Source organism: Oncorhynchus gorbuscha, linkage group LG15 (genome assembly GCF_021184085.1).
Source record: "Oncorhynchus gorbuscha isolate QuinsamMale2020 ecotype Even-year linkage group LG15, OgorEven_v1.0, whole genome shotgun sequence".
Taxonomy (NCBI): domain Eukaryota; kingdom Metazoa; phylum Chordata; class Actinopteri; order Salmoniformes; family Salmonidae; genus Oncorhynchus; species Oncorhynchus gorbuscha.
Genome location: NC_060187.1, coordinates 55,975,805 through 56,115,928, shown reverse-complemented (window position 1 = coordinate 56,115,928; position 140,124 = coordinate 55,975,805). Strand labels below are relative to the sequence as shown.

Sequence of the window (140,124 nt, the reverse complement as noted above, 5' to 3'; positions counted from 1 at the left end):
AGTGAAAGCATTCAACACTGGGAAGAGTTGTTGACTAAAGTTGGAAACCAAGACAGAACATGCCCTTCTACTCCCTCTACTGTACTTCTACTCTCTCTCTCGTTCTCTCTCTCGTTCTCTCTCTCGTTCTCTCTCTCTCTCTCTCTCTCTCTCTCTCTCTCTCTCTCTCTCTCTCTCTCTCTCTCTCTCTCTCTCTCTCTCTCTCTCTTTCTCTCTCTCTCTCTGAGGCATGTGGCAGCATGGGTATGTCCCCTGTGTAGTGAGGTGGTTAGGAGGACCAGCCCACTGAGCCCAGCTCTCCCTCCTTCTTGCCAGGCTGCAGCTAGAAGAACATGTGGGGGAGATGACTGCCATCCCCGCTCTGCTCTGCCCAGCATCTCCCAGTGAGACTCTCCCAGTCCTCCCAGTGTGGCCCTTGAGAAGAGCCATAATGTGCTCCTATCAGGTTTAATGGTCCCCACCGTGGACTCACTCCGAGCTGGCATTAAAGGGAGGGGGTGGCTGGGGGGTAGCATGCTATGTTGGACCACAAGCATATTGTCATTAAAATGTTCCTGAACACTCCCCTGCTCGTGGCATAACCGCCGCCGAGAGAGCCATCATAATTGGCTCTGAAAACATGGTATAATTGCCTTCAGCTGGAGGTCGGTTCTTTAACAGTTGACATTGTTCAGGGAAGACGGCGACGACGAGGTGATTGGGTGATTTGAATACGCAGCTTGTTTCGCCATGGCGACCATAATTGAAATATGGTACGTGTGAACGGAAGATTACATTAAGAAGACCACCCGGATAATCACCTGACAGGGGAGTAATTGAGTCTACAATCTGCCACAGTGTCTCTCTGAGAGCAGAGGAGATATAAGGGGCGAGAGAGGAAGAGGGGAGGGAGGAGGAGATGCGGGGCATCAGGAGGAGGGCTCTTGGCTCACTTTTTCGGAGTGGCACTGGAGTGCCAGCCTGGCATTCCTGTGCTCTCTATCCCCCCGACTCTCAGACTCGCCCCCTGCAACGCTTTGCTTTGAGTAATCCACTTCCCCTGAACCAGCTAACAGATGGCCATTCATCAGTCCTTCATTTTAGATTTTCATTCATATTCCTATTATTTCTCTTTAATTTCAGGGAGGGGGGGGGGGGGTGAGCACCTCTCTGCTCCTCTAACAGACAAAGATTCTGGGGTGATTCGGGGGCTGTTATGGCTCTTAAGTTCTTATTGTGGGTAGTTGTACGGCTGTGATATATAAATGGTGTTCTTTGAGTGATAGTTGGAGATTGAAAATGACCTGATCAGTCTCCAGTGTATCAGTGTTTTGTAATACGTTTTTAGATATACCTTGTGTTGTTGTCGATGTTGTTGTTTTTCTGTTCCTTCCAATGAGATACAAAGAAGTGCATAGTTCCACAAGAGTCACAGTGCCACTAAGTGCCCATATAGACATTTGAAACATCATTAGAAAGAGAGAGGGCAAACGGGAGGGGGAGAGAGGGAGAAGGAAAGAGAGTCAAAGGAAAGGTAGAATTAAGAGTGGCTATAATGAGAGGCTCATGCATCCAGCCTCCTGGTTGCACAGTAGAGCAGATCAGCCCAGGCTACTGTTCTTGCTAAGGTAAAACGGTGCAGGTGCCACTTTTCTTTAATCTGCTACTTCCCTCACTATTGTCTCACATTTGGGCATAAACACAGAGATTGTGCAACCCGATAATATGCAATTAAAAACAAAGATCATTAAAAGTTATTGGTGTCTGCCTAATTACTATAACTTTCTCCTTATAATGAGTGTGCATAGGTATTGATTGGAAGCAAATCTCCCTTTCCTCTTGGAAAAAGCAGGTAGTTACTTTGTGTTAAATCATTAATATAGTAATGATTTTTCCAGAACACTCTCAATTAAGACCAGAGCAGAAAATGACCCAGGGGAGTTCATGCTCATGCTTTTAAAAGTGTGATGTTCCAAATATATCCTCCACACACTCTCACTGGAGAATATAGACAGGCCTTACTCATGTTTCTGAATAATTTAGTGTAGGGTTTGTAAATGTGACTGACTGTGTCTGTGTGTGTGTGTTTATGCGTGTGCGTGTGTGTTGTGTCTCACCAAGTGTGTTTGTGTGTGAGTGTGTCCCTCCAGATTTCTGATCCCCCCCCCATCAGAGGGAGACCCCCCCCCCCTCTCCAAATACTACAACAATTACATCATTTGTTTCTCTATTATCTCAACACCTGCAACACAAGTCTGTCTCAATTTCCCCTTGGTTCCTGTGATTTCCTCCACCCTTCTCTTTCTGTGGCACGTCTGTGGTGTGGACTCGGATCAGCCAGCTACTGCTTGTGTCACGGGGCCTTTGGGCCATGCCAGCCCTCCATGCATTGTGCTCAAGCCAAGTGGCAGTGCCAGTTCACACCCCTTTAGCAGTGAATTCTTGTCTCAACCTTCTCTTTTCTTCTTCATTTTGAATCCCCATCGTGACATCACACACACACACTCACACGCATAGACACACATACATATATATGCATGTGTGGGCACAAACACACTTGCATGTACGCAGGCACACAAACACACACACACACAAGCACACACACCAGCTCCCTGCCTCTTTTCAACCAAACTCCTCATAATATTCACTTAGTGAGGACCAGCAGGGTTTCGAACAAAGACCTTTTGCCAGGGAGAGATTCGTTATAGTCTCCATAAATACAGTTTACAGCAGGTTCCTTTTGAAATGCTTGACATTTCCTCCCCACTCTTTAGATATACTCGCTGGGTACAGTGCGTCAACTTTGTATTGAATTTATCGCACATAGGCCATTTTCACCCAGTTTAATGTCATCACCTAAGTAACCTGGAGTTCTTAGGCAACAATGCAGAAACTGCAAATGTGTCATTGGAATGTGTAAAGCTTAGTATAAATCTGTCCTAATCCCAGGCTCCCTTTCACAGGATGATTTTTCATATGCATATGAGAATTTTTGGTGTATTACTTTCTCACACATTTTACAGCCGGGACAGATTGAAATGAGGTTCCCGAGGGGTCGAGGGAAGGGGGGGGGGCGGGTGAGGGTAGAGTGGAGGATGGTTGTGAGGGAGTGTTAGGGGTAAGAATAGGTTGCAGTGAATTTACACAACTCTCTTTGCAAGACTCCCTTTCAAATACACACGTGGTGCCATGCACTGCCTGTATTTTCTGAAATCCCACTTTTCAGTTCCACTTCTTCTGCTGCTATTATCGAGAGACATGATCTAACCTGCGATCACTCCAAAAGATAAACATTAGTCGTGTCATAAACCACAAATGAACACAGACAGGAAGCCTGCTGGCTCAGTCATGACTTTACTATACACATTGTTACGACCACATTTGTCTTAAAGGCACATACGCATCTTAAAAACACTTAGCTAACAAAAAAACACAAATAATACAACATCCCTATGACAACACCAGTCGTGGTCCAATTTTACAGCAATGCAGTGCTTGACTTGGGCAGGGGCTCCCCAGAGCTGACTACCGGCAACTCACATTTGATTCTGCTTGATTCTCCTGCACCTCTCAGCGGATTTGAACTAATAAAAGTATCGTGGAGCTCCTGCACCCAAAACGAGTACCAGCACCTATTTCAGTCCAAGTCCAAGTACTGCTTCAATGGCATTTGTCCGTGAACATTGGTTCAAGGAAGGTACTGTTTCATGGAATAATCCTAAAAATGACAGTCATCATTTGTTACTGTAATACTGTTCATTTCTCTACACATTTTCTTTATGTATGTGCAGTGGACGTACTGTCTGACCTGCACGTCAGTTCTCAGTGTGCCTCATGCGTTGCATTACACCGTGTCGGGGCATGACGTCACCTTACGACATTCTCAAAATGTTCATATGAAAGGCCCGATTATGAATTTCGAAGAGATGACAACAGACAACATACGCACTTCCGCTCACATTGACATGACCTTTAGTATGATCCAAGCTTATTTTATACATTTTTTATTTTCTTCCCCCCCATCATCTCCTCTCTCCCTCCTCTCCCATAGACCCATGCGTGTCCCTCCCTGCTCCTCCCTACCTCCACAGCCAAATCCCATCTTGTGGATGTCTCCTCTGGAAGCCATGTCGCTAGTGCTAGCCGTTATTTATCGACCGCTGACAGGGCCATGAATCCCAGGCCAAAGCGAAAACCCGTATAGTTATCAAAAGCATAAAATTCCTATCACTTTAGGTGTCAAGAGCAGAGACAAGAAAATGAAACAGGTACTCATAAAGCCAGCAGCGTGTTAAATCACGGCTGAGAGGTGGCGAGTGGGACGGACGGGCGCGGTGGTTCTCGGGCTAAGGCGAAGGAGTCTCTTGATTAAATAAAGGGGAATTAGATATTTTTGCAAAAGCAGGAAACAACAGTGATCTATGCTCAGTGTCAGTGGGGTTGAAGCTTGACGCTATATTGTGCATTGTTTATTTCTCTCTTTCTTTGTGTCTTTTTAGCAGATCAATCTATCTCGCTGTCGTAGTAACGCAGGGCCGAAGGGAGAAGCGGAGGCTCCTCCTCTGTCAGACGGTGGCGGCTGTAGACTGGCTGGCTGTGTTCTCTGACTTCTTTTCGCTTAATAGACTTATAGGAGTCTACTGTTAGACACCCCATCTTACCTGGTGAGCCAGGTGTATGGCTGAAAATAGGTGTTTTATTACACTTCAGTGTTCGCAGACCTCCAGGATTATAGCTCACCCAGGCTATGCTCCTTCTAAATGTAAGATGATAGGCTACATCAAATTGCTGAATTGCTGAATTATTTATTTAATATGCATATGGTAAAAACATGACCTCACCATTTGTACTATCATCACATTTAGATGAAGACCCGTGTCTAATGTGTTTTTTTCCCTTCAGATTTCCCCCCTTTAAAGACATGATTTTGGGACATTGTCTTTTGTCGGTTGGAGGTGTCTGCAGGACTGATGAGATCTGTGAACTCTGGGGAGTTGGGGTCAAGACCTCCCACCCCATCCATCATCCAGTGATAGACATGGGGAGCAGGCCAGTGACGGGCCTGGACTGGTGGCTGGGGCTTGTGGCTTGGCTGGGTCTGGGTCTGGGGGTAGATCTGGGTCTGGGGGTCGAGGGTGACAGGGGGGACAGGTCCACCATGTGGGGGGACAAAAAGGAGATCACATCCTCATCGTTGAAGTCATCTATCATCTCTTGAGCGTCTCTAGTGGGATTTTGACCACCCAAACAAACGCATCTGTTAAGACTTCGTAAAATAAACTCAGCAAAAAAAGAAACCTCTCACTGTCAACTGCGTTTATATTCAGCAAACTTAACATGTGTAAATATTTGTATGAACATAACTATTCAACAACTGAGACATAAACTGAACAAGTTCCACAGACATGTGAATAACAGAATGGAATAATGTGTCCCTGAACAAAGGGGGGGGGTCAATATCAAAGTAACAGTTAGTATCTGGTGTGGCCACCAGCTGCATTAAGTACTACAGTGCATCTCCTCCTCACGGACTGCACCAGATCTGCCAGTTCTTGCTGTGAGATGTTACCCCACTCTTCCACCAAGGCACCTGCAAGTTCCTGGACATTTCTGGGAAGAATGGCCCTAGCCCTCATCTTCCGATCCAACAGGTCCCAGACGTGCTCAATTGAGATACGGGCAATTGAGATACGAGATACGGGCTCTTCGCTGACCATGGCAGAACACTGACATTCCTGTCTTGCAGAAAATCACGCACAGAACAAACAGTATGGCTGGTGGCATTGTTATGCTGGAGGGTCATGTCAGATGAGCCTGCGGGAAGGGTACCACATGAGGGAGGAGGATGTCTTCCCTGTAATGCACAGCGTTGCCTGCAATGACAACAAGCTCAGTTCGAAGATGCTGTGACACACCGCCCCATGAATGACCCTCCACCTCCAAATCGATCCCGCTCCAGAGTACAGACCTCGGTGTAACGCTCATTCCTTTCGACGATTCCTTCAGCCTCTCTCAGCCTATTGCGGACAGTCTGAGCACTGATGGAGGGTTTGTGCATTCCTGGTGTAACTCGGGCAGTTGTTGTTGCCATCCTGTACCTGTCCCGCAGTTGTGATGTTCGGATGTACCGATCCTGTGCAGGTGTTGTTACATGTGGTCTGCCACTGCGAGGACAATCAGCTGTCCAATGCGTCTAACAGTACAGACATTGCATTTTATTGCCCTGGCCACATCTGCAGTCCTCATGCCTCCTTGCAGCATGCCTAAGGCACATTCACTCAGATGAGCAGGGACCCTGGGCACCTTTCTTTTGGTGTTTTTCAGAGTCAGTAGAAAGGCCTCTTTAGTGTCCTAAGTTTTCATAACTGTGACCTTAATTGCCCACCGTCTGGAAGCTGTTAGTGACTTAACGACCGTTCCACAGGTGCATGTTCATTAATTGCATTGTCGGAACTAGAAGCACAAGCATTTCGCTACACTCGCATTAACATCTGCTAACCATGTGTATGTGACAAATACAATTTGATTTGATTTGAATTGTTTATGCTTAATTGAACAAGCATGGGAAACCGTGTTTAATCCTTTTACAATGAATATCAGTGAAGTTATTTGGATTTTCAGAAATTATCTTTAAAAGACAGGTTCCTGAAAAAGGGACGTTTCTTTTTTTTTGCTGACTTCACATTGGTATTTGTTTTTGATTTAATTTGACCCTGTGTTTTATACATGAGCAGCCGCCCAATTAACTAAAGGCAAAAGCTGACAGCTAAACCCACCGCGTTATAGGTCATAGATATACCTGATGATATTATGCTTTTGCATTACAGCTGTTTACTGTATTATCCTAGATTGTCTCTTAAGGCAAGTATACCCACTCTGTTGCTTCAGCTGATCCAATAATAATGATGAATCTGGTCATCGCGACTAGTGTCACTCCCTGTTCTTGTAATGAGTCTCTCTGGACCACTTGTTTCTCAAAACGTTGAAAAAGTGTTCAACGCTTCAGACAAGTCATTCATCTCTACAGTTGGGGAGTTGGCCAGGTTCTCCTTGTGTGTTTGGGTATTTTTCTGTCTCATTTCTTCTCTGTGTTGATTCTGAGAGACCCCACTGTCTTTTGGAGAGGAAGGTATGAGAGCAAGCTGTGTGGACAATAGGATCCAAATCTCTGTTTGACACGGCGGCGGCGTTGAGTGACACGCATGTAAACAAACAAACACAGACAAACACGCGCAGATCCACTCCCCTCCCCCCACCATTCACTCACTCTCTAACACACGCGCACGCACACACATACACACGCGCACACACACACACACACACACACACACACACACACACACACACACACACACACACACACACACACACACACACACACACACACACACACACACACACACACACACACACACACACACACACACACACACACACACACACACACACACAGTAAGTGTGAAATGGGTCCAGTGACACTTGACCTGTGCCATCCAAGCTTCTTTCAACACATCGGCCATGACTGTGTGATCGTAGGCTTTCCTCTGTCTGACCTAATTGTGCTACTGTCTAGACACTTCTCACACAGTGTTTGCTACACATATTGTGCACCTCTGTCAAAACGTCCCTTTTTAAGGAAGTTCCACGAGACTCGTTCCCTCCCCTGTCAGACAGAGAGTAGCTTGCTGTGAGTTGTTTGGCATGGGGAAATAATGAAATGGGTTAAAGAGTGAGGTAGCTCATAATGCCTTGAAGAGGGCTTCAGATTGATTCCTTACTGTTGTTTTTGATCATGTTGTTGTTGTGTGCAGTGTACAGTTCAATTTCAGGATACTGACTCACAAGTACAGGATCATGTAAATAAGATGGTGATAAGATCTTAATACTCTGGTTCACCCCATCTGTAACTACAGCAAAACCCCTCCATTGAGATAATATGGAGAATGGAGATTGACATAGAAATGCTGTAATCCTCTGCAAGATTTGCTCTCTGATTCAAATACATGTTTTTCTTTGAGGAGAGAGGTCAAATTTAGTCGTAATGTCAAAATATTTATAGCAAATGTTGGGTAAGTATTACAGATATGTCCATGTCGGTGTGGTTGTGCGTGCACACGTGTGCATTCATGCGTATGCGTGCACGTGCGTGTCTGAGCCACTGCTGTTTTCAGAGGACACATGTGAAGCTGTGAAACTCGGTGAAACAAGCTGCCCTTGCTTTTTTTCTGCTGTCCTGCCGGGGCCTCAGTGGGATGGGCAGTTTATGAGATGACAGGACATGCCAACAAATTGCATCACTTCTGCCTCTGTGGCCGAGGACAATGGCCCACCATATGCCGACGTGGGAAAATGAATGGGGCTCATTTGTGCTGGCACCACGAGCCCCCAGTCCCCTCACCCCCTTCGCCCCTGCCTGGGCCCTGTTTGTCCCCTAGCCCCCTCACCCACAGACAGACGAGCCCAGCCTCTGACATAGAACACAACACAATATCAAAAGGAGAGAATCACTTATTTATTAAATAAATATATACACTACTGTTCAAAAGTTTGGGGTAACTTAGAAATGTCCTTGTTTTTTTCCATTAAAATAACATAACGTTGATCAGAAATGCAGTGGAGACATTGTTAATGTTGTAAATGACTATTGTAGCTGGAAAACGTCTGATTTTTAATAGAATATCTACACAGGTGTACAGAGGCCCATTATTAGCAACCATCACTCCCGTGTTCCAATGGCACATTGTGTTAGCTGATCCAAGTTTATCATTTTAAAAGGCTAATTGATCTTTAGAAAACCCTTTTGCAATTATGTTGGCACAGCTGAAAACTGTTGTGCTGATTAAAGAAGCAATAAAACTGGCCTTCTTTAGACTAGTTGGGTATCTGGAGCATCAGCATTTGTGGGTTTGATTAGAGGCTCCAAATGTCCAGAAACAAAGTATATTCTTATGAAACTCTATTCTTGTTCTGAGAAATGAAGGCTATTCAATGCGAGAAATTGCCAAGAAACTGAAGATCTCGCACAACGCTGTGTACTACTCCCTTCACAGAACAGAGCAAACTGGCTCTAACCAGAATAGAAAAAGGAGTGGGAGGCCACGGTGCACAACTGAGTAAGAGGACAAGTACATTAGAGTGTCTAGTTTGTGAAACAGACGCCTCACAAGTCCTCAACTTGCAGCTTCATTTAATAGTACCCACCAGTCTCAACGTCAACAGTGAAGAAGCGACTCCAAGATGCTGGCCTTCTAGGCAGAGTTCCTCTGTCCAGTGATTGCGTTCTTTGCCCATCCATTTTCTTTTTATTGGCCAGTCTGAGATATGGCTTTTTCTTTGCAACTTTCCCTAGAAGGCCAGCATCCCAATGCCTACACTGTATTTCTGATCAATTTGATGTTATTTTAAATGGCCAAAAGAAATGGCTTTTTTTTCAAAAAACAAGGACATTTCTAAGTGACAGACACCCTGGTTTGAATCCAAGCTGTATCACAACTGGCCGTGATTGGGAGTCCCATAGGGCGGCGCACAATTGGCCTAGCGTCGTCCGGGTTTGGCTGGTGTAGGCTGTCATTGTAAATAAGAATTTGTTCTTAACTGACTTGCATAGTTAAATACATTTTATACGCACATACAATAACAAGTGTGTGGATATGATGGTATAAATCTTGACAAATATCTGTGTTTGTCTCAGCATTGGTTGTTTACATGTGTGTATGCCAGATGTGTGTATGTGTGTTTCTAGGTGAGTGTGATTTTTGTTGTGTTTATGCGTGTGTGTATATGAGTGCTTCTGAGTGTGTGCAGGCCTGGGATGATAGCAGATGATTAAGGAGCGGCTGCTCTGTTGACATGAGATACTAATGAGGATGAAATGAGAAGGTCAGGGCTCATCTCCAGGAGAGGGACGTCCCCGCCCCTCGCTACCCCCTCTGTTGCCCCCCTAGCCCGCCCCCCTCCTCAGAACGGCCAGCTAATCTCCCTCTTAATCGGCACTGCCACCACGGCACACAAATACACACACACACTCGCACAAACACACATACATAAACACAAACACAAGTTATACTGACCAGCAGCATCCGGCATCTACATAATGGCGGTAATTAGCCAGCAGCACAACAAGACCAGCTCAGAGTTATGACTAGCACCTCTCTTTGGGCCCATTCTAGTTCTGACCAGATTGGACGATTCTGTCAATCTGTGTTCTACCCCACACACAACATGTTGTTGACCAGATTGCACTGAGCAATGAACATCAGAACATTTTGAGACTAATATTATATAATTTAACCTGGGGGTGGAGGTAACAAGCTAAAGGAGAGTAGAGGAGAGGATGGGGAGGGGGGGGAGAGAGTGATGTAGCCAGAATGTAGACGTCACTTCTCCCCTCATGTGAGGGCTCCAGTGTTATTAATGGACATATCAGGGTCTCTATCAGCACAGTGAACTGCTGACCCCACAGGAAGAAGGAAATGCTCAGCCAGCTGCACGCCAAAAGAGAGAGAGAGAGCAAAAGGCCATGTAAAAAGTTGGGCGTGTGAAGTGTGGTGAAGTGTTGGATGGAGGTCTCCTACCCCTGACCCCTGCGTTTTTAAAGAGCGGCGTTTCACCTCGTTAATCAGACAGCGATGCGTATCACCGCCACCATCACCCTCCGTGTGTCCCCCTCACACTTGTCATTTTTCACAGTCACTCATGGGGAGATAAGGATCCCCAGGTGACAGGCTGGCTCAACAGGGGAAATGTGCAGTGAGGGATGATTGTGTGTGCCCGGGCAGGGGTGGGGGAGAGAGAGAGAGAGAGAGAGAGAGAGAGAGAGAGAGAGAGAGAGAGAGAGAGAGAGAGAGAGAGAGAGAGAGAGAGAGAGAGAGAGAGAGAGAGAGAGAGAAGATGGAATTGGAGGGACATGGCCATGGTCTGTGTCTCGGTTTACAAATTTAATCAATGACCACCCACATCCACAGTTGGATGACAAAATATTACTTACAGGATGAGAATCACTCCACCAATCATCAACCTGATAAGGAATATTTAGGTAGCAAAAACGTAGTGTCCGTCAAGCTCATGAGACTTTTTAAAGGGGAACAGACTGGGGTAGAGAAAAAATGAAGAGAGACAGAGACAGAGACAGAGACAGAGACAGAGACAGAGAGAGAGAGAGAGAGAGAGAGAGAGAGAGAGAGAGAGAGAGAGAGAGAGAGAGAGAGAGAGAGAGAGAGACAGAGACAGAGACAGAGACAGAGACAGAGACAGAGACAGAGACAGAGACAGAGAGAGAGAGAGAGAGAGAGAGAGAGAGAGAGAGAGAGAGAGAGAGAGAGAGAGAGAGAGAGAGAGAGAGAGAGAGAGAGAGAGAGAGAGACAGAGACAGAGAGAGACAGAGACAGAGACAGAGACAGAGACAGAGAGAGAGAGACAGAGACAGAGACAGAGACAGAGACAGAGACAGAGACAGAGAGAGAGAGACAGAGACAGAGAGAGAGAGAGAGAGAGAGAGAGAGAGAGACAGAGAGAGAGAGAGAGAGAGAGAGAGAGAGAGAGAGAGAGAGAGAGAGAGAGAAGAGAGAGAGAGAGAGAGACAGAGAGAGAGAGAGAGAGAGAGAGAGAGAGAGAGAGAGAGAGAGAGAGAGAGAGAGAGAGAGAGAGAGAGAGAGAGAGAGACAGAGAGAGAGACACAGAGACAGAGACATAGAGAGAGAGAGAGAGAGAGAGAGAGAGAGAGAGAGAGAGAGAGAGAGAGAGAGAGAGAGAGAGAGAGAGAGAGACAGAGACAGAGACAGAGACAGAGACAGAGCTGTACTTCCTCAGTGGTAGGGAGGCCGAGCAGGCCAGGTGGATGATCAAGCCGCAGTGCCCTTGTTTGGGTGTAGGGCCTGATCAGAGCCTGGAAGGTTACAGACGGGTGCGTTCTGGATTGGATGAGTTGAAGGGTTTTCAGGGAGCCCAGCCAACATCAGAGACAGTGCCTGGTTATGAGAGAGAGACAGAGAGAGAGAGAGAGACAGAGACAGAGACAGAGAGAGAGAGAGAGAGAGAGAGAGAGAGAGAGAGAGAGAGAGAGAGAGAGAGAGAGAGAGAGAGAGAGAGAGAGAGAGAGACAGAGACACAGAGAGAGAGAGAGAGAGAGAGAGAGAGAGAGAGAGAGACAGAGAGACAGAGAGACAGAGAGAGAGAGAGAGAGAGAGAGAGAGAGAGAGAGAGAGAGACAGAGAGAGACAGAGAGAGACAGAGAGAGAGAGAGAGAGAGAGAGAGAGAGAGAGAGAGAGAGAGAGAGAGAGACAGAGAGAGTGTAGAGAGAGGAAAGAGCGAAATAGACCCAGCTAACACATTACGTTCTGAGCACCATATGTTTCTTCGAGCACGGTTGTATTTTTCATACAACCTTCCCACACATTTCTGGGAATGGTGCAGGATAGTTGCTTGGCTTTGGAACATGCTCAGTACATTTAAGGTATTTCATTCAAGCGGGCAGGTTGTTGGGCGGCCGGCCGTCACAAACGAGATTTCATCTGGAGAGAGAGGGAGAAAGGGTCAGAGCACAGGGTAGGGCAGTGTGAGCAGAACCAGCGGTGTCGTTTGACTTAGCAAACGACTTTAACAGAACAGGCAGAATCAGGAGATAGGTGGGAGAAGGTTTGAGCGGAGGGGAAGAGATTATTAGGATGGGAGGAGAGATAGCGGGAGAGAGAGGGCGAGGTTTCCTAAAAGTTCAAACATGGAAACATTTCATTTCAATTGGAATGTATTCAATTTTGAATTTGAAACCCAAAACTACACCTTATATACAGTACATTACTGGACACTGAATTATAGCAAAACTGTTTGACATAGAAACTCCAGATTTTTTTCAGTTTTCTTTATTCATTTTGAAAATTATGAAAAGTATGAATAACATTCCACCCTGAGGCCAAAGAGGGCACTTTTGGTTAATTGACTGCAGGAAATGGCTACAAACATATACAGTGCATTCTGAAAAAATTCACGTGACAGCCTTATTCTAAAATGATTCAATTGTATTTTTTCCTTGTCAATCTACAAACAATACCGAATAACGACAAAGCAATATGAGGTTTTTAGACATTTTTTGCAAATGTATAAAAAATATGTGAAACTGAAATTAACATAAGTATTCAGATCGTTCAGTCAGTACTTTTGTTGAAGCACCTTTGGCAGCAATTACAGATTTGAGTCTTCTTGGGAATGACGCTACAATCTTGGCACACCTGTATTTGGGGAATTTCTCAATTTCTTCTCTGCAGACCCTCAAGCTCTGTCAGGTTGGATGGGGAGTGTCGCTGTTAAGCTATTTTCAGGTGTCTCCACAGATGTTTGATCGGGTTCAAGTCTGGGCTCTGGCTGGGCCACTCAAGGACATTCAGAGACTTGTCCCGAAGCCACTCCTGTTGGAAGGTGAACCTTGGACACAGTCTGAGGTTCTAAGTGCTCTGGAGCAGGTTTTCATCAAGGATATCTCTGTACTTTGCTCCGTTCATCTTTCCCTAGATCCTGACTAGTCTCCCAGTCCTTGCCTCTGAAAAACATCCCCACAGCATGATGCTGTCACCACGATGCTTCAACGTAGAGATGGTGCCAGGTTTCTTCCAGATGTGACGCTTGGCATTCAGGCCAAAGAGTTCATTCTTGGTTTCATCAGACCAGAGAATCTTGTTTCTCATAGTCTGAGAGTCTTTAAGTGCCTTTGGGCAAACTCCAAGCGGGCTGTCATGTGCCTTTTACTGAAGAGTTGCTTCCGTCTGGCCACTCGACCATAAAGACCTGATTGGTGAAGTGCTGCAGAGATTGATGTCCTTTTGGAAGATTCTCCCATCTCCACAGAGGAACTCTGGAGGTTTGTCAGAGTGACCATCGGGTTCTTGGTCTCCTCCCTGACGAAAACCTTTCCCCCCAGATTGCTCAGTTTGGCCAAGCAGCCGGCTCTACGAAGAGTATTGCTGGTTCCAAATTTCTTCCATTTAAGAATGACCGAGGCCACTGTGTTCTTGGGGACCTTCAATGCTGCCGAAATGTTATGGTACCCTTCCCCAGATCTGTGCCTCTACACAATCCTGTCTCGGAGCTCTACGGACAATTCCTTCAACCTCATGACTTGGTATTTGCATTGACATGTACTGTCAACTGTTGGACCTTACAGATGTGTGCCTATCTAAATCATGTCCAATCATTTGAATTAATACAGGTGGATTACAGGTAGAAACATCTCAAGAAGGCTCAATGGAAACAGGATGCACCTGAGCTCAATTTCGACGCTTAACAAAGGTCTAAATACTAATAGTACCAGTCAAAGGTTTGGACACACTTATTTTTTACTATTTTCTATATTGTAGAATAATAGTGAAGATGTCAAAACTATGAAATAACACGTAGGGAATCATGTAGGAATATTTTTGGGGGGCTGTGTTAGCCATGCTGGTTAAGTGTGCCTTGAATTCTGAATAAATCACAACAGTGTCACCAGCAATGCACCCCCACACCATCACACCTCTTCCTCCATGCATCAAGGTGGGAACCACACATGCGGACATCATCCGCTCACCTACTGTACTCTGCGTCTCTGGAACCAAAAATCAGACCAAAGGACAGATTTCCACCGGTCTAAAGTCCATTGTTCGTGTTTCTTGGCTCAAGAAAGTCTCTTCTTCTTATTGCTGTCCACGAGTAGTGTTTTTTTTAAAGCAACTCGACCATGAAGGCCTGAATCACTTAGTCTCCTCTGAACAGATGTTGAGATGTGTCTGTTACTTGAGCTCTGTTAATCATTTATTTGGCCTGGTAACTCTAATGAACTTATCCTCTTTAGCAGAGGAAACTCTGCGTCTTTCTTTCCTATGGCGGTCCTCATGAGAGCCAGTTTTATCATAGCGCCTGATTGTTTTATTTTATTCTAATTTTCTTATACATTTTTTACCCCTTTTTCTCCCCAATTTCGTGGTATCCAATTGCTAGTTATAGTCTTGTCCCATCGCTGCAACTCATGTACGGACGCAGGAGAGGCGAAGGTTTTGGAGCTGTGCGTCCTCCGAAACATGACCCAGCCAAGCCGCATTGCTTCTTGACACAATGCCCGCTTAACCCGGAAGCCAGCCGCACCAATGTGTCGGAGGAAACACCGTACACCTGGCGACCGTGTCAGCGTGCATGTGCCCGGCCTGCTACAGGAGTCACTAGAGCGCGATGGGACAAGGACATCCCGGCCGGGCCAAACCTTCCCCTAACCCGGACAGCGCTGGGCCAAATGTGCGCCGCACCCATTGGTCTCCCCGCTGCGGCCGGCTGCGACAGAGCCTGGACACGAACCAGGATCTCTAGCGGCACAGCTAGCACTGCGATGCTGTGCCTTAAACCACTGCGCAACTCAGGAGGCTCCACTTGATGTTTTTTTGCGACTGAACTTGAAGAAACTCAAAGTTCTTGAAACCAAAAACAACCAACGTTCCCAGATCTTCCAAGGAACCAAATCTGCTAGCTGGGGAGAGAGAGAGAGAGAGAGAGAGAGAGAGAGAGAGAGACAGAGAGAAAGAAAGAGAGAGAGAAATGAGCCTGCCAGTGGTTAATTGAGCATACAGATTCCTAATGTGTCAGGAGGTGGCCTCACAGATGAGGGATGGTACCTTTTCAGGGTGCATCTTCCTTTGTTTCCTCTTTGAGACTAATGAAGTCGGCCCTCCATACACACGAGCTGGACACTGACACACCAGAGTTCTCTCTCTCCCCATTCACAAAGTATATAACAGTGTGTCATTCATCTGAATGTTTACACACACACACACACACACACACACACACACACACACACACACACACACACACACACACACACACACACACACACACACACACACACACACACACACACACACACACACACACACACACACACACACACACACACACACACACACACACACACACACACACACACACAAACCACGTTGAGTTATGAACTAGACCTGTGTGATGAACTCACACTCTGTAGGGCTCAACTTTAGAGCATATTCATTATCAAAGCAGACCTGTTTATTTTTACTGTCTCTCCAAACAGCACGCATCCATTATCCCAAAGATTTCGTCTCTCTTTTTTTTTCTCCTTGATGCCTTAGGGTCAATCCCTAATGAGCTTAATACAGAGGAAACATGGAAGCTATTACTGAGGGTGTTTGAACAAGGGGGTGATATTGTACCTTATGATTACACCCATTTATATATATATATATATATATATATATACAGTTGAAGAAACTTACCGTTGAAGTCGGAAGTTTACATACACTTATGTTGGAGTCATTAAAACTAGTTTTTCAACCATTCCACAAATTTCTTGTTATCAAATTATAGTTTTGGCAAGTCGGTTAGGACATCTACTTTGTGCATGACAGGTAATTTTTCCAACAATTGTTAAGACGGATTATTTCACTTATAATTCACCGTATCACAATTCCAGTGGGTCAGAAGTTTACATACACAAAGTTGACTGTGACTTTTAACAGCTTGGAAAATTCCAGAAAAGTATTTAATGGCTTTAGAAGCTTTTGATAAGCTAATTGACATAATTTGAGTCAATAGGAGGTGTACCTGTGGATGTATTTCAAGGCCTACCTTCAAACTCAGTGCCTCTCTGCTTAACATCATGGGAAAATCAAAAGAAATCAGCCAAATACCTCAGAATAAAAATTGTAGAACTCCACAAGTCTGGTTCATCCTTGGGAGCAATTTCCAAACGCCTGAAGGTACCACGTTCATCTGTACAAACAATAGTAAGCTAGTATAAACAACATGGGACCACGCAGCCGCCATACCTCTCAGGAAGGAGATACGTTCTGTCTCCTAGAGATGAACGTACTTTTGTGCGAAAAGTTCAAATAGATCCCAGAACAACAGCAAAGGACCTTGTGAAGATGCTGGAGGAAACGGGTACAACAGTATCTATATCCACAGTAAAACAAGTCCTATATCGACATAACCTGAAAGGCCGCTCAGCAAGGAAGAAGCCACTGCTCCAAAACTGCTATAAAAAAGCCAGACTACGGTTTGCAACTGCACATGGAACAAAGATCATATTTTTTGGAGAAATTTCCTCTGGTCTGATGAAACAAAAATAGAACTGTTTGGCAATAATGATCATCGTTATGTTTGGAGGAAAAAGGGAGCGTTGCAAGCCGAAGAACACCATCCCAAACGTGAAGCACGGGGGTGGCAGCATCATGGTGTGGGGGTGCCTTGCTGCAGGAGGGACTAGTGCACTTCACAAAATAGATGGCATCATGAGGTAGGAAAATTATGTGGATATATTGAAGCAACATCTCAAGACATCAGTTAAAGTTAAAGCTTGGTCGCAAATAGGTCTTCCAAATGGACAATGACCCCAAGCATACTTCCAAAGTTGTGGCAAAATGGCTTAATATTAAGGACATATATAAGTCTAGACAGAGAGAAAGGTGGCAGCGTTGTGTACCACTCTGTCTCCGCCACTATGTGGGGCTGGGTAAGTTTTGGGTAAGGTGAGAGCAGGACCTGTGGATGACAAACACATTGATGATGATCTGATATAACATTTATTTTCCTTGTCCTGCTCTCGCTAGCTAGTGAGAGCACTTTGCTTTCTTTTTTTGTTTGCTATCTCTCTCCACAGGCTAGTGTGTCTGGCCAACCAAACTTGTTCAAGGTGCTCCGTGACCATATGTTTGCTCATTGGGGAGGGGAGCGGGAAAGGCTGGTCTGGTGTGACCTTCACTCAGGTTGAGCACTGAACACTCCAGGCTCTGCTTGGTTGGGTTCATGCCAGGTGAGCACAGCCTCAGAAAGAACCACACAACACTGACACAAACAACTATTGTTGGTCCCAAAATGACAGCTAGAATAGTTTAATTGGATCCCACTACATGGCCAAGCTGCAAAGTAAAAGAATATCTATTGTTGTATTTTCAGATGTGCCATTTGGCCAAATGGTGACAAACAGACAAATGTATGTGTTTCCTTTCTCTCTGCATTCAAGTGGAATTGTGTTGAACCACACAAAGCAAGCATATTGCAGAATATAGCACTTGGACATTTTGAGAAGAAGATTTGAAACAAAAACAATCTCTTTAGATCATCCAGCCCACCACTAATGACAAACTGTTGTATTGGCCAATGGCAGTCACTGACGTCTCACTGTAAAAGCCAATCCCTTCATGTGCTGATGTTCAACACTTCATGTTTCATATCTTGGTTTCACATGGAACTCAAGCTTATAGAAATACAATACATATGCAAATACAATACAGTATCTCTTTGTGTCCCATTGAATTTAGCAGTATATGTACAATATTGGATGATCATATGATTAATTCAAGTTCATGTATACAATAATAATACATTTTGACAAATTTTATTTTATAAGAAGTACATTTCATTGGGTAATTATAAAGGGGGGGAGTGCTTTCTTTTCGTCCTCCCTCTCCAACCTTATTTCCTTGGGAAGAACACATTTCTGCTTGAGAACACCCTTTAAACTATGAAATGACTGCCGTCACTGATTCACATGCCGCCCTGCCACCCCTCCATACGACACACACACACACACACACACACACACACACACACACACACACACACACACACACACACACACACACACACACACACACACACACACACACACACACACACACACACACACACACACACACACACACACACACACACACACACACACACCACACACGCGCGCGCGTGCACTCTCTCCTGATTTTGGATGGATAGATGGAAGGGGGAGGCAGGGGGGACTGAAAAATATAATCTCCTGAAAAGAATGAGGCCCTCTGGGATTTTCTCAAAGTGGCCCCTCTGTGTGGTGGGGGCCGGTGGGGGTGCGGCGGCCTAAAACATGGGCACTCCACACTGTAACCTTAGCCAGCGGGGGAGCAATCTGTCAAATAATTAGCCGTTGCCCAGGACAAAGGTTTTATTTGCAGGAATTTCATAGAAGCCAGGATTGAATAATATGTCTCTGTATTGTGCAGGGCCATGGGAACATCATCTCTTACTGGTGGGGCTATAAAAGACGGCCAACTGATAATGAGAAAAGGGTCTGGTAATTCAATTCCTCAAGCATTTGTTTCTATAATTCCTTCTCTCTTTCTGTCCCCCGCTCTCTGTCTCTTCACTCTTTTATATCTAGCTAATTAAAAGAACATCAATTTTGACAAAGATTTTCCGGTGTCCCTGGAAGAAAAAGGTCTGGCATTCTTAGTTTACCACAACATTACCAAACAACAAGATGTTAATCATGTTGAGAGATTTTGTTATGTTGAATGTTTTATTGACAACACAACGTATCAACACAATACATATTATTATTTTAGTAAAATAGTGAAAGAAAAAAAAGCAATTGATATGGCAAATATGTTTGCATATTTACTGGCTGAGTTAATAATGTTATATTTCGAAGATATTTGAGGCAAATATTTGAGATAAATGATTTGAACAAGTGATAAAGTTATATTCCTGAACAGATCTGTTCTCATATAAACCAGAAAAGTGTTGCCATGGTGCCAGAATGAATATACAGTGTTAGTTTTTTCATTGGTTGATAGAGGTTCAAATCCAGCTAGGTAGCAGCTTCATTGCTCTCCACTCCCCAGCATTGCCTGGAGGAATAAACAACAGAGGCATCTCATGTGGGGTTTGGTTTGGACTCTTTTCACCAGTTCCCTATTGTATTTAGAAGCATTCACAGTCATAACTGTCGCTGCTTCATATTTTCACTTCTCTTTCCCTGCTTGCTGAAAACATATGTAAACATACTAAGTCCACTGTACAACTTGTCATTATGACATTTTCAAAATGTTTCGAGTTCATGATTCCATGTCTTACGAACAACAACTGAGTTTTCGAGAGAAGATACCAACCTCATAGATAATGTAAGTGACCGAGTGTGACCGACTGAATAATGTCCAGTCTCTCTGGTCCCCTACACTCTCTCTCTCTCTCTCTCTCTCTCTCTCTCTCTCTCTCTCTCTCTCTCTCTCTCTCTCTCTCTCTCTCTCTCTCTCTCTCTCTCTCTCTCTCTCTCTCTCTCTCTCTCCCCTCTCTCTCTCTCTCTCTCTCTCTCTCTCTCTCTCTCTCTCTCTATGTCTGCTGACCTCTGACCCTTCGGGGCGTCCAAGCAGGAAGTGGATAGTGTTAAAAGGGATTGATTTGTTTTGTGGCCTATAGATGATTGTTTATATCATTCCATACAGGGAGGGTTGACCTTTAGTGACCCCTCTGTGAGCCAATCAGCTGAGCGCTCAGACCTGTGTCCATTTGCGACTGCTAATTACTGTTAAGGGCCCTGGTTTCGGGTCCTAAAATGGGCTCCTGCGCTGCTTGGATGACAGAGAAATAGAGCAGGGATACACTCCTCTGATCTTCCTGTGTACCGTTTCTTACCACCCCCTGAACGTCAAGCACATTAAACTTTATCTAGCGGCAAATTCTTCTCAATTATTTGTATGTTGTTGTAATGTGAGTTAGTGCACGTGTGGGTCTAAATGGGGTTCATACAGCTGTGTGAGTGTGTGTGTTTTTGTCCTGACTGTATATACATTTTACAACTACAGCCACAGTGCTTCTAAAGTGTGCTCTTGTATGTGGTGTGAGTTTGTACATCCTCTAACACATTCCAATGCTCGCTTTTAAGTCAAATAATTGGATTATGCATCCTGTGATCTTCCTAATTATAATGGGACCAAGCTTACAATTTTCCAGTCGTTATTTTATATTTTGCTCCCCTCTAATAAGAAGGTGCAGTGAAGCACAACAAAATGCTATGACTCTATTTCCTGCTCTTTGCCTTACAGCTATGTACAGATGAAGAACGCCCACTCTCCCAATATCATCACCCCCCCCTCATTAAACATTAGAGCGCCAAATCACAGACACGCACATATGCGCGCAAATATAAACGTGCACACGCGTGCACACATACAAAACCACACAGAAAAACATTCACACACATCTCCAAAATGACACGTTACACTGGCACGTAAGCACAAATGAACAGTATAAACTTGTGTCAATATTCAGACTAAACTGCAAATACCCAACGTTTATTAAACGTTTGTTTTATACTTAATTGTAAAAGATCACACAATCACACAAATAAATCACAGCATAGGTACTATTCACACAAATGACAGTCAATCACACTCACAACTCTGCTGGATGTGTCATTGTGTCCAGGCCCCACATCCTCTCATCCCCTCAGTAACACTCATCTCCCCTTCACATGCTTGTCTGTCCCCCACCCAACTCCAGGGAACACAGTACATCTGACACTATTTCATGTTGGATTTCGGGATAAGTGAGAGGATTTCAGTTCAAGCTCCGAGCTTAGCACGGGGGTGCGGTGCTGCAGTGAGAACCGTTCGCTGCGTAAAAGCTCACTTCTCTCCCCTCTCTCACCCTCTCTTCTGTTTTTTTGTTGTTGATTTAGCTGTGAGTGGCTGCCTGACACAACATTGGCTAACTCCTCAAGGAGCTAAATAAAGCTAACCCCTTGCATAGTTATTCTATCGCAGGACTCTGGGGGAGCAGAAAAAGGGATGTATTTTGATTGACCAAACCCAGGGGCTTCAGTAATAGTATAACCACAGGAAACTGGAGAAGGAAAGAAATAGAGAGAGAGGGAGAGAGGGGTGAGAGAGAAAGAGACATTTTTATATTAGAGACATGCTGTATTTCCTAAATCGATTAGTTGAGTTAACATTGAAATACATGTTTTTTTTTACTGGCACGGGATCTAACAGATCCCGTGCCAGTTGTTTCATGAGGCTCTCCAACCCTTCATCAGAGGCAAGGTGTTTTCTAAGAAGTAGAACATCTAACTCGTTGTAGTTCCCTGCCTATTGACTCATTTTGGCACTTGATCACCAGGACAATGCTGTGTTACTTCGGCTGAGTTCATGCCCAAAAACTCCCCCTATGAACAGAGTGTGTTTTGCAGTGTGCCGTAGTGGACACATAGACCTATAGCGGCAGCATATGCATGTCACAGAGACACTAATGACAGGTGAAGGCATGGTGCATGTGGCCCTTTCCACGGTCCCCCACACCCACAACACAGGTTAACCCGGGAAATCACGAAAGAAAGGAATAACATGGGGGAGCACCTGAGAGGAATCCTGAGTGGCCAGTTCCTGGTAGAAAAAAAGATGGATTGCCTGAATTCTCCACCAATCACAAAACAACACATTGGCTGCAGCATTGATTGATGAAGTATTTAAGTCGTCAATCTCACATCAGCCGCTTTTTCTCCTCTCTTCTGTTTCTCCAACTGGTTGCAGAAAAGGCATGCAGTGTCTGCAGCTCGGATGAGACCTGACTGGTGCAAAGTATCACCGCTTTTCACCGTTCGATTTCGTCTCAAATGCGCTGAATGTTTCGGATGTGTGTGCGAACACAGGCCAGGGGAGATCATCCCTTTTTCATTCATAACGTACACAATACACGCATCATGTTACTCATATTGCATAGTAATTCTCTGCACATGAAGTGATTAGAGAAGTCCAACATGTCCTGTCCTCTAGGAGCGAGATGATGCTGTGTTGGGTTCAACCTAAAAGGTCTAAAGCTGAGAGGGCGAGAGCTAGACCTGAGTCCATCTGCATACAAATACAGATTGTAGTACCACCCCCCCCCCCCCCCCCCCCATGTACATCACCAAACTCCATAGCTCTCAGCCAGGCAAAATGCATTCTAACAGGCATCAGTGAAGACAACTCACGGCAGTGCTATTGATTACAAATCATGATTAACAATAGTAGTATTGAGACAAACAGAACATTAGCCCGCACTTCTGACCCTTGTCCAGGACCTTTTTTTTTTGTACGCTGTGATGTATTCAATATCAGAATCATGCTCGAGTAAACTCGCTGGGGGAAATCTATGGGATGTTATTCATAGAAATAAGGAAAAGATCACACCTGCAGCCACACTGGTAACAATGCATGAGACGGTGCACTTAGAGTGTCAAACGAGATTTGGTTATGGGATCGATCCCGTCAACCTATATTCTTGCCACAGTAAAGCACAAATTCTCCAAGGAGTATATAACCGCCATCAATTGTTTTCCTCTCCTAATATGATACCCTCCCTCACAAGGGTTTCCACAAAGACCTCATTTCTAATCAATGCGTGCGGTTGGTGGGGATCATCCCGTCTCTGCAAATGAATGACGTCACTTTTTCTGCAGCTTTATTGTATTGATTTGTTTCATTAAGCTGATTGATTTCTGCCCCTCTTCCTTCCTTTTGCTTATCAATATGAGAGCTGATCACATGCATCCAGAAAAAAATCCCAATCAGCCTTTGGTAGCTAGTGGAATCCCTTAGCAGGATCCTGAGGGGACAAGGCTAACCATGGTTATTGAGTGGGACTATTGGTTGACAGTGAAAGCAAAATGTAGGTTTTCCATCTGCCTGGTATTGTATGTATGGGAAGCAGAGTTGCTATATTACTGTTGCTCACCAGTTGTCATGCTAAGATCCTGCTAGGCTTTATTTGGTTGTCATAGTCCCTCTCCCTGAGTATCTGTTAAATGTTCACCTGCTCATTATACTTTGTCCTTATTACCAGCCATATCTGACCCTCTCCTTTAATTCCCTTTGACACCAGAACAATGGATAGGAAGTGCTTCACGCCAGCAAGTCAGACTTCACTTCATTGCAGGAATTATAGCTTTTCATTCTCTGTCACTGGAGCGTTTTAGTGATTTGCCCCATCTCTCTCTCTCTCTCTCTCTCTCTCTCTCTCTCTCTCTCTCTCTCTCTCTCTCTCTCTCTCTCTCTCTCTCTCTCTCTCTCTCTCTCTCTCTCTCTCTCTCTCTCTCTCTCTCTCTCTCTCTCTCTCTCTCTCACACACACATATGATAGATGTACATTTGTGGAAGCTTGTGTATGCACACACACATCCATGCAAAAACACACAAACACACACACACACACACACACACACACACACACACACACACACACACACACACACACACACACACACACACACACACACACACACACACACACACACACACACACACACACACACACACACACACACACACACACACACACACACACACACACACACACACACACACACACACACACACACACAGAGATCAGCCAACCAGACTGTGTTTGAGGTGAAAGGGAGAGGCTGTAGCATAGTAACAGTCCAAAGATGGGCCCCATATGCCAAATACAGTCCTAAGATTTATACCCTCAGCTATGCAAAGTGAAATAGTGGTAATGTGGAACAAAATCCCCCAAAAAGAAGAAAAGAAACGCAAATGTTTGCTTGTTCTATTTAGCCCATTATTCATCAAGCCAGCTGCCTAAATCTATTAGGATCAACACTGTTTGAGTTGTCTCCTCAGAAACACTGACATATTATTTCTGCCTTTCCTGAGCCATCTCAATGTGACAGTCAGCCCTCTAAGAAAACAAGCTGAAGTAATACTGCAAGTCATAAAATGTCTGGCCCAGCGCTCTCACTCATCCCTGTTCTACCCCTCCCTCCCTTCCACTGATACACCAGAGTTCTCTCTCTCTCTCCCCCCCCCCCCAAAAAAACACAGAATTTCCTAATCAACTACTACGATAATAGAAAAGTCCATAACGTAATACAATAATATTTTAAAACGAGAGCCAGTGTCTCTGTGATGTCTTATCACATAGCCAACACGCATCCACACCTAAACGAATGGCTAAAACACATGTCTATGATGAGGTATACCCATAAGCCCGAGAATGTTCATGCTAAAGAATGACAGACAGATTATCTCATGGCCTTTTCCCCTAAACACTTGTACGTGTTTTTCCAGCTTGTGGGAATTCCTGTTCCTGGAGTGTATGGAGCCACCCAGACTGAGCTCTGGAAATACCGTGTCGCTTAGACCTCGCCTTTAACTTTCACTTTATCACCTCCGTTGACACCAGGATATGAAGGCCACTCCTTAACAATGACACTTGCAAAATTAAACAGACACAGCACTGAAATCATTTGGAACGCTTCTATTTCAATGTCAGTGTCAGAGCATCATAGCAAACAGAGAATAAAAATGCTAAGTGAGGTCCAAATCCTGCAGCGGACAGTGATTTGAACCATGAAAATCAAGATGGGTTCTTCTTTTTGTCGTTTTTGGAAGGACAATTGTGGTGAAACTGGGATACTGTCCACTGTTGTGCTGGTGGGGCAAGTATCCCAGTTTCACCACAATTGTCCTTCCAAAAACGACAAAAAGAAGAACCCTTCTTGATTTTCATGGTTCAAATCACTGTCCGCTGCAGGATTTGGACCTCACTTAGCATTTTTATTCTCTGTTTCCTATGATGCTCTCTATTCTATTTTCCATCCTTCTCACTCCCTCCCTCGTTCACTCTTTCTCTCTCTCTCTCTCTTGTTCCCTTCTTCTCTCACTCTACTCTCTTCACTATAAATCCTTACAGTGGTTCTGGCAGCAGTTTCCTGCTCTTTCATCTGCCTCCCTTGTGGTCGGACCATTAGCCCGGCAGTACCTGCAAGTGTTTGGGAGGCAGCTGGCCCAGGACACAGCAGTGCAATGGGGCTGTAGAGCCCAGAGGCTGGGCCTGGGACATGGGAACGCTGGCACCAAATACCAATGGGTAATTAGACCTTCGTTCAAGAGCGAATGTGGCAAGCATTAGACACAAACCTCTTTCCGGTTCAAATCATATCTGCATCCTGGCCTTCCTCCTTTCCTTGGGAGATCATTTTTTTCCCCCTCCTTTATTTCCTTGCCCCCTTTTCTTCTTTCCACTCTCGGACTAGCCATTGGCGATCACTTGGCTCATGTTTGTTGTTTTGGAGGAGGTATATTTCGGTGAAAGACAGTAGGAGGTCATCGGGTGTTATTATACTGTACGCAAAAAAAAAAAGGTGTGATTTTCATTTGTAAGGCTAACTTAGTATTTTGTCGTCCTCCTTTAAACCCGGTTACATCAAAAGTACAACAACTCACGAATGAAGTCATCCTGTATCATTTCTTCATACCAAAAGGCAGAGGTCAGTCAGTCTATGTGACAGAAATGTAACCGTCACCTGACATTTTGCCACAGAAACGGCAAAAGAAACAGAAGTGAGATACGGAATAGATCTAGTATGCGTCCATTGGGGTAGGAGTTTGCCCATGTTCAGATATGACTACATACAAAAGCACATGTGCTGTAACCTTGTCAAGTGCTGGACCCAGTATCCCTCGACCTGTACCTTTACTGACCAGAACATTATTATTTACACTGCACTGGGAGGGAGGGTGGTCGGGAAGGTGACATTTGTGACACTACCTTTCTACAAGGCTGTGCCTGTGTTGAATTTGTTTTTTTACTGGTTGACAGTTTTTTAGTTCATCTTATTATTTTTGAAATTATTTTTTACATGTTTGCACATTATACACATGGGCGACAAGATGTCCTCGGAACGTCGAATGACACAATTCAAACTTCATATTTGACATCTGGATCTTCTTGTGTATTTAGAGGTCTGGGCCGTGAGAAAAATGACCTTATATGTTTCTCATCATTTAGGAGGGAAACTATCAGGAGGCCTTTCTTGTTTTGTGGTGAGCGGTGACATAACCCATAATTCCATTCAAACCGCAACGGCCTTTCATCAGAAGTCACTCCCTGACCTAGCATAGTCTGCCTTGCAGAAAATAGGCCTACTAGAGTAGCACGAGCATCATCACTTCAAAAAAATGTTGTCAAAATTATACTTACAAATTGTGCATCAGATTATATACGCACACATTCAAATTCTAGAAACAAATCAACACTGTCCTAATAAATTCGGAACATTTGTCTCAGGTGAAAAGGGAAGAGGTTGAATGCTGTGTGAGTGAGTGCGTGGTCTGCCTACTGCTGTGGCCAGGCTAGAGGACCCTGCTTTTATCACAGAGGGAGAAGCACTGAAGCCACATTAGCGTAAACAGGAACACAAAAGGAGAGGAGAGAGGAGTGGAATGGAAACCGGGGGTTGTAAAACAGGACCCCCCACTGAGGAATTTCAATTTCATATCTCTAATTAATCCTGTTAGATGAAAGAACTGACTACACACTTTCTTTGGTCACTCTTTCTTTCTCCCACATCTCTGTCAATTCATTTCAGCAGACGAATATGACTAATTGTATACTCCACAGCTCTGGCCGTTATATAAATAGTAATTTGGAGGAGTGGTTCTGTGGGTATTCATGCATCCATTTATGATATTTGAACACAATGGGCTGTGCATAATTTCCGTTGATCAATGTAAGCAGGCCAACACAACCTTGTTGTAGACATGGGCTTCTGATCCTTTTTGGAGCCTGCGGTCTTGTAGCCCAGACAATACCCCTGTACTTCCTCTTTTGTATGAGGAGAGCATTATGTTTCTCATTTCTGTCACTGGGAATTGCTTCTTTGTTTAGAGGGCTAATATTAGCATCATAATTAGACTGAAAGAAAGAGAGTGTTGCGATTCATGCAGATTTTCCGAAGTGCAGAGTGTTGGAGGCCGGAATTCTAGACGAGGTATCAGTCACTGGTGTTTCATGAGGATCCAGTTCAATCAGGAATTTGCATGTTAAATGTTTGTTATCAAACCATTTTGTGTGCAAGATAATTATAGAGGCAAACTGAAACACACAGCGTCATAACAGCTCTAGATTCAGAATGTATCATCCGTAAATTCAGTGTAACTATCAGCCATAGCGTCGACCGCCATCTCTAGGCCTACACTTTTACAAAGTTTAAGTGACAGTTCTCACATTGTGGAGGTCTGAAACTGCTCACATGTAAAGACCGTATTCACCCTTACAATGGGTGCAAACCAATTTGCAGACAGCATATTCAAAGATTTCAGCTTGAGTTTGATTTAAAAGTGTCTTTGTTCAAAGTACTTGTGCTTTTTGCAAAGACTGTATGAGCTTGGCACTTTATGGAATTTATCTCATATGCTTAATGATATAAAGTGATTGGTTTATAGCCAATGTTCTATTCAGGGTATATGTGTTTTTATGCATATAAGAAAAAGTATCAAGCAAGGAAGGCCGTGGTGACACATTCAATAGTGAATAGATGCTTTAAATTCACACATTTTAATTGCCAAAAAAACAGCGCTTGACAAATAACCCTGGCTGCCGCGATAAGCCAACCAAAAGAAAGTAAACCAACATAAAAAACACATCAAACAGAAAATCACCCTAACTGAACATGAATGTCCAACGCCAACCCATAGACTGTATAAGAGATTGTAGCATTTCATTACCCACATTCCTTTTCTGTGTACTCTTGACCAGTTGCCATGGCGCTAGAGCTAACCACATTCATAACCTCTCTCTTGTGCTTTCTCACTTTCTTTCTCCTCTCTCTCCTTTGTCTTTCTTCCTTTTCGCTCTGTCTTCCACTGAACTACTCATCAAGTTACTTTTCTCTCTGTCTTCCACTGAACTACTCATCAAGTTACTTTTCTCTCTGTCTTCCACTGAACTACTCATCAAGTTACTTTTCTCTCTGTCATCCACTGAACTACTCATCAAGTTACTTTTCTCTCTGTCTTCCACTGAACTACTCATCAAGTTACTTTTCTCTCTGTCTTGCACTGCACTACTCCTAAAGTACATTTTCTTTGTGCTTTGCATGAGATCACCATTGAACTTCCCAGAGTTATAAATAACCTTTGAGCCAAGCATACAGTATGCATCAAACAGAAAGAGGATTTCCTGGGTCAACGCTTGTCACACCCTGATCTGTTTCACCTGTCTTTGTGCTCGTCTCCACCTCTCCAGGTGTCGCCCATTTTCCTCATTATCCCCAGAGTATTTATACCTGCGTTCTCTGTTTGTCTGTTGCCAGGTCATTTTGTTTCATCAAGCAAGCCAGCGGTTTTGCCGTGCTCCTTTCTGTCTCGAGTTCCTGTTGTCTAGCTTTCCCTGTTTTCCATTCTGCCTGCACTGACCATGAGCCTGCCTGTCATTCTGTACCTTGTCATACCACCCTGGATTACTGACCTCTGCCTCCCGTTCTGTATCTTTCGGACTCTGCTCTGGACTACTGACCTCTGCCTGCCCTTGACCTGTCGTTTGCCTGCCCCCCTGTTTTTGTAACAAACGTTTGTTATAAAAGGGTCTTCTCCTGAGCCTTGACAACGCTAAATCATTATGACATTATTTGCTAAGTTTGTTTACCATTTTTAATATCAAACCAAACTCTTGCCTCACAGCGCAAATAATACTAAATATGACGTAGGTCAAATAAAGCAACTAAAATTGTATCATCTTGATGTTGTGTAATTCTGGATGCTGACTAACATACTAAATTATCATAGCACAAAAATATCTGTTCGTAAAGTGTTCACATTTCAAAGCTAGTCTCCATACAGACCTTTGCATTAGCACATCTACAGTCAAGAGTCTAAGTGGCAAAACAGAAAAGAAAAAGATTAGCATTTTAAGTATAAATAGTTCCAGGACAAGGGCTGTTAAGTTTGGAATTAACATGTAAACAGTTGGAAATGCCTTCCTCACCACCCCCACCCCATACTCACCCCTGCCTCCTTTTTAAACCTTGATAAATATACATAAAGTCTCGCACAAAGACCGCCTTGTTCCTTTAATGGGACACCCCCTTTAATGGTGAAATATTTCTTAGGATTATATCAGCATTCAGTTGCAAATTTTTTGAGTTTTAATACTCAGTCATCTGTGAATAAGAGTATCATTTGAATTCAGAGGACACCTGGTGCCATGGACTGGGCTATGGTGGGGGCTCGGAGCTGACCTGGTATCACTGCCAAGGCTGCTTTTTCCCAGCCTTCCATTCCTCTGGCCTGACTGGCCGCTCCATTCAGCCTCCTGCCTGCCGTCTCATTCGCTCCTCAGATACTGTCGAGCGCAGCCGCCCCAGCAGCAAACTTGTAACTTTATTCTCCCACCCGAAAAAAAATAAGCTCTCTCTAAAAGATAAAGGGAAGGGAAATCATCTTATCAATCTCCTCTTAGATTAGGCTCGGAGTAAGTTGAATGCTGGTTTAGTGTGTCAGTGGGAAGCAGAGAGAAAACTTAGAATTCAAGACTATAAAAAAAAAAGAAGATAAAATAACAGTGGCTCCGAGACCCTCTTTTGTTGATTTATTGTACATTAGCCACTAGGTTGTATGGAGAGCAGAGGGGTGGGGGTTGGGGGAATGAGGCAGGACTATTTGGAGGAGGAGAAGAGAAGGGGGCAGGGGGGCTATTCGTATGCGTCCCACATCCACCACACACAATAAGGCCTGTATTGCGTTTTGCAAATTTATACCCAGGATGTTGGTTTTAGAGTGTTTTCCTGAAAAAAGGAGACTTTTTTTTCTCCAAGTAAGTGTCTGCTTTCATGAGCAAGAGTGATTGAGGCACACAAACAAACCTTTGTTTCCCCCAGCTCACAGATGCAAGGCCCAGGCACTGGCTCTCGCTCCGCCCCAACACACATTTGCACTTTTTGTTTTGAGTAAAACACAGGACTGTATGAAAAAAGACTAAACGAGCTAATTTCAGATTAAATGCTCCCTATAATCTTTTGAGATTTTCTCAGGATTTAAACAGCTTTCATCGTTTCTTAACAGGTTTCTTGACTCTACTAAAAAATAATAATACCAATTTGATAATATTGTACAAAATAAAATTGTAATATTTCTTGAAAATGAACATGTAAATATGAAGTGTCATCACTTTAACGTGATCCGTCAAATATAAAAAAATAACAATAATAATTTCGATGAGCACATTATCCCCATCACATCATGAATTAAATTAAAAGTTGAATTTATGTGAGAGGAAAAAACATATACTGTATCTGCCTTCATACTGTTCAAAACATCAAATCTGACTAATATTAACAGAAGACAGCTGTTTGGCTATTTTCTCATCACTACAGGTAGTATAACTGTACACTAATTGGATAGCAAATTGGATAACAGGGTTTTGAGCCTATGACAGTGTGAAACAGATTCTCATTCACTTTTAGCAGCAGCTGCTTCCTTAAATACACCCTCTCTGGTAAACTACAATTCAAAGGTCACATGGGGCTTATGCTTGGTGGCTGTGAGATCTACCTGTAGGGTTGCTCATGATTGCTCAATCCACAATGGAATGCAAACATCCAAAGCCAAATGCAAGTTGTTTCTAAGAGACAAGGTTAAAAGGAGTAATTGACAAACAGATCAGATCAGCCTCCCCATGTGTGAGGCTGGGGCTTTTGACGGAGGCGATTATTCATGTCCCTCCCACAGCCACAAATGAAGAGCCCAGCTGACTTCCGCCGACCACCCACCCATCTTCCGCTGCCAAGAAGACCTCAAGTACCAGCAAAATACAATCCCCTGATTATCTCGAATGTGTGTTTTCTGTTACACGCTGAACGGAACACTTTAAAAAAGCTCAATTATCGCCTAATGAAATGATCTTTTAAGTGAGTGTTTGCCTTAGGCCGGATAGTGAATATAGATAATGTTTTTAATGACAATTAGCACCTTTTTTTCTAAGAGTGTATCTGGAACCCAAAAGGGTTCTTTGGCTGTCCCCATGGGAGAACCATTTGAAGAAATTTGGTTCCAGGTATAACCATTTTGGTACCATGTAGAACCCTTTCCACAGATGGTTTTACATGGAACCTAAAAGGGTTTTACCCGGAGCCAAAAAGGGTTCTCTAATGGGGACAGCCAAAGAACCCTTTTTCTATACGTGTAGTTACACATGAATATACAGTATATAAACAGAAAACATCCGGCTAAAGAGATATGTTAGGTTGATAGACAGTACATGCAATATAGCAGATCAATGCATGTTTCCATCAGTGTCGTTTAATAATTCCACTGTCGACATTGTGACCCTGTGATAAAACAGGAGCGAGGGAAAATGTACACACTGGGATGTTTGCATAAATCTGCCATTTCGTTCTCGGGGAGAGTGGTGGGGGAATTCTACGACTCAGATGTGTGTGATTGGCGGCTCCCTTGGCTCTCTGGGTTAGAGAGTTCAGAGAAAAGCCGATTATTACTCTCCCTCAGGTCAAGCCTTCATAAATAAACGCTAGAGCGCCCCGGGCTCTGTGTGTTAGTATGATTAACATATCATACAGCCTATCGACAGGGCACTTATCATATTACAGCGGCGGATGCCCCTCGGAACACGCCGGGGTTACATGTACAAGGCGACTGAGCATACATCTCTGTTCATTAGACCGCTCCGCTGGGACTGAATGAATCATATCAGCACATGGTTATGGCAGGCAGGGCGGCCGTTTGCCTCCGCAGAGGAGATGTTAAGAGGGGTATTCAATAACACTGGACAGGGTTATGAGTCGGCTTCTGTGGCGCGAGAAAGAGAGGGAGAACGGAGGAGAAAGGGAAGAATACAGATGATGGAATAGAAAATAACAGCAGCACGGAAAAAAGTCAGGGAGAGAGTAAGTGTGAGAATAGGTTTAAAAGACATCTACAGAGAAAGTCGTTGGGGGTTTGACAATGAGCTAAATAAAGAGTAGAGGGATAGGGAAGGATAACGGATAGTGAGTGATACCCAGAGAGAAACTACAAAGGTTGAGAGAGGAGTGCATAGGGCTCAGGGGACTGCAGTAAAAAAAACGTCAAATTCAAATCTTTTCAATGGCTGATTAAAAATAAAGTGCCGATTTATTAGTGCGTCTCAAAACTGCACAGTGGTGTGAAAATAGACCTGGCTCTCAGACACGCTGCTCAGATTTCAATTTAGGGAAGTCTTTGCTCCTCAGTTACACATACGTTTGCTCCACTCACAGACCAGGGGCCACAATTAACGCCTAACCACTCTGACCGGGGCGAGAGCGCAAAATGATATCTCCTTCTAAGCTCCTCTAAGCCAGCAGAGCCAGGGCAGTGAGCAGAGTGCTGCATCCCTCTCCCTAGTCAAGCATGGACTATCTTAGGTGGACCACAGCCTGGCTAGGATGCCTTTCATCCACTATTAAAGAACTCTACCAAGGAAATGAGGGTTCTTGGTGGCTGGGCAATGGGATAATATGAGTGTACATCATGCAAAAGTGGAATATTGGCAGAATGTTTTTCCTGTCATGCTTCGCGTTGGGAGAGCAAAGCTGGGATCAGTGTGAAAGCCATGTCCACCGGGCTAATCACATTCATCCCTGGTCCTAGACCTGCTAGGAGACAACTGACAGGGAGGAGCACCACAGCTAAACATTAGGAGTATGATGGACAGACCCAGGCTCAGCAAGATAGTTTGGAACTACCATTGTACGTCCACAGGAGAGGACATGTCAATGCTCACCGTTGCTATGACCTAATTATAAAGTATTTGTGTTTTCTAAACAAGGCTTTTAACTTCCGCATCGGTGTCGTCTTCACCACAGTGATTCCGATGAATTTCACTGGACAATTAACCCAACCTGTTTATTTGATTCTGTGTTCTCTGCAGGCCTATACTTCACTATCTACGGGTGTGAGAGTATTTATGCACACATTGAATGTGAGTGTTGTCATCCACTGCCACCCCCTGAACCCCTCCCCCCTTTGCAAATTAGAACTTCACACACGTAGCGGCAAGCTGCCTGGTGCTCCGTGATTTCACACGACCAATTAAGACACTCTTGGCAGTTGTGTGAACAGTTTCATTAGAGGAGATAATATTGCAAAGTGAAATGATAAGCAATCATTATGATGAATGCCCAGACATTACATTCCCTCGTTAATGAGGTGTAAATGATCTCATTATTTTTTTTGAAAGACTACAGATTAGATTAAAGTGGAGTGGACAGCGCTCCTCCGTGTTCAGACAACTTAGTGTTAATTAGGCCCAATCTCCAGGAGCAAATGAGCCGCAACCCTTTGGTAAACAATTAGGCTTGCGTAGCTCAAGGCAAGATGGACAGGGATGGGCTATTGAATGGATGCATAGCTAGGCGTCGAAGCCAAGTTGCAAACTGCATCTGATTCATTTTTCAATATCCGTGTGAAATGAGATAGTCATCCTTTCCTTTTCCCATTACTGTGTAAAACTTGACAACCTCTTGTGTTATTAGTAAGGCAGTTTACAATAGTGAATGTATGGTGAAACACATTCCAACCAATTCAGAAAGGTCTGGTTTAGACAAATCGAAGGTACATTTCCTGTATTAGTCTTACTGTCACACCCTGATCTGTTTCACCTGTCCTTGTGCTTGTCTCCACCCCCTCCAGGTGTCACCCATCTGCCCCATTATCCCCTGGGAACTCAAATCTATTTTCTGTCTGCCAGTGCCAGTTTTTCTTGTGTTGTTCCAAGTTAACCAGAATGTTTTCCCCGTGCTCCTGCCTTTTCTATTCTCTTTTGCTAGTCCTCCTGGTTTTGACCCTTGCCTGTTTTCTGGACTCTGTGCCTGCCTGCAACACTGTACCTCCTGGACTCTGGACTGTTTTTGACCTTTGGCCTGTCCACCAACCATTCTCTTGCCTACCCCTTTTGGATTGAATAATGTCAAAGACTCAAGCCATCTGCATCCCGTGTCTGCATCTTGGGTCTCACTTTGCGACGTTATACTTACTGTATAACTCTGCTATGATCGTTATCTTTCTCAGACCTGAGAATGAACACTGTACCAATAGAGCTAATGCCATTCAGGGTTTCTTTCATGGGTCAGAGAGCAGCTTACTGTGTCATGCACCTGCTTCCGAGTCTCTATATGAAAACCTTCTGGAAAAAGTTACGCACACAATTTTACCTTGCACCTGCTTTCAAGGTCATAAATTAAACTTCTGAAGCCCCTGAAGTCGGCTTTCTGAGGGTTTTGTTGATAGGCTTTCACATTATGAGGAATAAAGACATTATGTATTTCGGTTTTTATTCATTAAAAACCAGCTTATTCCAGTGGAAATTATTTTGTCACCTTGTATATTATTGAAAATAACATTTTTCCCTGTACACTAATCTAACAAAGACTCAAGTGCAATTTAGTTATTTATTTGTATTTTATATGAAGTTTCACTTCTCGCATTGAAAAATGCCTATGTGATGCTAATATATTACCTTTAGAATTATAATATACACCGAGTACGCCAAACAATAGGAACGCCTTCCTAATGTTGAGTTGCTCCCACCCGGGGGGATGGACTCTACAAGGTGTCGAAAGTGTTCCACAGGGATGCTGGCCCATGTAGACTCCAATGCTTCCCACAGTTGTGTCAAGTTGGCTGGATGCCCTTTCGGGGGTGGACCATTCTTGGTACACTGCGTTGCAGTTCTTGACATAAACCGGTGCGCCTGGCACCTACCACCATATCCCATTAAAAAGGCACATTTTTGTCTTGCCCATTCACCCTCTAAATGGCTCACTCACAATCCATGTATCAATTGTCTCAAAGCTTACATATCTTTTTTTAACCTGTCTCCTCCCCTTCATCCACACTGAAGTAGATTTAACAAGCGATCATAGCTCTCACCTGTTCAGTCTGTCATGGACAAGCAGGTGTTCGTAATGTTTTGTAACTGGTGTAGGTTCACACACACATATATTGATTGGTCTGTTTGTGTTCTGAGAGCAAAAAGCATAAGCATTTGTGAATTAAAGAAGGGGGGGGGGGCGATATTGCTGTCTCTCCCACAGATGGCTGAATCTGCCACAAAGGGACATGTCAGTCTCCAACACAATTGATGTCATGCTCCCCCTTTCCTCTGATAGATGTGCTTAGATTATGAGAAGAAAAGCATTTGTGTAATCCTTCTTCCAATGGAGTTATGTTCTACAGACGCCTGGCCCTTATCGGTGATTGATAACGCTTAACTCAAAAACATATTTAAGCATTAGGAACGTCAATATTTTGCCGGCAACTGAAGGTGACCCTTGGCTCCTCTGTTTGCTATCCGCGCGCAGAGGGGTTTGATGGTAAATTTGTAAGGGTGGTTATGTGGGGAGGCTATTATGGATTTGCTATCTTGGCCTGAAGTGTTTGCGGCTGATTATGTGATTAAATCAATAATAATTTCTGTTTGGGGCTCCTTGGCTCCTCTGCTTCATATTCTTTTTCCTGTGTAGCTGAGCGGAACGGACAGAGAAAGTAGAAACACACACAAACACACACACATGAACGAACCACAAGGCTATGCAATTCAAACAGGGGGAATGTGTAAACAACAACAGTGCTAGAACAATTAAAAAAACAGATGGTTTGGACAGTGAGGAAATGTTTTATATGGAAATTTAATTTGAACAGTTACTCTGAACCAAAACAAGCTGATTTGCCCTTAAAGTAATGAAGATATTTAAAATATCTCAAGTTTCTAAATTAATTTTGTCAGTCTGACAAAGCACCGGATTGAAGAAGTGATTGTCCGGGAATGGTTTGGACATGGTCCAAATGTGAAATGTTGAATTTACATTCTATCAATATAATATTTCAATATACTGTCACGCCTTGACCTTAGATATATCTGTTTTCTTTATATTTTGGTTAGGTCAGGGTGGGTATGCTAGTTTTTGTATTGTCTATGGTTTTTGTATGTCTAGGGTTGTTGTAGGTCTAGGGGTTTTTGTATTTCTATGTTGGCCTGATATGGTTCTCAGTCAGACACAGCTGTTTATTCTTGTCTCTGATTGGGGATCATATTTAGGCAGCCACTTCCCCTTTGTGTTTCGTGGGATCTTATTCTATGTTTAGTTGCCTGTCTGCACTATTCGTATAGCTTCACATTTCATTCGTTTTGTTAGTTTGTTTCAGTATTCTTTCTTTTTCACGTTTAGTTCATTTTAGTGTTTTTTCTTTAATAAAAAGAACGTACACATACCACGCTGCGCCTTGGTCAGATTCATACAACGAACGTGACATATACATGGTCAATTTCTATATGAACACTCAGCCAAAATGTGATGTTTAGCCTTTGCCTGGTGGGTAGGCCTTAGTCACACAGATCAACCATATGCCCTAGTGGTGACAAATCCTAAGGTCGTGTTCCCCTGCTCAGAACGTTGCGTGCATCAACCAAAGGTTGCGTGCCACTTCATCTACTCTGTCATCGACTGACAGACTGCTATAACATATGATATGACTAGCTGATACGTGAAATTCTTATCCAGGCATTGTAAGATCTGGCAGGCACCAGCAACACCTGGGCAGAGGAACGCACCTTAAGGCTGCGTTATAAACAGGCAGCTCAATCCTGATATTTTTTCCACTAATTGGTCTTTTGACTGATTACATCAGACCTTCTCACATCAGATCTGGTTGGTCAAAAGACCAATTATACGCCTTTCAAATGAAGACATTTTCCCGCCAACTTTTTGCAGACTTTACTTTATATCTGAAAGGTATTGCTGGCAACAAAGCCTATATGTTTATTTCCACCAACCAACCTAGTCTTGATTTCCAATATATGTGTAACGGCATTCATTAGAAGAAGGTGAGGACCAAGGTCCAGCGTGGTACGTGTTCATATTATTTATTCTGACTGAACACTGAATACAAAATAACAAAAGAATAGCCGAAACAGTTCTGACAGGTGCAACAAACACTAAACAGAAACTAACCACCCACAACTAACAGTGGGGAAAACAGGCTACCTAAGTATGGTTCTCAATCAGAGACAACGGAAGACAGCTGTCCCTGATTGAGAACCATACCCGGCCAAAACATAGAAATACAAAACCTAGACATACAAACATAGAATGCCCTCCCACATCACACCCTGACCAAACAAAAAATAGAAATATGCAAAACAATTTACGGTCAGGGCGTGACAATATGTTTAAAAGTCCCACCAACCCCTCATAAAATGTCACCTTTCATCTTATCGGCATTGGCACGTATTAAATCATGAACATTCTATTGTTGTTCTCTGACATCAAACTTGTCCTTGTCGTTATGAAAAAGTATAAACAAAACGTGCAGCTTGCATGCAGCAGCTTGGTCCAAAAATCTTTGTTACCTGCTCTATGTTTTTTGCAGCAACAGAAAAAGCATCCGTTTAAAAACGTATTTAAGATAAATAAATCTAGCAAGCCAGGCAACTAAATCTAGCAAGCCAGGCAACTTTCCAGACATTGTTTTGGTTTGTTGTTAGCTTGTTAGTTAAAGAGAAACTGACAGCATTTTAGCAACATGAAATCTTATTTAAATCTGATCATATACACCCCCAGGAAGAATATAACAAAAAATATATATTTTCAGACAAGCATTTTCATAAACTCAAAGAATGTTTGGGAGTGATGTAGAGTAAGGCACTTGTGAAAATTCTACAGCAATATAGAGTAAAAAAACGGCCGTGCGTTTGGACAATTAATAGGCACTGCAGTATATACAACCTAATAAAAACATCTGTCTTGTCCAGGACTGGAGTCTACGCAGACCGGTGCGCCATAGCCAATCAGCGCTACAGTAGGCCTACATGCAAATAAGCCATTTACCACACGGGCCTGCCATCATTCACTTTGAACTGGACTGTGTGTCATTCCCGTGATTGTCTCCACCCCCTCCAGGTGTTGATTATTTTCCCCAGTGTATTTATCCCTGTGTTTCCTGTCTCTCTGTGCCAGTTTGTCTTGTATGTTAGTCAAGTCAACCAGTGTGTTTTTCCCATACTCCTGCCTTATCATCCTGCCTGCCCTTCAGTACCTTTTGACCTTTTGGCCGGTCTACAACCATTCTCTAGCCGTACCCTATTGGATTAATACATATTGCAAGACTCAAATAATCTGCCTCCTGTGTCTGCATCTGGGTCTCGCCTTGTGTCATGATACTATGTGTTTAAATGTAGTAGCAACAGCACAACTTCAGATCATTAAAGAGCATTCGCCAAAAGCCCCAAAAATAATAGTAGCCTGCTTCATCCTTCTGTCCTAACCCACGTTTTGACAACTGAACGGGACCTCGCCTGCCTACCCGCCCATTTGATCCACGTCAAGAGATTTGCAAACTATGGATAACAGTCGTTCAAGTTCCGCATAGCGATTCACTTCTTTGTTGTTGCAATCTAACCAAATGACACCTACATCTCTAGCTGTAGCCACCGAAAACAATGAGGGGGGAAAGAAAAGTTGGTCACTCACCCACTCCTCCAATGACATGACATCCTTCTAGCAGCTAGCTAGCATTAGACTCTGTGTTTTTAGCTTGCTCAATAAATAATGAATGCAGCACTGCTGCGTGGTGCAATCAATGTATTGTAATGTAGTTGAGTAGCCAGTCTAGGCGACTGCTCAATTGTGGCCGTGAAAAGGCCTACATGTTTGTCCTTTGCATGGTGTTTTGATGCAGGTTTAGTTTGTTTGGATTATTCATGGTCAAGGTTTAAAAACCAAAGCCAGACTGCCACATTTTAGTAGCCTAGCTAGGACTGTGGCATGTCCATACACTTTCCCTTCGCTGCGAGCTGTAGATGAGACACAAAAGCAGCGCAATTGAAGTTTAATTCACCGATTCCAGTGCATCAGGCTGTAATTTCATAAAGCAGATAAATGTTGACTTGCTTGTGTCTGTCCTGTTGCCTATTGTCCTTGGTCATTTATAACAGCGTATAAATCCTAAATAAAGATGACATTTTCTGTAGGCTACAGCAATGACTCATTGGAACTGAAATTAGCCTACAACACTTTAAACTTTCGGTCTGTGCGATTAGTGATGATATAATGCAGCACACTGGCCGGCTCATGTGTGTGGCTCTGGGAGGAGGGTTGTGTGTGTGTGTGTGTGTGTGTGTGTGTGTGTGTGTGTGTGTGTGTGTGTGTGTGTGTGTGTGTGTGTGTGTGTGTGTGTGTGTGTGTGTGTGTGTGTGTGTGTGTGTGTGTGTGTGTGTGTGTGTGTGTGTGTGTGTGTGTGTGTGTGTGGCAATGCACTGCTGTTTGGCGGGCAGCACGTTGGCAGTGCTTGCTGTGACTTGTAGTGCAGCGCAGTGCGGGTGGTATGGTAGGGGGCCAAACGATTTGGCTTGTCAAATCATTTGAATGGCCTGGATAGAAATCTGTCATGCCTTGTGTTTGACACATGCGCTAGCCTAATACCCATGTTATGATTGACTTGTGATCATTTCCCTGGCTAGTTTGATTGTATAGAAATTCACGTTCTTTGTTACAATCATCCGTTTTTGTTCAAAATATTGAGTCACTGAAACAGTGCATCAAATTGGTGTAGGCAGCAAACAATGTAACAGGCCAGCTTTGATTTAAAACCTGATAGCAATATCTTTTGGACTACCAAGAAATGTATTGGTGAATTATATTAATCATGCATTGCACCCATCTATTTTGCCTTAGTGTACGTCATGGGTTTCTTTTGTCAATAGAACCTATTTTTAAAACCTCAAGTTGGTTTTGAAGCACAAACTGGGAATTCATTTGATATCTTTGACTGATGTTATGATTGTCTGTTCTTTTCATATCTGCAAAGTAGTTAAAGTGCTGTCAGTTCCACTATTATCTAGATGGCTAGCCAGAACATATCTGACAACGTTTTGAGTTTAGCGTTTAGCTGTAGTCTCTCTCTCTCTCTCTCTCTCTCTCTCTCTCTCTCTCTCTCTCTCTCTCTCTCTCTCTCTCTCTCTCTCTCTCTCTCTCTCTCTCTGGCTCTCTCTCGCTCTCTCGCTCTCTCGCTCTCAGGAGGCCAGAGTTTGGTGCTGAGCTGTGCCAACCACTCCTCAGGAACCACAAGTGCTCCCCTTTCTGGCACTGGCCATTTTTTGTTCTTGTGTCTAGACTACAGGAAATGCAACATTAAGTTTGTTTACAACCAACAGGAACTTGAACCAGAAGCTGTTATGTGATTTAAGAGTGCTACCCAGAGTGTGTGTGGTGGTTCAACCCCAATAGATTTGGCTGTGATCGAAAAGAAACAGAATAACTAGATCAGCTTCGTACCAGCAGGATGAGAGGCAAAATACTGTATTTTAGGATACATATAGAGCATATTGCAGAGTATAAATTGGTCGTAGAATCATAACTCTAAGCCGGCGAGCAACAAGTAATGTAAAAAGTCCCTAATTCGAAGACGGTTCTTGAAAAAAACATACAATAAATGTATGTTAGTAAGATTACGATACACTGTTATTGACAGGCACAAATACATAATCATGACACAAAGCCATTGTTTTGATGAACATTTCTAGTGTAGAGATTAGGGTTACAGTAGGGACGGCACATCTGTCCTTACCGTGACGAAATGCACGACTCTTGTCAGTGAAAGCTTAGTGTGTGTGTGTGTGTGTGTGTGTGTGTGTGTGTGTGTGTGTGTGTGTGTGTGTGTGTGTGTGTGTGTGTGTGTGTGTGTGTGTGTGTGTGTGTGTGTGTGTGTGTGTGTGTGTGTGTGTGTGTGTGTGTGTGTGTGTGTGTGTGTGTGTGTGCACGCGTGTGCGCATTTGTTCCGGGTTAGCTCAGACGCCAGCGAGATTCCCTCAGCACCCTTTTAAATCCATACCCAATAAAAATCAGCGCCGTCTCGAAAAACAAAAGCCAGGGAAACATCTGTAAAACATTGATTTTGCAGACTGCAAACCAACTGCATACCTAATGAGAAAAGAAATCATTTTTGATGAATTAACCTCAAATTTGAGAATCCAAATTTGCCACAAGGGAGATGACAAGCCCAACAGGCGTGATCGGTAGGTAGGCCATAGCTAGTATTCAGGTGTCCCTGCTGGTTTCGGCTCCACTGACAGGGGGAGAGCTTTTATACAAGCTGGTAGTCCTAGTTTACTTCTCTATTCAACAATACGAAACAAACATGCTTCTCCTGTACTCATTAGACAAACATGCATACGGTTCCTGTTATAATTAGCATACTCTTGTCATATGTTTTCCACTGATGACGCCAGGAGCGAGAGCAGGTTGAATTATGTCGCCAATACAAGCAAGCATCTTTTCCCCCTACATCATGTAATGTTGTCAACAAACGTATTTAACATATAAAACTGATGTGAGATTATCCACCAAAACATTGCTTACTCTGTCTCACACACCCCACAGAAGAATACCTCACATACAGAAACAGACACACACACACACACAGCTCCAGACACACCAGAGAGAAGTAAGCAAATGCACACCGGGACTCCGCGAGGGTGCTGAGAGCTGAGTTTAGTTGCATTCACAGCACAGCTGGTTCACCAAGGCCGAAAAAAAGAAGAGTGTTTATTTGTTTTTTAATACTGCAGAGACAGTGGTTTGACAGATCTGCTCGAACGGAATCATAGCAGGATACGGCTGAAGGAGCGTGAGAAATGTCTAATTTTGTATTTATTTTTTATTTGGTTTATCACTGTTTTTGGTCTGTCATAGTTCATTATTGTAGCATAATTTAGTTTTTTACATGTATAGATTAAAATCAAATTTTACTGGTCACATACACATGGTTAGCAGATGTTAATGCGAGCGTAGCGAAATGCTTGTGCTTCTAGTTCCGACCATGCAGTAATATCTAACAATTTCCATTTAGCGAAAGCATAATCACTATACATTAACCAGGATGCTAGGCAGATGATCTCCTAGCTTGTGATGGTCAGACAGTGGGTCATTGTAATGCTGTTCAGAATCACAACAGAGATTTATGGTCACAGTTCCCAGAATGCAATGTCACTCTGTCACCCCCTCATCAATCTACTCTCTCTCTCGCTCTCCTTCTCTCAGGATATTTCTCTGGGCATGAGACTGAATAATTTTTAATGCCCAACTTTCTGAATGATCAATAATATGAAATGTTTACTATAAATATCTCAGTTTAAACTTTTCCAAATGCTCAGACATTTTCCATAGATTTTTACAAGTCAAATGTCACAACTCAGTTTGTGCCCCGCTTTTTTTTTTACCCAACTTTGAACCTAAATCCAATGACATGGTGAAAACGCAACTAACTGTGAATCAAAAATAGACATTGAACTGACATCTGTGCCTAGTGGGTAGTGTAGGAAACATAACGCTGCCTCAAAAATTTACATTTTGTCATTGTGTGATGTCTCCAATTTCCAAGCATATTGAAGGAGTTGCTTTATGGTCAGATGCACTCTATTGTGTTACTGTCCTCCTACAGTCGGCACAACGCTGCTTCAGACTGACCGTGTGTCTAATTTGCTACCGAACACAAATAAGTACACAATACACATCAAATCAAACCAACACAGCATTCCTCTTTCTCCTCACTCGTAAAACTGTTATCTTAACGAGACATGTCCCGTGATCTGCGCACTGAGATATCGAACGTCATTAATTGGCTTCCTTTCCTAATTTACAAGGGGTGACGTGTCCTTTTGAAAATGTGAAGCAGAAAGAAAAAGGGAAACGTAAACCCCTTTGACGAATGTGCCTCCTGAATCACACATTCCCATGACAACCGGGGCAGCTTGCCATGCCACTGAGAGGCTGTGAGGGGTGACATAAGTGGCATTCTCACAGTCTCGATCACACCGATGCATCATTTCCTGGAGCTGGACCTGAAACTCATCCATACAACTAACTGTTTTAACTGTCTTTTAACCTCTTTTCCTCTCTCGGTGTGTCATTCCTTCTCCCTCTCACTTTCTTTGGGGGGGGACAATAGTTTTTTGAGAGCGGACCTACACAAACAAATGGAGAGCAAAGGGAGAATCTAGTGAAAGAAGACTGATGTTAGGATATAAAATGATATAGGGAAGGTATAAGTAATAAATAAGAGGGGGATGTATTATATTTATATACATACTGTAAGTTTGATGATATCTCCATGTGGAAACCATACTACCTTCCTCTGTGTCCCCGTATAACCTTGAACGCCTGCATGACAGTCACACCTCTAGTTTGAGAGTAACAATTATAATTTACAAACTAGCAATTTTTTTATAACTCCAAATATAGTCTTTGGACTATAGTCCCTCAAGAGCTTGATAAAATGACAAGCTAAGGGATTGGTCAAAAGATCAAAGAACATTTTTGATTTTACGTGTCCATTTAAACCACTCTAAATCCACTCCACATGGGTCTATCATCTTGAAACATGTAATCGCTATCATAGATGTCCCTAAGATGAACCACACTTAATTTGGTATTGACATATCAATAAACAAGGTGACCATTAAAAACTAAATCTTTGCATATGTAATGCTAATGCTCAAAATCATCTGCAATCATCTTCTCCTCATGAACCATATGTCAGATTCACTCCAGATTTTGTATGTAGACTCATTACATACCTCTTGAATGGTTTTGAGAAATATATATATATTTTCCAAAGATGCCAGCACTGTACCTATAGACGCACGTTAGCAGATATTCTAAAAATACTTGAAAAATCTTTTCATGAACAACAAATCTGATTTAATCCAGATTTGGTATAGAGACTCGATGAATTAGCCTCTAATGAATATGATAATGATTACTTGCTGCATTTAATGTCAGCCACACTGCACCATTAGATGGCATTATATTACACCAGGACTATAAGAACTGAACCGATGGACATGGGGCCATGAAATTTGGTATGTAAACTGTATGTATGTCCTTACAAGCTGTGTGAATATAAAGTCACTGCAACCTTAGATGACTGCACCAGACCAATTGGTGGCACTATAGATGTCATTGGCACCAGCGACACCATATGATACTAGATAATGAACTATTTATCAAGAGGACCTTGTCTCGTGCAAATGAATGCTAGATTTAAATTATGTAGCTGAACAATGTCAAATATTGTGAAAATAATGCTGAAAATAGTTCACATATCTTAACATTAGTCAAATTGACCACAGAATTGGGACTTTAAAACTGCTGCGTTCAAAGATCGCCAACTTATAGCACTCAACTTAACTTGCGTCATCCCTGTGATATTAAGAGATAAACATGGTAATGTTTTCACAAATTGCACATAAAGGAAGATAGTTCATCCTTTTAATTCCGTTTTGAATTCTTATCTATCATAATGTGCGCTGACATATTCGGGGACAGACTGTACGTCAATAATAGTAATAGTGCTGATGAAACTGCCTGGCATTCCCTTTATCTCGGAAATACTGTTGTGTCGATTAAACATTGAGATAATACCATATTATAATGTTGATCTGATCGTAAAAGAACTCACTTTGCACAACATGTTATACATTATTGTATCGCCCCTGTCATAGACAGGCCTTGTAAATAAGAATTTGTTCTTAACTGACTTGCATAGTTAAATAAAGGTAAAACATTTTTTTAAAGAGGTGGAAAAAAGGGGAAATGGAAGAATCTGTCAATCTTATCAAATAAATGCAATCAGGTATGGTCTAAGACAAACATCTTTAAAAAATAATCTGAATACTGTAGGTCTAGGCGTTTTGGAGACATGCACTTAAAAATAATCAAATACATAAAATAAAATGGTGGACCTCATTGAAATTGTATTTTCACGGATTTCAGCAAACAGTCAATAACATCTACTTTTATGTATACATAAAAGGAAATGGAAGAAGAAAATACAAACTGCTGTGGTAGGTGACAATGAAAGGTTATGGTTGGCAAGAACACACTTCGTACGATACAGCTGTAATTATACGCTTGCTGTCTGTGTCCCATATCCTTCAGGTTGTGTGATGTCTGCCTCTTCTTATTTACAATCTCAATAACATCACCTTGGAAACACAGTTGTAGTGATGGATGGGGATGCTCTGCATGAACCTCATTCCAATTCAGGTGCCAATTCTCCCAAAAAAAGGCGAAGAAAAATGAAACAAGAAATCTAAAAAAGATATATTGAAAATAAATAAAGACATCAGACGGTAGATGGATGGAGCCCAAATAAGCTGCTGAGTTATATTTATCAGTTAAAAGAAAACATGGCTAAAACACGTGTTCTTAACTGCCAAGTTCACATACCACCATCACCAGTCCGTAAGAAAAATATCCAGATGATCATGTCTGTTGGCATGTCCTAAATGGTTCAAATCACCTCAGGTATAGTAAATGTTTCTCCTCTATAAAGAACAAGACTCCTTCTCATTGCACTGTCAACACACTGCCAACTGCTTCTTTCCCTGCTTTTAGGTTTCCTCTCTGACATGGGTACCTTTGTGTTTCCAATTAGAATACTTCAACATGATGCCTGAGTAATTAGTCACCACAGTGACGCAGAGACGTTGATGTTCATGTAGGTTCCATGTCCTTAGAATATCGCTGTTTGGTTGAAGCTACACACAAACCTGCCCCTAAGTTTAAAGATCTTTCTTTGGATATTATTTTACGTGGCATACCTAATAAAACAGTTTGTTTAGTATTGTTATGAGATAACCTATGGGCCAGTCTAATGTCACAGGGACAGGGGACCGCTGGGTGACACTGCATTTGAAAGGGCTCTAAGCGTGAGTCGAACCGCAGGATGTGAAAGGACATAAGGAGGAAACCAAGTTTGACTGATTGATCTGGTCTGGCTTTTACAGTGAGGACAAGGAGACATGTTTTCCAGAAGAAAGGTCTTGACAAATGGAAACAAAGTTCAATTAAAATAGAGGAGGAAGAAAGCATTGATTGATAAGAGGGATATATTTAAACTGGTACCCAGGGTGCCGAGAAAATCTCTCACACTGATGACACAAATTCTTGAGGGAAATTGATGTTAATTGGTGTCTAGACATTTTATTACTGGGCTAAAACACCAAAGGTTGGCTATCTCACTATCTCTTAGTCTATATATTATCCTCCCTCCTTAAATGTATAAAAGTTCAGTTAAATACAGGACTTATTCATTGGTCCATAGAGGGAGGAGACTGAGCAACGTAACACTAGTATATTTGTCAGGCGTCATCTTTCCCTAAGTGTTTCAGTAAGGTCATTTGAGGTCTCTGGGTGTTTGTTCTACACTCCTCTTTCCAGCCCCTGTTCCATTTTCTTTGTGTGTAAACGCAAGCGCAATCTGAAGGGGGTCAAAACAGGAGCATAACCTATACCGAACGGCATATCTACGAAAAGTTATGACCCTTAAAAAGGTGTTTTCTCGGTGAGTGGCACTGTTATCAGATGGCAGTAATGTGGAACAGGCGACGTTGTGCACAAATCATGAATTGAAAACGGAGAGATATCACGTTTCCAGAGGACATTTGCATTTGTATCTTTCATGATAATGGAAAGAACAGGTGTTGTGTGAACGGGTCATACTCATGTTAATGCAATTTAGGAGTTGCTTTAGGAAGACATTACCCCTCTGTCTGTCTCTACAAAACCTGTTTAGAGTTTATCAAGAACCATGGCTATAATGGCTACCATATAAACAGTTGGTTAATGTTAAAGAGAAGCTTGCCCTTTTCTACATGAAATATGGTACACGAACCACCGTAGCAAGCTAACAAACACCACATATCCACAGGTTTTGTATGTATTTGGGTGGATAAGAGGAATTTGGAATGAATATATCAATCTAACGAATTCAGTGATGTACTACAACTAAAACATATATATTTTAAATGGAGACACAGAAACACTTTGTGTGGATGAGCCTGTGAGCATGTGTCACTTTTTAGTGGAAAATTACAGCTCTCCGAACAATTCCTCAGCAGGATCCCCATTCTGAAGTGTATTTTCCCTGCAAATCACAATTATTCTCCTCATGCTCACTTGTAATGGGCATCCCTACTGTGCTGAAGAAGGCACTTTTATTCATAAATGTATTACTGGCACAGAGCCACTAGCTTATTTCTTATGGTAGGACCGGAAGGGGGTTATTGACATAATAACATTCTTCCATTTTAAAAAGGCCTCTCTATCACTAAAAACAATGCAATTCACTAGGTGGAAGCTTTTGTACTATTGAAACCCACTACAGCAGGCACAACACATAAGTGTAGGGAGGAATAAAGAGGTGAGATTTATGACACCAAACCAGTAAAACAAAAGGACCAGATGTCATAGTAAATACTGGATAGGGAAAAGGCCCCAAAAGCAATTATTTTAAAAACGTGATCAATAGCAAATAGGCCTAAATGTTTTTGTCAAAGTGAAGAAAAAAAAGAGACGTACAGCTGAAGTCGGAAGTTTACATACACGTAGATTGGAGTCATTATGGCTCGTTTTTCAACCACTGCACACATGTCTTGGCAAGTCGGTTACGACAACTACTTTGAGCATGACACAAGTACATTTTTCAAAAATGGTTTACAGACAGATTATTTAACTTCTAATTCACTGTATCACAATTCCAGTGGGTTAGAAGTTTACATACACTAGGTTGACTGTGCCTTTAAATAGCTTTAAAAAAATGGCATGGCTTTAGAAGCTTCTGATGGTCTAATTGACATCATTTGAGTCAATTGGAGGTGTACCTGTGGATGTATTTCAAGGCCTACCTTCAAACTCAGTGCATCTTTGCTTGACATCATGGGAAAATCAAAGGAAATCAGCCAAGACCTCAGAAAAAAATAGTAGACATCCACAAGTCTGGTTCATCCTTGGGAGCAATTTCCAAACGCCTGAAGGTACCACATTCAACGTGGTATTCAAATCAATCCCAGAACAACAGCAAAGGACCTTGTACAAATGTATCTATGAATATCCACATAACCTGAAAGGCCCCTCAGCAAGGACGAAGCCACTGCTCCAAAACCGCCATAAAAAAAGCCAGACTACAGTTTGCAACTTCACATGGGGACAAAGATAGTACTTTTTGGAGAATTGTCCTCTGGTCTGATGAAACAAAAATAGAACTGTTTGGCAAGCCGAAGAACACCATCCCAACCATGAAGCACGGGGGTGGCAGCATCATGTTGTGGGGGTGCTTTGTTGCAGGAGGGACTGGTGCACTTCACAAAATAGATGGCATCATGAGGGACGAAAATTATGTGGATATATTGAAGCAACATCTCAAGACAACAGTCAGAAAGTTCAAGCTTGGTCGCAAATGGGTCTTCCAAATGGACAATGACCCCAAGCATACTTCCAAAGTTGTGGCAACATGTATTAAGGAAAACAAAGTCACGGTATTGGAGTGGCCATCACAAAGCCTTGACCTCAATCCCATAGCAAATCTGTGGGCGGAACTGAAAAAGTGTGTGCGAGCAAGAAGGCCTACAAACCTGACTCAGTTACGTCAGCTCTGTCAGGAGGAATGGGCCAAAATGAACTCAATTTATTGTGGGAAGCTTGTGGAAGGCTACCCAAAACGTTTGACCCAAGTTAAACCATTTAAAGGCAAAGCTACCAAATACTAGTTGAGTGTATGTAAACTTCTGACCCACTGGGATTGTGATGAAAGATATAAAAGCTTAAATAAATCACTCTCTAATTTCACATTCTTAAAATAAAGTGGTGATCCTAACTGACCTAGACAGGGATTTTTTTACTAGGATTGTCACGCCCTGACCTTAGAGAGACTTTTTTCAAATCTATTTTTTGTTTGGTCAGGGTGTGATTTGGGTGGGCATTCTATGTCCTTTATGTCTGTGATTTGTGTTTCTATGTGTTGGCCGGGTATGGTTCTCAATAAGGGACAGCTCTCTATCATTGTCTCTGATTGGGAATCATACTTAGGTAGCCCTTTTCCCCTCCTTTCAGTGTGGGTAGTTAACTTTGTTTGTGGCACTGAGCCCTGTTAAGCTTCACGGTTGTTTTGTTATTTCTTGTTTTGTTGGTGACATTTTATTTCAATCAAATGTACGCTGACCATGCTGCACCTTGGTCTACTTCCAACGACACCCGTGACAAGGATTAAATGTCAGGAATTGTGAAAAACTGAGTTGAAATCTATTTGGCTAAGGTGTATGTAAACTTCCGACTTCAACTGCAAAGAAACAAATAAGGTGTAGGGAAAGGAATTCAGTGGGAAAAAAGCAGAAACAATATAAATTATATTCTCTGGATTATCTCAGAAGTGAGTCTTCCTCCAATATTTATGACTTCAGATGTGAAGACGCCACAGGGAGAGAGTAGAAGAATTGGACAGTTTGCACAGATGGTGACCATCCTCAATCAACATTCAAATAAAAATGGAATGAGGGTCTCTCCCTCTCTTCTTTCTCTCCATCCCTAAATTTCTCTCTCAATGCATGCAGACACAGATAAAAGGTTGGGGTGTAAAAATGTTTAAGAAGGCAGAAGTTGTGAAGAAAAAAGCAGAATTGCTATTGACTTCTGGTGCAATCCTCTCTGCCTTGTTGAACTTTGTTAAATTCTGTCGTACTCTCCTTCCCGTCTGGCCCCCTTTCTCAGCTCTTTCTCATGCGTAACTCACAGATTTTTAGAGGGAAGAGGGGGGGGGGGGCAAGATGAAAAGAATGTGATGGTGGTGGTCATACCACTGTGTGCCAGCTAGATCCTCTCACTTAGGTCCAGGGTGTCCAGGGTGGAGTCCAGGGTGGAAGCATTGGCCAAACTTTACTCTGAATTTAAAGTTTAGAAAAGTTTTTTAAAAGCCATAGCGTTATATGAAATGACCTGTTTAGTCAATGTGCTATATTTCCATTTCCACAATAAATAATGGCTGTTAGTAAAAACTAACTCAATACCTATGTTTATTTGCAAACAGCAGAAGGTGAAAAATGCATATTTCCTTATCAAAGTCTGAGACTAATGCAACAGCAGATTGATTGAAAGTGGAGATTCAAATTAAATTCTCTCATGATCGAAATGCATGCATTTCTCACACATTTAAACTCCGTTACACAATTCATAGCAATGTTTTTCTTTAATTAGTTTTTTTCTGAGAAATGAGTCAGGTCTTAAATCACATCGATAGACTGGCCATTCGTTAGATGGGCTCTGAAAGCACGACTAATGGTTATGAAAGACCAATCAATGGAAGGCTAGGGGAGTGAGTCGCTGCACTTCCCCTCTCTCCTTGACAACCATGTCATGTCTTTCAGAGTCTCCAGGGACCTTTTGATTGATGCTCATCTTTCATCAGTCCAGCTTTAATCTGCCATTTGACTTGTCATTATAACTCATATTAACTAAATCTATTTGACATAAATGTGTATAAATACAGTATATCATTAAACAGGATATTATAACTGATATAATCACAACAAAACTGTTCTGAGAGACAAGCAACGGCCTTTATCTATCGATCACATTCGAGGAAAGAGGGGAGAAAGTAGACGATGAAGACAAGAGGGAGAGGAGAAAAAGGTTTTCCCAAAACAAACACCCATTCTGGAGTGACATTCGGTCGAGGAAGTCGCAGACACTCTACTATAGTGTTAGGCAAATAAACAAACAGAGGAACGAGCCGAGACGCAATAGCTGACCTTTGTTCAAAGAGGCGATCTCATCTGTTTCCACTTTACTTAATTAGAAAAGCAGAGATATTTTTAATGTGCACAGTGTTAATGGGAAACAGCTCACAGGTGCTAATTAAAAATCTAAAAATGTTTTATGTAACTTCTATTTATTTATCTATATTTTTTTGACTCGGATGACTTGTCATTAGTATTTTCTATGGCAGATAAATGGATGAAATCATTTGTTATTTCTATAAAATATGAAATCAATGTTAAAATTCCCATTGTCTCCACTGGTTGTAGAGGTGTGATGCAGTGAATATATTAACAAGTCTAGAAAATGGTTCTACAGTTGCACTCCTATCGGACATTTCTCGTGCTTATGACTGGTGATGTGTTTTGGTGCTGTATTTGCCAAAGTAAATGTGCTCACAAATGATTAATTTAATTTCCAAAACAAGTGTCGTCAACTATTGCAATGTACAGTGAATTATAGGGTCTGGTCTTTGTCAAACCTGAGGGGATGGCAATTTAAATGTCTCTCCTAAATATATAATGCTTTTTTTCCCCCCACTTTAGGCGATACAGTAATGTACAGGCTTTTTGATTTATCCACTGCTTTGCTGCTTGTGCTGGGGCGCCATGTGTGCCGTAAAGGTGGCAACCATAAGGAATAACTTCCTCTTTGTGTTCAACTGTCTGAAGTAGCCAACGGTGGGTTACTATTGTCAGCAACTGAAGGTTTGATTGAACAACCAATGACTTTCTCACACTACCACATACAGTATGATCCTAGATATGAGGTATTAAAAACAATCCCTTCAAGCAGGCAGTGTCTTATGGGAATGTGGTTAGTCATGGAGGAAACAATGTCTCAGGAAGTTCTGTCTGTCTGTCTTTCTCTCTCTCTCTCTCAAACAGCTCCGTCAGTCAGATTCTGAGCAGCCAAAGTAAGGGAACTGACCTGTAATTGCGTAATAATTTTCCAATCTACTGGATCTTTTACATAGTAACAGTAGGTCAGACAGTCTGAGGTTTGCAGATTGTTTTTTGACTGGTTAGCCATCCATCTGTACATTAGCAAATGTATTGTGTTTCAGTGCGCTGACAAACATAGCCAGGAAAAACGTAGACAAATTCTTAATGCGGTATTAACGTGTTAGTGATCGTCCCTCTATTTCTATTAGATAAAAGTAGATTTACTATGCACTAGCTAAATGACGCCACCCTCGTGCCATGCTTTTTTCTAACAATAAAGACACACTTGTATGGGCAGCGTGTGGTCTGTCTCTTAGGGACTGCAGGGGACAGAGGAAACAAATTAGCTTTCTTGACCTTGGCCCAAGTTTTCCTTCCCACCCCCTCTCCCTCCCCGTCCTTCATGTGTACTTCAAAGGTCAGCTGGTTGACAAAACCCCTCTGTTGTCTCTCACTACCAGACCTATTCAAATGAACAACTCATACTGGCCAATGGAGGATAATGCATGCTTGTAATATGAGTCTGAAAGTTGTGGTTATTCTATTCTAACAACTTTACTGCGTCATTCAAGAGGGACTTGAACTGTTGTATGATGTAAGATTTTTACCATACTGAACAAGAATATAAATGCAACATGCAACAATTTCCAAGACTTTACTGAGTTACAGTTCATATAAGGAAATCAGTCAATTGAAATAAATGAATTAGGCACTAATCAATGGATTTCACATGACTGGGAACACATATGCAGGTAATTCACTCTCTCTCCCCTTAATAAAATGGTAGGGGCATGGATCAGAAAACCAGTCAGTAATTTGTGTGACCACCATTTGCCTCATGCAGTGCGACACATCTCCTTTGGATAGAGTCGATCAGGCTGTTGATTGTGGCCTGTGGAATGTTGTCACACTCCTCAAGGTACACGTAGATCCAAAGCATCCCAAACACACTCAATTGGTGAAATGTCTGGTGCTTATGCAGGCCATGGAAGAACTGGGAAATGTTCAGCTTCCAGGAGTTGTATACAGATACTTGTGACATGGGGCCATGCTAAATTATAATGCTGAAGGATGAATGGCACAACAATGTGTTATGCAGGTGAATGAGGACCCAAAAGCGACTTGGCGAAAACAGAGTCTTTAATCCAGTAAAGGAAATATGCAATACTCCTAGACAAATCGGAGCGGTAAATAAAGCATAAAAAACAATTCCACTCGTAATGACGAGAACAGACTGGAGACTCGATCATAAACTGTAGGTTGCCTCGGGAAGGCACTTGACCGTAGCAGACTCAGACACCTGCTCACCACGCAGCATCTGAGGGAAACACGACACGACAGGGCGATACAAAGACACAGCACGGTGAACAATATACAAGGATCCGACAGGACAGAAACGGAAGACAAGGGGAGAAATAGGGACTCTAATCAGAGGGCAAGATACGGAACAGGTGTGAAAAGATTAGATGATTGATTAGGGGAATAGGAACAGCTGGGAGCGGGAACGGAACGATAGAGAGAAGAGAGAGAGGGAGGGAGAGAGAAAAAAGGGAACGAACCTAAAAAGACCAGCAGGGGGAAAACGAACAGAAGGGAAAGCAAAATGACAAGACAATATAAGACAAAACATGACACAATGGGCCATCACGGTATCTCTGTGCATTCAAATTGCCATCGATAAAATGCAATTGCTTACGCCTGCCCATACCATAACCCCACCACCACCATGGGCCACTCTGTTCACAACGTTGACATCAGCAAACCGCTCACCCACACTACGCCATACATGTGGTCTATGGTTCTGAGGCCTGCCAAATGTTCTAAAATTACGTTGGAGACGGATTATGGTAGAGAAAATAACATTCATATCTCTGGCAACTGCTCAGGTGGATATTCAATTACATGCTCCCTCAAAACTTGAGACATCTTGTTGCATTGTGTGCCAAAACATTTTAGAGTGGCCCTGCATTGTCCCTAGCACAAGGTGCACCTGTGTAATGATCATGCTGTTTAATCAGCTCCTTACAGTTTTTTCCAATTGTTTAACACACTAACATTGGAACTTGAAACGCAATCACCAAAACCTGAAACTCATGTACCAAATCCCTAAATCAAGTCTGAGAAAATTGTAAGCACAATTCCTGCTTTACACTCAGTTTTCAATTCTATGTCACACTTATTTTTTTTTACACTATACACACAGTTCCCTACAATAGGCACAAGTACAAGAGCAAATCACACAACATTCCATAATATCAACTGTGTCAGTATGTCGACACTCTGCTGCTTACGATGAAGCAGCTGTACAGGGTTTAATTTGAGAGGAACAGCGTTAGAGTCAAAGAACTTCACTATGACCATGTGCAAGTAAGTGTCACTGTTCTATACTGTAATACAGTAATGGCAGTAGATTGAATGTATCTATGCAGTGCCAATAGGACACAGACAAAGCAGTATATGACCTAGGCAGGTGCCCCCATTCTGGGGGTGTCTGTGGGTGCACCTGCCTTGCCTGTAGCTTGTAGTTTTGACTGAATGTGTCTGACCAAACCGACCCCCCATTCGTGTGTGAAAACGTAAACATTGTAGGCCTGTGTTTTGAGTTACACCATATGAATGAATTTCCTGTCACAGAGAGTCCTGGACTTTGATGCAGCTGCACAGACTCATGAGATCATTTTCATTGATGAAGCCGGATTCAATCTAGCTAAAACCAGGCGTCGGGGCCGAAATGTTATAGGACAAAGAGCTGTTGTGAATGTCTTGGGGCAGCGTGGGGGAAATATCACCTTGTGTGCCGCCATTAGTCTGCATGTTCTCGATCACCATGCCACCCATGGTCCCTATAATACTGCACACAATCATATTTCTGGATGCACTACTTAATGCAGTTACACAGGACGGACCAGAGCAGCCCCGGTTTGTTGTCATCTGGGATAATGTTAGTTTCCACCAGGCTGCTCTGGTCAGGGACTGGTTCACCAACCACAATAACTTCACAGTTGTATACTTGCCCTCTTACTACTCCCCATTTCTCAATCCGATTGAGAAATCATTTTTTCGGCTTGGCGTTGGAAAGTGTATGATCACCAACCACATGTCCGCCTGCCTCTTCTGCAAGCAATGGAAGAGGCATGTGGAGACATTGAGGTGAGGTCAGTCAAGGTTCAAGGCGCTATTTTCCCGGTTGCCTAGCCAGGGATGACATTGCATTGTGATGTGGCCAGACCCTAACAGAAGGCGGGATCCATAAACCATCCACCCCATCTCTTACAATATAATTTTTGGTTTACCATTTTACTGTAATTATTTTTGAGTTGACTGTACTGTAATTCTACTTGTGTTTTTTTGTTGTAAAAACCTTCAAATTGTCTGTATTTTTTTCTGAAGCCTTTCTATTTTTGTGTTGATTGAAATGTGAGTAGATGTATTGTACTGGAACAATCTTTCACAGAAGCCCGTATGAGAAAATGAAAAAGGTATACAAAGTACTAAAGTACATCAGTGTTTTGTATAAAGTACATCAGTGTGTGTTGCTGCTTTGAAATAGTCATTCAAATGGTGCATGTGTTTATCATTTTGAAAAAGGATTGTTAGGTTTTGATTGCAGAGTTTCATTTTGACATAGAAGTGAGATGTTTATCTCCAGGCTGTGTCCTATTTGGCTTGTGTGTAGAGTTTTACACCACGAGCCAAATTCCGCAAGTGTGTAAGCAATCGCAACAAAAACTGTAATACATTTAAAAAATACTGTATATTCATCCATATGAAGGGCTTGTGCTAAAATGACCACCATCAAATACAGTAAATACTGTCTGTCACATTACTGACCACAGCTTTCCGTGAGAACATGCAGTTCACAAAGTTCACTCAGGTACAAATGTTACAACCTAAAGGACATTTTTTGTAAAGCAGATAGACCTAATTGGTTTAAAAACACACAATAAATGTGATTTTCCGTACCAATGGGGCCCTTCGTTGACGCTAAAATGGGAGACCTTTGGTCATTGCTGTGAAAAGAACCCATTCAATGATATTGGATTGTAACACCAACAGACAAATCTAATTCACACAGTGCGCACTGAGGCACGTCCTTGTGTGGATATGTTGAGCGCACGTGCAGAAATAACCTGGGATGTTCAAGGGATAAAGATGCGCCGTGTTAATGCTCATGCTACTTCATTGATCTATGAGCACTCCTCAATCTTTTAGGCACCACACATACAGCCTATATTTCATCATGTGAGATACAGTACATCAATAACACTGCCAAGGACCTATATTTCCACGTAGACTCACACTGGGATTGTCCTCTGTCTACGCATCGATTTCAGAGGGAAGAAACCGTGTTTTGTAGGACATGGCACTGTCACACCTCACAGACTTGGCAAAATTGTCAACATATGTCCTTGTTAAACATATTAATGATAACAATGGAGGATGGAGGAAGAGGTGGTTATTTTCCTCTCCTGAGGGGCTAGGAGAGCTAATCATTAGCATCGCGATGCCTCTGTGAAACAGGTAGTAACTGAGGACTATGACAATAACAGGAAAACATTTGGCATTGCTATTAATAATGTATCAGAATCCTCAGGGGGAACTGAGAATAAACATGGCGTTTAAGTTGATTAGTCACTCAAGTATTCTCAAAAAGAGTTCCTTCTTCATTGCACAAAATGGTATGCCCTACAGAGTGATTATGTTGTTAGTCATATGATTTGTCTTTCGTTCTGGGAAAGCTTGCTGAGAAATACATACAGTAAAATGAGTCAGGGGCATGGCTTAACCCAAATGGACCCCAGCCATATACAATGAAGAGGTTGTGGTCTCTTCTACCTCATGACAAGTGAGATACACAAGACAAAATAGTTTGAAGAAAATATTGGAAAAATCATCTCATGTGAATCGTATGTGCTTTAATAAAGGAAGCCGGTGGCTGCATGGTGTTTTGACTCCGGTCTTGGAGGCAGCTGTGTAAATTCCTGTGAAGTGAGATCACATGGGCACATGGCTGGTACTCCTAACCCAGACAACAGGAAGTGAAAGTGCTACTGCTGCCACAACACAGCCTCCAGTGCACTCCAACCCCCAGTTAAAGGGGAAGTGATGCATTGTAACCTGGGATAGTGAGCTAGTGAAAGGAAATCTGGTTATTATTATATGTGAAGAAGTTGTCTGGGGAGGAGATCACTTGTATCCATCATTTCCTTGCTTATTTGTAACATTTAGCACACATCTCTCAACTATTATCTAATACATTTTTCTGTTAATTTATCTGTTCAAATGTATCTGTACCGCTGTAGACATATTGCACTCTGCTCTCCTCAGATCATCCACTTTGAAAAGGTGTAATGGCTAAAGATGGTTGGGAAAAACATCAAAATAGTAGCAGTAATCATGTGCAAGAGTGATGGCCTACAGTCCTCATTTTGGTTTAGTGTGTGTGTAACCAGAGAGCACATACTTATTTTCTCTCTTAAACTTCATGTTTAAGAAAGAAAAGTGTACAATTACCCAATTAGATGGGTACGGTCAGGATATCCTCACACCAAGACACTCCTTCCTCCAGTTCCCCTAATGCCTAGGTTGGACTACGGGAGTTGGACTGATAGGCTAGCAACTTCACAGGGGTCACAAAAAGTTTGTTATTTCCCGGGACATGATTGGACTGATCTAAACCAATTGTAGAGCTTCCCATGACGGGAGAGATAAACACTTTGATAGAATCAGCCAATCATTATTCCACCATTTAGGGACATTTATTGAGCCTATTTCTACCTAGAACATCCCAAATATTTATGCACCAACTTACCAAATCTTTATTTACACAGTTCATATTGAATTCACATCGCAGGAGGTTGGTGGCACCTTAATTGGGAAGGACGGGCTTGTGGTAATGGCTGGAGCAGAATGAGTGGAATGGTATCAGACACATGGTTTCCATTTGTTTAATGTCGTTCTATTGGCTCCGTTCCAGCCATTCTTATGAGCCGTCCTCCCCTCAGCAGCCTCCACTGATTCGCATTATATTCATATGATTATTGTCCTGTTTTGTAAATAGTATTGCCATAATTGCAGGTGTATTATAGGTGGTTCACAAGATGTATCATGTATGTTACTCTAAACATGATAGAATTACTGAGAATCGCCTTACGAGGATGCGAAAGTGGACCGTCTCCTACAGTAGTACGTGACTAAATCATTCAAGTGCTCTCGGGGGCGAAGGCACACCACACTGTACAATCAACCTCTTTACTTCAAGATCCTCCGCTTTTGAAAAAGATAAATGATGCACATTCAAATCTTGACAATGTAATGATAAGTTAAGTCCACCGAAGACATTCAGTTTGGATCCAGCAGTAATGGCATCTTGATTGTGACTTTAGAGTTAGTTACGGAAGTGTTTTGGAAAAAGGACCCACTGTGGGTTATGTGGTTTGATTTTATTTTTCCTTCGTGGGTGACATCAAGGGCAGCGAAGAAAGAAGAGCTCCTAAGAGGATTGAGAGAGACAGCAGCAGATGATGAATTGTGGGAAATTAAATAAAAGGGATAGGCATTTTTTAGCAATAAAGAACCAGTACTAAAAAAAGAAAATAAAGCTTCACACTGAGATAGTTGCTCTAAATGAATTACCTGGAGATTGCATGTTGCGTTGATTTGCAGGGGTATTCAATTTTAATTAGTGTTTTGGAGACACCTTTTATCAGACTGTCACTAACCTCCTCTCCTTCAGCTGAGATTTGCTCTCCCCCTCGCTAGCTCTCGCTCTCTTCCTCTGCCTCTCTCTGGCTCTGGCTTTCGCTCTCCCTATCATTGTGCTTCTCTCACCCTATCGCTGTCTCTCTCTCTCTCTCTTGCTCTTCCTTTCTCTGACGTACACACAAACAAACACTCAAGAATTGGCATTATATAGAAATGTACAACAATTTCAATATCAAGGTTCTCAATAAGCCGTGAATTGGGGAAAGAAACAAGTCTCATTTCAGTTTGGGAAAAAAAAATCATTATTCCTGCTATTAATTGCATTTTCTGTGGGGCAAAGGTGATAATTAATTTTGCTCAAGGAAACACAACAAGAGGCACACCAAAATACATACACACATAAAAGTTCAATAGTCTTTTTGCCTTCAGTCGTCAAATAATTTAATTCTAACATGGAACTCCATTCTAGTACCTTGTGAAACTTCCTCCTGAAAAATAAATACTTTCCATTATCCTGCCTCTTCCATTTTGTATATAAAAAAAAACAATTTGTTATATCTGTTGAATGAGTGCCACTTTGATATTCCTAAGAATCGAAAGAAAACAATACATTTTCCTATGACCCCGTATTTGTTTAAAGCAATCTAATATCTCATGGTCAGAACAAAATGATATACACGGAACTACACGACGTGTTAGTCATTCCAAAATAGACTACAGATGCATAAAACCATTTGTATTTGATACACGTTACACTCTCCCCCCCCCCCTTTTCTCCCTGCTGAGTGTTGTGAGGTTATACCCTGTCTCATTCTCTTCATTCCTGGCCCACTTCCATTGTTAGTCACCTTGTTTATTGGCTGGAGCAGTCGTGGCGTACTGGACATCATCTGAAACTACAAACGACAGGATGCAATAAGCTGGAGAATAGCAGCAATCTGAGGAAAGTTCTCCATTCACTAGAGCTCCCTAACTCTGTCTTCTTATCCTGAGCAGAAAATAAAAAAATCAATACCAGCTCACCAGGCTTGATAAAAGTGCTGGACAGGGAGAGTGGCTGCGCTGGATATAGTAAATTAAAGTGATCAAAATTTTCCAGTCGACTCAGCCCACAGCCTACATAAACTAACAACCCTGTCTCCACAGCTGCCTGTCACCCAACCTCTCCCCACTACCCCCCCCCCTCACCTGTATATTCTTTCTTTCACTATCCTTTTATTCCCCTCTTTCCTTCCACCCCGTACTGTATTTCAATTATAGCGGTGTCTTAGCCTTTTGGCTCCTGAGTATTCATGGTGGCAGGTGTCTTTACACATGTCCACACGCACGCACGCACGCACACACACACACACACACACACACACACACACACACACACACACACACACACACACACACACACACACACACACACACACACACACACACACACACACACACACACACACACACACACACACACACACACACACACACACACACACACACAGGTATTAGTTTCATGAGAGTGCTGGTTGGGTGTGATTTCCCTTTATTCTTTGTGTTTTCTTAAGGATCAGAAATGACCCGCCACTATGTTCAACAGCAGAGGAAACCCCCTAAATTATATTTTTTTTACTTGAAATTGGACTTTTCCCAGGGTGACCCCAACATAAGAAAAAGTGAAACATTGCCTTTGTTCATATTTCCATGAAAGCACCACCAGCGTACAAAAACAATGGGCTAAGGGTAATTTTTAACCTGACAGTTATAAAACAATTTACACACCACAAAAACACACACACACCATGAGAAATTGAGATTGTGTTCTACTGATTGAACTCAGCCAGCAGCTCCTGAAGAGGAAAATCACCATGGATGGCACAGTTAAAAAGAACAAGCCTGCGCTCTACCTGCACTCCTTCTGTAGCTCAGTTGGTAGAGCATGGCGCTTGTAACGCCAGGATAGTGGGTTCGATCCCCGGGACCACCCATACGTAGAATGTATGCACACATGACTGTAAGTCGCTTTGGATAAAAGTGTCTGCTAAATGGCATATATTATTATTATTATTTATCACAACAAGGGGGAGAGAGGCCTTCTCATCAAAATGTGCCTTCACCCCCACCACCACTCTAGTTTCTTACCTCCCAAAGAGGAACAAGAATGTGATCCTCCTGAGCACACTGCACAAAACGGCTGAGATCAGTGATAGTGAGGACAGGAAGCCAGCCATCATCCTGGAATACAACCACAACAAAGGAGGCGTGGACAACCTGGACAAGGTGATTGGAACTTACAGCTGCAGGAGGATGACTGCCCGCTGGCCTCTGGTCATCTTCCATAACATCATTGATGTGTCCTCATACAATGCCTTTGTGATATGGAACAAGAACCCTACCTGGATGGCTGATAAGCAGAACAAGAGGAGGGTGTTCCTGGAGCAGCTGGGAAAGGCACTTGTAACCTCACACATTCAAAGGAGGGAGCGCCTTCCCCGCACAGCAGCCTCTACAGCTCTTGTGAAATCTCTTCAGGGGGCTGAATCTTGTGCTGATCCACCTGAGGCTGCATCTGGGGCAGGCAAGAAGAGGAGATGCCAATTCTGCCCCCCAAAGGAGGACTGTAAAACAAATACATCTGCAAAGTCCATGCACACACATGTATACTGTCCTACATGTGCTAATTGGAGTTGATTGATTTATGTTCTTTGCATTTTTGTTTTATATCTATTCTCTTATTTTGTTGTTGTTTATACACCTTGTGGTTGGGGGAAATGGTTAAAAAATGGGAGAAGACTAGTATTTTGTAGTTGAATTCTTCATTGTACAGTATATAGGAATATATATCACTATGTTGCCCAAAAAGTTGAAGACTGTTATTGTTTCCCTTCAATAAAATGCATTCAAAACTATTTTCTGCACATTTCTTCTAATTTCATAGGCTATACAAGCGCTCTCTTGCTTTAGCAATAATAATAATAAACCTTCACTTTAGTAAAAGAAAACAATTATGACATGTGTGTTGTAATAAAAATGAGTGGTGTCCACTCATTAAATGCAGTCTTTCTGCATTGTGAAGAGGGAAAACCCAGATATTCACAACGTTTGTGATGAATAACAGGTTGTTTCTTCATGCAAAATTTATTTGGGATTTAAAATTCAATTAAGCTGCTTTATTTTGGGGCTTTAGTGAAGGCGGGTCATTTTTTACCCTTAAGACAAGGGGAGTATACGTGTTAAGACTACACAAGTGTTAAGACTCCCCAAGAGCTATGGGATTGGAAGTGAGGTGTTACCTGGCCTTTTCCATGAATGTGTTTGATTTCTTTGACCTACAGTAGCCTGACATGGACAGTGTCCGAAGCCAGTGCCATGTTCTCAGAGAGGAGCTGGGCTTGGATCATATGATAGTATTTGACCTTCACAAAACAACAGATTTCACCATAGTGTTTGGGGAAAGATGATACACCCCACTGTAAAAAGAACTTATTTGAAAAACGTAAAAGTAAATCCTATATATATTTGAAAGCTCAACACTTACTAAGAACATGTACCGTAATGGTTCACGAACAGAGTTCGTAGAAAAAAGTCCCAAAATGTTTCAGCAACCAGAGCTGCATTCCCCTCCCAATATGGACGTGAAAGCAAATGTATAACATTCCTAGTCAATCATTTTTTTCCAGGTGACTGTTGTGTGTACAAACACATGTAAAATCCTCTGACAGAGGCATGACCCTAACCCTAACCCATATACAGTATCAGTCAAAAGTTTGGCCACACCTACTCATTCAAGGATTTTCCTTATTTTCTACATTGAAGTAGATGTGTTAAACCAATACAAATATATTTCACATTTCAGATTCTTCAAAGTAGCCACCCTTTGCTTTGAACACTCTTGGCATTCTCTCAACCAGCTTCACCTGGAATGCTTTTCCAACAGTCTTGAAGGAGTTCCCACATATGCTGATTACTTGGTGGCTATTTTTCCTTCACTCTGCGGTCCAACTCATCCCAAATCATCTCAATTGGGTTGAAGTCGGGGGATTGTGGTGGCCAGGTCTTCCTACACAGCACTCCTTCACACTCCTTCTTGGTCAAATAGTCCTTTCACAGCCTGAAGGTGTGTTGGGTCATTGTCCTGTTGAAAAACAAGTTATAATTCCACTAAGAGCAAACCAGATGGGATAGTGTATCACTGTAGAATGTTGTGGTAGCCATGCTGGTTAGGTATGCCTTGAATTCAAAATAAATCAGATAGTGTCATGAGCAAAGCACCTCCACACCATAACACCTCCTCCTCCATGCTTCACAGTGGGAACCACACATGCAGAGATCATCTGTTCACCTACTCTGCGTCTCACAAAGACACAGCGGTTGGAACCAAAAATCTAACATTTGGACTCATCAGACCAAAGGACATATTTCCACCGGTCTAATGTCCATTGCTCGTGTTTCTTGATCCAAGCAAGAATCTTCTTCTTATTGCTGTCCTTTAGTAGTGGTTTCTTTGCTGCACAGTTTTTGAATGGTGCCGGAGGAGATGGTTGCTGTTTTATGGGCTCTTGTGCGTGTTTCTTTACATTATTTGCACATAATGTTTCTGCCACTGTCTCCCCTATGACTGAAAAAGAGCTTCTGGATATCAGGACAGTAATTACTCACCTCGTACTGGAAGAAGATTTTTTTTATTTAACGAGTCGGACAGGAAGGATTTACTTCAGACACCCGACAAGGCCAACATCCCCGTCATTCGCAGGAGAAAGAGACTGAGATATCGGGGACAGAGGACGGGGTGCCTTGTAAGGATCCAACGGGGAGTGGGTAATCTTCCTCTACCATAATTCCTATTAGCCAACGTACAATTATAGGATAACAAAATACATAAATAACTGTAATAACTTATGTTTCACCGAGTCGTGGCTGAACGACGACATGGATGAAATACAGCTGGCGGGTTTTACGCTGCATCGGCAAGATAAATCAGCTGCCTCCGGTAAGACAAGAGGTGTCGGTCTTTGTGTATTTGTAAACAACAGCTAATGCAAGAAATCTAGTATTAAGGAAGTGTTGAGGTTTTGTTCACCTGAGGTAGAGTATTTCATGATAAGCTGGAGACCATACTATTTACCACCACAAACCAATGCTGGCAATAAGTCCACACTCAATGAGAGCTTCTGGTCAGCGGGGTGGTGGCACCGGGATCCTCATCTCTCCCAAGTGGTCATTCTCTCTTTCTCCCCTTACCCATCTGTCTATCGCCTCCTTTGAATTCCATGCTGTCACAGTTACCAGCCCTTTCAAGCTTAACATCCTTATCATTTATCGCCCTCCAGGTTCCCTCGGAGAGTTCATCAATGAGCTTGATGCCTTGATAAGCTCCTTTCCTGAGGACGGCTCACCTCTCACAGTTCTGGGCGACTTTAACCTCCCCACGTCTACCTTTGACTCATTCCTCTCTGCCTCCTATCCACTCCTCTCCTCTTTTGACCTCACCCTCTCACCTTCCCCCCCTACTCACAAGGCAGGCAATACGCTCGACCTCATCTTTACTAGATGCTGTTCTTCCACTAACCTCATTGCAACTCCCCTCCAAGTCTCTGACCACTACCTTGTATCCTTTTCCCTCTCGCTCTCATCCAACACTTCCCACACTGCCCCTACTCGGATGGTATCGCGCCGTCCCAACCTTCGCTCTCTCTCCCCCGCTACTCTCTCCTCTTCCATCCTATCATCTCTTCCCTCTGCTCAAACCTTCTCCAACCTATCTCCTGATTCTGCCTCCTCAACCCTCCTCTCCTCCCTTTCTGCATCATTTGACTCTCTATGTCCCCTATCCTCCAGGCCGGCTCGGTCCTCCCCTCCCGCTCCGTGGCTCGACGACTCATTGCGAGCTCACAGAACAGGGCTCCGGGCAGCCGAGCGGAAATGGAGGAAAACTCGCCTCCCTGCGGACCTGGCATCCTTTCGCTCCCTCCTCTCTACATTTTCCTCTTCTGTCACTGCTGCTAAAGCCACTTTCTACCACTCTAAATTCCAAGCTTCTGCCTCTAACCCTAGGAAGCTCTTTGCCACCTTCTCCTCCCTCCTGAACCCTACTCCCCCCCCCCCTCCTCCCTCTCTGCAGATGACTTCGTCAACCATTTTGAAAAGAAGGTCGACGACATCCGATCCTCGTTTGCTAAGTCAAACGACACCGCTGGTTCTGCTCACACTGCCCTACCCTGTGCTCTGACCTCTTTCTCCCCTCTCTCTCCAGATGAAATCTCGCATCTTGTGACGGCCGGCCGCCCAACAACCTGCCCGCTTGACCCTATCCCCTCCTCTCTTCTCCAGACCATTTCCGGAGACCTTCTCCCTTACCTCACCTCGCTCATCAACTCATCCCTGACCGCTGGCTACGTCCCTTCCGTCTTCAAGAGAGCGAGAGTTGCCCCCCTTCTGAAAAAACCTACACTCGATCCCTCCGATGTCAACAACTACAGACCAGTATCCCTTCTTTCTTTTCTCTCCAAAATTCTTGAACGTGCCGTCCTTGGCCAGCTCTCCCGCTATCTCTCTCAGAATGACCTTCTTGATCCAAATCAGTCAGGTTTCAAGACTAGTCATTCAACTGAGACTGTTCTTCTCTGTATCACGGAGGCGCTCTGCACCGCTAAAGCTAACTCTCTCTCCTCTGCTCTCATCCTTCTAGACCTATCGGCTGCCTTCGATACTGTGAACCATCAGATCCTCCTCTCCACCCTCTCCGAGTTGGGCATCTCCGGCGCGGCTCACGCTTGGATTGTGTCCTACCTGACAGGTCGCTCCTACCAGGTGGCGTGGCGAGAATCTGAATCCTCACCACGCGCTCTCACCACTGGTGTCCCCCAGGGCTCTGTTCTAGGCCCTCTCCTATTCTCACTATACACCAAGTCACTTGGCTCTGTCATAACCTCACATGGTCTCTCCTATCATTGCTATGCAGACGACACACAATTAATCTTCTCCTTTCCCCCTTCTGATGACCAGGTGGCGAATCGCATCTCTGCATGTCTGGCAGACATATCAGTGTGGATGACGGATCACCACCTCAAGCTGAACCTCGGCAAGACGGAGCTGCTCTTCCTCCCGGGGAAGGACTGCCCGTTCCATGATCTCGCCATCACGGTTGACAACTCCATTGTGTCCTCCTCCCAGAGCGCTAAGAACCTTGGCGTGATCCTGGACAACACCCTGTCGTTCTCAACTAACATCAAGGCGGTGGCCCGTTCCTGTAGGTTCATGCTCTACAACATCCGCAGAGTACGACCCTGCCTCACACAGGAAGCGGCGCAGGTCCTAATCCAGGCACTTGTCATCTCCCGTCTGGATTACTGCAACTCGCTGTTGGCTGGGCTCCCTGCCTGTGCCATTAAACCCCTACAACTCATCCAGAACGCCGCAGCCCGTCTGGTGTTCAACCTTCCCAAGTTCTCTCACGTCACCCCGCTCTCTCCACTGGCTTCCAGTTGAAGCTCGCATCCGCTACAAGACCATGGTGCTTGCCTACGGAGCTGTGAGGGGAACGGCACCTCAGTACCTCCAGGCTCTGATCAGGCCCTATACCCAAACAAGGGCACTGCGTTCATCCACCTCTGGCCTGCTCGCCTCCCTACCACTGAGGAAGTACAGTTCCCGCTCAGCCCAGTCAAAACTGTTCGCTGCTCTGGCCCCCCAATGGTGGAACAAACTCCCTCACGACGCCAGGACAGCGGAGTCAATCACCACCTTCCGGAGACACCTGAAACCCCACCTCTTTAAGGAATACCTAGGATAGGATAAATAATCCTTCTCACCCCTCCCCCCTTTAAGATTTAGATGCACTATTGTAAAGTGACTGTTCCACTGGATGTCATAAGGTGAATGCACCAATTTGTAAGTCGCTCTGGATAAGAGCGTCTGCTAAATTACTTAAACGTAATGTAAATGATGTATAAGGCCATAAGCAAACAGGAAATTGCTCATCCAGAGGTTGTGCTTCTAGTGGCTGGGGACTTTAATGCAGGGAAACTTAAATCCGTTTTAACACATTTCTACCAGCATGTGAAATGGGCAACCAGAGGGAAAAAAAACTCTCAACCACCTTTACTCCACACACAGAGATGCGTACAAAGCTCTCGATCTATTTGATAAATCTGACCATAATTCTATCCCCCTGTTTTGTGCTTACAAGCAACAACTAAAGCAGGAAGCACCAGTGACTCGTCAATAACGAAGTTGTCAGATGACGCAGATTCTAAGCTATAGGACTGTTTTGTTAGCACAGACTGAAATATATATTTTAAAATTGTATTTCACCTTTATTTAAGCAGGTAGGCCAGTTGAGAACAAGTTCTCATTTACAACTGCGACCTGGCCAAGATAAAGCAATGCAGTGTGGAAAAAACAACAGAGTTACACATAAACAAATGTATAGTCAATAACACAATAGAAAAGAAAAATAGAAAAATCTATGTACAGTGTGTGCAAATGTACAGTCGTGGCCAAAAGTTTTGAGAATGACAGAAATATTCACTTTCAAAGTCTGTTGCCTCAGTTTGTATGATGGCAATTAGCATATACTCCAGAATGTTATTAAGAGTGATCAGATGAATTGCAATTAAATGCAAAGTCCCTCTTTGCCATGCAAATGAACTGAATCCCCCAAAAACATTTCCACTGCATTTCAGCCCTGCCACAAAAGAATGGCACCTTTCATCATGTCAGTGAGTCACTCGTTAATACAGGTGTGAGTGTTGACGAGGACAAGGATGGAGATCACTCTGTCATGCTGATTGAGTTCGAAAAACAGACTGGAAGCTTCAAAAGGAGGGTGGTGCTTGGAATCATTGTTCTTCCTCTGTCAATCATGGTTACCTGCAAGGAAACACGTGCCGTCATCATTGCATTGCACAAAAAGGGCTTCACAGGCAAGGATATTGCTGCCAGTAAAATTGCCCGAGCATGCCCCCATTCTCATTGACGGTGCTGTAGTGGAGTAGGTTGATAGCTTCATGTTCCTTGGTGTCCACATCACCAACAAACTATCATGGTTCATACACACCAAGACAGTCATGAAGAGGACACGACAAAACTTATTCCCCCTCAATAGACGGACTGCTCGGCCTCCGACCGCAAGGCACTACAGAGGGTAGTGCGTACAGCCCAGTGCATCACCGGGAACAAGCTTCCTGCCATCAAGGACCTCTATATCAGATGATGTCAGAGGAAGGCCCTAAAAATTAGGGCCATCCTAAAGACCCCAGTTACTACATTATTCCATGTGTGTTATTTCATAGTTTTTGTATCTTCACTACTCTTCTACAATGTAGAAAATATATATTTTTTTAAATGGAATGAGTAGGTGTGTCCAAACCTTTGAATGGTACTGTATATAGCCAGATCTGGACAAATGTGGCCTTCAGTAGCTCTTAGTGCTTTCGGAAAGTATTCAGATCCTTTAACTTTTTCAACATTTTGTTACGTTACATCCTTATTCTAAAGTGGATTAAATCTCTTTTTTTATATAACTGAATAGTGGGCTGGGCTTTCATGAGTTGTCTTATAAAATGCAATTAATCAAATCAAATTGTATTTGTCACATACACATGGTTAGCAGATGTTAATGCGAGTGTAACGAAATGCTTGCGCTTCTAGTTCCGACAATGCAGTAATAACCAACAAGTAATCTACCTAACAATTCCAAAACTACTGTCTTATACACAGTGTAAGGGGATAAAGAATATGTACATAAGGATATATGAATGAGTGATGGTACAGAGCAGCATAGGCAAGATACAGTAGATGGTATCGAGTACAGTATATACATATGTGAATGTAAACAAAGTGACATAGTTAAAGTGGCTAGTGATACATGTATTACATAAAGATGCAGTAGATGATATAGAGTACAGTATATACGTATACATATGGGATGAATAATGTAGGGTATGTAAACATTATATTAGGTAGCATTGTTTAAAGTGGCTAGTGATATATTTACATCATTTCCCATAAAATCCCATTATTAAAGTGGCTGGAGTTGAGTCAGTATCAGTGTCAGTGTGTTGGCAGCAGCCACTCAATGTTAGTGGTGGCTGTTTAACAGTCTGATGGCCTTGAGATAGAAGCTGTTTTTCAGTCTTTCGGTCCCAGCTTTGATGCACGTGTACTGACCTCGCCTTCTGGATGATAGGTGAACAGGCAGTGGCTCGGGTGGTTGATATCCTTGATGATCTTTATGGCCTTCCTGTAACATCGGGTGGTGTAGGTGTCCTGGAGGGCAGGTAGTTTGCACCCGGTGATGCGTTGTGCAGACCTCACTACCCTCTGGAGAGCCTTACGGTTGAGGGCGGAGCAGTTGCCGTACCAGGCGGTGATACAGCCCGCCAGGATGCTCTCGATTGTGCATCTGTAGAAGTTTGTGAGTGCTTTTGGTGACAAGCTGAATTTCTTCAGCCTCCTGAGGTTGAAGAGGCGCTGCTGCGCCTTCTTCACGATGCTGTCTGTGTGAGTGGACCAATTCAGTTTGTCTGTGATGTGTATGCCGAGGAACTTAAAACTTGCTACCCTCTCCACTACTGTTCCATCGATGTGGATAGGGGGGTGTTCCCTTTGCTGTTTCCTGAAGTCCACAATCATCTCCTTAGTTTTGTTGACGTTGAGTTTGAGGTTATTTTCCTGACACCACACTCCGAGGGCCCTCACCTCCTCCCTGTAGGCCGTCTCGTCGTTGTTGGTAATCAAGCCTACCACTGTTGTGTCGTCCACAAACTTGATGATTGAGTTGGAGGCATGCGTGGCCACGCAGTCGTGGGTGAACAGGGAGTACAGGAGAGGGCTCAGAACGCACCCTTGTGGGGCCCCAGTGTTGAGGATCAGCGGGGAGGAGATGTTGTTGCCTACCCTCACCACCTGGGGGCGGCCCGTCAGGAAGTCCAGTACCCAGTTGCACAGGGCGGGGTCGAGACCCAGGGTCTCGAGCTTGATGACGAGCTTGGAGGGTACTATGGTGTTGAATGCCGAGCTGTAGTCGATGCATTCTCACATAGGTATTCCTCTTGTCCAGATGGGTTAGGGCAGTGTGCAGTGTGGTTGAGATTGCAGTAGACAGCTGACTCATAAGGCTAAGGAGGCTCTAGTCTCTTGGCTCTACGAGCTTTACAATAAAACACAGTTGATGTGCTCCTTCTTTGTCTCTAATCACCAACAACCCATATTATTCCAAGTAGTTTTTAGGAGTAGGCGCATCATCTGTGGCACCATGTTCAGGCTATAGGATTCCATATAACATGTTGTGTACTTTTTATCGCCATTTATCCATGTTTTGTTGATTGTGAGCTATGATGTGGAGGCATGCCTGTAGATGACCCTTTACTACCCCTACTTGGGTGGTAGGACAGTGAGGAAGGGGGAGGGAGAGAGAGAGGGTGTATGTGCATGATTTGGTGCATGTGTGTGTGTGTGCAGCCTGCACTAGTCATGGCCTAATAGCCAGCTGACCTACAAAAGGTCAGACAGCAGACAGCATTGAGACGCTTAAATCCATCGGTAACCCCAAGCGCCCTGCAGTCTTTCCGCTTAGCCCAGATCAACCTCCCTACCTTCCCAGGGAGAGGGGTCATGTACTGGCCAAGCTGCCCATCCTACAGCCCTCAGCTCCAGTCTCCACCCAGCTACCTACCCTGCTCCACTGTCCACCTCTAACTCACAACTCTGCTGGGATCTCTCAATGCACAACAGGTAATAACACTTAATTTGGAAAGTCCATCTGTGGTCTACAAACTATCAGTAACATTTAAATTAATGATCTACTAACCCTAATCCTAACCATAATCTTAGAAAGCAGTTGCTTATCAACAGATAGTATGACAATCTGTAGAGCACAGATGGACTATCCAAATAAAGTGTGACTGCACAATGCTATATTTAAAAATAAACTTGGAAGTGAAAATAAAACAATGATAAGTTTTGTTCTTTACGACAATTGTTTAACGTTTGCTACCACAAATGCCCTGGCATGTTGGAGTTTGTTTCATTTAAAATGTATAAATGGTTTATTATTTTTTTAAATCCAAGATTGCGTAGCAGTCAGACATCTTTTGTCCTCGTCTTGTCGTATCCCGTGTATATATATATTTTTTCTTAACCTCAACTTCCACATACTCTCCTGAAATCCGCCTCACCCAATGTGGTATGGATCTGCTATTTTCTTTACTTTGAACCGGAACCCCCAACAAAAGCTAGCAGTCAGCTAGCCACTGCTTGCGGTCACCTTTAGCCCGGACAACTCTCGCCAGTCTGCATAGCGCAAATCGGACTGATTTTTCTCCATATCTCCGGATTCCTACCGCAAGCTCTGAACCTTTTCACCTGGATCATTGCAGCTAGTTATCCAAGTGGCCACTCCTGGCTAACGTCTCTGTCAAGAAGCAAGAACAAACTAGCCTTTGTTAAGTCCATCAACTGGCTAGCCGAAGAGGTCCATAATCCATTCCTTGGGCTCCAATACCCATTTAGCCAATTGGCCTGGAAAAATTTCCATCCCTAACTATAACTTTTTCCAACCAGATAAAACTGCCAAGGGGGGCGGAGTTGCAATCTACTTCAGAGTTGTCTTACTAGCCAGGTCTGTGCCCAAACAATTTGAGCTACTACTTTTAAAAATGCACCTTTCCAGAAACAATTCTCTCACTATTGCCGCTTGCTATAGACCACCTTCTGCCCCCAGGACACCATATGTGAATTGATTGCCCCATCTATCTTCAGAGTTCGTACTGTTAGGTGACCTAAACTGGGATATGCTTAACACCTCGGCCATCCTACAATCTAAGATAGATGCCCTCAATCTCACACAAATTATCAATGAACCTTCCAGGTACAATCTGTAAACACGGGCACCCTCATAGATATCATCCTAACCAACCTGCCCTCCAAATACACCTCTGCTGTCTTCAACCAGGATCTCAGCAATCACTGCCTCATTGCCTGGTCTGTAATGGGTCTGGGGTCGAACGACCACCCCTCATCACTGTCAAACGCTCCTTAAAACCCTTCAGCGAGCAGGCCTTTCTAAATCGACCTGGAAGTATATTGACCTCATTCCATCAGTAGAGGATGCCTGGTTATTCTTTAAAAGTGTTTTCCTCACCATCTTAAATAAGCACGCCCCATTCAAAAAATGTACAACCAGGAACAGATATAGCCCTTGGATCAAGCCAGACCTGACTAGGCACAAAAACATTCTGTGGCGTTCTGCATTAGCATCAAATAGCCCCCGCGATATGCAACTTTTCAGGGCAGTTAGGAAAGCAAAGGCTAGCTTTTTCAAACAGAAATTTGCATCCTGTAGCACAAACTCGAAAAAGTTCTGAGACACTGTAAAGTCCATAGAGAATAAGAGCACCTCCTTCCACTGCACTGAGGCTAGGAAACACTGTCACCACCGATAAATCTGTGATAATTGAGAATTTCAATAAGCATTTTTCTACGGCTGGCCATGCTTTCCACCTGGCTACCCCCTACCCCGGTCAACAGCCCTGTGCCCCCCCACAGCAACTTGCCCAAGCTTCCCCGCTTCTCCTTCACCCAAATCCAGATAGCTGATATTCTGAAAGAACTGCTGGGCTAGACAATCTGGAACCTCTCTAAAATTATCAGCTGAAATTGTTGTAACCCCTATTACTAGCTTGTTCAACCTCTCTTTCGTATCGTGTGAGATCCCCAAAAGATTGGAAAGCTGCCAAGGTCATCCCCCTCTTCAAAGGGGGAGACACTCTAGACCCAAACTGCTACAGACCTACATGTACGTATATCTATCCTACCCTGTCTTTCTAAGGTCTTCGAAAGCCACACTAACAAACAGTTCACTGACCATTTAGAATCCCACCGTACCTTCTCAGCTATACAATCTGGTTTCTGAGCTGGTCATGGGTACACCTCGGCCACGCTCAAGGTCCTAAACGATATCATAACCACAATCGATAAGAGACAATACTGTGTCATCATATTCATCTACCTGGCCAAGGCATTCGACTCTATCACTCACAACATTCGTATTGGCAAACTCAACAGCCTTGGTTCCTCAAATGACTGCCTCGCCTGGTTCACCAACTACTTCTCAGACAGAGTTCAGTGTGTCAAATCGGAGGGCCTGTTGTCCGGACCTCTGGCAGTCTCTACGGGGGTACCACAGGGTTCAACTCTCGGGCCGACTCTTTTCTCTGTATACATCAATGATGTCACTCTTGCTGCTGGTGATTCTCTGATCCACCTCTACGCAGACGACACTATTCTGTATACTTCTGGCCCTTCTTTGGACACTGTGTTGACGAGCTTCAATGCCATACAACTCTCCTTCCGTGGCCTCCAACTGCTTTTAAATGCAAGTCAAACGAAATGTATCGCTGCCTATACCTGCCAACCCGTCCAGCATCACTACTCTGGACGGTTCTGACTTAGAATATGTGGAAAACTACAAATACCCAGGTGTCTGGTTAGACTGTAAACTCTCCTTCCAGACTCACATTAAGCATCTCCAATCCATAATTAAATCTATTTTTTTATTTTATTTCACCTTTATTTAACCAGGTAGGCTAGTTGAGAACAAGTTCTCATTTGCAACTGCGACCTGGCCAAGATAAAGCATAGCAGTGTGAACAGACAACAGAGTTACACATGGAGTAAACAATTAACAAGTCAATAACACAGTAGAAAAAAGGGGGAGTCTATATACAATGTGTGCAAAAGGCATGAGGTAGGCGAATAATTACAATTTTGCAGATTAGCACTGGAGTGATAAATGATCAGATGGTCATGTACAGGTAGAGATATTGGTGTGCAAAAGAGCAGAAAAGTAAATAAATAAAAACAGTATAAAACAGTATGGGAATGTTATAGGTGAAAATGGGTGGGCTATTTACCAATAGACTATGTACAGCTGCAGCGATCGGTTAGCTGCTCAGATAGCTGATGTTTGAAGTTGGTGAGGGAGATAAAAGTCTCCAACTTCAGCGATTTTTGCAGTTCATTCCAGTCACAGGCAGCAGAGTACTGGAACGAAAGGCGGCCAAATGAGGTGTTGGCTTTAGGGATGATCAGTGAGATACACCTGCTGGAGTGCGTGCTATGGATGGGTGTTGCCATCGTGACCAGTGAACTGAGATAAGGCAGAGCTTTACCTAGCATGGACTTGTAGATGACCTGGAGCCAGTGGGTCTGGCGACGAATATGTAGCGAGGGCCAGCCGACTAGAGCATACAAGTCGCAGTGGTGGGTGGTATAAGGTGCTTTAGTGACAAAACAGATGGCACTGTGATAGACTGCATCCAGTTTGCTGAGTAGAGTGTTGGAAGCCATTTTGTAGATGACATCGCCAAAGTCGAGGATCGGTAGGATAGTCAGTTTTACTAGGGTAAGCTTGGCGGCGTGAGTGAAGGAGGCTTTGTTGCGGAATAGAAAGCCGACTCTTGATTTGATTTTCGATTGAAGATGTTTGATATGAGTCTGGAAGGAGAGGTTGCAGTCTAGCCAGACACCTAGGTACTTATAGATGTCCACATGTTCAAGGTCGGAACCATCCAGGGTGGTGATGCTAGTCGGGCATGCGGGTGCAGGCAGCGATTGGATGAAAAGCATGCATTTGGTTTTACTAGCGTTTAAGAGCAGTTGGAGGCCACGGAAGGAGTGTTGTATGGCATTGAAGCTCGTTTGGAGGTTAGATAGCACAGTGTCCAATGACGGGCCGAAAGTATATAGAATGGTGTCGTCTGCATAGAGGTGGATCAGGGAATCGCCCGCAGCAAGAGCAACATCATTGATATATACAGAGAAAAGAGTCGGCCCGAGAATTGAACCCTGTGGCACCCCCATAGAGACTGCCAGAGAACCGGACAGCATGCCCTCCGATTTGACACACTGAACTCTGTCTGCAAAGTAATTGGTGAATCAGGCAAGGCAGTCATCCGAAAAACCGAGGCTACTGAGTCTGCCGATAAGAATATGGTGATTGACAGAGTCGAAGGCCTTGGCAAGGTCGATGAAGACGGCTGCACAGTACTGTCTTTTATCGATGGCAGTTATGATATCGTTTAGTGCCTTGAGTGTTGCTGAGGTGCACCCGTGACCGGCTCGGAAACCAGATTGCACAGCGGAGAAGGTACGGTGGGATTCGAGATAGTCAGTGACCTGTTTGTTGACTTGGCTTTCGAAGACCTTAGATAGGCAGTGCAGGATGGATATCGGTCTGTAACAGTTTGGGTCCAGGGTGTCTCCCCCTTTGAAGAGGGGGATGACTGCGGCAGCTTTCCAATCCTTGGGGATCTCAGACTATATGAAAGAGAGGTTGAACAGGCTGGTAATAGGGGTTGCGACAATGGCGGCGGATAGTTTCAGAATTAGAGGGTCCAGATTGTCAAGCCCAGCTGATTTGTACTGGTCCAGGTTTTGCAGCTCTTTCAGAACATCTGCTATCTGGATTTGGGTAAATGAGAACCTGGAGAGGCTTGGGCGAGGAGCTGCGGGGGGGGCGGAGCTGTTGGCCGAGGTTGGGGTAGCCAGGCGGAAGGCATGGCCAGCCGTTGAGAAATGCTTATTGAAGTTTTCGATAATCATGGATTTATCGGTGGTGACCGTGTTACCTAGCCTCAGTGCAGTGGGCAGCTGGGAGGAGGTGCTCTTGTTCTCCATGGACTTCACAGTGTCCCAGAACTTTTTGGAGTTGGAGCATCCTTCACTCATGCTACCAAACATACCCTCGTAAAACTGACTATCCGACCGATCTTTGACTTCGGCGATGTCATTTACAAAATAGCCTCCAACACTCTACTCAGCAAATTGGATCCAGTCTATCACAGTGCCATCCGTTTTGTCACCAAAGCCCCATATAGGTACTACGACCTGTATGCTCTCATTGGCTTGCCCTCACTTACATATCCGTCGCCAAACCCACTGGCTCCAGGTCATCTATCAGTCTTTGCTAGGTAATGCCCCACCTTATCTCAGCTCACTGGTCACCATAGCAGCACCCACCCATAGCACACGCTCCAGCAGGTACATTTCACTGGTCACCCCCAAAGCCAATTCCTTCTTCGGCCGCCTTTCCTTCCAGTTCTCTGCTGACTGGAACGAATTGCAAAAATCACTGAAGCTGGAGAATCATATTTCCCTCACGAGCTTTGAGCAGCTCACAGATCACTGCACATAGCTCATCTGTAAATAGCCCATCCAACTAACTCATCCCCATACTATAATAAATAATAATAATATATGCCATTTAGCAGACACTTTTATCCAAAGCGACTTACAGTCATGTGTGCATACATTCTACGATAACAACATTAGACCATTAGACCATAACAACATTAGACCATAACAACATTAGACCATTAGACCATAACAGCATTAGACCATTAGATCATAACAACATTAGATCATAACAACATTAGATCATAACAACATTAGACCATTAGACCATAACAACATTAGACCATAACAACATTAGACCATAACAACATTAGACCATTAGATCATAACAACATTAGACCATTAGACCATAACAACATTAGACCATTAGACCATAACAACATTAGACAATTAGATCATAACAACATTAGATCGTAACAACATTAGATCATAACAGCATTAGACCATTAGATCATAACAGCATTAGACCATTAGACCATAACAACATTAGACCATAACAACATTAGACCATAACAACATTAGACCATAACAACATTAGACCATTAGACCATAACAACATTAGACCATAACAACATTAGATCATAACAACATTAGACCATTAGACCATAACAACATTAGACCATAACAACATTAGACCATAACAACATTAGACCATAACAACATTAGACCATAACAACATTAGACCATTAGACCATAACACCATTAGACCATTAGACCATAACAACATTAGACCATTAGACCATAACAACATTAGACCATTAGATCATAACAACATTAGACCATAACAACATTAGACCATTAGACCATAACAACATTAGACCATTAGACCATAACAACATTAGACCATTAGACCATAACAACATTAGACCATTAGACCATAACAACATTAGACCATTAGATCATAACAACATTAGACCATAACAACATTAGACCATTAGACCATAACAACATTAGACCATTAGACCATAACAACATTAGAACATAACAACATTAGAACATAACAACATTAGAACATAACAACATTAGAACATAACAACATTAGACCATAACAACATTAGACCATAACAACATTAGACCATTAGAACATTAGACCATTAGACCATAACAACATTAGACCATAACAACATTAGAACATTAGACCATTAGACCATAACAACATTAGACCATTAGACCATAACAACATTAGATCATAACAACATTAGAACATAACAACATTAGACCATAACAACATTAGACCATAACAACATTAGACCATAACAACATTAGACCATAACAACATTAGACCATAACAACATTAGACCATTAGATCATAACAACATTAGACCATAACACCATTAGACCATAACAACATTAGACCATTAGACCATAACAACATTAGACCATTAGACCATAACAACATTAGACCATTAGACCATTAGATCATAACAACATTAGATCATAACAACATTAGACCATAACAACATTAGACCATAACAACATTAGACCATTAGACCATAACAACATTAGACCATTAGACCATAACAACATTAGACCATAACAACATTAGACCATAACAACATTAGACCATAACAACATTAGACCATTAGACCATAACAACATTAGAACATAACAACATTAGAACATAACAACATTAGAACATAACAACATTAGAACATAACAACATTAGACCATAACAACATTAGACCATAACAACATTAGACCATTAGAACATTAGACCATTAGACCATAACAACATTAGACCATAACAACATTAGAACATTAGACCATTAGACCATAACAACATTAGACCATTAGACCATAATAACAACATAAAAAAATACTGTTTTTTATTTTGTGCCTTTCCACCCCAGTATCTCTACTTGCACACGCATCGCCTTCACATCTATCACTCCAGTGTTTAATTGTTATATTTGTAATTATTTCACCACTATGGCCTATTTATTGCCGTACCTCCCTTATCCCACCTCATTTGCACACATTGTATATAGACTTGTTCTATTGTATTATTGACTTGTTTATTCCATGTGTAACTCTGTTGTTTTTTGTGTCGCACTGCTTTGCTTCGCTTTATCTTGGCCAGGTCGCAGTTGTAAATGAGAACTTGTTCTCAACTAGCCTACCTGGTTAAATAAAGGTGAAATTAGAACTTTAAAAAAATAATTTGCGCACTGATTTACATTAAATTTATGAATTGCTGCTATACAATAATGAAATAAAATATTTACTGAACAAAAATGTAATTGCAACATAAAGTGTTAAAGGCCCCACATTTCATGAGCTGTAATAAATGATCCAAAGAAAATGTCCACACAGACATGAAGCTTATTTCTTTCAAATTTTATGCACAAATGTGTTTATATCCTGTTAGTGAGTATTTCTCCCTTGCCAAGATAATCCATCCACCTGACAGTTATGAAATCTAGAAGCTAACTAAACATTATGATCACTACACAAGTGCACCATGAGCTGGGGACAATAAAAGTGTTGTTTTGTGTAGATCTGTCACACAACCCAATGCCACAGATGTCTCAAGTTTTTAAGGAGTGAGCAATTGGAATGCTGACTGCAGGAATGTCTGTAACGGACTGTCAGTTACAACGGCGTTCTTCGTTTGTCGAAAGAGAGTCGGACCGAAATGCAGCGTGGTGGTTACTCATGACTTTAATGGAAAAAGTGACACATGAAATAACTATACAAAATACAAAACAACAAACGGAACGTGAAACCTAAATACAGCCTATCTGGTGAAACTACACAGAGACAGGAACAATCACCCAGGAAATACAAAGCGAAACCCAGGTCACCTGACTCTGATTGAGAACCGCCTCAGGCAGCCAAGCCTATACAACACCCCTACTCAGCCGCGTTCCCAAATACTACAAACCCCAATACGAAAATACAATATCCCCATGTCACACCCTGGCCTGAACAAATAATTAAAGAAAACACAAAATACTAAGACCAAGGCGTGACAATGTCCACCAGAGCTGTTGCTAGAGAATTTACTGTTCATTTCTCCACTATAAGTGCCTCCAATGTCATTTTAGAGAATTTGGCTGTAAATCCAACTGGCCTCAGAACCACAGACCAACCGCATACCACGTGCATGGTGCCGTGTGGGCAAGCGTTTTGCTGATGTCAAGGTTGTGAACAGAGTTCCCCATGGTGGCGGTGGGGTTATGGTATGGGCAGGCATATGCAATAGCATTATATCTATGTAGCTAGCCAGCTAGCTAACAGTATACTAACATGAAATTAATACTTTGTCAAAATTAGAGTGGAGTTTTTTGTTAAGACATATAGCTAGCTAGCTAAACAATGGACCATAATCACGACTCATGTCATTACTACCCTGCATGAATTTGCAGGTAGCTAACCAACCAGGTTCTATGGCTATAAGTAGTCAAGCAAATATGTCTGAGATATGAATAATCATATCCAATTTGTAAGTCGCTCTGGATAAGAGCGTCTGCTAAATGACTTAAATGTAAATGTAAATGTAATCATATACATAACGTTATCTAGCTAACAGCACACTTGAAATGAAAACACTGTCAAAATTAGAAACGTGTAATATCTTAAAATGTAGCTAGCCAGACTATCTTACCAGTAAACATCATGGTTGGATGCGCCTACTGTCTGATGCCATGCATGGTTGCCCTTAGTTTGATGATGTAATCCAGACTGGTGTTTTCTCCATCTCCTTAGCTATCATACTTAAATTCCACTGATTTCAAAACTTGGTCCTCCAGAATGTGGAGAACATACACATAACGTTAGCTAGCGAACAGTAAACATTAACTTGACATTGGGTTTATGCAGTTTTACTACCCAATAAAAAAAATTAAAGCCATGTTTACACGATTACCTAGACATACTGACCAGCTCCAATAGACAGAAGCGTGCTATATGGTCCGCAAAACACCACTTCAACAGTGAAGAGGCGACTCTGGGTTGCTGGCCTTCTAGGCAGAGTTGCAAAGAAAAAGCCATATCTCAGACTGGCCAATAAAAATAATAGATTAAGATGGGCAAAAGAACACAGACACCGGACAGATGAACTCTGCCTAGAAGGCCAGCATCCTGGAGTCGCCTCTTCACTGTTGACGTTGAGACTGGTGTTTTAATGAAGCTGCCAGATGATGACTTGTGAGGCGTTTGTTTCTCAAACTAGACACTAATGTACTTATCCTCTTGCTCAGTTGTGCACCAGGGCCTCCCATTACTCTTTCTATTCTGGTTAGGGCCAGTTTGCATTGTTCTGTGAAGGTCCAAATGCCCTGTCTAAGAATGTGAAATGTCAGAATAACTGCAGAGAGAATTATTTATTTCAGCTTTTATTTCTTTCATCACATTCCTATTACTTACACTCAATCAATTAGTATTTGGTAGCATTGCCTTTAAATTGTTTAACTTGGGTCAAACGTTTCAGGTAGCCTTCCACAAGCTTCCCACAATAAGTTGGGTGAATTTTGACCATTCCTCCTGACAGAGCTGGTGTAAATGAGTCCGGTTTGTAGGCCTCCTTCCTCACACAAGCTTTTTCAGTTCTGCCCACAAATTTGCTATGAGATTGAGGTCCAAGCTTTGTGATGGCCACTCCAATACCAATACCATTTTGCCTCAACTTTGGAAAGATATGCTTTGGGTCATTGTCCGTTTGGAAGACCCATTTGCAACCAAGCTTTAACTGTCTTGAGATGTTGCTTCAATATATCCACATCATTTTCGTCCCTCATGATGCCATCTATTTTGTGAAGTGCACCAGTCCCTAGTGCAGCAAAGCATCCCCACAACATGATGCTACCACCCCCATGCTTCACGGTTGGGATGGTGATCTTCGGCTTGCCTCCCCCTTTTTCCCCCAAACATAACAATGGTCATTATGGCCAAACAGTTCTATTTTTGTTTCATCAGAAGAGAGGACATTTCTCCCAAAAGTACCATCTTTGTCCCCATGTGCAGTTGCAAACCGTAGTCTGGCTTTTTTATAGCAGTTTTGGAGCAGTGGCCTTTCAATTTATGTGGATATAGATACTTTTGTAACTGTTTCCTCCAGCATCTCCACAAGGTCCTTTGCTGTTGTTCTGGAATTGATTTGCACTTTTCGCACAAAAGTACCTTAATCTCTAGGTCTCCTTCCTGAGCGGTGTGACGGCTGCATGGTCCCATGGTGTTTATACTTGCGTACTATTGTTTTGTACAGATGAACGTGGTACCTTCAGGCGTTTGGAAATTGCTCCCAAGGATGAACCAGACTTGGAGGTCTACAAGTTTTTTGCTGAGGTCATGGCTGATTTATTTGGATTTTTCCATGATTTCAAACAAAGAGGCACTGTGTTTGAAGGTTGGCCTGGAAATACATCTACAGGTACACTTCCAATTGACTCAAATGATGTCAATTAGCCTATCAGAAACTTCTAAAGCCCTGACATTATTGTCTGGAATTTTCCAAACTGCTTAAAGGCACAGTCAACTTGGTGTATGTAAACTTCTGACCCACTGGAATTGTGATACAGTGAATTAATCTGTCTGTAAACAATTTTGGGAAAAATTACTTGTGTCATGCACAAAGTACATGTCCTAACCGACTTGCCAACCTATAGTTTGTTAACAAGAAATTTGTGGAGTGGTTGAAAAACGAGTGACTTCAACTGTATATAAAAACCTGTTTTCTCTTTGTCATTATAGGGTATTGTCTGTAGATTTAAAAAAAAAAAAAATTAGAAAAAGGCTGTAACGTAACAAAATGTGGAAAAGGGGAAGGGGTCTGAATAGTTTCTGAATTCACTGCACAATATTTAGCTATTTGAATCTCTTTATCAAGAAAAATGTGGTGGCCATCCAATTGAAAACAGTTGGCCGTCCAATGTTTAAGCAGTGATTTACCAGTTAAAACCAAGGAAAGATTACCCCGTACACTGCTTCTTTAAAGTGAGCGTGCAACATACTCAGGATGTAATGACTAAATGCTCTGAAACTATTTCGTTAAGTGTTTCTGTAGAGTCATGCCATGGCAAATTAATTGTGGGTTTTACTGTACAGTGCAAAGTAGTTCAGGAAATGAACTTCAATTAATGCTAAGCCTTAGGTCTGTGTGATTTAGATTGTGGAATATACTGTAAATTAAGTATAGCTTTGTTCAGTTGATCTATAATGAACTCAATTGAATGGCTCAGCAGTATATGAGGTACGTTTAATGATGTGAATGACAACACTCAAGAACTGAAATACAATGTGATCCATGATCTTACTGGATGCTTTAATTTAAGTTAGTGTTAATACAAATGACAGGTTTTACATGTGTGCATTGGATTATAGTAATCCTATCAATAATAAGGATGTTTTAGAATGTGTGTGTGTGTGTGTGTGTGTGTGTGTGTGTGTGTGTGTGTGTGTGTGTGTGTGTGTGTGTGTGTGTGTGTGTGTGTGTGTGTGTGTGTGTGTGTGTGTGTGTGTGTGTGTGTGTGTGTGTGTGTGTGTGTGTGTGTGTGTGTGTGTGTGTGTGTGTGTTTTTGTATCCTGGCTGCAGGTGCTTAGTGATGCTTTTCCCGCCTCAATACCCAGCATGCTCTGGAGACATGGCCATCTGTAGATGCTGACATTGCCTGTCCCCTCCCACCAGACACACACACACTACCCCTCTTTTAAATAATTTTAATAATCACAGCTAAACAACTAACTAATCGATGACAGATATAAGGAGCAACTTGAGCATGCTAACAGGGTTCTATTCTTTTCATCTATTTATTTATTGTCTCTCAGTTTAGAGATAATATTTTCTCTCTTAACAGGCCTCTAGACGCTGGTCGGGTATTAATTAAAATCGAAATACTAAATATTGATTGATACGTTATCAGTGCATAGCAGTTGGTCTTCCGGCTATTGATCTGCCCTGTGATTTATTATCATATTTAAGAAAAATCATTTTGTGTGATTATAAGAGGTAATGGACTTTTAGTGCAGGTTGTAATTATTTTTTGTATCACGTTTGTTGTGCGGAAGGTGGGAGCCGATTTCTCAATCGCAGTCGGAGATCACCGATATCCTTGGAGCTGCTCTCCCTTGCGTAAGAGAAAGATCCTGGCAGTGTCATTGGGAATAATGGATATTGGGATTACCTCTTTAATCACAACAAAGATTAACAGATGGTATGAGAGCAGTTATTAGCAAACATCTTGCACTCATCAAATCAATAAGTTGATTTGTAATCAGGTTGTTGGTGGGTGTAGGTGGAAAGGGGAGCCGAGGCTGTTCCCAGTGAAAGATCCTGGCAATCAAAAGGCTTCTGTGTAGCAATTACCTCCCAGCAAAATAGGTGTTCTTCCTCTTCAATCTGGCAGGCCTCCAAAACACAAGGCAGACAGATAGGAACATGGAACATTAACACACCTACACTGCATGAGTAACCCTGTTTCTGAAACACCTAAGATGCTATATGTGATTTATACATTTCCGTGTCAGTGGTACAATTTTCAAAATAGCTCATGACATTGTGAAGTGCCCTGTGAAATACGAGACTTGGAAAACAATTTTTTTTTAAAAGGCAAACGCCACATCCTTTTGTGAGGAGTTATCGTGTTAGGTAACGTTACTATAGATTCGAAAGACGAGGATTGCACAGCCGAAGGGAAGGAGGGACACTGGATTACACTCTCCAGGGAGATTGAGAGAGCGAGAGAGAGAGAGAGGTAAGCAGACGGGACCTGGAAAACCCAGACGTGGATTCAACAAGTCAAGAACACTTACACAAAGCGGTTTCCAGCTGCAGCCACAGTGACCTGGGCTTTTTTTAATGAGCCTTTTGATTCATATACACCATGTTGTTCCAATTGATGCTGTCGCTTTATCACAGTAATGCTCTGCCTTTCCACAGTCCTGTCTGCAGCTCTTTTTGTTGTTGTTTTCGTGGTATTGCATTCCGCACGTGTGGGGGGTGGGGGTGGGGGGGGGGGGGGGACTTTGAATAGAGACAGTTTTGTTCTCTCTGTGAAAGTTCTGAATACAGATCGCTTTCTTTTTTGTATCATATTATTCTCGATAATCTCGATCAATTCTGTCGCTCTGCCCCTGAACAAGACAGTTAACCAACTGGTCCCCGGTAGGCCATCATTGTAAATAAGAAGACTTGCCTAGTTTAAAAAAAGGTTCAATGTAAAAATTAAAATCCTCCATCTAAGATGAGTGCAGTGTTCTATGATTTATGTGGATTGGATTTATGTGGATAGGTCCCATGGACTTCGGTGAGCAACACAGTTTTTTCTCCATTTACCAGCTTCCAGACAACCCATTTGTTCGCATTGAGTAGTATCAGCTTAAGTTACTTTTTGCTTCTGCTTTTAGGGCACCCAAGGGCTGCCGAGCCTTTCAATAGACCCTACTTGTTTGTATTGAAACCCACCTCCGTGGTAGAGACCAAGGGAGTTCAATAAAATATGGCTGATGCCAGATAAGGTAATGTGGATTGAAAGGAAACAGTCATTGGAGGAGAGCTCGCAGGAACACACATTTTCCAGCTTAGCGGATTGGTGCATTCATTACAACAAGAACTAACTACTCATGTTTAAAGAATCTGTGTGGGCAATCGCTCTCTTTCTCAAACGCCACACATGCACACACACAAGAGTGTGCAAACACATGCACCTTGTTAACCCCTACCCTCTATAAACAATGACTGAATGTTGTGATATTAATTTCTAATAAAACACATGGCTAGTTAAGTCACCTGAACACTATCCATCCCTCCCTACACTGTCAGATATGCACTTACCAGGATTAAGCAAGGCCAATGGTGACCAAACAATGACAGTTTGAGGTAACTGATGCTGTTTAAAAATGCAAAGGCCTCTATTGAACAGACAATGTGGCACACATATCACTAGTCTAGAGACCCCAGATCCCTGCCCCCAATGGTCTGCCTCATGTCCAACACAGACAGTCTCTCAGCCTCACCATATTCGACCACCATAAGTACATCTCCTATGCTAACATGCCTCTCTTATGCTAGACTTCTCAGATTTAAGTTGGGTACGTTTAGCATCACTTACTGTACAGTATATGAACTTACGTTACAATTATGAACAAGGAAATTGTCACTATACTTGAATGTTGGTGTATAAAACATCAATGGATATTTTCCATAAGTCCCCCTTTTTTATTTCACATCTCTTAATAGCAATCAATTCATTCATTGTTTATTAAACAAACAATCGTAAAATGATTCATAATGTCCTTGTCATTTTTTTCTCTAAAATACACTTACATATTAAAGACTGAACTCATAAACTACTTTAGATGTGTGTGTGTGCATGCACGCAAGCACACACAGAAAAACACAGACGAAAATGCTGGGAGACACATAAGCACCCATGCACCCGGTGTCACCTGTCGAGTGGTTCATATCTTTCCAAGATCAGGCAAGGAATTCCAATGTGATTAAGTGTCATCATTGAGGCTTTAGCCCTTTTCTGCTCAATTGTTCTTGGAAATGGCATTAGAGCCACAGCTGACCAGACCAAGGACTCGGAACTAGTTGCTGTACAATCTCTCCTCCACACCGGCTACGTTCCTTCAACACTGGGTATATCAAACGGCCACCTCTGCCACACACATATACTCCATACACACGTATGCATGCACACACGCACAGATGTGTACACACACATGCAAGCACCCTCTTTGTGCGTACACACACACACATGATAAGATCTCACGGTCTGACTTTATCTCCCGACGTTCTGGGACAAATGTTGAGTTTTGACGTGGTTAAGTTTAGGCATTCATTCTAACTGGTTAAGGGAGACAGGCAAAGGTCTCCACAAAAAGCACAACACTAAATAATAATGCTCATTTAGGCTTCATTAAATAAGCCTCAATGACATTTTTGTCTATTTTTATGTCTAAGGATTACATCATTTGAGGGCAAAAATAAAATAACTATGGCTTACTGCCAGGAACACAAGCCAGAGACAAGGCTTTGAGTCATTTTCTGTATCAGAAATTAAACAAGCGATACTGACGTGATGTGAGAAGACACTTGTATATCTGGGAAATAAACATACACGTCAACAATAATTAATCACATGCAAATAATCAGATATGACCTAGCTAGTTATAGCCAGACAGTGTATTTTAATTGATAAGACTTGATGTATGACACAACACATGTACACTGAACTAAAAAATATACGCAACATGTAAAGTATTGGTCACATGTTTCATGAGTTGAAATAAAAGATCCCAGAAATGTTCCATATGCATGGAAAGTTTATTTCTCTCAACGTTCGTGCACAAATTTGATTGTGGACTACAGGAAAAGGAGGACCGCTTCAAGTTGAGAGCTTCAAGTTCCTTGGTGTCCACATCACCAACAAACTAACATGGTCCAACCACACCAAGACAGTCGTGAAGAGGACATGACAAAACCTAAATCCATTCCCCTTCAGGAGATTTGTCATGGGGTCCTCAGATCCTCAAAAAGATCTACAGCTGCACCATCAAAAGCATGGTTGCTTCACTGCAAGGCACCACAGAGGGTAGTGCGTACAGCCCAGTACATCACTGGGGCCAGCTTCCTGCCATCCAGGACATCTATACCAGGTGGTGTAAGAAGAAGGCCATAAAAATTGTCAGACTCTAGCCACCCTAGCCATAGACTGTTCTCTCTGCTACCGCACGGCAAGCGGTATCAGAGCACCAAGAACAGGACCAAAAAGCTTCTCAACAGCTTCTACCCCTGAACAGCTAATCAAATGGCTACCCAGACTATTTGCATTACCTCCTCTCCCCTTATGCTGCTGCTATTCTGTTTATTATTTATGCATAGCCACTTTAACTCTACCTACATGTACATATTACCTCAATTACCTCGACTAACCGGTGCCCCTGCACATTGACTCTGTACCCCTTGTATATAGTCTCACTATTGCTATTTTACTGCTGCTCTTTAAATATTTGTTACTTTCTTATTTTTTACTTGACACATATTTTTCTTAACTGCATTGTTGGGTAAGGGCTTGTAAGTAAGCATTTCACTGTACGATCTTTTGATTAGGTTTGATTTGATTTATTTGTGAGCATTTCTTCTTTGCCAAGATATTCGAACCACCTGACAGGAAAGGCATATCAAGAAGCTGATTAAACAGCAGGATCATTACACAGGTGCACCTTGTGCTGGGGGCCAATAAAAGGCCCCTCTAAAATGTGCAGTTTTGTCACACAACACAATGCAACAGATGTCTGAAGTCTTGAGGGAGCACGCAATTGTCATGCTGACTGCAGACATGTCCACCAGAGCCGTTTGCAGGTCATTGAATGTTAATTTCTCTAACATAAGCCACATCCAAAATTGTTTTAGAGAATTTGGCAGCACGTCCAACTGGCCTCACAACCGCAGACCACGTGTAATCTCGCCAGCTCGGGACCTCCACAACCGGCTTCTTCACCTGCGGGATATTCTGAGACCAGCCACCCGACAGTTGATGAAACTGCACAACAGAATAATTACTGGACAAACTGTCAAATACTGTCTCAGTGGAGCTCACATGCATGCTCGTCGTCCTCACCAGGGTCTTGAAATGACTGCAGTTCGGCGTCGTAACTAACTTCAGTGGGCAAATGCTCACCTTTGATGACCACTGGCACACTGGAGAAGCGTGCTCTCCACAGATGAATCCCAGTGTCAACTTCACCGGGCAGATGGCAGACATGCGTCGTGTGGGCGAGCGGTTTGGTGATGTCAAAGTTGTGAACAGAGTTACAATGGTAGCGGGTGGGTTGATGGTATGGGCAGGCATAAGCTATGGACAATTAATACAATTGCATATTGTCGATGATAATTTGAATGCATAGAGATACTGTGATACTGTGACGAGGTCCTGAGGCCCATTGTCCTGCTATTCATCCACCGCCACACCTTACGTTTCAGCATGATAATGACCTGCCCCATGTCACAAGGATCTGTATACAATTCCTGGAAGCTGAAAAAGTCCCAGTTCTTCCTTGGCCTGTATTCTCACCGGACATGTCACCCATAGAGCATGTTTGGAATGCTCTGGATCGACGTGTACAACAGCGTGTTCCTGTATCCACCAATATCCAGCAACTTCGCACAGCCATTGAAGACGAGTGGGACAACATTCCACAGGCCACAATCAACAACCTGATCAACTCTATGTGACACGCTACATGAGGCAAATGGTGGCCACACCACATACTGACTGGTTTTCTGATCCACTCCCGTACCTTTTTTGAAAGGTTTCTGTGATCAACAGATCAATCTGTATCAACAGTCACGTGAAGTCCATAGATTCAGGCCTAATGTATTTCAATTTCCATGTATGAACTGTAACTCAGTAAAATCCTTGAAAATGTTGCATTTATATATTTTGTCAGTGCTGCAGCCAGTAAGCTAACTAGCTAACCAAAACGTGGCTGATTACCACATGAAAATAATTCAGCAATTTCTGCTCAAATTTGACCATATTTAGCTAGCTAGTCCCTTTCTGCCAAGTGTACTGTGGACACAAGGTATGCCAGCTGGATAGCTAGCTAATACAAATTAGCTAGCCCAAGTGTGGTTAAGTTAGCCAAGAACTTCCATGATCAAGATCTCCCCTGGTGAATTTACATAAATCTGACTGACCACGAATGTCACAGTACAGCACTAGTGAAAATTGAAATCTACGTTGAAATTCAAATGTAAAACGTGAAATAGTGTTCCGATTTTGTTCTCACCAGTACAATATCGAGCAGGTGAGCAGGTTGTGCAATAAAATCCTATAACTGAACTATCATTACCGAGTATTACAAAGGAGCATGTTGACAGCTAGCTGTGCCTCTGGGTGTTATGTCAAGTAGACGAAATCTACCTTGACCATTATATTATTGCAGATCATTTTATGGTTTATTTAGCTTTTGTATAAAGAAAGGTTTGGAGAAACAGGGAAACATTTGCTTGTGACCTGTAAGTTAAGGGCTAACGTTTGGAATTGGTTTTACAACAAGAAAACTAAAAACGAGTGCCTAGCAATGTATGCTCGCACCTTGCTAGTGTCACGATCATCGTATGAGTGAGACCAAGGCGCAGCGTGGTATGCGTACATTCTCTTTTAATGAATGAAACACTTAACAAAACCAACGAACGAAACGTGAAGCTATACAAATTAGTGCAGACAGGCAACTAAACATAGTCAAGATCATGACACCAGAAAGTGGGAAAAGGGGCTGCCTAAATATGATCCCCAATCAGAGACAACGATAAACAGCCGTCTGATTGGGAACCATATCAGGCCAACAGAAATAAAAACGTCTGTCTAAGGTCGTGGCGTGACAGCTAGAGTGTTTTTTAGAAATGTTTTGCCCCTTGTGGCCATTATTCAAGTCATCTCCCGATGTTCTGGGGACCTGGATGAACGTCAAATTCTACCGTGGATCTGGGGTGACCAGACCAATTTTAGTAGCTGGCCCCACACACGCTCTCACATACACAAACTGCTTTATCTTAAGAGAGATGCTCCTGATTTCATGCCTGTGAAACTCACAGCATTATTTCATATTCAGTCACTCGTCACTGACATCCCAGACCACGCTTTCCAACAGACAAAAAACAGAGAGAGGCAGAAAGAATCAATAGAACTATATCTTTCAATGTGATTTTCTGTCGTATTGCCAGAATTTGACATGGATTCTAAGCAATTGAAATAAGTACATTGTAAAAAGATTTTTAAAACATTACTACGATACTTCTCTAAATGCGGTGAAAATATACAGGATATAGTATGTTAGGGCCTGGTTCAATCATTGCACAAAGTGAGCCAGACTACACTAGCAGGGAGCAGCATTCACTAGGATTGTGAAGCGTTCTGGAGTGTGAGAGGTGCATCCTTGAGGATTTGAGATTAAAGTTGGTCTAAGAGTATAGTAGGGCCCATCATTTTAGAGGAGGATTTATTGAAGTTTAGAACCGACTCAGGAAACCTTGACTACTCACATTTCAATGGGCTGAGTTGAACTCTCTCAGTCAAAGGTATAGTCCGAGTCAGTGTTGGGGTCAATTCCATTTAAAATTCCAGTCAATTCGGAAAGTAAACCAAATTCTAATTCTAAATGTTCCTCATTGAAAAGAATTGGAATTTCTGTGTACTTTGGAATTGACTGGAATGAAATGGAATTGATCCCAACTCTGGTCCGAGTATAATATGCCATAGCCCTGACCCCTGGGACAAGGATCAGAATCACACTATGACGAAACTGACACATTGCATTACGTGACATTACATGCCACAGGAAGAACACAGTCAAGTGTCCGGTATAACCTTCTCACACTAGACCCTCCTCTCTTTCCTTCTAAATACTGCTCTTCTTTCTACCTCTGTCAGTGGCTCATCCCTGAATGTTCTCTGTCATCCTCTTATGCCCTACCCTCTCTCTGTTTGGCTTGCACCTTAAAAATATCTATATATTGCCATCTCCTTCATCACTCTGTCTTCAGGGCGCTTCATCTCGCTTCCCAACACGTGCCACAATATTGTCTGACACTGACAGATCCACCAAATATGCTTTGTTTGTGTGCTGAGCTGGTAACACAGGGGTCCTGTCAATGTGTCAGGTTGCCTTTCACAACCAATTTGACATGTTCTTTCTTGGAAACGATGAACATTTCACGGTGTCTACCGTGCCAACTCAAAGTCCAATTACACCCAAGCTACAAATGTAATTACAGTAGCAGATTAAATTGGTCAATTCAATTCATTTTAATTAGGCTTGTTGGGCCAGTCAGATCAAATTTGACTTATCTCTAGTTAATCTCGCCTAATTTGAAACAGGGTAAACATGTCATGATCACCATGCAGTTTTGGGTCAAATCACTTAATACTGATTATGCTATAACATCTGATACGTAAATCAGACAGTATTGTTCATATAAATAGTCAAATACCTAGCAAGCTAGCACACGGCGTCACTGCCGTGCTAGAGGGCGGCGGGGGTGACCGGTACACAATGTCCTTCACCCCCGTCTGTTGTGCAGATTCATAAGTGTCACACAAGCATGAAGATGTAGTGCTCGAGGGGGTTCATGCAGGAACCAATGGGAAACTTGATTTATTTGTCACATGCGTCTAATACAACAAGCTTAGACTTTACCGTGAAATGCTTACTTACAAGCTCCTAACCAAAAGTGCAGTTCAAGAAGAGTTAAGAAAATATTTACCAAGTGGGCTAAAATAAAAAGTAATCATAAAAAGTAACACAATAAGAATAACAATAACGAGGCTACATACAGGGCAGGGGGCACCGGTACCGAGTCAGTGTGCAGGGTTACAGGCTAGTTGAGGTAATCTGTACATGTAGGTGGGGGAGAAGTGACTATGCATAGATAACAAACAAACAGTGAGTAGCAGCAGTGTACAAAAGGGAGGGAGGGAGGGAGGGAGGGGGAGTTCAATGTAAATTATCCGGTGGCAATTTGATGAATTCTTCAGCAGTCTTATGGCTTGGGAATAGAAGCTGTTGAGGAGCCTTTTGGTCCTAGACCTGGCGCTCCGGTATTGCTTGCTGTGTGGTAGCAGAGAAAACAGTCTATAACTTGGGTGACTGGAGTCTATGACCATTTTACAGGCTTTCCTCTGATACCGCCTATTATATAGGTCCTGGATGGCAGGAAGCTTGGCCCCAGTGATGTACTGGGCCGTTCGCACTACCCTCGGTAGAGGCTTGCGGTTAGATGCCGAGCAGTTGCCATACCAGGCAGTGATGCAACCGGTCAGGATGCTCTTGATGGTGCAGCTGTAGACCCTTTTAAGGATCTGGGGACCTATGCCAAATATTTTCAATCTCCTGAGGAGGAAAAGGTTTTGATATTTCAAACTAATTTGTTCATTTAATTAGTATCACACGTCTCCAATATTGTAATTAGTAATTCAGCCTATTTAGATGTAGAAAAGTAGTCACTGTGCTGTTTGGTATCATTGTGGTCACCACACTGAACATGGGACCAGAGAAAGCTAAGGAGAGATTTGCCTGAGGAGATCAGAAAGAAAATAGACAAGCGTGGTAAAGGCTACAAGACCATCTCCAAGCAGCTTGATGTTCCTGTGACGACAGTTGAAAATATTATTAAGAAGTGTAAGGTCCATGGAACTGTAGCCAACCTCCCTGGGCATTGCTGCAAGAGGAACATCTTCCCCAGATTGAACAGAAGGAGAGTGTGAGTGGTAGAAAAAGAACCAAGGATAACTGCCAAAGAGATACAAGCTGAACTCCAAGGTGAAGGTAGGTCAGTTTCTGATCGCACCATCCGTCGCTTTTTGAGCGAAGGTTGGCTCCATGGAAGATGACCCAGTAGGACTCCACTTTTGAAAGAAAAACATGAAAAAGCCAGACTGGAATTTGCTAAAATGCATATTGACAAGCCACAATGTCCTTTGGACAGATGAGTCAAAACTGGAGCTTTTTGGCAAGTCACATCAGCTCTATGTTCACAGGTGAAAAAATGTATCTTTCAAAGAAAATAACGCCATACCTACAGTACAGTGAAACATGGAGGCTCGGTTATGTTTTGGGGCTGCTTTGCTGCGCATGGCACAGGGTGCCTTGAATCTGTGCAGGGCACAATGAAATCTCAAGACTATCAAGGCATTCTGGAGCAAAACGTACTGCCCAGTGTCAGAAAGCTATGTTTCAGTCGCAGGTCATGGGTCCTCCAACAGGATAAAAACCCCAAACACACAGCTAAAAGCACCCAAGAATGGATAAGAACAAAATATTGGACTATCCTGAAGTTGCCTTCTATGAATCCTGATCTGAATCCTATTGAACATCTATGGAAAGAGCTGAAACTTGCAGTCTGGAGAAGGCACCCATCAATCCTGAGACAGCTGGAGTAGTTTGCTCAGGAAGAGTGGGCCAAACTACCTGTTAACAGGTGTAGAAGTCTCATTGAGAGCTACAGAAAATGTTTGATTGCAGTGATTGCCTCTAAGGGTTGTGCAAACAAATATTAGGTTATGGGTCCCATCATTTTTGTCCATGCAATTTATTTGTTTTATTATTTACAATATGTTGAATTTAAAAAAATCTAAAGCAAAGTCTGATTTATATCAAATATGGAATACACAATGGTGGAGGCCAATTACTTTTGTCAGTTTCAAGTTATTTCAGAGAAGATTGTGCATCCTTTGTGGAAAGGGTACCAACAAATTTGAGCAGTCTGTATATGCATATGTGTGTCTGTGTACCTGGCATTCACAGCCAGGTCACCCATGATACAAGTCGGTATTCGACTTCCATCTATGTCGGGAGAGGACGTGGAAGCCGGCCACTAGGGGGCAACAGTGAGTACTGTTACCTTCAAGTAGGTTTCGATTTTGGTAGTGTAACAGTATAACTTTAGTCCGTCCCCTCGCCCATACCCAGGCTCGAACCAGGGACGCTCTGCACACATCAACAACAGTCACCCACGAAGCATCGTTACCCATCACTCCACAAAAGCCGCGGCCCTTGCTGAGCAAGGGGAACCACTACTTCAAGGTCTCAGAGCAAGTGACGTCACAGATTAAAACGCTATTAGCGCACACCACCGCTAACTAGCTAGCCATTTCACATCGGTTACACTAGGGCTTTGTGGGTGGGGCTGGCAGATGACTAGGCATCTGATTCTGATTAGAAAGTTGGTTTTGATATTTTAGTTTGAAGCCCTATCCCAAACCTTAACACCTACCTTAACCATTCGGAGTTAATGCCTAACCTTTGAGCTAATTCCTGAACTTAGCCTTAAACACTTTGAAATTTGACTTTTAGAACAACTTCGAAATTTGACATTTGGCGATGAACATCTAATTCTGATGTGAGCCTGTGAGAGCTGGTGTTAAGGTGTGGTGTCCTCAAAATGAAACATTAACCACAGATTTAAACATAAACAAATACATTTGGAGTACCATGACATGAACTGGTATGGGTTTGTAATATAATAAATCCACAAAAGAGGATGGCTAAGAACAAATACAAAAGCATTTAATAAAAAAGACCACTGTAATCTTTGTATTGGATATAGTAATCTATTTCATCTCCATATCAGAAACAAAGACCAGCAAGACAACTTACTTCACAGCTGTGGCTTATGATGAAATGTTTAGCCCCAGACAAAACTATGCACATTGGTGCTGGAGGCGGCTTGTAAAACGCATCCTATCAGATTAGAAATCACAGCAATGGGAACTCTTTCTGTGCTTTACCAAATATGCTCAAGAGCCATGAACGACTACGCATGGTTTCATTCAGAGACGTAACGAAACACTGACTACTTCAGATATTTGCCTCAAAATACCGTGATTAATTATGATGTATTACCTCCAACGGATAAATGACCTCCCCACACAAACACGTTTGTTACCACACCTCTATATAGGATAAATGACGAAGATTACTTTAATTTTCGTATTCATCACCATGCATGCAATAGGCTACCTCCCCTTTACAACTACGACTGTAAAGCAACACTTACCCTTCAAGTCCCATTGGAACAGTCTCGTGGCCTCTGGAGTATCCTTTGAAGTATATACTGTAGGCTATCTGTTCAGCGCAGGGTGTTTGGAAAGAGTATGGAATAAAAGTCAGCCGGTACATTTTATGTTAACAATACAGTACCAGCAGTAGAAGTGCCCTGTTCTTACCTTAAGACACAAATCCAGGGGGAAAGGACTAAAACGGTTATTTGGGTGTTTACGTGTTTCTTGTTTCCCTCATTCTCTCCCTCCCTTTTACCAGTGCACTCGCCCTCGAGGAGCGGATACAGACAGTTCACCGTTAATAGCGTATATATGCAACAAACATTATTATTGTTGGCCTAATACAGTCATCATTATGGTAACAGTTTTAAACGGCAGAAGAGTTGGATATCCCATATTAGGTTTACAAAATAGTTATACGTATATGTTATGCATGTGTTTGGTAGGCTATTCGTGCTATTGATTACATCTCCATATTTGTTCAATCCAATGCAAAGTAAACTACACATTTATCAACCCCGATGCTCCCTTTAACTAAATATCAAACTCAATCTCCAAAGACAACGCCATAACTGCATCATAAGAATGGTAACAGGAATCTCGTTTTGGAGTGAAGGAGTGGGCGGGAGGCCCAGAGTATTAGTTATTTTAACGTGATGAATCAGTGAACCAAGTCTCTTGGCAAGTGCCTCCCACAGTGCTTGTCTCACGCAGGTGATACTGGCAGAAGGTTACGGTAGGTTTGAACTTGAACAGTGTTGTCATTTTTGGAGATTGACGTTTGTGGAGACATGCGATGAGACGCGCGCGCCTACAGGATACATCAATCAAAAACGCACGTAAAATGAATTAACAATTTCAACATAAGCCTCTCCAGTCGACAATACCACTGATCGAATTGTGTCTTCCTACACACGGTGTGTGTGTGTACAGGATTAAATAGCATTTTGTCTCTTTTCTTTTCCTTTCATCATCAGCGAAGTAAAGATTAGAGATGAGATTGTGAGAGCTCCCTTTAGAAGGCACAGGGGATCTTCATTCCTCTGCCTTTGTGATGATATTGATGATGATGATGGCCAAGTGGACAGTTTGATTTTTGTGTGGCAAGCTAGTTATAAAGAATCAATATTATATCAAGGGGCAACTTTTGTGATAAAGGACTTTAGCCACTCTAGCTATTCATCATAAGTCTGTAGCAAGCAGATAGGTCAAAATAAATGATATTGCTCTAAAGAGTCTGTCTTCTTATCTCTCTATACCAGGGGAATGGAGGACACGCCGATCGATACAGTAGCTGCGGTATACTCCTTGCAATTATCAATAGCTGATTTAGTCTTCCCAGGGCTGCATCTATTAATACCAGATAATAACATCCTTTTGGACATAACTTCTAAGGGGATGATGGAATTTCTTACAAATTTGCTCATTGGATGACCTTGTTGTCAATGAAAATGTATCGCACTACATGTTAGACATAGGGGAAAAGACCCAGTCCAATGCAATGGAAAACTCAGCGGTAGGCCTATCTTGAAAGCAAACCCAGAAGATCCCCTAACAAGGTGCACTATAGGAAATTAAACGATAACCTAAGAATGTCACTTATAATCTTAATTCTTAGGTTAACTGACATATGTTAAGATATTATCACATTATCAGATCATTTGCATTTGGCTGATAGGCAGCTGCTTGATTTAGGGACAATAGGAAAACTGCACTTTTATTGATGAAATTGTTTTTTTGGGGGGGGGGGGGTATTTAAAGGGCTATATATAATTTCACAGTAAGGTCATATTCAGGTGTTAGAATGGCATCCATGCACGACGGGGAAATGTTAATTCGTGTTCGTTTCTGCATCAGGGAAGAGAAACAAACGGATAGTCTACTATGATATGAGAAATAACTAAATTAATTATTACTTACCGTTTTCTACGTGATTAAAACAATCTGAATTTTGAAAATCGAATAAAAAAAATGTTGGACGTAAACCATACAGAGATTGACAAAATATGGCAACACAGGTGTTTGTCACTCATACAGCCCTTCCTCCCAGTGAACCCCTCCCCATCACCCCAAGTCCCACCCTTGCAAAGTAGGTTACTAGGCTACAATGAAAATGACAATTTACAAGAAAATGTAGCCAGGGCATGTTTATTTAACACACGAGAACACCGAGGAAGAGAATACAACACGCGATATTATTTCACAGATGAAAATACATTATTGATTGTTTGTTATAGCCTATCTGGAACTGAAACTGAACTAAAACACGTTACACACCAAACATGTTATTGTAGACTGCTGCAAATAAACGCTTTTTGTGGATATGTTTTTTTTATTAATAGTGTATGAAATAGGCCTCCATCCAGCACAGCATCACCGGTGTCAAATGTACAATGAAATTCAAATGAACTCTCAGTGTCAACATTTTTGTTTCCAATGTTTTCTTCCACATTATGTACATTTAAAAACACACAACAACAAAAAACACTAGGCCTATATCATAAAATATAGAGCAAATCGTTCGCAATAAATTCACGTTAGAAGCTACAGGGAAACGAAATCTAACCAGATATGCATAAAGTCAGACCCATTTTCAGATTCATTTTATTTACGTCACCTTAAACAAACCGATGATGCCGATGTTTGATATTTGGAAACATGTGGCTATATGATATCAAATCGCGCCGTCGTGGAATCCATAGCCGAGTGTGAAGCTTCTGACTTTAACTGTAACGGTGTGGTACATCCTAGCGGTCGCTCAACGCAATGGGCTGAACCTAGCCCAAGGTTTAACTCTCTCACACACAGCGCAGTCCCCACACACGGAGCTAAAGGCGAGGGCAGCAACGGCTACATCAAAACCTCCCGAGTTGTGCTCCTGTTACGAACCATCAAGTGAAGTAGAAAACGACTTTCATGTCCGACATATCAGAACGTAGATCGATCAGAAAAAAAAATCTAAAGCTCTTTGGAAAGGACCGGGGTCTTCGGCGAGCAACTGGCGGAAGAGAGAGGGGACTTTGGAGAGCAGCTCGAGACAAACGCGCAGCCGGGAGCAAAGCACCACGAGGGGGAAGAGCACACCTAGCCACCCAGCGCTAGTTGGGGGTGTATTTTTTAAATATTTTTTATAAACGCTCATTAGACAAACGATTAGGTGCGTATAGAGTCAAATAACTATTTCATACTTCATAACTCCGACAAGGCGCGCCGATTCTGAGAAGACGCACAACAAACTTTGAGTGGCAATTCGAACGAGTATGTTCCTTGCTTATCCACTGGCAATCAAACCGAACTTTTACAATTCCCCTTTACAACGGAATTGCATCATCAAGGCGCACGGGGAACAACTCACAACCATCCTCAAAAACTTTATCCGTCCCATCCGCTTCTAGCGGGTTTCGGCGACTGATGTCCATCGGCAAGGAATTTTGTGTTGTTGTTTGAACGAAGATGCTGTCAATTATATGACGATTTAAAAAAGACTGAACCACTTCAGGGACATTAAAAACACTTTCAGATGCACACAGCCACATTCAGGGGGAGTACTCAGTCGTGGGACAAAAGTTATCTAGCCTAAATAAGATGGAGGAAAAGATGGACGGAAAGTAATGAGCATTGAGGCAAGCTCTTAGAATTCCGTCATCTAAATCATCACAAGTTCACAACTCAAGTGGAACATACTACTTAAAAGCATGGCTGAAGTATGGGATACACGCAAGAAAAGAATTGCATCGATGAATCTCCAGCAGTGGTGAATCTAAGCTCCGTAGAAAAGGAGAAAAGCTGACCTTCCGCGACGTAGACCCCCCTGAATGCTGGGCGTAACAAGCGAGATTTTGTGTGTTGTTGGAGGAGGTGGATAGCTAGAGACGAGAGACAGATAGTCTGAGAGTGAAGCAGCTAATTGCTTAGTCTGTCCCTCATTACCATATCCAGTGTGTGTCCGCTGGACTTCAGCCAATCCCCCTCACACAGTACCATTAATCGCAATGCATTATTCACTATCATAATTATATACCGACATGCGCAATCCACGCAACAGCAACACCAGCTAATTCCCGTAATTTTTTGCAACCAGACTATTTGTGAACATTTTTTTTTCATTCGGTCGCTGCTGATGTATCTGCAAAAAGCAGAAACATCTCGCAGCGTATCAGCAGCATGTCCCGTCGCAAGCAAGCGAAGCCACAGCATCTCAAGTCGGACGAGGATCCCACAATAGCCGGGGTGGTGTCCGAAAATGGTAAGTCATGCTTCTATGCGCGGATGGGACAATCTTTTTATACGCATGTCCAAGTCAAACAAATGTATTGTTTTCTCCTAATACAAGCAGGCATCTGTTCATGCTCTTGACCGGGACATCATTTGTGTTGAAAAGGCTGTTTTTTAAAAACTTTATAATTTCGGTCATTTGACTTAAAATAGAATGTGTACGTACACCTATATGTCGTGGTCCCTGTGAAACTTTGCTTATGCGTATAGCTCTGCTTATCGCTTTCAGCGGTTTCATCATGTTGTGAAACCCAACGCAACCTCCAAAAGGGTTGGGAACTCTTTATTTAGTTCATCCAAGAAGTCTACCTGTTTAACTACACGATAAGTCATTTGGTGACATTCCAATCTTTATTCAGAGCACGTTAAGTTACTATCAAAAACACTTTTGAAGGCACTTTTAATAGCCTACCGTTGTTGGTTGTGAGTTTAGCTAACAAAGCAACATAACACAAGCAAATGCAATGGCTTCAAATTGGCATTTAACAGTGTTAATTCGATAACACCCACAACATAATTTTATACGCGTCTTAGTTTTTACATGCAAATACATTTCCTACTAAGTTATACGAGTGCAAGTGAGCTATCAGTTTCAGAGTATGGTTCACAAGACACTGATAGTTTTCGTATCAAGAAACTATACAGTTTGAATCTATTTTAAAATGCGTTCAAGTATTATATTGATCAAAAATGTGTTTTCTTCAAATGCAACCTCATCAGTTTGTGTGGATCTATGTCTCGCGCTCTCCCTGAGACACACACACACACACACACACACACACACACACACACACACACACACACACACACACACACACACACACACACACACACACACACACACACACACACACACACACACACACACACGCACACGCACACACGCACACGATGTAAACATTTAAAATAGCAAGCAATGTAATTATGTTGAACACACCACGTTGCACATCATATTTATGCCTTCAGAATTTGAGAAAGTATTTACATCAATACATTGTATCACATTTTCTTTCTAAAAGAGGACAATACATAGTCGTTTTGATGTATTTATGTCGGCATACTGTAGGTTATTTTCCAGTGTCGATGCCTATCCTGGCATTCAACGGAGCGGGTTGCATATTTTGCGATAGTTTAAGTGTATAGCATGTTTTGTCATGGAAATGTTTTTGTTTACTCCCTCACATAAATGTATCACACTTGGTTTGTTTCCTATAGCTCCCGATGTCTACACGATCAGTTGACAGGGTTAGCCGTGTGAAAGGGGTCACTATTTTCTAGTAATCTGTGCTGCATGCGCTTGAAGAGTGTAAAAGCGTTTAATTAGAAAACTAAAGTGAAATCTTCACCTAAAGCACACACAACGAAAAAGCATGTCAGTTTGTTTTTTATAGCCTATCCAGACATTTTTTTAAATAAAAATTGCTCCTCCATATATTAATGTTGAACAAACCTTTATCGAATACAAATCTTCGACAGCGTTTTACGTAAGGCTCCCGTGATTTGTCTATAATGTAGTCTAATGCACATGTAAATTCATAAATGTGTAATTGTCTATGATTCATTATTCAGTAAAGATTCATTCAATATTTTACTTACATTGTTTATTTTGTTATTTATTTTACATTTCAGGAATCGTGATCTAGCTACATAATTATTTGTAAAACAATGTAAGTATCTGCAGCGTGCAAAAGTTCCTATATAACTTTAAAAATAATATAAATATATTTAAGTTGAATGCAATAGGTCTAATTCATTTGATGATTTATAATACCTCCTTGTTTCTCTTCTTGTGCTGAAATAGTGTTTGTCCACTTAGTGCCCATGGGTGAGTCCAACATTTCTAACGCAATCCAAAGGAATGATCTAGTCATTTTAACATCATTCTGAAATTACCAACATATTATTTTCCCTCTTTCTATTAGATCGAGGAAGAGTGTAATGTGTTAGTCAGCATTTCTTATTGACTATCCATACAGCTTACGTGGTATTCTCGACAAATAACTGTCATTATCTTGAGCCATCGCTGACCAGCACATACAGCAGCCATTGTACTGATCCTGTAAAATAGAAAAAGTGTGATGTCATCCCTAGGGACAAATAACAGTCCTCTTTCCATATGAACATTTTAGGGTGATCGAGTCACAATGCTGAGCATGGGTTGTGATTCATTTATTTATGCATTGTCTTATCATACCATCCCATGTGTTACACATGAATAGGGCAGTCAGTGTCACAAAAATGTAATGTAGCTAGCTAAGCTGATTGGACAATACATCACACTTGCCTCACTTGTTGGTTTATTATAGCAATGAATTGCAAGAGTTAAGCCAGCATTAAAGTATAATCTGTATATCAGGTTAGTAATGCATTCTCTTGTGTTTGTCAAGAACCAGGGTGGACAGTAAAATGGCATCTATTGATTACAGGCATATATGCTGAAAACAGCGCGGGTCTGATTGTCATATGCCATCTATTGTGTTTTAGAGGGTAATAATAACCGTATAAAGGAAAACATTCATTTAAACATGATCCTCGTTAACTATAAGGGAGGCTTACGCGAGTAGGAGGAGGAAGGAAATCAGTCTTTCCAATAAATTCAATAAGTAGAGAAAAGAACTACTCGATGTGACACATACTCAACAGACTACTGTCATAGGCCAGTTCAAGAAGAAGTCACATATCCTTCTCTCATATCAAACAGCTGTGTCAATGAGAAAGCTCTCTTCGGTGATGTTGGCTTGGATATTTTCCTCTTAGGGCAAATAGATTTGAGTGGAACGCCTCTCCCCTTCTGTCGTGCGAGTCTTTACTTTTGAAAAGAGATGAAGATGAACATAGTCTGTGAATCACGCTGCTACCAGCTCTCAGAGTCTCACGTCAGATTTAGACATTCGTCCATGTCTCTCGAACGGCAAATTTCAATACTGACTTGTATCATGGGTGACCTGGCTGCAGACACCGCTACACTCACTCATAGACACGTGTGTGCAGAGATGCACACACACATGTACACACACAGACCACACGCCATACATGATTGCTGTGTGAGAACTACCGACGCCATACTGCTTAACATTTTAGGTTGAAGTCGATTGCTATGGACGATCCTTTCTCTTGTTGGAAGAATGCACTGACTTGCTTGTTGTCAGGACAGACTGTGCTTCACTGAGAGAAGCCTTCTCAAGCTTTGGACAAAAGACAGTGATAGACCATTCGATAAGATACCCTACAATGCAGCATTTCTGCCGACACGACCTAAAGTAACCATGCCACTTTATGACGTAACTGTGATCAGTTTACGTGTTGCCGTTGTACAGCTACTGACAACACTATTGATTACCGTGCCTGAAGTTGAAATGGGGGTATTTTTGGACAAAGGAATTCAGAGGGTCCAATCCTCTTTCAGTACACTGTTAGGACTTAACGTCCATTCTGTTAGTCGCTGACTTGGCTGATTGTGTGTAACCTCTCAGTCACAACACAGCAAGGGAACATAGGCTTACAGCAAAGAGATGCTATACCTATGGAATAAAAACAACACCATAGCAGATGTAACTGGATGAATCCAGTTATCTATTTTTATGTCATATCTTTATGGGTTCCTGGTTCTGCAATTCAGATATGATGCTGTTGCTCTCGCCTGCGTTAACACCTCCTGCCTGTGTCCAATTGGGATTCATCAGTTATTTAAATCCCGCCTCGATTTGACCTTTTTTGTGCTTAGGGCTTTTGTGGGGAGTTTACATGGTTTTCCAGTGTAGCACTTTAGGGCCCTATTGTGTGGTGGCCCTGAAAAGGTAGGATCGCATGCAGTGCCAACAAGCCTCTGTCTGCCCTGGCCTGCCCCCCCCCCCCTCCAGGCCTCCCAGCCACTTGCCCTGAAGTTGGCTGGTTAGAAGTGCTTTGATAGAGCTCGCTGACTTAACCTTTGCCTACCTCGCCCTGCCAGGGGGCTGCGGCTCGATGTCAAGCTCATAATACAATTAGAACATCTGTCCCATTGACCTTGGCAGCGCGGCTTACCCCTGTCCTAGACAGTGACAGGCTTTCATCTCAATGCTGCTACCTCTGCATCTAGTCCCTTTAGAGCTCTTTCCCCAGGGGTGAGGGAGCACACACACACACACACACACACACACACACACACACACACACACACACACACACACACACACACACACACACACACACACACACACACACACACACACACACACACACACACACACACACACACACACAATTTTCAACTGAAAATACAACTATTTAAAGTGAATCCTCTCCAACCATTCATAATGTCAAACCTCTTCAAGTGACAGTGTTAGGGTGTCTGCTAACACTTAAACATTTGCAAATGAACCAGCGAACCGAGAGAGGGAAAACATATTGAAAGGGATAAAGGAAAGATGATATATAGTGAGGGAACGTCCTGAAAGCAGTGACAACACGGGCTGTATCCACACTTCCCCCTCCAGCGAGGCTTTGTTTGGCTTTTGTTTTAATCCTCTCTCACCATTTCGGCAGAAGCTTCTGGACCACCCACACTGCCATGCCAAATATGTTTCCAAGAAGATGGAACCCCAATATGACTGTCTTTTAATTACAACCCCTAGCACTTAAAAACACACAATAAATATAATTCCCCTTGACGAAGAGGAACTCGGCAACATCATGTGACAAACATTCATCCGGAGAGAGCGCCGTCATTGAATAATGTATAGCATGCGCTTACACAAACAAATCGTTAATGTTTGGGCTAGGGCCACATCTGCATGCAGTGACAAAGGCCCCTCTGTTAGAGAGGATAGGATATTACTGTACCACTCTGCGTGAGGGCCAGGCCTGTGAAATAGAGAGCTCTGCTTGGTGGGGGACTGCTCTGCAGGTGCGGATGGGGATGTGTGTGACGGTGCTGGTGGGAAGATCCGAGAGAGGAGCTGTTTGAGACGTGGCATACATACATCACCACCGGCTCTGTCTTGGAAGGAGGCAGCAGGGATAGTCACAGCTGTGTGTGTTAACGGAGGGGTGGCATTTTGGTAATGTCCTCTGTTCCCTAGCCACCTTGATGGGACAGTTGTAGTACAAAATAAATAGGGTAGACGGAATGTAAAAGAAACAGGGAAATGGAGGGGGGGAGATAGTGAGAAAAATCATGCAAAATAATGCAATGGAAAAAAGTAAATCGTACCGGAATTCCAACATTCTTAAACCCAGCAGGCATCCTTATTTGCCCTCCTCCTTACCCCCCTCTCTCACAGCTTGGGCTGGATCTATAGCGATTCATCTCTCTTTTAAAGATCCTAAGCTCTCCTAAATGCTTGAGAAAAAAAAGCTTTTTAAAGGGGAAGAGGAGTTGACGAGTCCGGGGATGTGAGATTAAGGCTAAACTCGGACCTAAGTGGAAGTGCTCGGTAGAGGGTTCAGGCGATGCTATCATGTCATCAAGCATGTGATATCATAAGAAACAGTGTTTGTTTAGCTAAAGGAGAAGCATTTAAATTAGATAATGTAATTTCCTGACTAAAAAGCTTTTGTGACTTGTATAATAAACAAAAATATTTTCAAACCTTTTAGGTGCTTTTTATTTATTTTGCGTGATTGTTGAGTTTATTTGAATTGCAAGTGTGTGTGTGTGCGTGTGCGTGCGGGTGTTTGCATGTATGACTGGGGTGAAGGGGTGGCGTGTGTGTTTGCCCTGCTGTTAGTGAATCTGGAAATTGTTAAAGGCCCAGTGCAGTCAAAAATATGATTTTATATTTATTTCCACACTGAGGTTGGAATAATACTGTGACATTTTGAAAATTATGATAATGCCATTTTAGTATAAGAGCTGTTTTGAAAAGACCACCTGAAATTTCAGGCTGTTTTGGTGGGATGGAGATTTGGAGATTAAGACCAATAAGAAACCTCTCTGCCAATAACAGTTAGTTTTCAGTTGTTTTCCCCTCCCCACTCAGACAATCCTAGAACAATTCTTGCTTGGAAAATTGCTCTTTGCTAAGAATCTTTTTGAGTGTCTTTTTGACCATTTTAATTGAAAACAATCACAGTAAGGTACTTCATTGTTACCCAGAAATGATTTGATATTAATATAAAAAATGGCTGCATTGGACCTTTAAGAACGGAGAGTTTGTAATTTGCTCAATAATTTGCTAAATGCAGTGCTCAGTGGCTTTCACAGAATCAGTAGAGAGCATGAATACCTCGTTTGATATTAGCGATCAGATTAGCCGTTTCAGTTAGCATGCCGAAGATTGCCGAGCAAGATAGTGGATACAATGACTCAAAGTCTTACAATCCCCCTGTTGATTGTGTTGAGCTTCATATTTGCATTTGAGTAAAGGAAGACTCTTAAAGAAATGAAAACCGCATTGGATTTTGTAATACCTTCCTTTCTCATGCTATAAGAAAATCAATACACCCCCCACCCCCCCCACCCACACACACACACACTAAACAAGATCTAGCCTCAGCCGCATAGAGCCTAAAGAACAACCTACGTCTTATGTGTATTATACTTCCGCTTGAAATGTACAGTTCATTTGTATCTCTAAAAATCTACGTTTCATTTACCACATGTGTTTTATTTGCAAAGATTTGCGCCAGAATGAGAAAAATCAACCCCAAAATCAAGTGCTTTTTATCTTTCCAGAAAGAAGTCTCTAGTTCTCTCAATAAGACAGCGATACCCTTCACAAATGTAGTCATGAAATGATATTCCTATGTAACAAACTGTACATTTCAGATTGTAGGCCTACTAACCAAAACAAATATATATATATTGAAAATTGGCATTATACTACTGTCATGTGCTTTTATTTTAGCAATAGGGATATGGATGATACATATATGACTTCAATCAGTTCACAAAGTAAATTAAATCAATAAATTAATGTGGTGTTGTGTTTCTATGACACATCTATGTAGACCAACACATTGTGGCAAAGAAAGGGATTGTTGAAAAGTAGTGATACCTCAATTTCTGATTCCGGTTCATATAATTGTTCTGAACAGAAGGACATGGCCAGAATAGGCGCGACAACTTAATGCCGTTGGAATGCAATGAAATGTACCAGTGTGTGATATCCACATCCTAAAATAATTTTCCTTCAAATTCAATGACTTACAGTAATCTCACTATATGGAGAATTCTCAATAGATTCATTTTAGATTCATCTTGAACATGCAAAAAAATATCAACAAAATTCTTAGATCTAGATAACAGATATTAAAATACTCAAATCACTATTCATCAACATTTATGTTGTGTGTTTGGGCATAGGCCAACAAAGGCACTCACTTGCGAAGCAAATTGTATGAATGAAATGAGAGACTGACATTAACTGCTATAATAAATGCTAATAACTAAATCGGTTTATAACAATGCCTACTCATTGAGAACATTGACCTTTCACCCTAAATTATGGAAATGAGCCCGTGTCCGTTGATCGGCTAAGGGGATTTCGGCCTTCAATCACGTGACATTGCTCTTTTCATAGTTTTGTATTGGTGTCGTGTGAATTTATTTCACAAAATGTATACATAGGTACATTTGTGCAAATGGAAGCTGTGTGTCCTATACCACTAAAAAAATATATGTACAGCACTAAAGACACAATTTATGAAAAATACTGTATGAACTTGGCGCAATTCTTTCATGCCCGTCTTCCCCTGCACGTCATGTTTGTTGTCATATCGTTAACTTAATTTTGTATATCTTCATTTATGCCATTGTGTCACACCATACAGGAAGAAATCAAATCATGCCTGCCACTGGCGTCACTCTGCCCCCAGCGTGTTCCTGGGGACGAGCTAATAGCCTTTCCAAAAGCCTTTCTGTTGATTATTAATTAAGTTAAAGACACCGGACCCTGATGGTGTAGTGTAGTCATCCTGTTGGCCAGAAATGACAGGAAGAGTGCTGAATTATTTCACTCATGACTCATTAAGCTGACACGTAGGCGTCACGAAGGCCCGTGACACAGGTCGGCGATGTTGTGCCCTTCGAAATGAACTGAAGCACAGAGCAACATAGGTTCTCTCAATGTTTTCTGCGTGTTGAACGAACCACTGTAGTCTGTGAAATGTAAAACGTTTGGATTGATTTGGAGAGAAAAGAGGGATCATTTATGGAAAGGGGAAGGTACGTAGTTTATATTCATGTTGTTGGTGTGTGTGTTCCAGGAACACCTGTATAGTACACCCTCATCCACAGCCTATTTTGGCCATGGCCACAACTTTTGTCTAAATAGTAAAAAGGAGGACACATTTCTTTTTTATATTGGGGATGGAAGATGGTCATATGTATGTTCTGACATTTGGAAAATACTTTAGAACAAAAAAAATGCCACCCGAACCAGACTCCATACTTGTCCAAATGTAACCCTTAACTGCAAGCATCAACACCGCATGTGTCCCAGTATGTCCTCCCATTAGTTGACTTGTGGCTGAGTGGATCCCTGGAGAAGTGGCATGTTTGGTTTTGCTTTGATTTTCATTTCACCTGTGTTTGTTCCTTTGCCCTCACAAGCAAACACGCTCACACATAAGCACCTACAATACCCTATTATCTCACACACACACACACACACACACACACACACACACACACACACACACACACACACACACACACACACACACACACACACACACACACACACACACACACACACACACACACACACACACACACACACACACACACACACACACACACACACACACACACACACACACACACACACACACAATATAAACATACAATATAAACATGACTCCCTGGGATGGCATTTTGAATTATGTTTTAAAGCACTCCTGCACTAAGGTTAGGGTTTGTGTGGGAAGACTACTTTAATATCTTCACTCCTTGCTACTGGGTGAAAAAGCATTTGTAGTGGATCTGTTTGATTTATTTTCTTTCGCAAATCATCATTCAATGAACTATCTTTTTATTTTTATTGAGTTCAATTTGATGTTAATATTTAAAGTTCTATTATTATTGTGACTCACACACACACACACACACATATATATATATATGTATATATATATACATACACATTAAATTACATAATATACTAATTGGAAATAAATAGTCTTGAAATGCATTTTCAGGTTGAAAGAAACCACTGAACCATAGTAACCTAAAAGGTGGTCCATGTCGTTACATTTGACCATTTTATGTTTTCAAAGGTTTCACTCACATCCACACCCACTAATTCTCTCCTTGTGATTTTTTTTACACACATGTTAAGCACTTCAAAACAAGCAAATTATGTTTCGGAGTAGAAGGAGCTAGAAAACCTCTGCACATTTCCTTGCTGTTCTAATTAGGTGTCTATGGGTGTCAAGTCATAGTGGCTGGGGTCTCTGAAGTAAAGCAGTCATGCAGTTTTCCATGTAGGAGAGTAGCAAGCTCCCACTATGGGAATAATTAAGACACTGCCCCCCGCACGCCCGCCCCACACACACACACACACACACACAGCCATGAATCCACTTGAACATGAGATAAAATAAACAGATAAGGAGGCATGCATTCATGGTTTGATCAGGTGTGAATTAGGACCATGATCGGGTGAACATACTTGCTTTCTTGGCACTTGACGGCAGTATGCGGAAGAGGAAGTGGTTTCTTACAACTGTGATTAAACATGTGTAACTAATCAGAGACTGCTGCCATGGCACTAGCATGTCATTTGTTGAGTCTCATTTCAAAAAGGGAGAGAGAGGAAGAAAGATGAACGAACCTAACTGAATAACAAAAGCGGCATGTTTCTCATTTCAAAAGATGTCATAAGGGCACAATTTTCGGTAATTAAAATATGTTGGGCTCACATCCTCATTTACATTATGGGTAACATTTCCCAGTACATTCTGTGAGAAATAAAAACAACAAGTCTCAAACATTTTAATTTGAAACATATCCCATAAATATCTCTCAAAGTAGAATACACTAGGCTTCCATATTGCATTGCAGCTAGTCACAAGCAGTTGCTGAAGGTTGCATTTATTTATTCACTTTAGATGCAGGGCTTATGCATTACCTTAGTAATGCTAAATTAAGAGGCTCAGGCATTTGAAATGCAGGTGGAAATGACGAGGCTTGATAGCATAGGAAAATCCTAATGGGCCCATCAAAGACCTGATTTGTACCCAACAGACGAGGCAGCTGTGAATTGTATGAAATATTGGAAATCAATAGCTTCTATGGAATTTCATTAAGCGGCAGTATCCACAATTGATAGGCCCTCATAATTTGATGGATTGCAAAGAAAATTATTAGCTGGGCTCTATTGAGAGGGCTCGAATGTGCAAAACTGGGTCTTGAGAATTGTTGAACTAGGGCAATTTGTTCAGAGTAAAATAAAATAAAATAATATTGATTTTGGTCACGTTAAAGAAATAAAAAAAATGTATTAAAGGTTAAATCTTTGCAGAACTGCTCTACAGAATATGTGTTGAAATTCTATTGATTATTTATTCATTAATTCTCCTTTTTTGTCTCCCTCCCATCACTCTGACTTTCTCCCTCCCCCTTCCATCCCTTTCTATCCTCAGCCACAGGAGAAGTGCTGGATGACTCAGACAGTGGGAATGAGAGCCGTAGTGGAAGTGAGGAGACCCACGTGTGTGAGAAGTGTTGCGCCGAGTTCTTCAAGTGGTCAGATTTCTGCGAACACTTGACGAGCTGCATCAAGAACCCCCTGGTGCTCATAGTAAATGAAAACGAAACCGAACCCTCCCGGGAGTATCCTGCAGAGCCATCGCCCTCGCCAAGCTGCCATAGTGACCAGGCAGACAGTGAGGACGCTGGAGAGGGCAGCAGCCACAGCCACGGTGAGGACGATGAGGGCGGAGAGATAGCCCTGGAGGGGGGCAGTGCCCTGGACAAGGAGGACGAGCCCATGGAGCTGTCTCCTGAGAAACCGGTGGACCTCGAAGTGAGTGACGCCTCCCCAGAGCCAGATGGTGCTCTACCTCAGCTTAGCGATCCTGCCCCATCCTCTGTGAAGAGCTACAGCATGCCGAGCACCAACGTCACTCTGGAGACACTACACAGCACCAGCGTGGCAGTGGCTCAGTTCTCCCAGAGTGTTTGTGCCGCGGTGGCCGGCAGTGGGGTCTCCCCCATGGCCATCCCCATGATCCTGGACCAGCTGATGGCGCTGCAGCAGCAACAGATCCACCAACTCCAACTGATCGAACAGATCCGCAGTCAGGTGGCGTTGATGCAAAGGCAGCCCTCTGTCGCCCAGCTGGCCCAGAACCACCACCACCACAACACAGTTGCTGGCTCCCAGGGGATGTCATCTTCCAACCAACTCCAACAGTTACACAACTTCATCACTCCCCCTGTCCACCAGCTGCCCATCAGGTTGCCCTCGCCGCTAAACAGCCTGGGCTCCTCCTCCCTCACCTCTGCTATAGATGGGCCCCTCTTCTCCCATACCCAGCAAAGTAGTAATCAGCAGTCAAATTTTTCGATGCCCAACACCACTTCAGCAAACTCCTCTTTCCCACCATCCAGTGGTAATGTGTTGTCATCTCTATTGCCTTCCTGCATGACTTCAATCACACACAGCAGCAGCGGAGCTGGATCCACTGCTGGAGGCATGAGCAGCAGCATTACAGCTCTGCCAAGGAATTCCAGCAGCCCCCCTTCACTAGGCCACAACAGCCTCCTGCGCACCAGTCCCTCCAATCTACCACTGATACCTCACAGTTCATCTAGTAGTGTCATCTTCCCAAACCCGCTAGCCAGTATAGCTGCCACTGCCAATGCACTTGACCCACTCTCCGCTCTGATGAGGCACCGCAAGGGAAAGCCCCCCAACGTGTCTGTCTTCGACACCAAGCCCAGCTCTGAGGACCCCTTCTTCAAGCATAAGTGTAGGTTCTGTGCCAAGGTGTTTGGCAGTGACAGTGCCCTGCAGATCCACCTGCGCTCTCACACCGGCGAACGGCCCTTCAAGTGCAACATATGCGGAAACCGGTTCTCCACCAAGGGCAATCTGAAGGTCCACTTCCAGAGGCACAAGGAGAAGTACCCGCATGTCCAGATGAATCCTTATCCCGTGCCAGAATACCTGGATAACGTGCCGACCAGCTCAGGCATTCCGTATGGTATGTCCTTCCCACCAGAGAAGCCGGTGACCACCTGGCTGGACAGCAAACCTGTTCTTCCCACAGTCCCCACCTCAGCCGGGCTCCAGTTCCCACCAACTCTCCCCAGTATGATGGGAGGCTACGGTGATTCCCCGAGCCTCACTCCCCTTAGCAGATCACCCCAGAGGCCCTCCCCTCCCTCCAGCGAATGTGCCTCTCTGTCACCTAACCTCTTCACAGAAGCAGGCATGATCACCACCTCACAGTCTCCGCAGCCCAACTTAGGGGGCGACATACCTCCCATTCTGAAACCAGAGGGCATCCACCTACCCCCAAACCTCCCCACTTCCAGGCCTGGTGAGAACAAGACCACCACCGTTACTCAAGTGGTCCTCGCCACCACGTTCACCGCAACCACATCCACTAGCAGCTGTACTGAACCCATCATTGCCCCCTCTGTCTCCCATCCAATTCTCCCCATGATCTCTGATCAGTTCAAGGCCAAGTTTCCGTTCGGCGGCCTTCTGGACTCTATGCAAACGTCCGAGACCTCAAAGCTACAGCAGCTGGTGGAGAACATCGACAAGAAGATGACAGACCCCAACCAGTGTGTCATCTGTCACCGTGTGCTCAGCTGCCAGAGCGCACTTAAGATGCACTACCGCATTCACACGGGAGAAAGGCCTTTCAAATGTAAGGTCTGCGGCCGAGCATTCACCACCAAGGGCAATCTGAAAACGCACTTTGGGGTCCATCGTTCCAAGCCCCCTCTTCGGGTCCAACACTCCTGCCCTATCTGCCAGAAGAAGTTCACGAACGCTGTGGTCCTGCAGCAGCACATCCGCATGCACATGGGGGGCCAGATCCCCAACACCCCTCTGCCTGAGTCTCTCCAGGAGATGGACACCGACCTCTCCTTTGATGAGAAGAGCTTAGATGCCATGAGCAACTATGATGACGAGCTACTGGATGAGATGGAGGCAGCTATGGAGGACGAAGCAGAGCTGAAAGAAGGAGAAGAGATGATGGACCCATCCAAACCTCTCCATCCATATTCAGGAATGTCCCCTGGTCGCTCCCCACCTACATCTGTCATCTCCAGCATCGCTGCTCTGGAGAACCAGATGAAGATGATCGACTCCTCTGTCAATATGAGCCGCTCGTTTGGGCTGAAGCCCATGCAGAACTGTGGCCAGTTTGGAGGGGAGAACGACTTCTTCAACAATGACTCGCTGTATGCCTCAGGGGACATCGAAGGCCAGAGTGTGGGAAGCCCAGCACTATCTGAGTCCTCAGGGTCCATGCAGCCCATCTCCCCTGCTCACAGTCACCCTGAGAGTCATCGATCCAAGTCCCCAGCCACACTCAACCATAACAGAAGCACTGCAGCAGATGAGGGGCAGGAGAACAACGGGATGGCTACAGTGAAATCTGAGAAGTCAGATACCCCATCCCCGGCACCTGTGTCTGAAGGTAATGGGGCATTGGACCTGACTGCTAGCATAATCCAGCCTAGCAGGCACTTCATCAAGGAGGAGAACCACTTCAACATGATGTTCCTGAGCAGAGATAGAGGTATATCCAATGATCCTGACTTTGATATAGTTCATTTATTGTTAATTAATTTGTTTCCTCTGAAAATTAGATTAATACAAATCGCAATTTAATTGAATGCTATCCGAAATGTCTGAAAACATGGTGTTCCACATGTGTCATTTGAATAACATATGTCTCCGTTCTCCCAACTAAACATATCCTCTTTTTGTTTTCTCTCTCTAGGTCTGAGCAACTCTAGCTTGCTAAACACAGCATCCAACATGATCAAAATGGAGATGAATGGGCACAGGCACAGCAAGCACATGTCACTGAATGACGGTCCTTACATGCCCGTGGGCATCCAAGTGCCCGCGTCTGCACCCCAGACCAACATGAGCCCCAGTATCACCCCCATGCTGGCACCGCCAACTCCCCGTCGCACCCCCAAGCAGCACAACTGCCACAACTGTGGGAAGAACTTCTCCTCAGCTAGTGCCCTGCAGATCCACGAGCGCACACACACAGGAGAAAAACCATTTGGCTGCTCGATCTGTGGAAGAGCCTTCACCACTAAAGGCAACCTGAAGGTATGAGAGAGAGTATAATAATAATATATATTTAAAGTATAAGAAGAAGGGTACATTTGTCTGCCTCAAAAAGAAAGTTATATAAAGAATATGAAAAAAGACCAGAGGCTCTTGAATAATAATGTCTGTTCCTTGTGTTTCCTGTTGACTGAATGCAGGTGCACATGGGCACCCACATGTGGAACAATGCGCCAGCCCGTCGTGGACGCCGTCTCTCCGTGGAGAACCCCATGGCCTTGCTGGGCGGGGACGCCATGAAGTTTAGCGAGATGTTTCAGAAGGACCTGGCGGCGAGGGCTATGAACGTAGACCCTGGCTTCTGGAACCAGTATGCTGCCGCCATCACCAACGGCCTGGCCATGAAGAACAACGAGATCTCCGTCATCCAGAATGGAGGCATCCCCCAGTTGCCCATCAGCCTGGGTGGAGGAGGTATGACCTCGCTAGGGGCCATGTCAGGAGGTATGGACCGGGTGAATGCCAGTAGCAGCCCTCCCATGACTGGGCTGGATAAGACAGTTCTGGAGGTTGGGGCTAGACGCCCCTTCGCTCGATTTATGGAGGAAAATAAAGAGATTGGGATCAATTAAGGACTTTATTATTATTAAGGAAAGGAAAGAAACTGCTAATCCAGTTTGAACTCTTATGTACTATATTATGTACAGATTACGTTTTTATTTGGTTTGGTTTTTGGAATTTAATATTTAGTATTGGTTAGAGGTCTTTGCCTTTCGCCCATTCACCCCTCATTGATATTTCGCTCGTACGAAGAATACTTTGTCTCTTGTTTGAGAATATGTCGTCTTGCAAGATTTGCATGGTACTTATTGGTTTCTATCAGTATGTTTGACTGCTTTTAAGGATTATTTTTGAAAAGTAATATCTTGACTCAATTGTGATGGGCAAGGACTAAAATGAAGCTGAGCGAGCTCTTATACGTGCATAGACTGACTAGCTGCTGTTTGGCTAATGTTTATGTTTGCTCACAAAGAGCAAGGGACTGAAGTAAATTGGAATTATGGTGTTACTGCGCTCGCCTACAATTTTTTTCTCATGAAGTAGAAAACTTGAAAAAATGTTTAAACTATTTTAATCTTTACATTTAGTCTCCCAGCATTGTCTTATAATATTGTCCTGTGTCTTTAGTATTTATGATATTGACAACAACAAAAAAAGCGGGTATAAGAAAATATATTTAATGACCCCGGCATTTTATTGATCCTTTTTTTCTAAACTGCAAACTTCATTTATAAATATCTCTTTCAATAAAGACAACATGTCATTTCAGTTGTACGACAGAGACACATTGTGAAGTTTTATTTGGATATCCAGCCAAGACTATGTGCAACATGTTTGGATGCACAGTGAAGAAGCGGAGATATCTGAAGCTGCTATTATCACAAACCTGCTTTTAACCTTTTGAAAGAAATACATGTGTATAGAAATACAGACAACTCTATAACAGGTATGCATATTTTGTACCACATGAAAACAGACATCCTTTGAGAGTATTTGTCATGTTTGTGAATGCACTTTTTAAATGAGACGTTTTTGTCTGTGACTTATCGTTCGTCTTTGACTGAGTTGTCGATCACAAATGGTTTTAATTGTTTTCAGCGTACCACTCCTACTATTTGCAGAGTTCGGCCCTCTGGTACGGCCTCTGATGCTACTCATCTGAGTACAACCTCATCCACTCAATCAAATTCTTCTCCAATAAAAGAAAAATAGAGAACAGGTCACGTGTTTGACTGGTCTCCTTCTCTACTGGTGCTGTTGTTATTATTTATTTATTTTCCGGCTGGATTCCTGGTTTCTTTCAAAAGGGGGTTAGAAGGTTGTGATGAGATTAGATGAAGTTTTTTTTTTTTTTTAAACAAGTGTCAAATAGTCTAGCCTTTTTTTATACCTCTTTCTCATTCTACTGTATATTTACTTAGAAATACATATTTGAAATAACATTTAAAATAAGCAATTAGTAATGTACTAATCGCAGTTTGGACATTTTATGTCACATGGAGTTTGAGAGAAACCCAAGACCTCAAGTTCAACGATTGATATTTACAGTTTTGTGCTGAAGGATTTTTAGAAAACCCAAAGATGCAGACAAAGTTCCTAAAAGTTGAAAAGTAATAAACATGTGTAGCATTTCTCCATCAAGTCTATAGATGGACAAATCACACCACTCCTTTGCACAACACAAGTTGAAATGTCCCATTTGTGAGCCTTTACCCTCATTAAGGCAGACACAACCATATACTGCCTGATGTTGGCAGTAAGTTAAGTTCCTGTCATTCGTTTTTTGCATAGTCAATTTCACTAATCCTCATTCTAAATATTTCCCTAATCTTAAATGTTGAGCTATGGTTAATAATTAAATCTAGGAAAATACCATTGTACTTGAAACTTTAGTCCACTGTCTAAAAAGTAGAATAAGGTTAGTTGAGGTTGAGGTTAGTTCCACTAACAAGCTAGAACACTCAACACTTGAGACATGCAAATACAACAACAAAAAAAATACCCCCAGGAAGAAAGAATGAGAAGGGAAAAAATACATTTTAGCCCACCCCCAGGAAGAAAGAATGAGAAGGGAAAAAATACATTTTAGCCCACCCCCAGGAAGAAAGAATGAGAAGGGAAAAAATACATTTTAGCCCACCCCCAGGAAGAAAGAATGAGAAGGGAAAAAATACATTTTAGCCCAAGGAAAAAAATACATTTTAGCCCACCCCCAGGAAGAAAGAATGAGAAGGGAAAAAATACATTTTAGCCCACCCCCAGGAAGAAAGAATGAGAAGGGAAAAAATACAGAATCAAATAAAATACAGAATCTGCTCCCCAGAAATGATGCCATGCCATCATGACTGGGGGGGGGCAAAGGGGTTATTCAAAGGGTTCTCCTATGGGGACAGTTGAATAACCCTTTCAGGTACTAGATAACACCTTTTTTTAATATGAGTTTACCCAACAGAACCCTAATCTACAAAACAGGCATATATTTAATCTCTATTTGATCACGGCCAATCAACATATCAAAACAACCACAGTAGCCATCATACTAAATGATTCCAAGTTTAGTTCCTGTAAATATTTTTTGTTTTCAAAAAAATGTTCCTCAGCAGCTATGATTTCTTTCCTTTATACTGCCGACGTTGACTTTTCAGAAACAAAAAGACACGTTATTGTATTGTAATAACATGGGCAAAATATGTATGTAAGGGTAGTTAATGTAGCTTTTCCAACATCATTACAAGTATCAACAAGTGTTCTTCCCCTAATGTAGGTTGTCATCCCCAAGGTGTCGTTTGTGAAATCAGTAGGCCCAGTAAAAATACAGAACTTCTGCTTTGAGGTGATGTTAAAAAAAGAATTATGTTTTATGGAAAAGCAGCATTTTCCTGATGGTCCCTTTGAAATGGCCCCTTTATTTTGGGTACATAAAATAAACAGTTGTGTCCTTCTGGGGATGAATAGCAGTTAAGAGCTGGATTCACATGTTTTATTCACATTGATGGTGAATAAGACATATATAAAGGCTGAGAGGGAACATGTTCAATTTGGGAACATTTATTTTTTCCTTGAAGAGTAAACAAAATAAATAATGAAAGAATATAATTAGCAAGCATCTGTCCCCCAGCTTCCCTTGACTAGGATGTCTTGTATCTGGAAAGAAATGGCACTTACACTGCACAGATATGATCTCATCTTAACACAATAGATTGGTGATGTAAAAGTTTGTTTATATCGCTTGATAACATTGGCAACATATGTATGATTATTTAGTCACAAATACAGAGTATGTGTGTGTGCACATGTGCATGTGTGTATGCATAAAACACACACTGATTAGTGATTAGATTATTAATAAATGTGTGTGTGTGTGCATGCCTGTGTGTGTGACTATCGGAAACAGTTAGAAGATAGAAGTTATTCAGAACTGAGGAACAGTAAGTACTGCTTGTCCTACTGCTCACTGCATGGAAATGGAAACATGAATTTTGGTTGTGTGTATACTATGCAGTTTTACATCTAGTGTTCCATGCCGATGATATGTAACAGAAAAGTTATAATATTTACAAATCCGATCACTTGATTTCTAACATTAATGTTGGCAAATATCCTTCAGAGCTTTTAGTGCAGCCACTTGTGTGTGAACACATTTTTAAATGTTTTATTATATTGGTTTATGACCCACTTAGTATAGCTTTAGATTATGGGGTCGCCTTGTTCTTGCTGTACTATTGAAACAAGACATGATAGTGTTCTTTGCAACTCCAAGTCTTCCAAATAAAGGTACTTTTAAGTTTCAAAGTACTGCAGTATATAATAATACATAATTTCTCAATTTTTCCATATTACACTTGTTTCAAATAAAGTAAGGATTTTTTGTTGTTGAATAATTTCCATTGGAAATGATTCTATTTGTTTGAGCAAGTTCTGTTGGCAATCAGCATATTGTGTGCTTCCTTAGCAGATGTAGCTGGAGTGGGATACTGATTCACTCCCCCTTAGCGATGACATGGCCCCAAACGAGTATTTGTCACAGACATATTACATTTTGTCACAGAGAATATACCTTTGTTAGTGTGGCATGACAGCAATGACAGGGCACATGATCGATGGCAGATATGAAAAACCTCTGTTTGTACGAGAGGGAAAGATTTCTGCATGTTAAACTGATGATCCTCTATTATCAGCAGTGTAGTGACAAGTTCTCTCTACTTGATCACATTCAATATGCATTCCTTCATATTGCTGTGGTGTGTATGTGTGAGAATGAGAATGATGTGTGTGTGTGTGTGTGTGTGTGACAGAGAAAGCGAGCCCTGGTGATCGGCCGCCCAGCATCGCCCCCTGGAGTGTCACACTAATCCTCACACACGGGCCACATGCAGGCACAGACACACAAACGCACGCACACAGTGCTGATGATCACACAGAAAGGCCATCTGGTGAGAATGAACATTGCCTGTGCTGGTGTGTGTGTGTGTGTGTGTGTGTGTGTGTGTGTGTGTGTGTGTGTGTGTGTGTGTGTGTGTGTGTGTGTGTGTGTGTGTGTGTGTGTGTGTGTGTGTGTGTGTGTGTGTGTGTGTGTGTGTGTGTGTGTGTGTGTGTGTGTGTGTGTGTGTGTGTGTGTGTGTGTGTGTGTGTGTGTGTGTGTGTGTGTGTGTGTGTGTGTGTGTGTGTGTGAACATTGCCTGTGCTGGTGTGCGATTGAATCTCCTGTGTTGAGATACTTTTGTTTTCAACTCATTTTAAATACCCCTCCTATCCAGTTATGTCTGGATGTCATTTTCTTCATGCACAGTCATGAACACTTTATTATCATGTTTTTCTATTTTGAGATACAATTAAACCCAACATTATCACGCACTTGCAGACAGATCATTTAGAAGAAAAATAAATAAAATTAAGCCTGTAAACAAATTCCATTTGCACTTATTTCAAGAGGAACACATGTTTCTCTGTCATAGCCTTGTCTCTGCCCATAGGACATGCAGATATGAAGGACTCTAATGTAGCCATTTTACTTCCTTAATACAATATGAGGTGAATTGCTAACACTATTTTAAACACATGTTCCATTTGACCAAAATAAAACCGCTGGACTAGCTCCAAATGACAAATACGATTATCTGATTTCAGCTTTTTGTTATTGTCCCTCATGTATACACCACAGTGTCCATGAAAATGAAGTTAATGTCTTGGCCATAATTGTTCCCTCCCTCTTACAAGCATCCTCTCTCTAAGCAGCTGATGGCTATGACTACGGGGCTGCAGACATGATAATGACTTGATCCAATCAGAGGGCCTCAGGGCAGAAAAATTTATGTACTCATATAACAAGTCATATGTGAGGACAGAGCACAATAGAACACCTATTGTAAAACAAGTTCACAAATTAGCACATCAGCCTTTGGCGACTGGATGTAATCATTTTCTCTAGCGATGAGTGACAGGATAGGGGCTGAAAGCATGCTTACCCAGAGCCCCCACGCTAACAAGGAGTTTAACCACATTCAACATGACAATAATTATTACACGTAATAGGATTTCTTCTCAACCTTAATCGACACATGGTCTATTTATTTGTTGTACAGGGGTATAACATAAATGTTTGTGACTGTCAGTTGAATTTTCCCTGAGGTGCACTTTGGTGCTGGTGTGGAAATGAATGCCACAAAGTATTTCTCAACTGCATTGTGTCACCGCTGTCAGATAATTTTTGGGACAATTTTTTGAGTACAGCATTCCACACGTACTTGAGCTCATGTGCTGGCAATTACCAAGTGAAAATTCTTCATTTTCCAGACAGGACATAAAAATATAGACTTTTGTTCAAGTCCTGGGTAGTAGCAGTTGTATGGCATTTTATAATATAATTCAATAGGCTGTAGCTTAAAGGGGCAATCTGCGATTGGTGCATGCTTTTTTGTTTTACTTGTAAATTCATTATATATACACCCATTGATTCTTCAAGAATATAACTTAGACATGTCTGATGAGATCAGAACCCAATATATAAGCTTGTTTTAGTCCAATGTCTGTAAACAACATAAATGTATACAAACACTGTATAGCCTCATACAAAATATAGTTAAACTATCATTTTGATATCATGGATGGTCAGTCCTTGCATCCAGCCAGAGAGAGGTCAAGGAATTTGAGAGTGTTTACATTTCTCCAGCCTGATCCCTCAGCTTTTGACCAAAACAGTGGTGGGGTAAAGGGGCAGTTATTGTTTGAACTGCTGATTGCCTCTTTAACCTTCATAAAAGCACTTTGTGAAGGACGGCCATTTTATCTCAAGTGATTTCAATTATGGTGCACCAGCCTGCAGAGCAGGAGGTTACGTGGGGATTCAGGGCAGAGGTTGAAAACACACAACTAGCAATTCAGTATACATTTGATACTCCCATAAACCCAATATCATAACATGATTTACTTTGCGATGACATAGACCGAGATATATTATCAGTGAGTGTTTAATAAACTTGACATTTTGTGCGAGGGAATTTTCACTTGGTTGTGCCAAATGTTTACCAGCTACTATGGATGTTAACAAATACATGATAATTGTTACTGTATAACTGTTTGTATAACCGTTTAGGTAAAAGGTGTCAGAATGGCACTATTGTCACTCCATTCGTCACACTTTAGGACCCGGTCTCCTCAAACAATCTGCAGTTTTACCAAAACCTGAACAAACTGGAGTGAAACCATAGCCGCCCGCGCTACACACGGCTATATCAGTCTGCGGCTATGAGTGAAATGCGCCTGCATTATTAGTGAAACACTCTCTGTTTCTTTCAGACTGTCTTTTGTCTCTTGTTGAAATAATAGCCTAGCGCCCTCCCATCTCCGGCCTGCTTGTCTAATACCCGTTTAAGTGAATGTGCGTGTCATTTTGGGCGTGACACAGTGTAGGCAGACAGACAGACAGAGACAGACAATTAGACAGACAGAGCGTCCTGTCATTGGGACAGGGCCTGTCTTGTGTTTGTTTAATGCCCTGCCTACTGTGAAAGTCTCCCTGAAACAGGCGCAGTAAATATCCCCATTGATCCAGAGGCAGGGGGCCCTACGATGATGCAGTGGTCGAGAGCAAAGCGAGTAAATCTGCCCGACAGTTATCCAATCCTATTCTCAGGGCCCTTGGATCTTAGATAGGTGCTTTAAATCGGGGAAAAAAGTATGGTTTTTTTGCACAATTTCCCTTCCTTTTGTTGTTGGTGCACTCTGTTGATGCCAACTCTTAGTCGGAAACCCATTTTCCCTGATAGTATGCCTGTTTTTTTATTTTTATTATACTGCTGTTATGATATTGGGGCAAAGTTAGTTTTAGAGCAAAAACAAACATTATCTAGGATACACTTCCACACTCCATTTCCCCAGGGGGCAGTAGCAACCTGGTCCAGGTGTTGAGTCTGGTTGATAAGCACAATTAACCCCCTAAGGTCTGAACATGAGACAGCCCGATAATCCGAACGGTTTGGCCTACAAACTATTATGACCCCTTTATGGAAAAATGAGACTCTCATGAACACGATGAGATAAGCGTCTTGGGACTCGGTACAGCCAATCTGCCAACTTCTGTCTGTCACGTCTGAACAGTTTCGGCTACACACTAACATGACCCCTCTGTGTAAAGGTGAGACTCTCACGAACACCTACATATCGGTTTTTCTCTAGAATGCCCACAGGCCTCAAGACTCGTCTGAAGGTCTCCCGGTATATATATATATATATAAAATCTAAATTGATACTACAAGGCGTCTTCAAATTCTAAATCAAATAGAAACATAATCCTTGGTATGACCTTAAATTCAATATAGTTTAGTAGAACCCCTGCCCCCGTCTCCCCTGACTTAGACAGGGCTTAGATTTAGAAGGAGATCGTCAGCATGCAAGCCGTAAGGCGGCTGGTTTTGTTTGGTGGCCAAGAGCCATTTTTTTTTTTTTTGAGTCTTTAGTTTGGGCATGACTTCGGTATTTTTTTCCTTTTGTACATATTTATGTGTCGTCACCTTCTGAACAAATAATAATCCGCTTAGACTGGCTGACCGAGAGGTCAAGAGAGACAGAGCTGGCCCTGGACCAAAGTAAGGTTGCTGTTTCCCTGGGTACATTCAACACCTAGGTGCATATGTTGATTTCTCACATAGATGCACATATTAATAAATCAGGTTACAGACTAGTTAACTAGGCCTAAGACCCGTAGATTTAGCGAGTAGTAGTTAAATACTAGTAGGCTAGTTAAAATGGTTTTGGTAACACTGGACTTGTTACATAGGTTAAACTACAAAGACATGGAATGGTCCATAGGAAAATCCTAAGTGATATGACCGTCCCTATGGAAAACCTCAGAGTATGCCGCTAGAGCTAGAACAATGCACCCTTTTCATGTGACCTGCAGTCAGACCCTGATCATCAAATAAATGAAAATGTTATTTGTTACACGTCGAATACAACAGGTGTTGACCTTACCGTGAAATGCTTGCTTACAAGCCCTTAACCAACAATGCAGTTTTAATAAAATAGAGTTAAGGAAATATTTACTAAATAAACTGAAGTAAAAAATACATTAAAAAGTAACAATAAATAACAATAACGGGGATATATACACGGGGTACCAGTACTGAGTCAATGTGCGTGGGTACAGGTTAGTCTAGGTCTTTGTACTTGCATGTAGGGGTAAAGTGACGATGCATAGATAATAAACAGCGAGTAGCAACAGTATCATTTTTGGGGGGAATAGTCCATTTAAATTAGCCGGGTGGCCATTTGATTAATTGTTCAGCAGTCTTATGGCTTGGAGGTAAAAGCTGTTTATGAACCTTTTGGACCTAGACTTGTCGCTCCAGTTCTGCTTGCCATGTGGAACGAACAATCTATTACTTGGGTGTCTGGAGTCTTTGACAATTTTTGGGATGGCAGGAAGCTTGGCCCCAGTGATGTACTGCGCCATACGCACTATCCTCTGTAGCACCTTACGGTCGGATGCCGAGCAGTTGCCATACCAGGCGGTGATGCAACGGGTCAGGATGCTCTCGATGGTGCAGCAGTAGAACTTTGAGTGTCTGAGGACCCATGCCAAAATCTTTTCAGTCTCCTGAGGGAGAAAAGGTGTTGTCGTGTCCTCTTAACGACTGTCTTGGTGTGTGTGGACCATGATAGTTTGCTAGTGATGTGGACACCAAGGAACTTGAAACTCTCGACCCGCTCCACTACGGCCCAGTCGATGTGAATGGGGGCATGTTCGGCCCTCCTTTTCCTGTACTCCACGATCAGCTCCTTTGTCTTGGTCACGTTGAGGGAGAGGTTGATGTCCTGGAACTACACTGTCAGTTCTCCTAACTCCTCCCTATAGGCTGTCTCATCGTTGTCGGTGAATAGGCCTACCACTGTTGTGTCGTCAGCAAACTTGATGATGTTGGGGTCGTAATTGACCATGCAGTGGTAGGTGAACTGGGAGTACATTTACATTACATTTACATTTAAGTCATTTAGCAGACGCTCTTATCCAGAGCGACTTACAAATTGGTGCATTCACCTTATGACATCCAGTGGAACAACCACTTTACAATAGTGCATCTAAATATTTTAAGGGGGGGGGGTGAGAAGGATTACTTTATCCTATCCTAGGTATTCCTTAAAGAGGTGGGGTTTCAGGTGTCTCCGGAAGGTGGTGATTGACATGAAGGGACTAAGCACGCACCCCTGAGGAACCGCCGTGTTGAGGATCTGCGTTGCAGATGTGTTGTTGCCTACCCTTACCACCTAGGGGCGGTGCGTCAGGAAGTCCAGAATCCAGTTGCAGAGGGAGGTGTTTAGTCCTAGGGTCCATAGCTTTGTGATGAGCTTTGTGGGCACTATGGTGTTGAATGCTGAGCTGTAGTCAATGAATAGCATTCTCAGGTATTCCTTTTGTCCAGATGGGAAAGGTTAGTGTGGAGTGTGATTGAGATTGCGTCATCTCTGGATCTGTTAGGGCGTTATGCAAATTGGAGTGGGTCAAGGGTTTCCGGGATGATGGTGTTGATGTGAGCCATGACCAGCCTTTTAAAGCACTTTATGACTACCGATGTGAGTTCTATGGGGCGGTAGTCATTTAGGCAGGTTACCTTTGCTTTCTTGGGTACATGACTATTGTGGTCTGCTTCAGACTCAGTCAGGGAGAGGTTGAAAATGTCAGTGAAGACACTTGCCAGTTGGTCTGCGCCTGCTCTGAGTACACGTCCTTGTAATCCATCTGGCAACACAGCCTTGTGAATGTTGACATATTTAAAGGTCTTTCAAACATCGGTTATGGAGAGCGTGATCACAGTCGGCCGGAACAGCTGGTGCTCTCATGCATGCTTCAGTGTTGCTTGCCTCAAAGCGACCATAAAAGGCAATTACCTGTCTGGTAAGCTCGTGTCAGTGGGCAGCTTGCGGCCTGGTTTCCCTTTGTAGTCTTTAATAGTTTGCAAGCCCTGCCACATCCGACGAGCGTCAGAGTCGTAGGATTCAGTCTTAATCCTGTATTGACACTGCCTGTTTGATAGTTCGTCTGACGGCATAGCGGGATTTCTTATAAACGTCAGGATTAGTGTCCCGCTCCTTGAAAGCGGCAGCTCTAGCCTTTAGCTCGGTGCGGATGTTGCCTGTAATCCATGGCTTCTGGTTGGAATATGTATGACATGTTACTGTGGGGACGACGTCGTCGATGCACTTAATGAAGCCAATGACTGAGTTGGCATACTACTAATGCCATTGGATGAATGCCAGAACTTATTCCCTTTCTGTGCCAACAAAACAGTCCTGTACTTGTAGCATAGTAGCATGGTACTTCCTGCTTTAGTTTGTGTTTTGCCTGAATCAGCCTGCATCACCTGTTTCAACAGAAAGAGAGACTACCCCCTCGCTCTGGTTGGCATTGTTGCCCAGATAGTTAGTCTTCTCTAACAATACCATTAAATAATATTCTGGAAACTCTGAATCTCCCCCTCAGGCTGGAATTTCCCTCAGAAGGCCAAAGGCTGCCGCTTGACTGGTTGCTTGGCTGCTTTAGTAATTGTTAGTTTTCACAGCGGCCCTCGAGATGACAAAGTTACGCACTCCAGATCCCCTAGTATAGGATTGTGTGATTTACCAATTCAAATTCTTTCCTGTGTGGATTGTTAAGAACCTCTTAGGCATGGTTACATGTCAGCCTCTTAAACAGGTCCAACACATTAGCTGCTCATATTGGGTTCTCTGTCCAAACAGTTGATGGACAACTGCGCTGGAGTTTCACAACACAATTCACTGTTTTGTTTGATACCTGCTCCCACTTGAATGTTTAGGTATTTGAACATATACCATTGTCTACACAGGTAAGGATTACTTCCTCACACAAGTGTTAGATTCTCTCCAGAGTGTGCACATTTACAGTAGCATAATGTGATGGTGTTATTTCTCAAAGTTTTCTCATTTACTTTACCTTCATAAGATTAGTTTGTGGTGGACAAATCAGCAGGCTTGAGAACTTGAAAATGTCTCAGCAAATAATTAGTGAAAAACACTTTAATGTGTTTGTAAATTACCTAATTTCAAAAGGAAAATATACTCGGAATTAAAATGGAACAAATTACTTCTGGAATTTTTACGTAAATAAAACAGTTCATGTTATTGCCGATCACTGCGGTGAGGTATTCCCCATCTGAAACTGATATTCCACATGGACTGTATATGTGTGTGTACGTACGTACGTCCGTACGTGTGTGTGTCAACAACGGATTCTGAGATCCCAGGCCACCACATAGTAAAGGTTATACAGGTTTCAATGATTTTTAATTAAACAATCTTTGGTTCACACCATTCACACACACATTCACACCAACCTAGAAAGACTAGATTCCGACCCTATGCTGGCTTACAGCTGGCACTGGGGTCGGACAGACTTCATGTTTAGATTAAGACACAGTGGAGCAGGTGCGAGATATGGTTTGGAATTGTACCTTTTTTGTCCTTGTGCTAGCTAGCAGTACCCACAGCATTATGGAATGACACGTCGCGTTGAACATCAAAGGAGCTGACTGGCTGATAGCTCCATTCCTAAAGGGCTGCTGTGGCTTATGATATCAGCCATTCAGCTCCTTTGATGTTCAACACGACGTGTCATTCCATAATGGCTGCTGTGGGTACTGCTAGCATAAGGATGAAAACGTCAATTTACTAAAAAACAAGAAGTAATTCAATCTTCTCGGTGTAACAGTTGGGATAATGGGACAATTCGGGGGGAAACGCATTTCTCATTCCTGGACAGAGGTACATTTTCCGAGCCATATCTCGTGCCCGGTTCCACAGTGTCTTAATCTAAACAGGAAGCCTGTCTGACCACAGTGCAGCTGTAAGCAATTCTGGTTCCAGTGTTGGGGAAGCTACTGTGAAAGTTTAGTTTTCCAAGCTACCAATTACTTCACACTGGAAGAAGTTAAGCTACACTAAAGCTACCCTTAAGAAAATAGTTTACTTACTGTATTAACTACTGAAAACACTATCAAGATATTAATTTAGTTCAACTACCACTATGCTACTGCAAAATGTAGTTAAATTACTAGTTGAGCTACATGTAGTTCACTACTCCACAACACTGTCTGGCTAACACTAGCCATACGTTCAGTCCCAGAGATAATCCATGCTGCTAGAGGGTAGTTAAGATGGCCAAGAGACCAGCCAAAGGAGATAAGTCTACAACAAATCAATTGGGAAATACAAGAGGGAGAAACACAGCAACATAGACAATCATGTAAAAGTATAAATTAAGGCACTAAATAACTTAAAGATCACTGCAAACCAAAGATAAAATATAAGGGCAACATGTGACATGTGCATGAGTTTACTATTCAGATTAATCTCAACTCAGCCTTGCGCCCCACCGTCAGTGACTCAGTTATCCATGTTTGGGGGATAGCGATATGAGAAGAGGGAGAAAAAAAATGTTTTCCTTTTAATCAATTCTCATAATACTTTCAAGTCGAAACACCAAGCAGGCCTCCACACTAACAAAGAGGTACATTCATCAATGGTGCTCAAGGATCTAACTGGATGGCCGTGAGCCTCTTGAAGGATACACCACTTGGTGTGGGGGCTTGTCAAAGTGGGGAGTTTATCTTGTGCAGTTCGGTCATGAAAAAAAGGAGAGAAAAAGAGTGAAAAAAAATGTGTTTTGGAAAATCAATGAACGAGTAGAACATAGTGGTGGTCCACCTCAAAAGGAACATGTCATCAATTAAACAAACTTGGAGAGCAGGCTCCATCCATCAGAGGCGGCGTGGATCAGCTATTGGGTTCAGCTTCGACGTGACGAATGCTGGACCTCCTCTGTGGGGCCAAGGTTGCCGATCAATAGAGATCATCATTCTGATGTGGCCTTTTATCTCCCACCCCGGCTCCCTCCAGCCCTACCTTATTCCCTACGCACAGATCTCATGGTTCTCAGGGAGGGGGTTAGGGGCATCAGAGGGGGTTGAGGACCTTAATTGAATCAGTTATTCCCCCAACCTTTCTGTCTATGGTCCACCTCCCTTGGGCATCAAGGTAATATGGGCATCTGACATTTTTTGAAAAACGGTAGTATGCTAAATATGTACTGTTCATGAAGAAATTAAATCTCCATTCCATCATTGTTTTTTCCTCTCATGATGATGAAACGGACAACTCCTTGGTGTATAAGTACAAGTGGCTCAAGAGGTCACCTAGATTTGACACTAAAAAGGGGGCACTGTTCTTATTTTTTTTTCATGATTACAGTCCAGGTCTTTCACCTATACATGACCCATGTCAGTCCATAATTTGTCAACTTCAAGCTGTTTTTGCCCTATATACAGGCAGGTATAGCATAAAAATCACATCAGATGCTATCGTCTCTTTTCTCACTGACGATGAGCCCCAATTACTGCCCCTCATTCTCCCTCTGTAGTAGTTATTCAAATATGTCAAATCCGGGAGTTGGCGTGAAAGCCTCCTCGTGGCTATTGATTGGTGCCATTATGGAATTTTACGCCAATAAACTGTCATGACTTACTGTAACACTCCAATGATTAGGCCCACTCTAGTCACATGACCTGCTGGAGCTTCCTCATTAGCAGGGGCCATTATGAGAAAATTGAGTTTTACAATCGAGTTAGAGAATGATACATATCGATTCATCTCAGTTTTTAATCGTCCAGTTTAGCCGTGTTGTTTGTATCGGACTATAGAGTTCCCAGTAATTGCATGTCTTGATGGCTATAAGCACATTTTTTGTTGTTGATCTACGAGTCCTTACAGTATGTGTGTGAAATCTACTGTTTTTAGTAATATCAAATTCCAGCTATATATTCAAATCCTTTTGAACTTGTTTTTGTTATTCCTATGCACTGGTTTGATAATGAGTGCTTTAGACTATGATATTGGCATATAGCCTCACCACAATTGGACTATCACAGTAGTATCTCCACATGAAACGCCACATTGATTTCACCTCTAATGAACAAATTGGATTTTTCACAGCCAACCATTTTAATGCTTTCCAGTACTTTCCATGTGCTTAGTTTTTAGGGATTAAAAAACAGGAATCATTCAAGCAGAATGACACTTTGATCCCAATTTCCATTATTTAAACATATTTTCATTTGTGCAAATAATCTCTCCCATGACTCAGGAAGTAGCCAAACGTTTGGCACATGGCAGGGGAGTGGGTAGGGAGGCCAATACAAACACCACTTCATGTTTCCCTTTTCCCCTCTCTTTTTTCCCCCATTTATTTTTAAGAGGAAGGGTGTTATTGACCTGTGCTGAGGTTATAAAGACATGATAAGACGGAGTTCTTCAGATGACTGAACGAAGAAGGAATTGCATTCCCATAGTGTTTTTCACTGGGTCTTAATGCATTTGACAATGTTTTGGGATAACACATCTACCACCATTGTGTTACCCCAACCTGACATGGCTTTGTATTTTCCTATTCTTTATCTGTTATGTGTAAATCCACAGTGCTCTAAAATCCACTGGCCGAATGATTGCGCATTACTTGCTGATGTCTGGAAATTTGAGAGCCACTCAATGATTGACATGAGGGAATCAATGCAGAAGCCCCCTTTCAGGCAATAATCTATCCAAACTGATCACGCTTAGAATTGCCTCCAGATATTGATCACATGTGCAAGCCAAGAAACATGTAAGCACTGAGCAATAACAACAAACCAATGGCATAATGTGCTCTTTGAATTTTGAAATATTTTCTTGGCAATGAGGAAATTCGTTAGTTTGCTTCATAATGTGTATATGGGGTGTACTGTATGGTAAAAGAGTCAATTTGTTCGGGTACAGTCATACACACTGTGTCTGACATAGGTCTAAAATGTTTTGCTATTTGCCCAGTTGCTTTAGTAATACAACTGACTACCTTGCTGATAATGATCTTTTCCGTTTTCATTTTCTCCATCATAATCTTAGGGTAACATGACATTGGCGCCACCAGGGGAAAACAGCACGGCTCCTTTTAACCGTCTTCTGCTTCAGTGAAAACCACAAACTGAAGAGTAGGTTTACCTTCTGCCCACATGCAACAGGTGGAGGTTTCTGAAATGACAGAAGAATTTGGCCAGAGCATGGCTAGTGGTGGAGGCCTGCAAATTGAGTACTGATCTTACCACAACCGTCTAACTAAAGACATTCCGTTATACAGTGAATGTATGAGCAGCAACAGTTTGCCACAATAGCAGCCTGTGTGTGAGCCGGCACACAGCCATCCATTATTTTTTATTTGATTTAACTAGGCAAGTCAGTTAAGAACAAATTCTTATTTACAACGACTGCCTAGGAACAGTGGGTTAACTGCCTTGTTCAGGGGCAGGACGACATATTCTTACCTTGTCAGCTCAGGGATTCAAATCTAGCAACCTTTCGGTTACTGGCCTAACGATCTAACCCCTAGGCTACCTGCTGCCCCATGATCACAGCAGGCCATTGCATTACACCTTATAATTTCCTCTAGAGATGAAACTCAAAACTGAAGCTCGTCAATAATGCATTCGATGATCTCTCATTCAGAAGATCTCAATGGCAGATCAAGCGCGGGGCATCAACGCGTGTTTCTGACTGTTGTTTCAGTGTAGTAATGGTAGTAAATCTCATACATGGAGATTCTGGGAGCTTGTCACGGCTCACATACTAAAAATCCGAAATGCTCTCTTATGTGCTGGACCCTCACTGGGGGTTTTTAATTTTCTACATAGATTTTCCAATTAGTCTAATGCTAAGCAAATGCTTGAGATCCACTTTGTCTTTTATTTAAATTAAAATGCACTAAAGCGGATGGGTCCATAATGCTAAAATACAAATAAATGGTCTGGTTAAAGCAATGACATGTCAACCATGTACGTCTTTAGCAAGACGAACATTCTTCACTTTATTGAGTGCAGTGTTGCTTCTCTCCCTCCAACTGAATTATTAAATACACCGAATCTGGTTAAGCAGTGTACATTTTCCTAAAGGTCAGAAAGTTCATTAACTATGGAGTGCCATTGATTGCATCCCCCTGTATGTCTCTGTGCTTGGTGTAGGCTTTCCACACTGATTATAGGGTGTACACCTGCTGCAATAGCAAGACTAGCATTATAATGGGAAAGGGATGGAGGGGAGAAGTGTGCTTATTGCCTTTAAAGAAAATAAAGTACAAGTCTTATTTCTTCATAAGATTTTTTTCTTGACAAATAATCTAGGAATTAACAGTGTTCGCTCTCATGGAGTCTTTCCCGTCCCTCCTTAGAAATGAAAGCTTTAACAAATATGTTATTTTGACCGTATTGATATGTCCATGCATTGTGCTTTGAGAAAGTACAATATTCAAACGTAATGTGAAAGTGTTCTCCTTCAAGAATTTATCTGAGCCAACGTTCATAGTCCATCACGTTCCCTCTGGCAGTGACGTCAGTTTGAACTTTTTTCCGGATCTTGTTGCTTAAATAGAAAAATCCATAATGACCATGACAGCCTCTGTATCTGTTACACAACAATCCGCTCAAGTCAATCAGGGTGACGCAAGATACAAATCTGTATTTTGATTGAATGTGTGCAAAACTACTCATACATTACACAATTGACTTTGATGTTAACCCATTTGAAATGATATCAGATGCACCGCAATGAAAAGCAATACCCCATCACTCCGAGATGATTTCATAAAGAAAGCTCTTAGGTTTCAGTGTCATAAATAACTCATGGTAATTCCATATTTCTCTGACTTCTCTCATTTGGGCTCGGGCTGGAAACAGCGAAGTTGTGACAAACATTGTTAGCCGTGCTGCCATGTACCTACTTGACCTGGCTAACTATGTCTATCCTGCTCTACTTACGTTATAAAGGGACGCAAGGATGGCCCAGGTTGTATTTCATGTCCTCACTAGTTCTTAACCCTTTTCCACGTGTGTTTGATATTTTTCTTGAGGCGAAATAAAACTTAATAGGCTATCACTTTGGTTTAAATAGACAGGAAACCTATGTAACTACACAGTAATAACCGATGCAACATTGTATTAAGTCACAGCAATTGTGTTGTGAAAGCACATTAAGATGACATTTTAATTTTGTTTATTTTAAGAATACCACCTATAAACTTGACATTGTAGCCTAATGGAATATATTTTACCTATGGGGTCTATCATAAACACTGTGCTGTTCTGTTTGACTCCACTCCGGTGTGCGTGTGTAGTTTAACATTTTGAAAATGTTATGATTCATAACTCATTGGTACCCTGCCGGGAACCCTTCCATTATGTGCAATTTTCCGAAGCCAGCACCAGCCAAGCAATTTTTTAAAACAATTATTTTATTTTATTTAACTAGGCAAGTCAGTTAAGAACAAATTCTTATTTACAATAACGGCCTAGGAACAGTGGGTTAACTGCCTTTCTCAGGAGCAGAACGACAGATTTTTACCTTGTCAGCTCAGGGATTCGATCTAGCCAACCTTTCGATCACTGGCCCAACACTCTAACCACTAGGCTACCTGCCTCAATAATTATGTTGACATTTTCAATTACACTCCTTCCATTGCATTAACAAAAAAATCTTTGGCTATTGTATAATTAGATATATGAGCTTACCCCCTACATTTAACATAGCGGCTATACAGCAGCTTGATGGGTAACCGAGATGGGTCTTAACGTGTTCATTTACTGTGGTTTGGTAATCTGCAATAAACTAAAATCAGTTACACATCATGCAGCACTTTTTCCCCTGCCATTTTCTGTCAAGTGTGTTTACTGTAATCTACAAGGAACATATGGACTTCAATTGAAAAAATAATACTTGAAAGGATTTGAAACCAGGCGCCGGTTCCAGGCTTTAGCAACATAAGCGGTTGCTTAGGGCCCCCAAACCGGGGGGCCCTCTTTTTTTTTAAAGAACTTAGTTGGGGTCTCAACTTACTATTGAGAGTGGTATACTACACCTTAAGATGGATCTACTCAGGGTTTTCTGAATCTAGCCAGCTTCAGTTAACTTCACATTACATCTCAGGCTTCATCAGCACTACTACGGTGGATATTTCTCATCCACATGCCACTGACTTTAGCAGGCTTGTAACTGCGCGTACATGTCGCACGTGTCAAGAGGAACGCTGAAATCTTCATTGAGACAATGCTGAAACATCAATCCATGTGTGAGTTAGTGCCACATTTTGATTTGTACTAAAATCACAATGAAAGGAAAGTTATTTAGAAAATTCAGCAGTTCTGTGGTGTGAAATAGTCCATCTTTATTTTAGTACTTATTGTTAATGCCGTATGTGGTGTGCTTATCAATGCACAAGCAACTTTTATCCCACTACTATGAAATAATTGTATTAAGTCATACACAAGTTTTACTGTGAGTGACGTTTCAAATGCATTCTGTCTAAATGTGTAACATGATAGGTATTTTAACATTACTTTAACACTACTTTTTGTTTTACACACAAATTGATCAATACAAATATTATTCAGTCGTCTTCTTCAAATGAAGGGGATGATTACGCAATCTTTGCGAGAGGGAGGATATCCGATTTAATTGGTGCCCAACTCATGGCTCAGACACTTCATTTAGGATAAATTGGAGTTAGTCCTGAGTTAGCCTGCCCGGATGCAGGTTAGTTCTGAAGGACTATTTACCATATAAATGTAACTGAATAAAAGGTTAACCTCTTTCCTGTTGCCGGTCTTCCCGACTTGAACTCAGATTTGACCCTCTAACTCCTCAAACCACATAGGTAGCACAGGTGCTATTTCAAAATCAGCAGTTTCTCTCTAGTTATGTCAGTCACTGACAGTCACTAAATTAGCCATGTCAGCTAACAATTTTTAGATAGATGGCTAGACAAACTACCTATCTAAACGCGTAGTAATCATGGACGAATACTGACTAGGCAGTAGTCATTCTCACTCAGATATCACATTAACATGGCATAAGTCATAACATTAGCAATGAAACGGCAAAGCATTTCTCTGCCACATGGAAAAATGATTAGAATTGCATGACATTTGTTATAAAATCGCTACATTTTCTCTCCGCCCCATGGTAAAAATGTGTATAATTGCAGAAAACGTCCTTTAAAACTGCAACATTTTCTCCACGCCCCATTGCAAAACGTGTAGAATTGTCAAGAGGGTGGGGTGTGGGGCTCCCCAACCAAATCTCGCTTAGAGCCCTCAATAGGCTAGAGCTGGCCCTGGATGAAACATTTGGTATTATGGTTATAGAGGTTAAATTAGTAGACACAAAATGTGTAATGGCAACAGAGCCCTTTCCAGTACAGGACACACTGACGTCACGCACAGATGCGTGTGACTCTTGGCTGCAGTAAGAAAGCCATCACCATCTGATCCCATTCAACAATGCCTAGATTTACATTTTTATTACTTCTAAAACAAAATAACTTTTTGGGGTTCTCATACGCTTACAATGATGTTTTGATTCTTGCTTGAACAGTCGCTTTAATTTGGTTGTGATCTTTGCAAAATAACGATTGTGGATGCAGCAGTTGTTAGCTCGAATGCTAACACTCATTGACATAGGCTGTAGCAAAAGCTAGCCAAATAGACATTTTACTGGTTGAAGATTAAATGCTTTTTACATATAGTGCAGTTGATTTGCGATGATGACGCAAACATTATATTAAGTAGGACATTCATAAGAGCCTTAAATCTAATTATAATCCAAAATGAATGCAACATGAACATGTAAATAGAGGCTTTTTTTGCAGGTGTTCTAGAAGAACTCCCGTGTTCTGCCACCAACTTGGGCACATTGCCCTCTTGCGGCAATGTTTGCAAACACAGAAAGGAGTCTATCATTATCTGTGCACCTGGTTTGTGTTACAACGTCAAGGCATGATGTTAGGTTCCCCTGCAAGAAAACCAAATAATGTCACTGAAACAGAAGGGGGAAATAAAGCGTCACTGACAACAACCAAAAACGAAACAGGCAGGATTTTTAGGAGGGGTTCTGAAAAACACCCCAGGAGGTGTTCACTGAAATTTTACTAGCAACAACTGAAACCTAAAATAAACCCACCATGAGTGCACAAAACTTTTTTCCCACTCAGAGACAAAGAAAAGAAAAACCCACACCAAAGTTAAAGACAGGGGAAAAGTTAAAGACAAAGTTAAAGGGGGAGACACTCTAGACCCAAACTGCTACAGACCTATATCTATTCTACCCTGCCTTTCTAAGGTCTTTGAAAGCCAAGTTAGCAAACAGATTACAGACCATTTCGAATCTCACCATAACTTCTCCGCAATCTGGTTTCAGAGCTGGTCATGGGTGCACCTCAGCCACTCAAGGTCCTAAACGACATCATAACCGCCATTGATAGGAGACATTACTGTGCAGCCGTATTCATCAATCTGGCTAAGGCTTTCGACTCTGTCAATCACAACATTCGTATTGGCAGACTCAACAGCCTTGGTTTCTTAAATGATTGCTGGTTCACCAACTACTTCTCCGATAGAGTTCAGTATGTCAAATCGGAGGGCCTGTTGTCCGATCTCTATGGGGGTGCCACAGGGTTCAATTCTCAGGCTGACTCTTCTCTGTATACATCAATGATGTCGCTCTCGCAGGCTGGTGATTCATTGATCCACCTCTATGCAGACGACACCATTCTGTATACTTCTGGCCCTTCTTTGGACACTGTGTTAACTATCCTCCAGTTGAGCTTCAATGCCACACAACTCTCCTTCCGTGGCCCCCAACTGCTCTTAAATGCTAGTAAAGCTAAATGCATGCTCTTCAACCGATCGCTGCCCGCACCTGCCCGCCCATCCAGCATCACTACTCTGGACGATTCTGACTTAGAATATGTGGATAACTACAAATACCTAGGTGTCTGGTTAGACTGTAAACTCTCCTTCCAGACTCAAATGAAACATCTCCAATCCGAAATTAAATCTGGAATCGGCTTCCTAATTCAGAACAAAGCATACTTCACTCATGCTGCCAAACATACCCTCGTAAAACTGACCATCCTACCAATCCTCGACTTTGGCGATTTTATTTACAAAATAGCCTCTAACCCTCTACTCAACAAATTGGATACAGTCTATCACAGTGCCAGCCGTTTTGTCACCAAAGGGCTGGCCCTCGCTACATACTCGTCACCAAACCCACTGGCTCCAGGTCATCTACAAGTCTCTGCTAGGTAAAGCCCTGCCTTATCTCAGCTCACTGGTCACCATAGCAGCACCCACCCGTAGCACGTGCTCCAGCAGGTATATCTCACTGGTCACCCCCAAAGCCAATTCTTCCTTTGGCCACCTCTCCTTCCAGTTCTCTGCTTCCAATGACTGGAATGAACTGCAAAAATCTCTGAAGCTGGAGGCTCTTACTGTCAGGATTCCACAAGAGAGTCCACCGGGATCAACAAGAGTTCACAGAATACTAGGGCTGGGTGCTAACATACAAACACAGAGCAAAGAACTGAGGAAAACTAAGGGTTTAAATACAATCAGGGGAAATGAGGCACAGGTGCAAATAATAATGGGGATCAAGGGAAAACAAAAGGTCAAAAAGCACAATGGGGGCATCTAGTGACCAAAAACCGGAACAACCCTGGGTTCTCCGGAACAACTCCGGAGACCTGGGTTCGTAACCGGGTCCTGACAGAAACACAGAGCCAAAAATGAACCCAGAGGCAGCCAGTTCCCAGGACCTTGTTGCCATGCTTGTTGCCATCCCACCACCAGGAGACTGTCCAACACCACGAAGCCGCCCTGGTTCAGAAAGAGGCCTTAATGGCTAGACATTCTCATCTTCTGTCGGAGATGCTGACTTCCATAAAGCAGATATCTGATCAACTTACCCCGGCAACAGTTCCCGTCCCAGTACCTCAGATTCACGTACCCATGGCAGTTAACCCCCTGGCTTCACAGCCATAACCCTCACATCGACTGGTCTGTGGGCACTATCAAGCAGTGGGGTCCTACGTGCCAAGCTACTTGTATTTTCCCGAATTCCCCGAGTTCTACTCCCGAGTCTTTAGAATCCATCGACCTGACCCGAGTTCCCGAGTGTTACCATGACCTCAAACTGGTATTTAGCAAACAGAGGGCCACCATGCTACCACCCCATAGACCTTATGATTGCCCCATTGAACTGTTTCCGGGCACTTGCCCCCCCAGGGGTCGGATCTTTTCCCTATCTCCACCCGAACGAGCTGCTATGGATACCTACATCAAGGACGCTCTGGAAGCAGGCCTCATGCGTCCATCCATCTCCCCGGCGGGAGCAGGGTTTTTCTTTGTGGCCAAGAAAGACGGTGGATTACGTCCTTGCATCGACTACCGGGTACTCAATGCCATAACCGTCCGTAACCGTTACCCGCTACCCCTTATGGCCACAGCCTTCGAGCTGCTCCAGGAAGCAGTTGTTTTCACTAAGCTTGACCTGCGGAACGCATACCATCTTGTGCGGATCAGACCTGGTGACGAGTGGAAGAACGCTTTCAACACGCCTACTGGTCACTATGAATACTTGGTGATGCCCTTCGGCCTGACCAACGCCCCAGCGGTGTTCCAAGCGCTCATAAACGATGTGCTTAGGGATATGCTTAACATATTTGTGTTCGTTTACTTGGATGACATCCTCATCTTTTCGAGCTCTCTTCAAGAACACACAAAGCATGTCAGACAAGTACTCAAATGCCTCCTAGACAGCCATCTGTACGTTAAGCCGGAAAAATGTGAATTCCATTCATCCCGAGTACAATTCCTGGGATTTGTAGTGGAACCCGGTCGAGTCCAAATGGACCCCAGGAAGGTAGGGGCGGTAGCGGATTGGCCCACCCCCAAATCCGTTAAGAAAGTTCAGCGTTTCCTGGGCTTCACAAACTTTTACCGCAAGTTCATCAAGAACTTCAGCTTGGTGGCAGCCCCTCTCTCAGCTTTAACCAAGGGTGGCAATGCAAGGTTTTTGTGGGGAAGAGAAGCTGAGACGGCCTTCCAAGGACTCAAGCAGCGCGTCCTCTCTGCTCCCATCCTGATACTACCGACTACGGATGAACCGTTTGTGGTGGAGGTAGACGCCTCAGAGGTTGGTGTTGGAGCTGTCCTGTCTCAGAGGGGTGAAGACAAGAAGCTTCATCCGTGCGCTTTCTTCTCACACCGGCTTACCCCGGCTGAGAGGAACTACGATGTGGGGGATCGTGAACTCCTAGCAGGTTAAGATGGCATTGAAGGAATGGAGACACTGGCTCGGGTGGGCTTCTCACCCGTTTCAAGTGCTTACGGACCACAAAAATCTGGAGTATATCCAGCAGGCGAAGCGGTTGAACACTAGACAAGCTAGATGGTCTCTTTTCTTCAATCGATTCCAGTTTATCCTCACCTATCGGCCCGGGTCGAAGAATCTCAAACCGGATGCCCTGTCCCGAGTCTACGCTCCTGCCATTCGAGATGACATGGACATGCCTGTCCTTCCTGCTGCTAAGATCGTGGCTCCGATCTCGTGGCAAGTTGAGGATACCGTGAGACGAGCTCAAGCTATCGAACCGGACCCGAAAGGAGGTCCTGCCAATCGGTTGTTTGTCCCCAAGGCAGTGAGGTCTCAGGTCCTTCTGTGGGGGCACTCCTCTCGCCTCACCTGTCACCCGGGCGTAGGTCGCACCTTGGAGTTCATCCAGCGTAAGTTCTGGTGGCCTACCATAAGAGAAGACTTTGCCACTTTCGTCAATACCTGCCCCGTGTGCTGCCAGGGCAAATCTTCTCACCTCCGCCCTCAAGGACTCCTTCACCCTTTACCTGTTCCCCACAGACCCTGGTCCCATATCTCGTTGGACTTTATTACTGGCCTTCCTCCATCCCATGGCAATACTACTATCCTAGTCATAATCGACAGGTTTTCAAAGGCGGCCAGGTTCGTCCCTCAGTCTGACTAAATTACCTTCTGCCAAGGAAACAGCTGAGTTGGTAATTAATCATGTGTTCCGAGTCTTCGGCATTCCTCAAGATATGGTTTCTGACAGAGGTCCCCAGTTCGCCTCAAAGTTTTGGAAGGCCTTCTGCCAACTCATGGGGGCTTCTGCCAGTCTATCTTCAGGGTACCATCCGGAGTCCAACGGCCAAACATAGAGGATGAATCAAGAGCTGGAAACCACCCTCCAATGTATGACTCGTAACAACCCGTCTACATGGTCGTCCTTCATTGTTTGGGCCGAATAAGCGCACAACACCTTGCGCTCCTCCTCCACTGGTATGTCCCCACACGAGTGTCAGTTTGGCTATGCCCCTCCATTGTTCCTGGACCAGGAGGCAGAAGTCAGAGTGCCTTCAGCCTTGAAGTTCGTCAGACGCTGTCGGCTTATGTGGAGGAAGACCCGTCTTAATCTTATGCGTTCCTCACAGAGGTACCAACAACAAGCCAACAGATGTCGCCGTCCCGGGCCTACCCTGCGCCCCGGCCAGAGAGTCTTTCTCTCCACAAGAGACTTATCACTACGGGTGGAGTCTCGCAAGCTGTCCAAAAAATACATCGGTCCCTTTAAGGTTGCCAGGAGAGTTAACCCAGTTTCTTATCGCCTACACTTACCCAGATCCCTTAAGATTAATCCCACGTTTCACATTTCCTTATTAAAACCTGTTGTTTTTTCTCCCCTTGTCCCGGCAGACAGACCTCCCCCTCCGCCTCGTGTCATTGGAGGCCAGCCGGCTTATACCGTCCATCGGATACTGGATTCCCGCCGGGTGCAGCGGTCCTGGCAGTATCTGGTGGACTGGGAAGGCTACGGTCCCGATGAGCGCTCCTGGGTTCCTGCCAAAGACATACTGGACCCTGACCTCATTCGTCAGTTCAGGGCCCTCCACCCAGAGAGAGCTGATAGGAACGTCAGGAGCCGTTCCTAGGGGGGGGGGGATTCTGTCAGGATTTGGCCAGGGTTGTTCCGGTTTTTGGTCACTAGATGCCCCCATTGTGCTTTTTGACCTTTTGTTTTCCCTTGATCCCCATTATTATTTGCACCTGTGCCTCGTTTCCCCTGATTGTATTTAAACCCTTAATTTTCATCAGTTATTTGCTCTGTGTTTGTATGTTAGCACCCAGCCCTAGTACTCTGAGAACTCTCGTTGATCCCGGTGGACTCTCTTGTGGAATTCTGTTTTTTGTTCTTGTTTATTTATTTTTGAGTATCTTTTGAGGCTTTTTATGCTATACCTACCACCTTGTGGATTTACCTTTTTGTCTTGGAGGATTACCTTTGTTCTTGTGGAATTCCTTTTGAGGTTGTGGAGTTACATGTTTTCCTGAACGACTTCACTTTTTACTTCATTAAATACACCGTCTCAAGTACTGCTGTGTCTGCCTCATCTTCTGGGTTCTGCCGACTATTCGTGGCTCAGTTGGTAAGTGACTGTTTCTCACTCCGGAGACCCGGGTTTGTAACTGGGTCCTGACACTTACCTCTTTCACTACCTTTAAGCACCAGCTGTCAGAGCAGCTAACAGCCCATCCCTGGGCCTATCCATAGCCCATCTGATCTACCTCATCCCTATACCGTATTTATTTATATATCTGGCTCCTTTGCACCCCGGTATCTCTACTTGCACATTCATCTTCTGCACATCCTACCATTCCAGTGTTTAATTGCTATATTGTTATTACTTTGCCATCATGGCCTACTTATTGCCTTACCCATCTTATCCTACCTCATTTGCACATGCTGTATATTTTTATACTGTATTATTGTATATTTGTTTATTCCATGTGTAACTCTGTGTTGTTGTATATGTCGAACTGCTTTGCTTTATCTTGTCCAGGTCGCAGTTAACTTGTTCTCAACTAGCCTACCTGGTTAAATAAATGTGAAATAAATAAAAAAATAAACAGGAAGCAAACCACAATCTGGAGTAACCCAAAAACAGGGAAGAGCAAATAAAGGAATGTTTTTTTAAACATCAACTAGAGAGTGCTAACTAAAGTTGTTGACCCTCCACCTCTCTCAAGACAACTGGAGCACTGTGCCAGCCACTCTTAAATATCACCTGGGCCAGCACAGGTGAAACACCTTCTGACTAACGAGCTGGACAAGCCAGCACAGGTGTAACACATACTGACTAACGAAG

At 42.7% G+C, this 140,124-nt stretch overlaps 1 protein-coding gene and 1 long non-coding RNA gene across 2 annotated transcripts; one reads left to right on the top strand and one right to left on the bottom strand.

The window, feature by feature from the left end:
* Positions 1–19,409: 19,409 nt before the first annotated feature.
* LOC123996396 lies at positions 19,410–94,750 on the bottom strand. The gene is made up of 3 exons (XR_006831975.1): positions 94,680–94,750; positions 94,511–94,578; positions 19,410–19,626 (listed from the first exon to the last, which is right to left on the bottom strand). It is a non-coding gene; the product is annotated as an uncharacterized LOC123996396 (long non-coding RNA).
* Positions 94,751–97,316: 2,566 nt separating this feature from the next.
* LOC123997938 (sal-like protein 3) lies at positions 97,317–114,766 on the top strand. The gene is made up of 4 exons (XM_046302671.1): positions 97,317–98,760; positions 109,356–112,478; positions 112,683–113,026; positions 113,185–114,766. The coding sequence occupies exons 1-4, from the start codon at positions 98,679–98,681 to the stop codon at positions 113,614–113,616; spliced, it is 3,981 nt and encodes a 1,326-aa protein (XP_046158627.1). The 5' UTR covers positions 97,317–98,678; the 3' UTR covers positions 113,617–114,766.
* Positions 114,767–140,124: the final 25,358 nt, after the last annotated feature.

Coding starts and splice junctions, on each gene's coding strand:
- LOC123997938 (XM_046302671.1), top strand. CDS start 98,679: ATGTCCCGTCGCAAGCAAGCGAAGCCACAGCATCTCAAGTCGGACGAG. Junction 98,761..109,355: donor CGGGGTGGTGTCCGAAAATG/GTAAGTCATGCT, acceptor TTCTATCCTCAG/CCACAGGAGAAGTGCTGGAT. Junction 113,027..113,184: donor CCACTAAAGGCAACCTGAAG/GTATGAGAGAGA, acceptor GACTGAATGCAG/GTGCACATGGGCACCCACAT.